The following is a 144,179-nucleotide window of genomic DNA, read 5'->3' as shown; positions in this document are numbered from 1 at the left end:
CATGGTGTTGGACCTACTGCCCTCACTAGCTCAAGCTCCTAGCCCATTGAAGAACTGTGTGCAAAGAAATTCGCTTTGCAGGCTGCCTGAGGCAGCTCTGGGAACATCTGAGACACACTGAAGAACAAAGTCAGTCAACATTTAAATTATTACCACGAAACCCTTAGCACCATTTTTCATAAACAAAAGAAGCAGTGGCAAAAGAGGTGCAACTCCCAGAGTGTTTCCTGGGCTGATGCTCTCCCTCTCTAATATAACTTCCCAAGACATCTCTCAGGATGTCACCTGAGAGGCATTTCTTGGAAAACAAGAGCATAGAAGTGTGATGCCTTCTCTTGCTAACACAGCTACCTGAGTAAGTTAGAGATCTTGGGAAATGACAGTCCAGATGAAGGTATTGGCCCAGTAAGAGGCATCTGGGGAGTGTTTTGGCTGTAATTTTAAGATGTGGAGGAAGTGGAGAGAAAGGTGAGGCTAGGAACAGAACACAAAATAAGTGCAGACCAACTGTCTACAAAGGTCACAGACATCTGGAGGATATTTCTGAGTCTTTTTAGGCTCTCCCCACCCTCTGATCACTAGATGTGTGCCCCAGCATGCTAGTCCTGGGGGTTTTAGGAGAAACTGAGCCCAGCCCCACCATGTTGGCAGCAGGAGGCCAGCTGGCTTGTGGTTCACCTCTCTGAGATGAGACTCACACCTAATTAAGCCCCAGAGAGACCTTTTTCAGAAACATCAGCATCACTTTTGTCTCTTCAATTCCTTCCAGCCTTGGAAAGGCTGATGCCAACACTATGACTACCCAGGTACAAGCAGTGCAAGCCAGGAGCCAGGGAGGCACCCTGCCCCACTCTCTGGAAGATGTTCTGGCCAGCTCTCTGTCCTCCTGGCCAGCTCTCTGTCTCTCTACAGCTCAGGCAGGTTCAGAGCCTGCTTTTCCCAAAGCAGTAGAGTCTGTCTGAACAAAGCAGGATTTGCCTGACTGGTGTAGGACAAAGGAGGCAGAAAGTGGAACCTCTGCCTAGGAGTCTTTGGCAAGGCCTAGTGGGAAAAGGATGAGTCCAAAGGTCTCACCAAGGATGAATCCAAAGGTGCTGTGCTGTGTGGCAAGGAATGACAGTGTCAGGTTAGGGTGCTCTGGCACGTGCTTGTGACAAATATCCCCAGGAGCTGGATAATGAGGCTGAAGCACGGAAGTGTGGGTGAAAATTGTCTCACCCCTCTCCATACCATTCTTGCTGCTTGTCTGGGAGTGAGCTGGACAGAAGGCAACCAGCACATCAGAACACCATGTCCCAAAATCAATATCTCTTTTGCATCCAATGAAAAAGCACACCATTTTATGTTTTTTGTTTGCTCCCTGCCTGCTTGCACACGGTGGCTGCAGGCAGTGCTTTTGCACATTCACAACACCAGGCTGATGGGACCAGCTTCTGCTGGGCATGAGCAAGGGATGGAGGAGTGTGCTTGACCAACCCATGCCCAGTGGAGCTGCACCAATGCACAGGCACCCTGCACGGGTCATCCTCATCTCCATCCTCTTGTGGCCAGTGGCTCATCAAACATGGAAAGCCTGGGACTGGTGCAGAAGGGTGTCAGGGTGTCTTTGCAAATTAGAGTGGACTTTCTGGCTGTGTGGCTCCCACTGAATGCTAGTGGGGCTGAGGAGAGCCCTGCTCCTATGCATGGAGCACTCATTTTGCAATGAGACTGGGAGTGAAAGAAGTAAAGTGGGCTGTCAGGGTGACAGTGGTTTTTGGGTTGCTGACAGTGACCCTGTAACGGGAAAACAGGGCAAAGTCTGTATGAGCGAAAACAGCCAGTGGTGGAATAAGCTCAGTAGCATCTTGGCCATAAATTCACAACAAATAAATCTCCTTTCACTCAGGGGAGAAGCTCTTTTGTTTTAGGCCAGAGGATGAAAATCTATCCATAGCTAAGGCACTGACTTTCTGTTTTTTAAAAAGATGTTTCAAAAAGCATGTTTGAAAGTACCCAAGAACTTGTGCCAAGAAATTTCCATGGGGAAAACATTGCTTCATTCATTCTTTTAAATTCTAATAAGAAATGTGCCTTAAATTTAATTTATGAATACAACTGATGAACATCAACACAACATTATGTGAACTTTGACACACATCTGTTGGAGAGCTGAAACTTAGCTTCTCGTGCTAGGGATGAGTGGATGGGTAAAACATTTAGGAATATCCCTTCTTCTTACTTCATACCATTACAGAATTTCTGCCTGGATTACCAGTTTATAGAATATTCTAATTGCTCTGATGACTAGCATTTAAGAATGGATTTGCCTGTTAGGGGAGAGAGCAGAGGCTGATCTGCTGACTCATCTCATGAGATCCCTTTTCCAGGCAAATATTTGTCTCATTCTCCAATGACTAATTGCCCACTAACATTAAGTTCTGGAAATAGTAGATACAAGCATAACAGCATTGTTTCATTTTCATGTGGATGTGCTGAAGTTAGGGAAACCATGCTGCATCCACCAGAACTCCCCACTACCCCTCTAGTGACAGCTGAGTCCAGCCTGGCCTTTGACCAGAGACCAAGCAAATGGTTTCCAGTATTCTGGATAAAAAAAGTAAGGCTAAAGTCACAAAATAATTGACCAGTAATGCTTCATGTTGACCTTACTCTGATTTGAGCCCTTATAAGGCCTTTTGAACAGCAGTCCAAGCATTTTGATGGCAACGGGGTTCCTGTGAGAGCCCTGAGCAAACCCACGCTGGGAGGCAGAGGAGGCTGGCCCCACATGCCCCCTCACAGCCAGCAGAAGAGAGGCCAGGCTGGCTCAGTGTGGGTTTCAGTGCCAGCCCCAGAGTGCCTTGGAGCACTGTCAGACAGCCCTTGGTGAGCCAGCCGGCGTACACTCCTTGGGGAAAAGGCCCGTGTTGTAGGCAGGCAGCTCCTCTGGGGAGGGAAGGGCCTCTGCATGCTGAGCTGCCCTGAGAACAACGTGGGTGCGTGACACCCACACCTTGGCATCCCAGGGCCAGACATACAGCCTTTAATCATCCCCTGACCTGTGTCTCACCTTGCGGCATGCATTTACCTGAAGAAACTTTGGGTTGATCTGGTAGGACATACTATACCTGGCTAAACAACGGCTGTCAAAATAAATGCAACTTCTTCTGAAGGATTTGGTGAAATCAGGGGTGAAACTTGTTGCCAAGCCGTCAAACAGAGAGTAAACACTAGCTTATTTGTATGCAGCTGGATCAAAGATTTGTTACTTTAGCTCCCAGGGCTATGTTCCTAACTGTTCTTTCAAAGCTGGGTGAACAAATGTCTGAAGGCAAGAAGAACAGTTTAGAGAGTTACACCATTTTAAACGACATGAGATTGTACTCTTTGACTTATGTAACCCTACCTTAGTGATCCCTATGACATTTACTTGCTACGCTGATGGAGACTTGTTCAAAAACTGCAAGGCCAGTATTAAAAAGTTGGGCATATCCGGGGTATGTAAAATGACCTTAGAAGGAAGAATCATTGAAGGGAAAAAATGACTCCTATACATTTAGGAGAGGAAATAGTTTCTGTTAAGTAGCCTTTGGTTAAAGTGTAGAAGTTACATCTAGTGCTTAGAGTCCTTCTTACTATGCATTGTCAGTCTGAAAACTTGGGTGTTTATAAAAATGCTATCTCTCTTTATCAGGAAAATAATCTGCTGTTTCCATTAAAAGACTGAATTGTGAGAGTTTTGAAAAATCCTTCCACAGGTGAATGAAATAAATCACAGAGGTAGGCAGGCTGCTGATTTGGATTTGATTACTTTTATGTGCACATACTCTAGTGGTGGTTATCCAGGAAGCCAAATAACACAGGAGAGACTGTTGAATAACACACTTCATTCAAATTTACATGAATAACCTTCTTTGACCGCTACATGTTGTAATGAGATAAATTTGTGAAGCAGACTTTAATACTGGCAGATTAAAGGAACCCAAACTTTGAAATGTTCCAGGTATTAGGATTATCTGGTCACCAGTGAGCATGAAGGATTCCACCCAAATACTCTGTTTTCCATGTATATGGAAATAGGAGGTGCCTTTACAACATGAAGGCATATCTAAAAATCAAATACACATGTATTGACTGGCTGTTGATGGCACCTTCTAAAGCCACCCATTTGTTCAATCCCGTGCAGCTGAGATCTGTTAAAAAAAATTGCTTCAGAATAAAATTAACCCATCTTTTAGCAGATTTAGTTCATAAAGATGCACTAGGTTAACTGGTCTGAACCATTGACAAAAACTGCTGTAGATCAAATGAATTTATTTAACAGGGTGTTTCACAGAATAGATGTGCTAATTACCAGAAAGGACATATGGAACTGTGCAGTGTGAAGAGGCTTTTTAAATGTTTTTCTTTCAAACTCGGTGAAGAGTGTCTGACACACCACAAGCAGCTTATTCATTTGGAAGGTTTACATCTCATACTGATAGCTGCTGAAAGCCTGTAAATGATTTTAACCTAAAGTTGTTTTCCTGGCTATTTTCCTGCAAATGATCTGATTAAGTAAGACATATTGCCTGCTGACACAGTCATCCTCCATTTCATTGGAGCTCCATGCAGGGAGAAGACCTCATTATCCAGGACTTCTTCATCACTGAGAACATAATTTGGTTTTGCCGTTACTCTCACTCCTTTCTCTGATGACCAGTGACAGGACCTCAGGAAACACCATGAAGCTGAGTCAGGGGAGGTTTAGACTGGATATCAGTAAAAAGTTTTTCACCTAGAGCATGATGGACCACCGGAACAAGCTCCCCAGGAAGTAGTCACAGCACAAACATAATGATTTGATGTGTCTCCAGAAATGAATTTTGCTGAAGTGTCCTTGAAAATACTAGGCTATACTATCCATAGGCACACATGTTCACTTTACACCATGGCCATGGCTCCATGTGGCTATAGCATCTCTCTTTTACTTAAACCAGTGCAGCTTCCATGTTATCAAGCCCAACTGCAGCCATTTATGAAGATGGTTGAAGATCACCTCACCTAAGTTTACACACTTGCACACATAATTCCTCTGACTTTAAACAGGCACCTGCAAATGAAAAGAGCTGAACCACAGATGTGCCCATTTTTCATCACTGCTTCTAAAAAGAGCTTTGAAAACTAATTCAGACATAGATGCCTACATAGTGGACCTCTAACTTTGGACCAGAAGTCCCACTCAGTACAGCAATGCAGCTCATTCCTACGTGGCTCTGTTCTGAGCTAGACAGACATACATCAGGACTACTTTAAAAGTCATGAGGCTGTGCTGTCATGGCAGCAAGCCCAGCCTAGTAAACCACATTGCTGGAAGAGTATGTGGCAATAATAAAGTGACTACCTGACTGCTGGAACAGAGTGAGCTAGGTAGAGTGCTGTCTGCTCTAATTATAAAACAGAGGGGAAAGGCAGATGTCTGCACTTGTTTGTGTACCTTTTCCACATTTTTTAGTCTTTTTAAAAACTTGTGATTGGCACTAGATCTGCTGTGGATGCAAGATTTTGATTTAAGCATCTGAACCAAGCGCCTTCTCCAGTGTGCTCATTAGGTAAATTCTACTGTATCATCTTAGTGCAGAGCAAGTCAAGAAGCTTACACCTTGCCAACTAAAATGTTATCCAGCCTACAACTTAATAACCCTTAAAAGTCTTGCCAGCTTTGTTATGATGTGTGAAAAATTCACCTGAAGCACATAGTCATGCCAAAAGGACGCTAATGTAGATATAATTATACCAACAAAAAAATATCCTTCAGCGAGTGTAGTTTATTTACGTCAATAAAAATTATAGTTGCTTATAGGTGTATTTAATATGCATCTTTGTGTACACACTCTTCTATATATCATACATACATCAGCTGCTGTGGTACAGGTAGGCATACAGCAGACTATCATTAGTGAACACTAAGATTCAGCTGAAGGAAGATTCCTGTGTATGCTTTTTGCGATGTTTGAAATGTGTGCATTGTGTCCATGGAAAGATGGCACACTTTTCCTATTTCTTCTTAACATAATGTAGGTATAGTGTTTCCAGGGCATGTTTTTGACTTGTTGGGGGCTTTTCATTTAAACTAATTCAGTTAAATTTTCTGAAATGAAGGCATCTAAGTTATTCATAGCTTTTCTAATAAGAATGAAAACAAAGTATGGTTTGCGACTCAAAACAATTCAAGTATTTGAGTTTATTGCTTTGTCCTAGACTAATTAGGGCCTGATCCAAAGCCCATTTGAGGGCAGTGGGAGTCTTTTCACTGGCATTAGTAGATTTTGGATCAGGCTTGGAGGACTATAGAAAAAAAAAAAGAACGTTGTCACAATTCAGCCAAATAAATGAAAGCATCTGTCACTTATCATGATTTGAAACTAATTGCACGGAAAATTAGATTTATGTCCCTTAGATATCTGTTATTGCTTGAATCTGGACTGAAGCATTTTCTTGTAGTTTAAAATATTTCATTTTCACTTTGCTCATTTTCAAGAAATTGTCTCCACCCCTTCCTGTAAAAAAACAGCTTCATCCTATAAAGGCCAAAACTAGAACAGATACGAAAGGTTTTCCAGAAAAGAAATTCAATTCCAGCTTTGTTATTGTGATAATTGCAAGCCTGGTTTTGCGTGTGAAGAGAGAGAAGGGAGAGAGCTGAGTAAACAATGGGCGGGGGTGGGCTTTTGCTGCTCTTGCGTGCAGCGGCACAGCCCTGGCCCTTCTGGCGCCTGTGTCTGAGCCCCTGTCCCCCCCTTGCTGTGCTGTGGGCAGGGACCCCTCTGGTCTGGGGACCCCCTGTTCTCCCTGCTGTCTGGGAGCCCCCACATCGAGGGCCTCTCGCTGCTGCCTGCAGCCCTGACATGCTGGGGACACAGGGGAAAGTGTCTCCTCCTGATGTCTCAGACTCCAGCACCCTGGCTTTGCTTGTACTCACACTGTTTAAACTACTTTCTAAGTAAATAAAATACATTTTGGACCCAGCTTGGATGTGCTTTTTGAAGACAATGAAGGGATGGCACGTGACTTTCTTAGGCAGCCTTAAGGAATTGTTTATAAAAAGCAAGAAAATGAAAACTGGGGAGTCCTTTTAATTTTGTTTTCTCGCTCAAGAAAACAAAGAACTATTTAGGTGTTTGGGATAGATTTTCAACTTGGGCCAAGCAGACTTGCCAACTAGTCTATTCATTACCCTAAAAAATTACTACACTTAAGCAATCAACAAGACTCATCCTGCCATTTCCATGTGCTCACTATCAAAGAAGGTGAACTGAAAAACCCTGTGTGTGAGATGTGTGTGGGGAATCCAGGGTGTCCTTCTAACAAACCATGTTGCAACAAGCTTTTTGGTACCCAGCCACATTCCAGTGTTTCCCTTGTGAAAGGGAGGCATGCAGCAGCACATCCTTCTGCACACTAACCCAGGAGCTAGAGCAAGCTGTTCATCAGGGTCCTAAACAAGGGATGGGTGAAATTGTTTTGTCTAATTTCCAACCCACTTGAATGTCATGGGTTTTAAAGTTCACCAGTCTTGAATGGTTATTTGGTTTGCATTCCTCTGAGGTGAGGCTGCAAGGGTGGGGTGAAGCAGAGAGAGGTCCTGGATGAAAAATGGGGCAGAGAAGACAAACAAAAACAGAGAGATAATGAAAACAGAGAAGAGGAAGGAACACAGTTAAAAAAAATGAAGCATAGCTTATAGGTATGCTCTGTATGGCATCTTATTGTGTGGGGCTAATATATGCTTCAAAGCCAAATGCAATTGTATTTATGTTTAAAAAGACTTGGGGCCTTAGGGGCAGTTAGGGAGTGAGAGGCAGAAAGAAAAGAGGTAAAAGAGATTTAGAATAGAAACAGGGAATAATGGGCCTTCCCCACCTCAACAGATTAGGGTTTTTTAGTGTATGTAAACAAACTAGAGATGGGGTAAGGGAAAACTAAAACTAGGGAGAGCAGTGATTAATGGATTTGAGAGTTTGGTTCTTGGGATAGGGTTTAATTAGGAAGAGATTAGTTACACTGAAAGACCAGGAAGGGAGCGGAATTGCAGGAAAAACTCCAAAGACGAGGGAAAGAATGGGAGGGAAGAAAGTAAAAATAGTGAGGGCACTGGCTGAAAGTGGAATACCTGGACTGGCAATGAATTGGCAATGACCTGGACTAGCAATGAATTGACTGCCAGCTAGTGACAGTGTTCCCATTTCTCCTGCAAATTCTGCTGTCATATAATAATTGCTACCTGTTTGGAGGCATCATAAGGACTCTTCCATGGATGCTTTTTTCTCTATATCTTCTTCCTCATCTTCTGCAGGAGGAATGAAAGAAAGTCTGTGCTTAACCAGATGAACAAACAAGGTCAATCTGCGCTTGCAGAAATGGTTTCAAATTCTGGAAAGGAAAGCTCTAAATCAGTGTCCCGAACAAGCCCAAAGAACTAGCTCCCAGTGGCTCTTGCTTTCCCACCATCATCACTGCGATTCTCCGGAAAAAAAGGAAAAAAAAAAAAAAAAAACCACAAAACAAACAAAAACTTGGAATGCAGGGAAATGCTTTTCTCCTGTTCCCGGGAACTCCGGAGGGCAGAGCCAGGGACACAGCAGAGCTGTGTCTTCCCCTTTGACTTTGCTGCTCTGGAAGACCTGCGCAGTCCGAGTGAGGGACAGGGCTGCAGACCCTGCCAGGTCACCCTTGGCCCTCCTGCAGCCCGGGAGTCACGAGAGGATCCTCCCTCTCCTGTCTCCTTCTTCTGCATTGCCCCAGGACCAGCGTAGCTCTGCACCACCCTTGTTGCCAGCCTGTGTTTATAGAGTGCATTGAGTTCCTAGGTAGTAGAGAGGGGTCTGTGGGTATTGTTGTGTGTGCTCTGGGACACGTGAATCGTGCTAAATCACTTCCCAATAGAAGGGGAACCATTAGCAGCTGCATGGGTGGTGTGAGGCAATGAAACATTGAAAGAGCTATATATACTTCTTTGGTAGGACCTGAGCAGAGCTTTTGCATCACCGACAGCACTTGGCTGTGCTGAGGAGGGTGTATCAGGCACCTCTCTGCAGCCTCACCTGCAGCCTGCACTTTTCCCTGGCATGCGACTGCCCTGGCTGACATGCAGCCATCAGCACCTTTCCTCGCCCTGCAGGAGTGGCCGGTATGCAGAGCTGCTGGAGTTACCAGCTAGGCTGTAGCTTTCTGGTTGGATGCTAATGAGAACTGACAGCAAAGTGGGTGCAGTAACAGAACAAATGTTAATGGGATAATGTCCTGCTTTCATTATCTCCACCTGCCTTCTCTATTCACTTACCTTCAGAGATAATCCCTAACATTTAATTTAATGAGATTTTGTGTATGCATGGTAGCTTTCCATTGTATTTTTAAAGCAGAAAAGCAAGCTTATCAGGCAGGATTTTTCAGTCTCTTGCAGCTGCAATTAAAATGTTTGCCAAAAAAAGGAGAATAACCATGTGGTAAGTTTCTGATGATATAGTTGTGGTCTGCATTGTTTTCTGGATTAAAAAACCCCACCACTCTCACCTCACGTCATAAATCCTGATAGACAAGAACATCTATGCACGATGTCTTCCATAAATTTTCCAGAGCAGAGGTTTGAAAACACTTCATTATTTTTTTATTTAGCCTTTGAATGAAAGATTATAGATTACCTCCACCTACTAAAAACATTTTAGAAGACACAAAAAAATTATATTAGAGAAACTCTTATCTTTGTCCTTCTTATCAATGGCTATTTAGGTAATATATGTGTTGGGCCCTTAGCACTTTCTATTTCTGACATTCCCATACCTTTAACAAAGACCTTTGCTTTTTAATCATTAACTTTCAGCTAGACATCAGAGAGCCTGGCAAAAGTCTGTCACTAAAAATGAAACTGATTATTTTACAGATCTATTTTACAGATAGGTATGTTCATTAATTAGCAGTAAGGCAAGATGGATGCAAGAGTCTCTCTCTCTGTTATTGTGATGGCAGTGTGAAACCTAGCATTGCTGTGCCATGTGTACTATTAACACCCAATGTGAGACAATGTGAACCTGCCACAAACCTCTTGCTGCTGAATCTATTATTCAAAGGACAAGAAGAAAGCAAGAATTCTAATCACAGGTGGAAATCTGAGCATTCCAAGGATGCAGTCAGTGTAATTCTGTATCAACAGAAAAACCAGAACAAGTCTTCTAAGTTCCCTGTCAGTGCATTTGGCTTAAGGGTCATGTCTCTTTTGATCCCCACCAATTAATATTGCTTTAATGATGTGGGGTTATGGAAGCAAGAATATTACTAAGCACTTTGACATCCTAAAAGCAGACCTGGGCAACCGTAAATGTTATCTGACGATGTTTTCTGAAATCTGATACCTCCTGGAGTTATTTTTTGACCAGACGCATTGCCTCAGACAACCCAGAGAGAGGAAAGTGCTCACTGCTCCTCAAAGGAGCAATGTCACTTACTGCTGCCCTCTTTGCCTGCTTCCTATTTCTCACAGCAATTGCTCCTGACCTATCAGGATGTGTCTGTGGCAGTGTTCCAGGCAACTAAACAACACTGGACAGTTTGGAAATATCAGACCGGGAAGGGTTTAGAAGAATCATCATGGGCTGTGTCCTTCATTGTGTTAGCAACTGAACCACCCAGTGCTTGTTTCCTCCCAATAGCAGCCCTATAATTGTTTCCTCTTGTCTAGTTCATTTTTAGAACTGTTTTCATTTCGCCTATTGTTGACCCTCCTAGTTTAGTCTATTAAACTTTACATACACTTGGAAAAACATAACAGCACCTAACTTCCTGCCTTCCACTAGCCTCAAGAGTAACTCTCAGGGTAGCAAACACAAGGAACTGGGAAAGATCTATTTTAAGCTGTGACATGACCACTGTGGCAATTTAGAAGGTTAAGATGGGTGGGATTTAAGGTATGGCAGCTCATCATGTGTGTCGTTGACTTTTGTCACACATTCTATGGGGCAATGTATCTGGTCTCAGTAGCTGCAGTTTGAGATGCTGCCCAAAGACTGGCTTGCTGCAGCATTATACGATAGATTTATCAATCTGCTCTGGTTTTATTTCACCCTCCCTTTTCCCCCCAGGACAAAAACATCCAGGCACCTGGTGCAATTATTGGAAGATGCTACCTATTTCAAAATGTTATAATATTTAATATTTTATCCAAGCTCTCTTAAAATTTCTTTTAATATATATTCTGATCTCTAGTGTAGGGTCGTCAGTTTTAAAGATTTTCTTTTGTTTTCCCAATAATCTTCATGTTGATCTGTTCTAAAGTTTTAACAGTGAAGTGGCTTAATGTTGCTTTTGCATAGCTGGCCTGTGCTGAAAAGAGTTCATTTTTTTTTTTCCTGCTATTAATGGAGTTGCTCCTTCACACTGAAGACAGCAGTATCTGTCTTGACTCCTACGGGCTCTGGGTTGAATTCTGATTACTGCAGATCTGAGATTTTTTTCTTGCAAGAGCTCAGTGTTTAGCTGCATCCATACCTGGACTCATTCATACCCAAATGCTCTTCTAGGTGACCTCGTGGTGACCTTCAGCACTTGATGGCATATGATGTCTGGGACAGAATGAGAATGTACTGAAGCAGCTGGCTCACATCAATACTGAGTGTCTATTTCTTAAGAAGAACCTTTTTAAGGCCAAGGCACTAGAAGCAATTTCAGCTTTTTTAATAGCCCACATTTCAGGCTGGAACACCTGGCTGTGGAGGTGGATTTCTGGGTGAGGTATCTAGCAGGCTGAATGGAGAGAGGTAAGCACCCAAAAATTCCTGACTCTTCTACTCACCTTCTAAAGAAACTACAGTGAGCACTGAAAAAAAGAGGTGTCAGGAATATTTTTCTCTTGCTTGTATTTGGCGCCCCTGTGAAATGGCTTCAGAGCTTCAAATGATTTTATGTGCTCAGGGAAGAAATGTTATGCCCTGTATTTCCTTAAGCCCAGATGAAGAAGAAAGGATCTGTGCTTACATTGTGCATGATGCCCATAATCCCTTCATCCAGGAAGCAGGGAATCTGGCTAGTATCTTCAGCCTCGGAGGGTTTGACTCCAAAACTCCCACATCCCAGAAGAACCCTATAACCACCAGATCGGTTCTTCTGTGACATATAAATCTCCACCCTTCTCACTGGAGATGAGTCAGTGACCTGAGCAATGACAGGTCAAGCCAAAGGTCCAAAAGGAGAGTAAAGAAGCAAACCTCTGTTGCTGTGCTCTTCTGAGGGGGACATGAATAGGTGTTCCCATCTGCCAAAGTCTTGTATACAGGGTCCCACAGGAGAGAGACCTAGAATTAGTGGTTCACTGAGAACCTTCTCTTCTTCTGTTCAGAGAATTGATTCCAAAGCAGAAGCATTTCAGTTGCAAACATTGTAGTGGGTTTTGTTTTCTTTCCCCAAGTAAAATCTGTTTTCAGTTAACTTCACATAAAAATCCTAGAAGCTGTAAATTTTAGGGGTTTATTATACTCAAATGAGCAAGCATATAATATATAAACAGAAAGAGCAGGAGATGAAATACGATACATTAATATACTTAGCCCTTTTGTTGACAAAGCAATTTTACCATCAAGAAGAAGTCTCATAACTTGTAACCTTAATGACTTTTCTTTTGTATATGGTAGGGTGACAAGAAATATACACAAACCCCTGACTTTGCTTTTCTATGTATATTTCTCTTTTTATCATTTAATGTCTTTTTGTTTTCCCAAAAGTAGAAAGTGAAGTCTTCAGGACTTTTCAATCCCATTTTTCTGATTCCAATTTAATTTCTGATTTTGTTTTTAAGATGCATCATGAAAAAAGGGCCATGGATGTATAAAAATAATCAAGGTCAAATTGAGGTGCACTCTGTAAGCAAAGGCACAGATGGAAAAGAGGGGCACGTCTCTCTTCCATCTGACACACCCAGTGCTGGAAGCATGCTTCAGGGCCAGTGGGAAGGAGGCTTAGCACCCTTAGCTGGCAAGAGGAACAGAGAAAATAATGTGTTGCTGCTTTGATTAGGAAATGCAGCAAGTTTTGTTCATGGCTGGCTTGGCTACCTAGCACACTTTGGTTTGCTGCAGCTACAAGCTCTACAGTATTTTCAAAATACAATTCCAAAAATATTCCTGTAGAAGAAAAAATGGACACTTCTTCCATGTGTTCCATTGGTACTGATGCCAAGCTCTGATTCAACAGTAATGCAAGCACATTTCTGAGAAATGGAGCCTTGTTTATTTCTATTTCAGGGTGATAAATTAATTTATCATAAAATATGAATCATATGACACCAACATTTATTTGAAGTACAAGAACAAATCTAATAGCTCCCAAGAGCCATCTTCTCTTTTTTCTGTTCATCTCTCCAAATATTTCTAAATACTACTGTATAATTCTCCCACAATTTAGTCTTGAATGAAACATAGTACTCAATATAACAATGAATTCTAAGCCAGCTCTGACATTTATTTTGCTATTATTAAATAACATGCTATCAACCATATCAGAGCATCTAAACAACAAAATAAAAATCAGGAAGTTTTCAAGCATTTCAAAACCAAATTCACAAAGCCTCATATTAAAATAGGGACATATGGTTTCTCTGCTCACCAAGAATGCTTTTACCTTCCTCATAACTACAAAGCTCTTAAGAAATCAGGACCTCCTGAGCTCTTAATAAAGATAGTTTTATAATAGGTAGATACTTCATCTGTTTGAAAAATTACAAGCACTAACTGAACTGCAACTTGTTAGCACTCCTGAAACTCCAGTGCCTTATCTATTAACCTGAACAATGTGAGTGATGTATCAAGTAGAGCAGAGTGACAGTGTTTGCTGACATTCTCTTTTGTAGAAAGCAAGAGGAAACCTGATCCTAAAAAGATCCTGACAACACTGGTTGCCATACTTCTTAATTTTCAAGGAATGGAGAGCTAGCAGGTGTTAAATTGCACATGCCTGCATGCTGCTCCTCAGAGAGTAATGCATGGGAAAAAATCTATTTATCAAGACTCCAGCTGCAGGTTAGTGTGCCATAAGAATAAATACGTGACAGCTTGTCTCTGCTCTCTGTGCCAGTTGGTACAACTACAATATTGTTTATCCATCTGCACGTGGCTCAGCATGTTATATAGTCCATGCCATGATATCATAGCTGGTGCTGTGTCACTTGAATGCCATTCAGGGCATTCAATGACACAAGGAAATGAAGCAGAAAGACTGATGTGACATTTCTCAATAGGAAGTGTTTATCTCTGTTCCATCAGTGGTTTAATTGATTTGCAAAACACTCAGGACTCTACAAACATTTAGGGAAGAGATCTTTAGCAGACAGAAACACTTTACACTAAAGTGTCTTTAAGTACACTTATTCATAGTACAAATAGTCAATAAATAACTTATTTTAGATATACATGTTGGAAATATTAACAATTACATTTACCTTTGAGTTTCCCTATCTATATAATTGAAGGTAATTTATGCTTAGCATGCTAAAAATACTTATGGTGTTATATACTGAAATCTTTGCTTTTAATTTTCCCATACTCTGTTCTCATCTGTGCTTTAGAGTCTCGCAGCTCAATCCCCAGAAGTTTGCAAGTAATTGTCATTAATGCATTAAGTAGCATTAACTGTTCATCATATATGCATAAAATGTTTGTTTTCTTGTCCTCTTCCCAAGAGGAAAGGCACACAGTGCATTGCTTTGATTTGGTACAGAATCTGGGACCTTTTTCTTTTAATATACTGTAGTATCTAAGACACCACACAAACTGGGGCCCAGACAAAAGGCCTAAAAGGATGCTGAGCACATGTATTCCACGTCTCCATCTACCACAACCCATATAATTCCCACCATACCACAGAAAAAAAGATTTGTGAAGATTCTTGCAGGACCATGTAGTGCCACAAGAAGGGAGCAAGGGCAATGAAGATCACTGGCAATGTCCTGTTTATGTTTCTGTTTGATTTGCTCACAGGGCTGCAGGAACTGCTTTATTTGTGCCTCGGTAGAGAAGCCCTCACTCCTTCCAGACACCTTTGGGTCTCACCAATTAGGCACGAGGGAAAATGTGCTCCTGATCCCAAATCTGTTGGTCACTTTATGCATCCAAGAGAGCAGTTAGGAGCCCCAGCACATCCTATGTGATATCCTTTTTCTTACTGTGGGTAGTTTATTGCTGCAGAAGGGATCAGGAAGAAATTATCTTCAAACAAAAAACAAATTTAGAGTCAAGTTTAATGTAAGAGAAAAAAAAAAAAAAAACAACACCTTTGGTCTCTGCTAGTGGCCAGCAGAAAAATAAAGCCTTTCCTTAATGTGACACAATTCATCTGATAAACTGAGATCACATTTATTTTAGTGCTTTTCAGAAAGTCCAGACATGAAACAAATGGAGCCTGATGGTTTAAATATCAATGTCCATGCTTGGAGATCATCATGATTATATCTTGCTATTTAATCCCATTCATAAATTTATCTTAGAAGTAATTTTGTATTCTTTCTCCATCAACTCTGACAGCTGTTTCAGAGCCTGTTGTTTCAATGGTTGAAAAATATGTTCTAATTTCTGTTCCAAATAGGATTATGTAAGGCAAGCAAGTCCAAAAAAATGGGCCCTTGGAAGGGAAGTTGATGGAATACTTTAGACAGGAGTTCACTCATGAATCTGATCAATTATCCTCCTCAATGACCATCATCCCTATTATACTTAGTTTCATTACAGCAGGGGAAGGGCTTTGCTGGCCATGGCCTTCACATGGCATGGGAATCTCTTGGCTTGCACACGTAATAGTTCCTAAAAGCTGAAAAAGAAAAGTTTTCCAAGAGCTTTATATCATTTATATGCTGTAGCGTCCCATGCCATTTGATGTTTCTTCATCTTCAAAAGCCTGCGTATATCACATTGCTGTACCCCAGCAAAAGGACATAAATAAGCAAAGCTAGGTAATCATCTACTGAGATTAGATGGAAACTCTTCACTGGAAAGAGACGACAGAAAAGTGGCAGCTGTGATGCCATGTAGGATGAGCTGGACTTATAACAATATTTCTAGGTTGCAGTCTAAATCAAGCTATCAAAGCCAAGAGAATTATTCACTGTGGCCACAAAGCCATTAAATACTTTCTACCATTCACTCACACAATTTTTAGCATGACTTTATGTCAAATCAATCACCCTTTACTATAATTTTACCTGTCAAATAAATGGGGTGTTCTGGTAGAAACAGTGTAAAAGAAAGGTGGAAAAGATGTAAAGATTAGGACTTCCTCCAGTGAGATATTAGTTTAATTTATTGACCTGAAATCCTGCCACTTATCTTAATGGAGACAACAATGTCTTGGTGATAATTTTAGAAGATAAACACAGGACGTGGGGGACAGAAATGCATGCATGTTCCTATAAGTATGTCTATTCACTGGAGTTATGGAATAATCCATAATTTTAAGAAATTACCACTTGAAAAAGTAGTTTTTTCTGGACCTAAAATATTACTTTTCAGTAGATGTTCTTCCAAATGGTGTATTATTCCACCAGATTTATGAGAGGGGTGTTTATCTAATGGCATTTGACAATGGTATAGTCAGACATCTCTTGATTTGTGAAGGGCAAGGAATACTTGTTCTCTGTGTGAAAACTGACAATTTCCTTTCAGAGGTCTCCCAGTGAAACTTCCAGGAAGGACACACCATGTCTGTAATTCTTGAACTCAGATCTGCCTAGAGTGTTAGGAGCTTCAAAAGTAAATTAAAGAAGAAGCAATGCAGACAAATCACTGATTAATAGGTACCATGAAGTTTCAGAAGACAACATGTTTGTGTACGGAATTATTTATAAATATGCTTATATAACTGTTCAAAGCACTACTTCAATGCCTGGTCCTGACAGGCTGCAGGTACTCAGAGCTGAGGAAGAGATTTATCTTCAGAAGAGTGAATGTAAGGATGGTCCTAAATTGTAACATAACTTCAGAGTTTATTTTGATCCCTCTGTCTATACAAGCTGAGATGTCTTTTTGAAACCAGGAACAGCACTGCTCCATGCATAGCTCATGGAAGTTTTTAGAAATTATCTGTCTGCCCTAGGAACATTTTCAGGCTATTTTACTTCCTTTTAAATAGGCCCTACTGTCTTTTTTACTTAATCATAACTGAATTTCCTTGGAGAGTCTGGTGAAATATTTCAGCAGGCACTGGGGAACAGTTAACGACAAAGTCTGTTAAATTCTGTATACTGCATATCATATCATATCATATCAAGTTAAGAATCTTCACTTGGTTTGCTTGCTTTTTTTCAAATGTGAAAACTTCTTCAGGTAGGAACATGATTTGGATGCCACAGATTTTTTTCTTGTGTTTATGGTGTATTGCAGCAAAACCATTTAGCACTGCAAGGAAGAGAAGAGGTTGCTATTACTCCTCAATGCCATCACTGTTGTGGTGTGACAGTGCACAGGGTGCTTTCTCCGCTACATGTGCGGTCAAGAGAAGGGACTCAGGTACTCTCTAGTGTATTTCTCTGGAGACAGCCAACTAATGTGACCAGGATTGGTGTCTGTGAACAGCAAAGACTGTCTTTCTTCCCCTCCCCTGCCAGTCATCAGGCTGGTGCCCCACCTGAGCAGGTGTTTAGGAGGCTCTGCTAGTGATAAACACTCCCAGCAGCAAAAGACCCACTGCTGGCACATCTGTGAGAAGCACTTGGGAAAAGGAGCCACAGGTGGCTCCGCGGACCCCAGCATGGCTCTTGCAGCAAGGATGGTTTCTTCCTTTTAGAAGAAAATTTAATCAAGATTTCATGCCCTAAAAGTACATAAGAAATTACTTTTATACCCAAGTTCCAGTTTTAGGTGAGTGAAGTTTCCTTGTACCTGATCTACCACATAATATAGCATGTAACAGAGGCATTCTTTCAAATACACAGATCATTCTGAAATAATTTGCACTGCAAACTTAAATAATTACCTTTTTATTGCTTAAAACATCCTTTTCAACTTTCTTTGTCACCAAGGCAAAACAGCTTCAATCAAAAAAATCCTTTTAAAACAAACAAACTAATGAAGGGTCACGAATACTCAAAAATAACAATGCAGGTCTATTTTGGTAATCCTCTTGGCAGAGTAATATGGAAGCTTCTCTCAAATGAACTGCTTCCAAGTTTTCAAGGGTACAGATCATAAATAGATTTTCAGGAAATTCACAAAGTTTGGGTATGATAAGGAGAGAGTAGATAATTAAGGGCAATTTTTGATTTACCTACGTGATTAAATAAAAGAGAGTTGATTTGTTCCCAAAACAGGGCACCAGTATGTTTCTTTTTCTTAACCCTTTGTGGTGGTTTTTCTTCCAAATTAAATCTCCATCCTTCTTAGTGGAGACTTTATCGCCAGAGACAGCCTTTGAGCCAGGCAATAAGAGGACACAGCACAATAAAGGACACAGAGGTCTTTGTGATGACAACAGGAAAAGCTCAAGGAAGAAAAGAGAGTGGCGCTGAAGGATGTGTGCCAGAGAAGGACTGGGGACAGAAGGGATGCCGGAGCCGGAGAGGGAAGAAGGTGAAGAAGTCCTGGAAGTCGCTGTTGTTTCAAGAGATGGCACAGATAGGCAGAGAGCAGACTACAGAGCGCGGCCGCTGACCTTTCCCGAGCTTCATGTTACAGCAGCCGTGGGCTGCGAGCGCTGACAGGGCTGGTCCGTGCTCAGCCGCCGCTGCCCGCGGGGACTCCGCTCTCCCCGCGGGATAAACCCCGGCGCATCTCCCGCTTTTCGTGCAGGCTGCGCTGGCCCAGCGTAGAGCTGGCAAAAAATTTGACACTACAGGATAAGAGGAGGAAAGGACGCTTTGATTTCTTCACCAAAACATACCAGTTTAGCTTTAATCACTGTCAAAGGAATGAAAATGGATGTCTGATGCATTTCCAACTTCCCTTTTCCTCTCAAGGTGAAAACATGCATAGAAATGATTCACAGAATCACAGAATAATTTTAAATGGACAAGAATTATTCGGGAATACTTTTGCTTTCTTGTCAAGGCTTTTTTTTAATGGTGAAAAAATCAATCTACAGATTTTTTTAATAGGCATTGTTCAATTATTTCTCTATTTTAAATTTCATCTGAGCAAGGAAGGGTAGCTTTCTTCTGGCCATATCTCCCTATATAGGCATATTAAGGTGGGAAAAGACACAACATGATTGGCATTGTAAATACTTTTTCATTACTAGTAAAAAGAAAATGGCAGATTCAAACTTGTGATTTTATTAATAAAGGAAAAAATCGCATTAGCCAGGTCACTTTCTCCTAAAGAATCCTAAAGCACTGTGGGAAAAAACTCTAAAGGATAAAGGATGTGCTATTGACAGTCAATCATTCTTCTGTTGAAAGTCAGCACCTTGTTGGCAGCAGTACTACCCAGTTAGTTAAGACAGGAAGTGAAATATATTTCATTTAATTGCAGGAATAATGTATGTGACTAGAGCAGTACTTTGATATGGCATTTGGTCACGTCACTCGCTTAATAGCTGTGTTATTGTGACAATTGCTGTGCCATTCTCCACAGCCCAAGTGGTCAACATCATTACATCTGAATGAAACAGTATGGCACTAAACATCAGTTGGGACACTGATTCACTGCTGACTCAGAGGGGATATGCTCACATGCTGAATTATAAACATTGTTCTCCACACAGTGATTACTGGACATTTTCTCCTCTAAGCAAAATCTTTGTTTCACATGAGTTTTGAGAACTGAAAGGCACCGTAGGGTGTGAAAGCCTCCTTCAGAGAATCGGAGTTACCACTTATTCTTAGTTTGCTTTTCTGATCTAGGTAGGCTGCAAGCTAAAACCTGAATAGAAAAACAGTGCAAGTTCTGTGACATTTCAGAACACTTTTTATTGAAGTCTGGATATATCCTCAAAACAACTTTCACTCTGTTTTCCAGAAATATTTCAAAGAGTTTGCTTTCTTTCAAAGTGGGAGAAGCAGGAAGTTAAATTCTGCAGCTCAGCTTGTTCAAAATTGTATGCTACTGATCGTCTCAGTAAATACACACACAGGCACCACAGAGAGTATCACATCAAAAAGGTGCAATGCAGTTTATTATCTGAATAGAAAGCCTGTTGTGCTTGTTGTTTAGAATCTTTTTGTGTCTTTTGGGTGTCTCCTTGTCCTGGAACTGTTTTCCAGGTATGTGAAGAAGTATGGCCTCTTAGTTACTTCCCTCAGCCCATTTTGTGAGAGTAAGACAAGTTAATTGTGCTTGACGATATGGATGACCCTTTCAAGTCATGCAAAATGATACTGATCTGCTTATCACAGGTAGATAACCATTAATATTACGTGTACTGTCTCTGGGAAGAGAAAGGGTCCTGTTTGTTTTGAATGTTTTCAAAGGTAGGAAACAAAGGGTCCTGTGGGGACACTAGCACACAGCAGACAGTGCAGCCATACAAATCAAAGTTAAAAGACAGGAACCTGCAGTAAAAAATAGGTGAAAGACAAAAATCTGGCTGTTTCTTTATGATAAGACTAACTCATTTCACTAGGGTGTATAGCGGTGAAGAAATAAAATATCATATTTAACTTACACAGAACTCTTAATTGGAGCTCACTCTTGGCCAGTCACTGTTTTTACTGAATGAATTCCCCAGTTCTCACTCATTTCAGCTGCGTTCATATGTGTTAATAAAATATCTTTTAAAAAATAGGCATTTCTCAGAGTATGGATCAGAAAATACTTGGTCACTTTGTTAATATAAAGACCCAAAGTAAAGGGGGTATAGAGCCTGAAACCTTTGCATTATTTTATCATTAATCATTACAGCTTAGGAACACAGATCACTAAATCTAACTATACACAAACTGCCTCAGTACAAGGGTCTTTCTTTGCAAACATGGGCACCAGTCAGCTTATCTTCAATAGAAGAGAAAAGCAGGAGGAGGAATTATCTAGTCAGCTGGGTAAGTGATGGGTACATTTATGAGCTGAATTTTGCCTTAGTGAAATACTAATACTCATGGAAAAGAATTTTCAGCTTGATTCAGCCTTCTGAGTCCAGTGGACCTTGGAACTAGCCTTTAAACCGATTGCTTAAAAAAACCTCCACACCACAATACCCTAAAAACCCTGAAAGAAAAATGCACCTATTTCTTTGTAACACGTAATATGTATTGCACTCTGAGGAGCAACATTTTTAAGCCAGTGGAAAATGTCTCATTAGCTTGAGCTGGCTTTGGATCAAGCTCCTGAAGGGTTTTTAAAAGGCATTGCCAGCATCTCTGGACTTCAGACAGCCTTACTTTTGGAAGCAGAATATAATAGTTTATAGAGCTATTTTAGAATTGTATATCATGTGCTGCATCATTTGTGGTAAAACAATATGATAAGAAAGATGAAGTATGTATTTCATTTGATAGATTTTGTCTTATCTGCAAAATAAGAATGTAAAGTATAGAATTGCCAGGCAGGCAAAGAGCTGATTGAGGAATGGGATCTCTCAACAGAGCTCAGTGGAAACACCTCATTTTGTAGAATAATGAAGATCCCAAATCCCCAGTGCCTCAGTCTTTTGGAATAATTAGGGGGTCACTTACTAAGGGTCAGATCATCTCGTTGACCTCTAAACTTTCTGATCTTTAAGAAGCTCCTCAAAAGAGGCAAAAAATCAAACAAGAAGGTACTATCTGCCTTTTCAAGTGAGTTTTCAGGAAATCAAAAATATATTATTTCTCTGAAGTTTATTAAAACATTCTAAATATTTTTGGATTTGAAGCTTTTCAAAAAGGCAATTATTGCCACAGCTGAGTGAAAACTTAATCTATTTGTTGTACATTACAGAGCAGAAATGCATTTTTAGATGAGTCCAAATTAAAATTGCCATTGCTAGTTTTAAAATAAAACGTTTTTAGGACAATTTTTTCTTTACATTTTATATTCAGGTTTTATGTTGGAAAAGCTGTTAGTTTGAAAGTTCTCTGAAAAGCAGAAATCTGGGGGAAAGCAATCAAATGATTGGGGCTGATTTGTCTTGAAAATCTTGCTGAAATATCACAGTATTAGTTAGTAGATTTGAAATAGTAGGCACATATTAAATGTATGATTAATAAAATATGCCACGTAATGAAAATGGATTAGGATGAGTCAAATGGGTGAGTCAAAAGATTCTGTACAACTTACATCTTGGAAATACAGACATTAAAATGCTCTGAATCATTTTGATTTCAACAAAATTCCTCTAATTTCTTTTTATCAATAATAGAAAACCTCAGCATCAAGGTGACTGAAACACTTTTGAAGCATGTCTGTGAAAAAAAGAGACATAAAAATTTATGTGGTTGAAAATAAATGTTTTGTATAAATGCATACAGGAAAATATGTAATAGTTAATGAATGTTACGTGTTCACTTAATTTACATAGGGTTGCAAGAAAAAACTATCACAAAGGATCTACAGGGTGATAAAATTCAATATTGATACCACTGTATTGTATGAGAGTATTAACTTACCATAATGGCTACACAAATTTAATTCACTTGTAGCATGAGACAATAATGATTTTAATTAGGAAGATAACAACACCATTATGTGCTTATATATTTTCCTGTCCTGTGTTTAACAGAACAAATGGATCTTCTGACTTTCATCTGACCCCAGACACTGCCATGAAACATCTCTTTAAAATATTGCATAAAATCTTCCTTCTGTAACAATGTGCTTACCTTCCTCTGCTATTAAAACAGAATATTAAACAAGCAACTTCAGACATATTAACAATTTCTCTGTTACTCAGAGAAAATCTCTCACAGAAAGAATTGTCAGAAACATCACAAAACCCCCTTGACCTTGCTACTGCCTTTGATTTTATGTATAAGGTACTAAAATTTCAAAGATGCTCATGAAATGTTCATTTTCTTTGAAATCACAATACTTGTTAGATCTTAAATACTTTCAAGTATTTAAGCTTTACACTGCAGTGATAGGCATTAGTGTGCAATTCTTAGACAAACAGCAGTGCTCTTCTGAATTCAACAGTAACAGGAATAATTGATCACTTGGTATTCTGAAGTAAAATTCTGCCTTGTAGTAGTTTTCACATAAGGCTTCATTTTATCTACATGAAAACTCCTAGATATCTTGGTGAACCCTTTAGGAAAGGCTCTTTTGACCTACATGGAAAATAGTTTGCAAGAAAACAGTGCTAGCATAAGTTTTAGAGCTCTCATAAAACATCATGCATGGGACAAGTAAGGCCGAGTTACATAGAAAAACGGACTCTGTCCATAGAGTTATCAGTTAGGTTAGTGGTTAATGTGTAATCTTCAACCTGCAAACCCAGAAAAACGAACTTTCTGCACTCCATATCACCTCGAAAAATGTGTGGGTATAGTCACTTTCCATGATCTCATGACTTAATTACTGATTTTGTTAACTTCACACTATTAAACAGAACCAAAGTCCTCCTTACAACTATTTTGATTCCACAGAGAAAATTTTCATGCTAAAAGCTACTTTCAAATTCTCCTGATACATGCAGTTTTACTATAGCATTTTTTACCTAGATAGAGCATTAAAACTCTTCTAGGCTTTCCTAAGTTATATGATCCAGAACTGTAGCACATAGCTATAGTAACAATTAGAAGATGTATTTCAATTAGCTTCCTCAAGGATTTAATACACCATTTCATATAAGAAATGGCATTTCCCATTCTAATGAAATTGATCAAGCAAGGTGCCACTAATTTTAAAATCTGAATATTTTTGTTAGCATCTTTTTAAAAGCTAATGTGTATTATGCCAGCCAAGCTTCTGTGTCAAACCTGATTCGAATGCAGATTTTTTTTACTGCACTTTCTTCTCATAAGCCATTGAGATAGACACATAATGCGGACTTATGCAGATACCTTTGTAACTATTTTGTTTGTTGCTACTTCCCACTAGAAGTCCCATAGAAATCCTTTTAGTGCTAGGCAAGAATGGATTTGGCTTTGTTATTTTCCTTTAGCATCATCCATACTCAGAGGAAACTTAAATAGAAATGAGATTCAGGGGGACATTGTATTCCCTAACATCCCTAAAAAAAGACCTTTTCCCTAAATTATGACCCTGTTCCTTAAGTAAATATTCAGCCTGCGGAAGTGACTGAACTTTCATTGAACCCCAAAGTTTTGGCTTATCTCTTAGGCAATGGCTGGGCTGGTTCTTATTTATATCCCCATTTAAAACAAGCTGGTTAATTCTTGGATTTGCTTTCAAATTTAGTCACACATGGAATGTCTTAATTGTTTGTTAAAGGAACAGCAGGTTGTGGTCAGGGTCAAATGCCCTTGTGCTAAACAGATTTTAACTTTGCATAGTACTTACTCTTGAGACTGTGATAAGCAGACCTAGAGGCAGATCCTGCTTTATGTGAGGGAAGTGCTGAGTGTGCAAGTATGCAAGGGCAGGGGAAAGGAGGAGGAGACCTGAGTTTGTGGGACTAGGCATTTTTTACCATACCAGACAGCATAGTATATACTGGTAAATGAGCTTTCAGAGCATGCTTTTTTGACAGCATTGGATTCTGCAAGATTTGTAGCAAAACAGTGCAAGATGTCTCCACCACACTGTTAAGCTGGATGTTGGTAGAAAGGTTTAGGTATCTTGGTTATGTGTTCAATCCTGCTAGTTACTCATCACCTGCTTTGTAGGTCCAAGCTGGACAACAGACCTGCTGATGGTCCTTCAGAGGTGCCATTCAAGAATTCCACTTTCCTAGAACAGGTGGAGTCCTCCCTGAGTTACTCCAGAAGGATCTTCAAGTAGTTTAATCAACACAGCATAAGGTAACATAAGATTCCTGCTCACATGTGGTGAAGATGTCCTCTCATGTACTTGAGGAAAGGCAAGGACCTAGTGGAGTGACAGAAGCATGAGGTTTCATGGAAGACCTGCCTATAACCATGATCCCAACAATTTGACTAGTGCAGCCATGAGCCATGGGCTGGTTGAGTGGTTTCTAAGGCAGACTCCCAGGGAGCTGGACAGTCAAGACTCTCCTCATTTCCTTGCTTTCATTCCAAATCTGATCTTGCCCATTCAAGGACAGATTATGAGGGAGATTGGAGGGCTTGAATGACAATGAGGAAGACACAGATAAATCTCTTTTTTAAATGTGATTTGTGAAGTGTCAGGCTCAGATGTAATGCACTGTCTGATCACTGAGTGCCTCTCCTCACTGGTGAGCAAATCATCCTGAAAAGGAGAAGTTAAGAGGAGTAAATCAGGGGTAGTTGACCTCCCCTGCCTGTGGTGGGCTGTAGGAAGTGGATGGCTCAGCAGGCAAGCCACCTGCTCCAGCCCAGTGGTTGGCACGGTGTTTATTTTGCATATCAGTCTGCCTCTGGGGAATAAAAAAGGGTTAACTCAGACAACCATGATTTCAGCTCTGTGCTCTGCAAAGAGAAAAAGGAAGACTGCTCAGTGTTTTCAACCAAGGGACTTGTACTGTTTGATTTTCCTTGGAGAACACTGCTTGCCAACTTTTCCACTCCCTGGAACAAGGGGTCTGGTTGAATTTATTTTCAGCACCCTCCAGGAAATGAGGCTGTTAGGTTTATTACTCTGAAACCAGAAGACAAATTCAGTTTCTTTAGTTGATGTAGGGACATGGATACTAAATTTACTGTGCTTTTTCCGAAGGTTTGAGTCTTGGAGCAAGTCTGTCTGATGCCCCAATGTATCTTTGGCTGAAACCCCCAGCTCAGAGCTGCCAGTGTGAGCAAATATCTTACGTAAGCAGCCACCTTCATTTCTCTGGTAAAAGAGAAATCCTAAGAGCTGTGTAGAAATGTGTCTTTCTCCATGTGAGTGGTATCAGTAAAAGGGCAGTGAGTGCACGAGTGATTAAGAATGCTGGTTTACAGCAACATGCCAGTCTCCCACAAGACAAAAAGAAAATCCAGGTAGCATTACACAAGAGAAAGGTACACTTCTTTCTCTGATCTCTTTAGTGCTTACAAGATTTAGATAACATGCTTATCATGAAACAAACTGAGATATTTTGCAAGTTTTACTTGGTATGGTAACAACTGTTACCCTTTATACCTTTGTAAATACCCTGAAGTTCGCAAGAGTAAGCGCATAAATAAAGTGAACAAACACAGCCTAACTCTAAATCCCTCTTGGCTTTTCACATACATCTCTAATTAAATGATGAGGATGAATTTTTTGTGAGGTTGTAATAAAATAAAATTATTTAAATAAATAACTGACAAAATAGTCATATGGTCAGAATAAATTACCATGACATTTTTAATTACTAAAGTAAGTTTTGGTAGGAGGGAATGAATAATATTAAAAGATTTAATTAGTGAATTCAGAGAGGGATTATTTACAGCACTAACATCAACAACATAACATCTAACATAATTAGAGATCAAAGAAAGTCTAGCAGGCAAGCAAGACCCTTCTTGCAGAAGATGTGGTGTCCTAGTCTTTAATTCTTGCTTTTCTCTCATTTAGGTTTCTTTCCCAAGTACTTTTATTTCCTCTAGAATATTTAACTGTAGATAATTAAATAATTTTTGTAAAGGATCAAATAACCTGTAGCAGTTGTCTGTTGGCTCTACAGAAGCCAAACATCAGAAATGGATGAAGAATATTGACATCACAATCCCACTACAAATGAGAGGAACGGGGTGAAGGAGAGCTAAATAACATCACTGTTATTTAGTACAAATGGCCATTTAAATTTTTTTCTCAAGATTCATAAAGGGTTCTTCTGACCTGGGTAATTTCAGCAGTGCTTTGGAATAGTTGGTCTCTGAAATTACAGGGCAGAGGCCATGTTTTACCTTGGCCCTGTCCTGTACATTTTGATGACTCTCAGGCATGTGCAGAGTTTAGAATAGGAGACCTGCCAAGAGGGAAAAATAAGTTTAATTAATTAGATGCAATGAATTAGAGGGAAGTTTGTGAGGAATTTTTTGTGGAATTTTTTTCTACTCAAAGGTGTCATAACTATTTTTTCAGTTTCTCTGATTTGCTCCATGTTTTCTGGCTGTACTCAGGAACCTGCTCCAGGCACTGAAAAACATCTTCTCTGTCTAGACTGAATGCAAAGGGAAAACCTCTAATAAAGATATTCAGAAGAGGAAATTATTTCCATGAAATTTGTCTCAATTTCTCCTTCTTCACATTTTCCGTCAGAATTTGAAACCACAGGGATAAAAAACTTAAAAAAAAAAGTTTGCAAAAATTGAATTAAAATTTCCAGGTGAACAGAAAAATGTTTAACTTGTTCTAATACTCATTGGATCTTTGAAATTCTTGCACAATTCTCCAAGAGAAGGCAAAAACAGAATTCATGAAAGAAATTAATTTTCAGCAATATTGTTGCAGCTTGACAAACTTCAAATTCTTCTACAAAAGTGACTATTTACTGAATAAACCACATAGGACTCCTGTACCAGCCCCACACTAAATTACTGTATCTCTTGAAAAGTTGTGGTTGTAGGGTTTGAAATTAGTTATGAAAAGCTTTTCTTATCAACAAATTGCATATTGGAACAGGAGAATAACATGCGAGGGCATTTTTCTCCAGCTTTCTCTGAGCACCAAGGGCTCTGTCCTTGATCAGCTTCCCTCCTCTCACTGGAAAGGGCACCTCCTCTCTAAGGAAGGTTGCCTGTAAACACAAGCCAAACTGCTCACACTGATGACTCAAATCCACCCGTCTGCTCCAGTCTGTCCAAGCCCAAAGCTCAGTCTGCATCTCTCTGAATGTCTCGCCATCGGCTCAAGCTCAGTATGGCTCACCAGAGCTCTTAATCTGTCTTCTAAGCTCTCCTTGCGACTGCTTTTTCAAGTCGCTGTGGTTAACATCACTGGCTGTTCTGTTGCTTGGGCCTTGAGCTTGTCCAGCACCTTCAGTCTAGGACTCTTGAGGATCTCTGTAAATTTTGATACACAAAACTTCAAAGCTTCCTCATACTTCCACAAAGCTAAAATTACCAGTCCAGCTTTCATCCTTTCACCACAAAATGCTTCTTTCTGATTTTGACAGCCCATTTCCTGCTCATTCCTCTGTGCCCACAGCTGTAAACAAGTTTCTCCTCTCCCCCCATGTTCCCATGCATTCCCCCAACATCAAGGACAACATATTTCTCCTGTGTACAGACTGAAGCCATGCTGCCATCTTGGACAACCTGTGGCACCATCTGTCCCCACACATTCAGGAACCTTTCACATCAGTTATGCCCTCTTTCTACATCACTCTGTCAGTAAAGGTGAAGCTCTCTATAAAAACATACATAACTCTGGCGTTATGCACCTTCAGCCTTTCCCTGGGAGCTTTCCTTTTTCACAGTCTACAAAACACCAAATTGTGGACATGCTGCAAGTGTTACGTGCACAATGACCTGTGGCATCACATATTCTTTTCCTTCTTGTCTCTGAATGCAAGCTACCTGTTCTCTTGTGTTCTTCACTTTGATTTAAAGTTGTAGATCATAAATGCATGGAGCATCTCTATCATCGGGCTGTGTTTGGAAAATGGTACAGTGAAGCCCTGATCCACACCTGAATTGCACAGAGGCTGCAGTACTAGAAATACATAGATTTTATATTCAACATTTTTGAAATGTGTTATTCAGTTTCAGGGCTAGATTTGACTATGCTCCTTCAGAGAACAGGCTAAAGTTATCCCTAGATGTTTAAAAAGTGTATTATAATTATTATAATTATTTATCATCTACTGAAATCAGGGGCCTTTCTTAAAAGGCACTTATGGAATTGAATTTTTTTCATTCTTCTTATTTTTGCCTTCATTGTGGAATTGTAGAGGTAATATTTTAAATGCATTGCTATACAGGGTGGCAAAAGCACTACTTTGTGGAATAACCTTGCACAGTGTTCAATTTAGTTTGAATTTCAGATTTGGTGATCACTGCATTGCGTGTAGTTTTCTTTCTTTCTTTCTCTTTCTCAAGTATTGAGCAGTTCTTCCCAAAGGCATGTGCAAGTCTCACTTGGAATCACATTTCTGGTGCTCTGACTCCAAAGTTTATTCCTTCTGCAGTGATCTATACTTTCTATATTTTTATAACCCAAACCAAATGTTTTCTGAGGCATAACAGAAAGCTTCATTTCTAAGCCGTTTGAACACATACATTCAAAACATATTTAAGATGTTGACTGCAGAAGAAGATATTTCTAGACATGGAGTCTTTTAAAAAGAGCTAAAACTGTTTTCCTTTCCAAGAAAAATATATTAGATTCCCTATGTTTAGTGTATTTCACATTCTGTCAACATGTCATAATCTGTTAACAGGAAGCTGCCTACTGGTTTGCTCACTGCCAAGATTAGGGGTGACATTCCTACACTCTTGAAGTCAGTGACAAAACTTCCTATGACTTCAATAGGCAGACAATTTCATCCAAAGCAGAAAATTTTTATCCTTATAGTTTCAGAATGGAAAAGAGTGAAAAGCCTTCTTCCTTCCAATTCATACTTATCTCCATTTTCAGACATTGCCATGTAAGAATTATTTATACTGTCATCCTTTTCTAAATAAAGATTATCTTAGTTGCTTTTGACACTGAAGGCAGGAGTTAGCATATAAGGTGTTTTTGCAGCATACAATAATAACAACAACAAAAGATACTTTGGAAAGGCAAAAGCAAACACTGAAAATTAACACTTGTATTTCCATTTTACTAATACTGCCTTTCCACACAAAAGAATGAACATAATTTCTATAGAGAGAAAATTATATTTGTAAAGATAATTCATTTTTCAGATTAATATTTGGTAGGAGGAGGTGGAGGAAGGGCTGATTTATGATTCAGTGAAATAAGTATGGGGGGAAAAGTAGACACAAAAAATTCTATAGACTTTGTTGGACTTTATGTCAGACCCTTCTCCCCTGTGGGGCAATAAAATACTATGCAGCAAGAAAAGCTCAGCTCCTTCTAACTTTTCATCTGCAAGAGCCTTCTTGAGAAGAATTTGGCAAAAAACTTGAGCCATGAGTCCCAGTTGAACTGTATAAAATTAGGACTAATTTCCAGAAATGCCAAAGTAAATATACTCTCGGTGTCAAGAACACAGTGATTTGGTGCATAAGTAGGCACCAGACCTACAAACCTTGTAAACACTGAAGGTCTCTGTGAAAACTTGCTAAACGACCCAAGCATATCACATGCTGTGAGACCTGAGTATTGACTGTCTACTAAAGGCACAAGGACACAAGGGCACAGATTTTACTATGTGATCTCTGTTTTCTGGAAGATCCTTCTTTTAATGGCAAATTACATGTTAACATTTAATAATAATAAAAAAGAGTAAATTAAAAAATTTTGGTCATCAGTCTTCTCTACTATTAGAATTTTGTTTGTTCTTCACCTCGGGTCACTGCACGAGGAAAAGGCAAACCTAAAACACTTCAACTTTCGTCTGTTTGAAAAAGTTCCTTCACAGAAAAGAGACTATGGATTGGTTGCACTTATACTATGATCTCTGTGTTCATCTTCCCACAACAGTTTAGATATGTTGGTATAGATTGCCTACCTGATGAAATACCTTTTAATACTACTTTGTAAGTGCAATGCCATGCTAATGCTCCGTGGACATCTCTACATCACTGAACTGACTTCACAACAGTGTAAGCACATGTAAAGCACACCAATGCATATACCCAGGGCAAGCTAGAGGATAATTCTGCAGTGTGACACTGACTTCAATTTACCCATCCAGTTCCATGGCATACAGAGAAGTTTACCAGAATCAAGTATTGTTTTGCTTGATTGTACGTTCAAATATTGACCAAACCTATATCATGTAGAAGTTTCTCTGACTGAGATAATAAAACCATATTTTATTATGTAAGCCACTTCATAATTCAGTTCAAAAACAAGCAATCCCTTAATTACCCATAAAGAGTACAAAATTATCATAATTAATGTGTAGACTAGATGAACATAATTTAGGAATCAAAGGATCACTGAAAATCAACAGGACTTAGGCTCTTGATTCAGTGTTTCCAAAACAGAAACCCATCAGGGCAGACAAAATGAGAGTCACATTCCTCGGAAACTGGAGTTATTTGTACACCTCAGCACACGCTCATGGCAGCACAAGACTGAGGTTCTGCTGACACCTGTTGGTAAACGTCTGAACAGCAGAACGGATGTCACACAAGTAAATGAAATAAAAAACATACAGAGAAAACAGGACTAAAGGTACAGACGTGTCTTCATTCTATAACAGAAATGTTTCCAGTTATTGGTAAGTCATAATGTGAGTGAGGTTGAGGAAAGGGCGACAAGGAAAGGTAAAAACAAAATTTGCTGCTACATTTTTTTGTCAGATCTTCCCTGACCAAGATGATGAGTTCATTTCCTACTGAGTCAATATACTACTTGCAGTGAGTCATTGTGGAGATGCTGACTAAGGTGAAAGAGATTTGCTAATGACTGGATGATCAGCAGAATTATAATTAATATCAGCAGAGACCAGTATCTGTTTTGCAAATAATCAGAATCATGTTAACATGGGAGTGTGATAAGATGACAAGCACTACTGACAGATTTTCAAATTTTTTGTTCTATATATAGGAAGATAATTTTTTTTGCTTACTCAGCAATTTATCCTCAAAACACAGCAAATACCAAGGCTGAACTCTGTTGCTGTTGGTTAGGCCCAAGAAAAAGTAAAATTTTAGTAGAAATTTACTTTCTGCTACAACACTAACATCAAGATAGGCTTTAAATTTTAAGTCATAGCACAGTCCTAATGTGAATGACTTTTAATTTTGTGTTAAGCAAATATTGAAAAAGGCAGAAGAGTGTTACACCTTTCATTGTAAGGATTTCTGTTATCCGACTGCCCGCTGCACTCTCTTTCATTTGTACAGGGGCTGCAGGGTGTCTGGTAAGAAAGATGTATTTTGGAAAGTGTTTTGGACACTATGTGAACCTGTATTAACTGCTTCCGTGATAAGAAAAGATCCAACAGTATAGATTTGCTCCTTCTGCTGTTGTTCACTTCCTTCTCCCCTCACTATCCTTCCCCCAAAAAAGGGAGAAATTTACAGTACAGAGAAAATTCACTTTCTGACCCTGGTGCTCACTTTTGGAAGAAAATTGCTGCTTGTAAAATTTCAGATCCAAAGATATTACCTTGGATTGCTATGTACTTGAGGGGTTTTTTTGTATATCCCCACCTTCATCCTGTATCCAGGATGAATTGAAAGGTATTGCTCCGAGAGTGCTGCTGGAGCCTGAGGAACTACGGGCGCTGCCTTGTGGAGCTGTGGAGCACCCGTGTGGCCAGGCTGCCCTCTCCCGCCAGCTCAGGGAGCTCCAGCTGCGGGGATGAAGCACAGCTGCCCAAAACTTCCACTACCACTCAGACTGGCTGCTTTTACAGCATGAAGCTGATCTTCGGAGACGTTGTGGAAATGCCCAGCATATTGAGATGTTCATTCAGATATACAATAGATAATCTTGCTGCTAAAGAGTCAGGCATTCTGGACAAACATAAATGCATTCATCCCAGACAATACCTTCAGGCTGAAAAAGATATTTTCACAATGCAAACTGCAGATGTGAGTCAGATGCACAGCCTCTGCTGTCTACAAAATGAATTTGCAATAGGCTGCCCAAAACTCCCAGACAAACTGTGCACATACAGCTTGTTTGTGTTGCACACTGGCAAGAAGAATGCTTGACAGAGGTATTGAGCTAATAATTCTCCTCATGATGCAAATTTTTGCGCATATACTATTCTGTCTGGGAAGCTTTAGACAGAAACAGCTTTGGTTTGCCAGTATCTACCTAAGCAAGTTGCTCAGACAATTAGCAAGCTTTTATCAACATTGGGCATGTCAAGGCATTGCCATTAACCTCCTTGCTGGTGGCATGTGCTTGAGATCCAGAAGAAAAGGTGTAGTCTTCATCAGCAGCTGTCCTGCTGCCTTGCAAAGGGAGAAGATTAAGAAAGAAACAAGGTAAGAAGGAAAAATGACCAAAAGAGAAGGGAAGAGAGAAAAGAAGCCACATAGGTGCTGTTTAAGATGTAAGTAAGGATGATGAGCACAGTTATGTCACTTAGTAACACTGACCATTATGGGGCTGGCATATTTCATATGTACACAACCTTTATGTTGTGTACATATGAAATACAAAGAATGCCCAATATGGTAACTCTTTCCATTAAGAGAAGGCAATCACAGTTCTGAGCTGGTAACTATAAAGGTTTGATGCCATTTCCAAAACGCTTTCGGTCATTGTCATTCCAGGTGGTTACTTTACTAAAAACCACAAATGCTCTTTGGGCTGACCAGACCTTTAAAGACCACACACGAACCTCCGTGTCTCCAGCTGCCATTAACCATGCATACATATGAGTTTACTCTGGATGAAGAGCTGGAGTGAAGTCTGCCCCAGGCTGACAAGACAGCTTGGCAAAGGCTGTGGGCAGCAGCTTTATTTAGAAGAAAAGCAGTTCGGGCATGTTGCCAAACAGCCTCCTGTCCCCTGCATGTTTCTACTGTGCAGGAGGACTACACCTGGTTGCTTCCTGGAAGAAAAATGTTTGCAAGTTTTCTGACCCAAGAAATCCTATTGTAAAATAAACACCTCATGGATGAGCCTTAAGTCATCCACTCGAAATACCTTTACTGGCAGCTCTTTCATCCAGACTGGCTGTGCAGGCCAGAGTGGCAGCTGGCGTGGGACTACACACCATGACACTGGGGGTGAGGGTGACAAGCACCAGCCAGCTGGGCTGGTGTTCTGGAGAGGCCATTTGCACTGGGACCAGGTGGCCAACTTGTCCTTCGCTTTGAGGGCAAAGGGGAGTCGCTGGAAACTTGTAGAGGCATGTTCGATGGAAACACACTAAAGGTTTGAGTGGACCAAGCCAGATTTAGCCTGGAGAAGGCTCAAGGGTGACCTTATTGCTCTCTACACCTTCCAGAAAGGTGTAAAGGGTTGGTCTATCGAGGTCAGGGTTGGTCTCTTCTCCCAGGCAACCAGTGACGGAAGGAGAGGACATAGTCTTAAGCTGCCCTAGGGGAGGTTTAGGTTGGGCATCAGGAAGAATTTCTTCACATAATGGGTGATTTGACATCGGAATGGGCTGCCCAGAGAGGTAGTGGAGTCACCATTCCTAGTGTTTAAGGAAAGACTGGATATGGCATTTTCTGCCACAGTTTGCTTGACAAGGTGATGTTCTGTCACAGGTTAATGATCTCAAAGGTCTTTTCCAACCTAATCGATTCTGTGATTCTGTGACCTGGCTTCAATCCTGGCCTGAGTCACACAACCGGAATCAAAGAACCAACTCGACCCAGGAAGCAGCTCTGTTTTCGGGCCAGCACGGAGGGGAGCTCTGCAAGCCAGACCCGAGCCTCTTCCCTCACTGCGTGCCAAGGCCGGGGAGCCGAGCGGAAAAAGAATGAAAACTTGCGATTTTTTTTTTTTTTTCCAAACGTTTACTATAAGGAGGATGAAACGCGGGCTGCCCCGGCGGAGCACGGTGACCGGCCCCGGGGAGCAGAGCCCGAGGGCGGCGGGGCCGCAGGGCGGGCCGGGGCGGCGGGGCCGGCCCTCAGCCGCCGCCATGGCGCCCCGCCCCGCTGCCGAGCAGGCTGAGGGCGGCGGCGGCCGGCAGGGGGCGCTGCGCCGGCGGCGCGGTGCTGGCGGGGGGCGGCCGTATGGCGGCGACAGCGCTCCGCCTGTGCCGCGCTGCGCGCCTGCTGCCGGCTGCTGCTGCCGCCGCGGCCCCAAACACGGCCCCAGCCCCGCGGCCGCCTCCGCGCCTCGCCTCCTCCTCTTCCTCCGCTGCCTCCTCCTCCTCCTCCTCTGCTTCCCGCCGCTCTCCGCCGCAGCCCGTCATGCCGGCTTTCCAGTACCCCGAGGTGTACCGCGACGAGACCGCCGTGAGTACAGTGCTGCCTGGGACAGACCCCGGCGTGCGGCGGCCGCCGGGCCCGGCTCGCTGTCCGCCGCGGGGCCGCCTCAGGGCGGGGGTGCCGCCTCGGCTCTCGGGGCTTTGTTCGGCTGCGGCGCCGAACGCCCGGCGTGCTCTGTACAGAGGGCCTCGGGTTTGTCACGCCCGCGGGCCATGGCGGCTGCCGGAGACTTGTTAGGGCGGGATTCGGGCCCTTGCGCCGGTGCCTCCGGGCGCGTCCCGCAAGTGCGGGGCCGGGCCGGGGCTGGCGGCAGGAGCGGGGGAGCAGCGGCCGCACGGCGCATCCCGGAGCTTCGGTACCGGCGCGTGTGTCAGGGAAACCCCGGCCTCCGCCGGGCTGCAGCAGCGTTAGCCGAGGAACAAATAGTCTATTTATATGGGATGGCACATATGTAGCATAGTCCCATGTCCCTGTGTTTCCATCGTGTCTGGATACTCAAGGGATTACGGTGTAAGTTTGGCCAAGATGGGTTCGATTTTCTTTCCCTTCCTCAAAGCACTGTGCATTGTGCACCGGCCAGGAAGGATTTACATTGTATTTAAACCAAAATGTTTCCTGGTTTGAGCCAAAGTTGGAAAACAACCTGAAGTATTTACTTTCCTAGTTGACTGGAAGGCTGAACTGTGCAAGCCCTAGTCGCGGGTATCTAGTATTTTTTTGTGTTCTGGAGGAAGAAAGCAGGTAAATTCAATCACATGGATTAATCTTTGTGGGGTTTTTTGTTTTGCTTATTTGTTGTTTTGGGGGCGAGCTTTTGATCTTTTTAATTTATGATTTTTACATATACATATACATTGTGCCCGTATTTGTGGTCAGCAGTAGTAGGGAGGGCCAAACCGGAGACTGTTTGCGTAACCAGGAACCATATTTTGGGTACATCCAGTAATCAGGTTTTATAATTTGGCTTGAAAACCTTAAGGGTTTTGGTTTGGTTGGTGGGGTTTCTTTTTTGCTTACTGATCTGTTTTGTGGAAGGGATTTATGCGCATTTCACCATTTTTCTGGTGCTCTGTGCTTTTTCCGAGAACTACTCTGCTGCTGTGGTGCCATCACCAAAGAATGGTTGTACTAATAACTCACCTGTGAGCAGTGTGTTGGTTCTCTCTTTGCCTAGCACTGTATGCTTTTGTGAAATCCCAAATGCCCTTCATCGTGCTGATTATCATTCCTTGATGGATAGAGTCTATTTTTGTGCATTTCTTTTTTAAAATTAACTGTCTTTTATAATTACAGGTGTCAGATTACCATGGATGTAAAGTCAGCGATCCATACTGCTGGCTTGAAGATCCCGACAGTGAACAGACGAAGGTAACCTTTCTTTGCATGGGAATGGCTGTTTTCACATGGTTCTCTTTTATAAACCAGATGCACTGGTACTCTCCTTTTCAAGAACCTGCCAATATTTTTTTAAAACATAGATAGTGAACGAAGGTGTAGTTCATGTGACATCTCATGGCACCAACAGCAACACCATTGTTTTGTCCCTGTGTTTTAATGGGGGAAAGGTTGAATGGGGCTTTGAGCAACCTGGTTTACTGGCAAATGTCCCAGCCCATGTTAGGGGCATTGAACTAAATGATCTTCAAGGTCCTTTCCTACCCAAACCATTCTGTGGTTCTGTTAAAGTGTGGAACACTTGCTAAAACGTATATCACAGAATTTTTGAAACTAAACCCATGCTTGTCTTCCACCCACTTTTCTTGGCCAGTTCGAGTGCTCAAGGTGGTGTTGTCGTACTGAGGAGAAACATTAAAGTTTTAGGGTGCTTTGTCCACTGTCCTAAATACATCTATAATCCAATATTGCCATAATAAAATAGGTAGGAAAGGGTAGAAGGAAAACTTGTAATTGATTTAATAAAAAACTGAAATGCACTGTGTGAGTGCATTTTTTTACTGGTATTTAAAGGCAAAGCCAAAAACATTTTCCTCCTGAAGTTACGTTGTGGCCATTTGCAGGTGGTTAGGAGTGCCATGACCTTTCTTGGTGTTTCTTGACCTTTCTTTTGTGCCTGGGGGGCACAGGCACATCCAAGCTCCTGGAGTGGTCTAGGTCTCTTGTGAGAGCAGCTCTATTTGGGCAGCATGGAAGAGCGTGAGCCTTCTGGTGGGGTTCTCCAGGAGTTTTATTCATCAAGGGGATCTGGGGACAGAAGACCAGAGAGTTGGGAAAAGCTGGGATTTTTATACGGAGCAGAGGGGGTTCAGGGTTAAACACCTTGGTCAGTTGAGTTAGGGATTGGAAAATGGACCAACCAAGGGAAGGATCAAAAATGGCCCAATTAACTGGGGCAGTAAGGAGGAAGAAAGGGAGTAACCAATGAGGTACAACCAATTAACCTGGTACTCATAAAGCTTTGTGGAGGGGGAACATACCTTATGGGAAAGAGCATTCTCCTAAGATTTCTTGCCTAGGGAGTTTACCACAACCCTGAAGCCTAGGGGCTGCTTTCTCTCCAGAGGAGAGTGTCATCGCCATGATCAGGCTCCATAGCCTCCCAAGGCTTAACTACCTCCACGAAGTTAGGTTTTGTTAGTGTCTTTTATTGTAAATTGCAGATGTTGCAGTGTTTTCAGCCTGCAGTCTGGTATATTGAGAATGTGCTGCTGGAACTGGTCTATCACTGAGAGAGAATCATGAAGAATAATGACTGTGAGCCAGTTCCTCTGATATTCATGGCATAGGGAGTTGCAGGGATGATGGCCAGAAAGTGATAGGTGACAGTGTGGAGAGGGTTTCCTCTGCTCTGACTACTAACTTAGTGACAATTTTAGTTCCAGATCCAAAACACTGGCTTCTACTCTCTATGCATGATTGTGTCAGGAAGTTGGTGAAGGGTATGATCTCAGTTCAGAAATACATAAGTGTGGCTTTCCATTAGTGAGATTCCTTCTAGGTTCTTCTGCAAATGTGCCTGCCTTATACATTTTCATGAGCCTGAGGTTGGTCGAATAGAGCTTACAGTAACTGTCAAGGGCAAGATAAATGTGTGCAGTTAGGAGCCAATACCTTACTTACAAGTCTGTCAGCATATATAAATACTCACGTGGATTAAAAAGGTTGATTTGGAATCAGATTTTAGTGAAAAACTCTGCCATGGACATTAATATTGAAAATGAGCTATTTAGCAAGTTGAGAAAAGTAAACACAGGATAATTTTGTACCAAATTGAGAGGAATATATGCGTGGGAGGTATGGTTATGTCATACATACCTTTTGGACATGCCGTACAGACACCTATTAAAGTGTTTCTTGGGATCCTGTGAAAGATTAGGGATTGAGAAAATGCAAAGACCTGATTTCTTGTGTCCATATATTAAATACTGTAGCCACATACTGTGAACAAGTTGGGTGAGAACAGTTGGAGGATAGTGATTCACATTCTCTAGAACTTGCAGTTTATATAGAAGGCAGAATAAGGAATAGGGAATTATAACATATAACAACCTCACAAAAGTACAGCAGCCCAGACACAAGTTGTCATAGTGGTAGAATGAAGGTCATTACATCTTACTTGCCTACACTGGAAAAAGCACTCACTCTAGCAAAATTTTGCTGTGCAAATTTGCAATAATAGCAGTATGACAAAAGGAGTGGATAGAGTTCCTGTGTAAGTAAGTGTGCAAGTATATAATATTCCAAAGTTTCACGAGGTACTGAACTAATGGAATTTAACTATTTTTCTGGTTTACCTCTTTCATAGAAGAAGTCAGAAAAAAATGCTGTCAAATAGGTACATGAATATGTTGGAATTCTGCTTTTCTAGGTGTAACTTGAATAGACATGTCAAACACTGGTGTGCTCACAGAAAATAAATGAGTAAGCTTCACTTAATACAGAAACTAAGTCAATGGAACATAAAGTTTCCCTGAAGCATGGAGAAAGAAGCAAAGCTATGTGAGGTTGGGTTTGACTCTGAAAGGTCCATCGTGGTTTCACCTGTTGTCCACTGTGGAGCTAAAGGCACTGGGATGAAGAAAAGTACACACAACAGCTACGAGTTTAAAAAAACATATTTTCTGTGGCTAGTCCAAATGATTGTAGGGACTCTTGATAGCTAACAGTTTACAAACAAGAGAACATAGAAAGGTAGAAGAATGGGATTTTTTTGTAATTGGCTAAAACAGGTATTTTTGCAGTGCAAGTAGAGTACAGATGGTGCTGTACCTGATCCAGTGTTGTATGCAGATTTCCATTAAGTCAGGTGGTCGTGTGGTTTCTCTCTGCCGCCTTTCTCCTTCTTGCACTAACGTGAATTCTTCTGTCCCTCCCTTGCATGGGTAGAACCATCATAAGGTGATGTCCTGGGAGGGATCCCTTTTGTGAATTAGTTTTTTATTGACATGTACACCTGATCTAGGTCATCCTAAGGCCAAATGATAGTTGGATCTAAGATGGTCCGACAATGGGATCTTTCCTTTTCTAGCCACCCACAGTCTACTTTTAATTAGGTGAAAGTCAAATATATCTAGAGATTTTCCTGCCAGGTCACAAAGATGATTTTATTATGTATGCAGTGCATTTATCTGCTACAAAAAAGAAGAGGTTTGAGATCTACAGGTGGCAGTTTCTATAAGAAATTGCCTTACTTGCACCCTTATTCTGTCCTTTCTTCTGCTAGCAAAGTCTGTCCTGGTTCAAGGCTTATGATACATTGTCTGATGCAGATATCTACAGGTACAATAAAAATAAAATAAAAAATAAAAAATAAGGTTCATGAAGGTGTACAGTTGCTGTTAGTCCTGTAGCTTGGGTGGCATCCGTTTAGGTCAGTGTGGTGGATGGAGCTGTTTGCTGTGAGAGTTTCTGCTGACATATGTTCTTGTATTTTATCTAGTGCAATATTTCAATTATGTATTGCATTTTAAATGTGAGTGCAACCTCATGCTCAAAAGTGTGGAAACAGAAAGTTTCCAAACTAGACTATATTCTTCTCTATAAAACTCTTTGCAAAATCTGTAATTCCTTGCTCCTTTTTCATATAGCTGTGGCATTCCTTTTACAAATCATCTTGGAATCTTAGGTACATATAATTGGAAATGAGAAAAATAATATATTAAGTTCTTGTAAAGGCAAAATTACTGGTGATACAGTTGTGAGTGTAATAATTAGTCTGTAAGCATGCTCTTGGGCAACAAATGCTTGTAAGAAAAAGTGTTTCTTTTTTGAATATCACTTAGGAAAGCAGATGTGGTAAAATGTGTCTACGCAGTTAAAAGTGAGCAACACACAGTTCCACTATACGCTTGCAGAAATGTTGTCATTTTGGTCATGTTATTGATGGGTGAAACAAAGATGTATACCAGTTTCTGTTCCCTACACGTAACTGGAAAGTGCTTTTAGCCATCCAGTACACTGGCTGGTCTTACACATGTTTTTGTAAGCCCTTGTTTGTCAGAAAATGTCCCAGGACTGGGAGAAGTCAGTTTATTTGTGTAGAATCCATGGTCCATAGTTTTGTGTATGTGTTCTTTGAAATTCATGTGCTTTCATTTAGAGAAAACCAGTTCAGATACACGTAATTCTTGGATGAATTTGATTAAGTTCTTTAACCATCTGATGCGGGGACAGTTATAGCGGTACAATGTGGAGACTGCATGATGTACCACTGGGATGTGCTGTGCACATATTAATTCTTCACCTGAAGAATTAATACATGACTAAACACTGATAGCAGCTGGTAAGTGTGTGCCAGGTACTCTGCCTGTACAGCAGCTAGCTTTTCTGAAGATCTGTGAAGCGCAAGTCGTGCAATGTGGATTGTAGCCCTGCTGTTCCTATGGGTCACACCCTGCAAGGAAGTGTAACCCAGATGTTAATGTGTTGATCTGATGGGCCTTTGACAGATTCAGGACAGGTAGAAACAATACGCTCTTTCAAACCTCTTCTGGGAAGGAGCCCCGTGTAAGAAAGGCATGAGTGGACAGGATTTTGCGCTGGAGGAAAGAGGCTAGGAGTCTGAGGGTGACACTGTAGCTGCCACTGCAACATTTGGCTGTGTTACAGCTGCACACACATGGTGTCCTGTCCTACCTGCTTCATTTTAAAGACAGAAAAGCCTGCAAGACTGCTTGTTAGCAACTGTAATTCACCTTAAGATGCTTAGCTATTAATTTTGTGGTAATGTACCATGCTGTAAATAGGGGTGATGAAACACCAACAGATCACCAGGTTTTCTTTGCCTGCAAAACAGCTGGAGTAGTAATGGGTTTGATCACTGTCATTATGTCTTTGTAACAGGGAGCTGGAGTGTTTTAAAGAAACCAGACTTCCCAAAGTTTTTAGAGATCAGTATTTTTTTTCCTAAGAACTGATCCGTGAACAGTTCCTTGGGCATCTCATGTTCTTTCCTAAGAACTGATCCGTGAACAGTTCTTTGGGCTTCTCATGAAATACTGGCTGTGACTAATTCTATGTGTTATGTTAATATGAACAGGTAATGCACATGACATTTTGTGTCATCTTAAAGGTCTTCCCAGCTCCTGAAATAGTAGCGCAGTCTGTGGGCAATATTTGTCATTTAAGAAAATATGAGAGTTTTTAAAAGCATGTTGTGCTTTTGGAGGTTGTTACTTTAGTATGGGGGTTTTTTTGGTGTGCTTGGTTTTTTGTTTATTTAGGATTTCTTTGGTGGTTGGGGTTTTGTTTTGGGTTTTTTTAGGGGGAAAGGCAGGACTGTCTTCTCTTTTGGCACAGCTGAGTGTATGCCCTGGAGAGTCGTTATTGAAGATATAAGTTGAGTCTTATTAAAGAATTGTGGCATAATGCAAGTAGCACATAGGATTCTGTATGTGTGACACTGCGTAATCTATATGAGGGAAAGACATCTCTGATGCATTGCTTCTGAGAATGTTTTTTGTAGAAAATAGGTATTTCTGCTTGAGATTATACTTTTTGATTGTTTTCTTTCAGGCATTTGTGGAGGCTCAGAACAAGCTCACAGTACCCTTCCTCGAGCAGTGTCCTGTCAGAGGACTGTTCAAGGAACGAATGACTGAACTCTATGATTATCCTAAGTACAGCTGCCACTTCAAGAAAGGAAAAAGGTATGTGAGGAATGTCTTTGGAGGTAGTGATAAATGTGAAGCAAGTCAGAAGCAACTACTAATTAGGAAAACTAACTATAAATGATACTTGTATTTATTTCTTTATAGTTGGGAAATAACAAAACTAAGCCAATGTTAACATGTGTGGTTGTGTGATGCAGAGTACCAAGTACTTCACTCTCTCCAGTTCCCAATCATATTACCTTCTTTTGTTGTCTTTTCTTTTTATAAGAAGAATTTGTGAGTTTATCAGAACTCAGGTCTGTAGAATAATTGTTGTAAAAATAGTGCTTTGAGGAGTTCCTTTAAGAAAGGCTTGGTCAGTATTGTTAAAGGCACGTTTTCTGGAAACAGCATAAGCCCATCCATGTGCGTCCTGTTCCGCATATTTGCTAAAACACTGCTCTTACCTTGGTCATTCCTTGAGCAGCTGGTAGGCTTTTTCAGTTTAGTCATAGCCAGTGAAAAGCAGTAGGAGTTCCCTTTTGAAAAACTGTTCCTGTAGCTGCAGGGTATGTGGAGAGAATCATTTGAAGGACTTAACACATCTGATGGAAAAAGATCTGTTTTCTTAGAAACAAAGAAATCTGCTATATTCCAGTGCCTAGCCTACTCATATCCCTGTTTTAGTTCTGTGGCTAGGTGGAGAGATGGTGTTTCTGTGTCTTACCCAAGGTCTGGAGACTGCAGCTGTTACTGATTTTAATGTGACTTCTTTTAGAAACACTAGCAAGCTTCTGGAGAAAGGGAGTAAAGGGACTTAATTCCATCTCTTAGACCTTCAGATTACTGAAAGATACAGTGCATTGGTCTTTAGCATGAAAAAACCCAGGCATTACGGTTGTGTTTGTGTAGTCAAGTTCCATGAATATGGCTATTAATTTCTTTTAGCTCCATAGTGTCTTAGGATGTGAAGACTATCACTCACTAAAGACAACTCTTAATTGTCTGTTCCTACAACTTCTTGAAACACGCATTTGTAGGGACATTGAAACAGTTTTGGTTCTGTTTCATTTGAACATAAGTCTGTCACTCAGTATGAATGGAAAGCAGCTGTATGAATGGCAAAGCTGAGAACATAAGGGATGGGAACCTGTGCCAGTACTTGTAACAGAGAAATGCTGCAGCTGCCAGAGATGTTTAACATCAACAGTTATGTGGAGTTTATAGTATACTTAGAGTTCTTTGAAATGCACTGTGGCAAATGCAGCTTTTATTTTTAAAGGACATTTGTGATGCATACTAGCCATGACTCCTACTCTTCTGTGAAACTTGTTTCCCTAACCTATTCATCTGTCTTTTATTCACTTCATAACAACTTCATACAAGTTTTTTGTGCTTGCCTAATTGAAAATCAGAGTTCTTCCTACTTAATTTTTCTCTCCTGTGTTCTTTTAGGTATTTTCATTTCTACAATACAGGGCTCCAGAATCAGCGAGTTTTATATGTACAAGACTCCTTGGATGCCGATGCCAAAGTTTTTCTTGATCCAAATAAGCTTTCTGATGATGGCACTGTGGCCTTACGAGGTTAGTGAGACAGCAGTTCCTGCTGAGTAAGTCTCAGTCTTCAGCAGAAGTTGACAATTTAATCAAAGTAATTACAATAGCCCCATGTGGATTTATATGGTGTTTCAGAAGAACACTTACAAATCTACATTTTTCCACAATTAAATTGGTTCAGTTTCCCAATGCTTTTTTACACAACTAAAACAAGTTTCACAACTAAAACAAGTGTAACAAGTTTCCAATGAAATATGAGCAGATGTTGAGGCTGTCCATAGGAAGGAAAAAAGTTTATGTATTTATATTGATTAGTTCTCTTAAAATTGTATTTTGCATCTTTAACACAAGCCAGCAAGTTAGAGACTGTGAAGGAACACAATTGTGATGATCTGTGGTGATCTATGATCACAAAATTGGTTATGTTCACTAGGACTGTAACTTCTCTTAGCTGTCCATTTTCACACTCCGTAGTTGCTCATCTGTAGAAGCAGACTCTTGGACCTAAAAGTACTCTAAGTCTGTTCAAGGACAGTTAATAAAAACAGAGGACAGAATTAGTGAATGTTTCTCTAAAACTGACCTAGTTGCAAAGAATCAATATGGCTATTTTTAATGGAGAAGTCCTGCCTTAGTCTGTGTATATTGCATTCATATAATTTTTGTGTATTTCTAGAAGTCTTATGGCATAGTCTTCTTCCAAATGCACTTGGAAAACTAACAGCTGCGTAACAAGAGGAAAAGCTCCTGATGTTGATTAATAATTGATTTAACAGCAGGGAAAGGAAGAACTTAGTGCCTGTCAGGTAGAAATCACCAGTAAAGTCCTGTCAGGGACTGTGCTAGGATTTGCAGTGTTCATGTGCTGAACACAGAAAAAGGAGTGAGCAGTGAAGTAACAAAGTTTGGTGACAATACAAAGTTACTCCTGGCTCTGAAGAATTACTGAAGAGTTGCAGGAAGACCTTAATAATAATAAGTGGGCAATAAATTAACAGGTAAAAGTCTCTATGCAGGTTAATTAAGTGATGCACAGGGAACAAACAGTCCTAACATCATTTATGGAGGAATGGATGAAGTGAACTCTTGAGCTCAGGATGACCTCTTGGGAACAATGCTTGGAGTGTAGTACACAATTCTGTGAAAATGTTAACTTGGTTCTTGCTAGAAACCAGTCAAATACATCAAATACCACTTTATTTATCAGAAAGAAATTTCTCCCTGGAAGTGTTCAAGAAACAGCCCAATGTGGCACTCAGTGCTGTGATTTAGTTGACAAGGTGGTGATCAGTCAAAGGTTGAATGCTATGATTTTGGAGATCTTATTTAGCAAGGGTATTAGAGGTCTGCAGAATCATTTGTGGCATGCAGTAGGATGGAGAGATGGACTAAGGGTTGATTAATCATTTTTCTATTACAAGAATGAGGGAGTATCAGATGAAAGCAGTGGGAGACAAGTCCCAAGCAAACAGAAGGTGATGGTTTGTGCTGCAAGAAGTAGATCTGTAGAACCCCTTACCAATGGATGGTGGTGGTGGAAAAAGTGAAACTGGACATTATCAAGGAGAAGGGAAGCTTTCAGGAGTGTTAGCCAACTGCTGCATGGAAAAAGGAGTCTGCTAAATTAAAAATGGTTGGAGGTGATAAGAATATTTGAGGGAAATATTACATGTGCTTGTATTGTTCCTGCATTTATTCCTGCATTTTGTTCTTGTGCTTGCATTGCACAGTATCAACACAGGCTGGGGAATGAAGAGATTGAGAGCAGGCTAACAAGGATTTGAGGGGGTCCTGGTGAATAACAGGCTGGACATGAGCCAGCAGTGTGAGCTTGTAGCCCAGAAAGCCAATTTAGTCCTGGGCTGCATGCAAAGCAGTGTGGCCAGCAGGGCAAGGGAACAGGATTCTGCCACTCCACTGGACTCTGCCTGGAGTGCTGCATCCAAATCTGGGCCCCTGTTGTGGGAAGGACATGGACCTGTTGGAGAGAGTCCAGAGGAGGCCATGAAAAGATTAGAGGGCTGGAGCACCTCACCTGTGACAAAGGGCTGACAGTTAAGATTATTCAGCCTGGAAAAGAGAAAGCTGTGGAATGACCCTACAGTAACTCTCCTGTACCTAAAGGGGGCCTACAAGAAAGCTGGATAGGGGCTTTTTAGAAGGGCATGTAGTGATAGGACAAGGAGGAATGGTTTTAAACTGAAGGAGAACAGGTTTAGATTAGATATTATGAAAAAATTCCTTGCTGTGAAGGTGGTGAGGTGCTGGAACAGGTTGTCCAGAAAAGTTGTGGGTGTCCCATCCCTGAAAGTGCTCAAGGGTGGGTGGGACAGAGCTTTGAGCAACCTTTGCCTAGTGGAAGATGTCCCTGTCTACAGAAGCAGGGTAGGAACTAGATGATCTTTAAGATCTCTTCCAACCCAAACCATTCCATGATTATATGGTTGTGCTTACTTGTGTAGACATCACATTGTGGTGCCTCCTGAGGACAGCTAGGTGGAATTGTGTTCTGAATCAGAATGGCCACTCTTATGTTCTTATAGGAGAGAATATATTGGTGTGACACAGTGGTGCCTCTCAAAACTATTGTGTCTGTGAAATGCAACTTTTTCTTAGGTTGTTTTCTGGTAGGTACTTTCAGGTCCGTACAGGCCTATGATTATTCAGTCTCTTCACCTGACTTGATTTGCAAGCACGAATTTGATCTTTATCAACTACAATGGAAGCTGTTTTTCCCCTCACTGTTTGGATGAAGTGAAGTATATATCACATGTCTTAGCTGAGAATACTGGTAATTAACCATTTGCATGCTAGTGGCAAAGTTTCCCAGTTACTTCAGTTTTCAGGATTTTAAAGGGTCAAGTTTTCAGTGACTCCATTTTTAACAGGGTACTTAAACTATTTCAGGATACATAGCTTGCATCTCTGTTAGTTTCTTTGGTACTTGTTTCTTCTAAAATTTTACTTAAATGAGCACAGGCAGAGAACTTTGATTTTCTAGCTCCACCTGCCAAGCTCAGGACAGTAGAAGAAATATGACTCAAGCCATAATTCAGATGTTGGGCATAACTTATGTTATTGAATGTGGCTACACTTACTGAGTATCTGCATCTAAACTTGGATCTGTGAATTAACTGAGAAGTCCACAGAGACTGGAAAAGTGCTGTGAATCCCTGATGATACCAGTTGTAGTATCTTGCACTGATTTTTAGAAAATAAACCTTCTCTTAGTGTTCGGTGAACATTTCCTTTAACTAGTATCCTAATTTAATCTCTCTTCATTTTGTTTGGCTCCCATTTCCTAGGTTATGCATTCAGTGAAGATGGTGAATACTTTGCATATGGACTGAGTTCTAGTGGCTCTGATTGGATTACTATCAAGTTTATGAAAGTAGAAGGTCCTGAGGAACTCCCAGATACACTGGAGAGAGTTAAATTCAGTTGCATGGCATGGACCCATGATGGAAAAGGCATGTTTTATAACTCCTACCCAAAACAAGATGGGAAAAGTGATGGTAGGTATGACTGTTCTAATTCTATGCTATGTGGAAGCAAAACCACATTTACAGTGAATTGGTGCAACAAATAATTAGCTCTACAAGTCTATATTGAAATTAGTAGCTGTACTGGTTGTACAATTAGAGATCAAGTTCTGTCTTGTATGTCCAAAGCCTAAGCTCAGTTAGTATGAGTCACTTCTTGTCTGCCTGCTCCTCTTTTTCTCATGGAAGTTTGCTGCTCCTTTTATTTTTCTCTGGGATGATTTACTTGGGTTCCATATTGTTGGTGGTGTTGGCTGGAATTTGATGTCTGGTGGCAGCTTACTTAGATCTTTGCCTTATGCATTTGTGTGGGCACAGATAAACTGCTTTGGGAGATTGACCTGATGAATAGCAGTGTGAGGCATAAGGTTTTTGTTGTTCAGCTACATTAATTCATGTGTGGTTCATAGCAAAGCAAAACGAAATGTTTATGCTAGCAAAATTCAAGGGGCACTGCACAAAGTGAAATAAATTGCGGAGGAGCATCAGTAGGGAAGCAATTTAGCAGCTTTTATTATAAGGCAGACCCTACTGGAAAGTTTCTTCTGGAGATGTGCTCTTTGCTAAACTGGAGAGCACCTGAACTTTGTGTCTGTATTTGCTTTTGAAGCCTGTAATTTTGCCAGACTTGCACGATAGATACCAACCTTGTTTTGTTGAGGTTTTTTTAACTTCCTGTTTGCAATTTGAAAGCTCAAGTGTAGGAAAACGTTCCAAGAATGAAGTTTAAAAAAATATATATCTCAAGTGGCACCTCATGCAGTGCTTTAAAATATGTCACTTTTATATTTTCAGAAACAGAAGTCTGAAGGTTTCCAGGAATGTTAATTAGCGTAAATCTCCCCTTAGTTGCTCTGGGTGAAATGGAAATGAAAATGTCATTAGGGGGTGGCAGGGATTCTTGTGTTTCTTTGCTTTGCTTGCTTTTATTTCTAGAAAGCAAAGCTTGAAATGATAAATCTTCATATTTGAAGAAGGTATTAGCAACAATAAAAGGAAAGGGTTACTGTTTAAACAGATTTCCAGCATGAAGTTTTATCTTATCCTCTATGAGGGTGTTTGTTTGGAGGAGAATGGTTGTAGCTCAGAACCATTACTAGTTCTCTCTTCTGAATTTCTTTGTTACATACAAAGGGATACAGAAGTTTCTAAGGGTTTTATATGATTGTTGAATTTTTTGAGAACTTACTGCTTTAAATATCTGCATTTCACTAGGCACTGAGACCTCCACTAATCTGCACCAAAAGCTGTATTATCACGTATTAGGAACTAACCAGTCAGAAGATATACTATGTGCTGAATTTCCTGATGAACCAAAATGGATGGGTGGAGCTGAGGTATGGTAAACGTTCTGCACTTCATCATTGTCGTGTTCTGTTTTTAAGATTCTAACAACTGATAGTGGATATTAATTTGAAAACATTTTGTTAAAAGAAGACTTTTTTTTTAGTGCTGTACTGTTGACAGTTGAACTAGGAATCATTGATTAAAAGTTCCTGAGAACAAGACTGTGCATTGCAGGCAGGAGGAGTGATTTAAAGCAAATTAGGCAATCATACACCCTTTTTCTTCACTGAGGTCATTCTGCCTGATACACATTCCAAGACAGAGAAGATTATTTGATGGACAGTGTGTTCTTGTTTCTTCTTAGTCAGTGTTTAGCCCCAGCTTCTAATTCCTGTGCAAAAAGCTTATTCTAATGGTCAGTGTATCTGGATATTCCCTGCCATGTATTTATTTGGTTATATTTAATTTTGCAATGTCTTCCCTGAAAAATAAATATATCTGTTCTGCTTAATTGAGGAATGGAGATATACAGGTTAAAATCTGTTAATATTGTATATATAATTGGAGAACTCTTAAGTTTCCCTACAACAAGTTTATTAGCACACATATGGTTTAGACTGCGTTACTAGAAATGGAATTGATTTCCTAAGCTTATTTTGTTGAGCTACTACTATATAGTGTGAAGTCCCAGTAAACCTTTTGTAATTAATGTATTTTACTCCCCATATAAGATTTAGCAATATGCAGTTGAGTACACTGTTTTGAAGTGCTGCTGGGATGTAGTGATGGTCATTCCATTTATCAGGGAACTGACATTTTCCTGTGGATGAGTACTTGTAATACTCTGAACTCTCCTGCCTTCTATGTTTGATCAGTACCTTTTGCTTCTGTGTTGGTCTCTTCTTTTGTCTGACACTTGAGTTTGGAGTACTCAGTTCCTACAAATTTCTCTGTGATAACCTCATTTGAAAAATGTGATCCTCAGTTTGTCACTTTTTAACATATTAACCCGTGAAAATGTTAGGGGTGTCTGCTGTAGGCTGCCAGAAAGAAAAGGTTCTTTCAAAGAATTTGAATAGTGGGATTTAAAATGAGACAGTAAGTGAAAATGAGAAGGGCTTCCCAGCAGTGGTAAGACTGAGCTTTCTGTAACAAATCAGACTTATCTGCAAATAACCACAACCTCATTTACACAATCTCATGTATTCATGAAACATATTTTTAACAGCTGACCTGAATATCAATGGTAACTCGCAAATAGGACTTGTTTGGTTTTTTTAACTGTTCAAAAATGAGTCTGTTCTGGGGTTTAACTGGCAATGAAATGGAATTTGGACATTGTTATCCTTATTTTTCCCTAGTTACATAAATAAATAAGTGGGCTTTTTATTGGTGACAGATGTCCTATAATGATGTATCCCCTGATTCATGAGTGATGCTTATTATTATTATTATTATTCCTTTCCATTATCATGAGCTAACTACACATTGTTGTGAAGGCAAATTAATTTTCTGTGTGGAAGGACTGTTGCAGTCTGATTAGAGTTTTGCTGCAGAACAGGGGGTAAAGGAATGTAGCACACCTATGAGCTCTGAAACCACTAGAGTTGGAACAGCCCCAATACTGTTGTGGAAGTGAGGAGGACAGTGCATAGAGAAACACCTCCCTAACTGTGGATTTTTGTTTAATAAATTTATGTTACATCATGAGTATGTCTGCTTATGGTGGATTTTGTGACCTCTAGGAGACATAAACTTCCAGAGGTCTTGGTATTTAAGAAGAAATGTTACTTTAGGGAGGAGTGGAAAAGCAGAGATCCATCTCTGTAAATAATCATTAACTTTTCTAAGTGAGAATACTTTAAAACAGCAGATATTATGGAGTTGTGCAGCAAGCTCCAGCTGTAATACATCACTCTGTTGTACTGATACTAATGAAAGAAAGTTTTTAATGGTCAGGAGAAAAATATTCTGCAATTAAAAAAAACCCAACAAAACCCAAACCAAAACAGTGCAATTGCAAGATGTGGTTTCATCCTTGTGCAATGGGTCAAAAATCTTCTTTTCAGGCCATTTCAGCAAGTTTTCTGGTCAGTTTTTCTAAGTGTTTGAGAAAGTTGAAGACCACAAAGTAATGGAGAAAAATTAGTCAAAATTAAATTATACAGCTATTTGGTGCTGTCCTGAATATACTTTCTTAGTGCAAAAATGCTGCTATAGATTTTAAAATGCGACTTTTAAAATGCATGCTTTCATGCATTCCTGTCAGATGAATTAAAAAATGTTTTTATTTTACCAGCTTTGCTAGTCCTGTTAGCTAGAGACGTTGTTTTACACAAGCTTCAGTGAAAACAGTTGAATTATGGTGTGGGTGTTCTAGCCTTAAGTACCAAACCTTTCTCTGTGGTGGGAGGAGAGTTGAACTTTCATACGTAGGTTTGTACAGAATCTGCAGGTCTTGCAACCAAGGTCAAGGGAAGAGAAATACCTCGCTTGCAAGTGAAAAGCACCTGACAAGGACATCCTTCCGAGACTGCAAAATTACTAATATTACCATGATGCTTCAGTAAAAATGGTCTCAGGTGTGCTGTAGGGAGTTGGAGTGGTATGTATTCTCAGTGGAGGTGGGAAACTAGGTCATTCATAAGGACAAAAGAGGATTGTATAAATTTTTGTCAGCTTAATATATTTACGAGACAATATGCAAGCAGAGTTCTTTTGGTTATTATATATTCCACTCCAGCCCCAAGTATGCTTGATTTAAGCAAAATCTGTGATGCTGAAAATGGTGTTGGCAGAGAAATATAGATGCATTTCCAGCTCTTCACTTGAATGAATTGTTTGTGAGAAAAAAATCAGTTTATTGTTAGTCAGATTTGAAAGTTTTGAAAAAGAAGTTATCAAATCTTTTCATTAGTCTAGAAAAAGCATATGCATTTCTGGTACAGATTCTAGAATGGTAGCAGAATTGTGAAGGGCAGGGATAGAATTTAGTTGAATAACAGCCCAGCAGAGGGCAGTCTGGTATGAAGATTTTAAAAACCTTGACAATGTCATAGGTACTCTGGGAAAACAGGAGCTTCTCATGCTTCTCTGTTTAAGCAGCATTTTCTTGCATCTTCTCCAGACTGACTGAGCATATCTCTCTTTCACAGTCAGACTGCTGTTCTCAAAGTTAAACAAGAAGTTATATAACAGTCTTTTGCAGTTGGTAGTGCAAGAAGTCCCTGTGGTACCAGTGGGAGAGTAAACAGAACAGAAAGGAGTGGGTGAGGGGAACTCTCCAATCCCAATTCTGCCAGCAGTAAAATAAGTACAGTTTTTCATGTTTTCTAGCAAACACTGTGCACTGTATCTGAATTGACAATTATTCAATACTTGATTTTATATTTAGAGCTGTCAGTTAACATCAATGGTTCTAAACCAGGGAGGTGATCTTGCACATGAAATTCAGAGCACAGAGGACTAGGCTATGCCAGATGTGTGCTGGCTGTAGTGTTTTCACTGCAGCAACATAGAGGCAGTGAGCAGCATGGAAGGGAAGGGCTGAAACCATTGTCAGTTTGCTCAAGTGAGACACATTGCTGGGTAAAACAGGGCTGGGGGAATCTTTCTAAAGCCTTACACTCTCTTAGTCAAGGATGAATCTTGAATAGAAGCCTAGTATGAATATTTTCCTACAGCCCTGGCAGTAGGCCCAGAGAATTTTACTCTTAAAAAAGAGGCAGGTAAATTGTGGCTGCACATGGAGCTATGGGAGCTGATAATCTCTTAGATAGCCAGGTTCCAGATACTTTGTGCTTTCATTGCTCAGAAACAACCTGAAAGCCACAGTAAAAATTGTGTGTGATGTTTGTCACCCCAGAAGGCTACTGATTTTATTTTGTGCTAGACTTAGGAAAGAGGATGCATGTAAATATGTCTGTACATATTGCTGCATTCCTCTTTGGAACAAGGCTGCCTGGTGTTCCGTTGGAATTGTAATAGTCATAAGCACGATGATCTAGGGTCAAAATCCCTGTTCTCTGACTGGTAGGGCTCCTTCAACCCCAAAGTTAGCAGTGGCTCAGAAGGGTATAAGTGCTCTCTCTATATACCAGCACGTTGTATCTAAAATCCAAGAATAAAAACCCAGCTGGAGTAAGGGATTTGAGTTAATCCCCAGAGCAAGTTTTTTAACCTGGGGAGTTGGTGGATGGAACACATCAGAGTGTTGTTTGCATGTATCCATGTCCATGTCCTCCATAAAATGTGTCAGGCCTGTGCCTCTGACTGTAGGAAAGGGATTCTGTTGGACCTCATCCTGAAATTATGCTTTCCTGTGATCCATCATTAGGGCTTCTGAATTCTGGTTGGTTCTGAATCGGATTCTCTGCAAACAGAAAACAAAACAACACCTTTACAGCTTGAGAGTAGCTTCAGGTGGCTTGGATTATGCAGACACAGTCCCAAGAGGTTGCTTTGTGCTAGGGAGTTCATGCCCCAGTCCTCAACGTCTCAAAAGACTGTGAGGATGTAAAATGTGATAGGAGCTATTTGCAAGCTTCAGTGACTTTCTGGCACCACTGCAAAGATAATGTCAGAACGTAGCTTTATGTTCCCTTCATTAAAAAAACAACAAACCAGTACCACACCTCACAACCCCCCTAAAAAACCCACAAAATCCCACAACCATTTTCCAAAGGGTTTCCTATTCTAGGAAAGAAAATAGCTTTGATTTTTCTAATAACAAGTGAGATAATAACAATGGAATTTGAAAGGCTGGGAGACTGCTGTGGGGGTTCTTTGTCATCATGCAGGCAGATTTTGGAGGCACAGCCATATGTGCACATCTGTGATAGTAGAACACTTGAAGCTGTTCAGACAGTGTAATTGCTCTTTACTTGCCAAATGTTTCAGCAAATTTTACAGTAATTTATTTTTCTGTAGAATGCACGTGCTTTGTGGATTTTTGTGCTTAACATTTTCCTTTGTTCATCTGATAGAAAGCTTAAAAATACTCATAAATAAAAAGAGATATGATTTCTACAGCAAGTTAAAGGTTTCTTGCATGTCAGTTCTTCTCAGTGGAGTCATATCCAGAGTCAGCGGCATTACACAAAAGTTTTTGTGCAGCATGTATCTAAAGTTAAGGGAGTAAGTGCTGTCATGAATCTGTTTTATTGTGATGACTAGGTACATTCCTAAATAAATATTTTTTTAAAAAAATTCTGTTCAGTCACTCTGGGTAGTTTTAAGCTGTTACAACCATAGCATATAGTGAAAATTGTAGCGGTGTTAAAATCCAGCTTATTGATGCAATGAGATTTTAGTTTGTGGTTATTAATGCCAGTGCGTTGCATGGTTGCATCGTTATTGCCACACATCTTTCTTTTTCTGGATGATCTGATCTTTCATGGCTGGATACATTGCAGTTAGTAATTTGACCTTTTAGCTCAGTTGGAAAGCTTTGATTCTGTCTTGATTTTTGTGAACTTTGATTTTTTTTTTTTTTTTGGTAGGTGATATTTGCTGTGCTTCATTGGAAATGCATTAGATAGCAATGACAATTGCTCAGTTTCATATGCAAAGGGCATCAGTGCATGAAGAGCATAGTTTGTGAAATAACTGCAGATGCAGATCAGGTTGTAGATTAATGTGTAAACACATTAGTGTTAATGTCTGCAGTTAAGTAGAGACTTTATCTTTTTCTCAATACAGGCATAGGATCTAATAGCTGAATTTTATTTATTTGATTTTTAGTACCTTTTTATACAGAAACAAATTACGCAGTGATTAGGTTTTTTCCAGCTTGATAATAAAAAAGGGAAAAGATAGTAAAACTTTTAATTTATTATCTGTAAAGGAATGATGTGTGTATATAGTTGCCTTAATAGAATATGACATACTCTAAGGGCCCCTATTTGTGAACTAAATATAGAGAGCTCTTCCTTATCCTGAATCTGGCAGAGGTGACTGTAGTAGTAGTTCACAGAAGTTGCATTAATATTCACCGGTGGTATGCACATGACTTGAAAGTAGAGTACTCTAATATCTCTCACATTGACATTTTAGTTGAGTGATACATAAAGCCAGGAAGTCTAAAAAACCCAACAGCTTTCTCGTGTTCATTCTTTTTTGTTGTTGCTTGTTCAATTATATATGAATTTTTGGTCTGAAATCTGCTGCTGCTGCTAAACAAAATATTTTACTTTGATTTTGCTGTGGATCCTCATAATCCTTTGCAGTTCCTTATGTGGCCTGTATAATGAATTAGTTGTATTTTGTAACAAAAGACAAGATTTAAGTGGCTTGAAGAGTCTTTTTACTCATTAGACTTCGAATAATTTTTCTTTTGTTGGTGTTCATTGATAGATTGAAGTTACAGGTAAACCACTTCTCTCAGTGTTTGTCTTAGCAGTGGCTACTATTCATCAGAATGGAGAGAACAGGTAACATTGAAAGGAAATCACCAGACAAAAAAAACAGCCCACAGAAAACACTCCACTATAAACCAAAACTCTACTTTAAAGGAGGATTTAAAGGTTTTAATGCTTGAAAGACTAGATGAAATAGTACTTAGGAGTACAGCTTAGTGATACTGTTGTATATGTTTGTATGGTGTAATGATGGTCACAACAAATGTTTAAGAAATAGCAGATCTAACAAACTCGACATTGCCAACTGACTGAATGACAGTAGTATTGAAACTGAAAGCTCCATACCAACACCAGCTGTTTGAAATAATCCTTGCTTTACTGGTGCTGAGTTAGGGATTAATGCTGTGTTATGCCAGTAAATCATTGTTATGCTGAAGGTTTTTAAAAGCTCCAGTTGAAAGGCTACAGGATGTCTTCTGTCCTGTTTTGACAGATACTGAATGTTATTTTAAGACCTGCAATTGCTTTATAGCCTGCTTACCTTTTACCTTTAGTGGGTGTTGTTTGGAATGATAGTAATTATTTTAATGAGAGAAATGTGCAGTGACAGGCATTCCAGATTTCAGAAATTCTTGAGATACGTTTCCTTTTCATCTTAAATATGGGAAACCAGGTCTGACATTGCAGCTGTAACCCTTATGCTGAACCTTGAATGCATTCTGAGATTTGAGTGAGGTGCTTGTATGAAATGTCAGTTTGTAAATTTGTGAGCCAGGAGCAGAGATTGCAGTTCAGCTCATGAAGATGAGTAGCAGTGTAGTCCTAGTAATAGTTGGTAAATCCTATTTCTTTTTGCCATCCTGAAACCCATACTCATCTGTTTACAGTGTAGGGTCAGTGGCATTTGGGCTGTGATTACACATTCATCAGTGATGCAGTCTGAGCTGCCTTGAGCAATCTCTGCCCCTGTTATTCATGTTTCCAGCTGTTTGGTGCGGTGTGTTAGCTTGGCCATTTGTGCAACTGAACAGTGAACTGATTGAGATACTAATCTGGTGGAGGGGCTTCTTTTATTCTTCTTTTTTTATTGTGGATTTTAAAAGTTTATTTTTTCTTTCTCCTTCCCCTCCTGGATTCTTTTTTGGTTTTTTTTCTTTTGGGGTTTTTTGGTTTTTTTTTTTCCTGTGGATTATTTTTTTATTTCCTGTTTCTTGGAGGGTTACTTTTTTATTTATTTTTAACACGCCATTTTTTCAGTTGGATCAGTTCCCTGAGCTGGTTTAGTTCACAAATGGTGGGTGCTTTTACTGGTATGACGTGTGGAATGGACTTGCATGGACACGAGCCACTACAGCAGTAGGAAGAGCTAGAGGTGGAGACTGCATAAGCTGATGCTGCTGCCAATATTGCTCATCAAACTATAACTTTTCAATGTGGATGTCTAAATCTGCTGTATAATACTGAACATTTTAGCATGCTGCAGTCAGTTGTCTTGTCCTGTTTTTGTCACATTCTTTTAGGTTGTAGAACTTATTGGTCTAAGAATAGCTTTAGTGACAGAGACACACATAATTGGTATCCCACCAGCAAGATGCTTTGGGAGTTCTTACTTCAAATTAAACATAAACTGCTATCAACTCTTAACTAGTCCAGCTGGGAATATGGAAAAAAAAATTAGATGTATTCAGATTCACTGTTATCAGAGATTCTGAATTGCCCTTGTAACAACATCAGAAATTTACACTTCTCTTCTTTCCTGGATAAAGTTATCAGTCTTCTCTTAACTGTTTTACTCACTCAAAGAATAAATTTATGTGGGTTCTGACCGTGACTTAGAGTTTTGTGTGTCATACTCTTGAGTTTAATTGAAATCTGTATTTTTATATACAACTTAAAATTATTTGTTAGATTTTTTCAATTGGTGAGAAAGTGAAGGGAACTTGGTGCTGTCACAAGTATGGACAGATGTTAAAGCAGCATATTGCAAGCATTTTCTTAATTAAAATTTATGCCTGCAATTATTGCTTACCTAAAACCACTGAAGATGTATCTTTCAAGAAAGATCATCTAATCTTGGTTTCCATTCCTGGATATACTTGTTTCTAGCAAGGGGAAGGCAAAATATCTCAATTTTGCAGGCCACCCTGTTAAAAATGTCTTTGCTGTTTCATATAATGGAGTGGCTTTTGGCTACAGTAGGAATCTTAGGTGTTCTTTTCTACTTTTCTTGTAAGCTTTTGACTGTATGGACTTTTTTGTGGTATAATTAACAAAATGCCTGTAAAAATGCGATTTAGAAACACTCATTTGGGGATTGTTTTTATTTCAAGGAGTGTCTGGCTGTTGGGGTTTTTTTGTTAATTTTTGTACACTGAGATTTGTTTCTGTTCTAGGTACCTTTCTTGTGTCTTTAAAATTGTGGATCTGTTGGAGTAGCTGTATAATTAGAACCTAATTCTTCTGAAACTTATTTTGTGCGACTCATTCTGCAGATATTTTGCATAACAAATGTTACAAATAGAAACTGAAATATATCTGAGAAGTAATTACAATGTAAGAATTGGTTTGAAGCTGTGTATAGTGCCAAGTGGAAAATTTCCAGAACCCAGATTTGTATTTCGTGACTGGGAGTTTAGATTTCCATTAGATATGGTCATATAAGTAGGTGGACAGTAAACAGCCTTCTCTATCAGCTCTGTTAATAAAACATCAAAATTTGGTAATTTTGGACTATGCTCAAAACAGCTCAGTCTTTAGGAGAGGGAGACTTTAAGTTGATGACTTCTTGTTACTTTTTATCTTTCTTTGTTGGACTTGCACTTTCAAAAGCTTTGTCAAGAAATGTAGTATGTTTGCAAAGCCTGAGTAGCAAGAAGGATTAATTGATGACTTTCTGTACTAGCAGACACCATCTCAGAAATTCTGTCATGTGTATGCATGCATGTGCAAAAACAAACCAAGAAGCTTCATTAGTTAATTTATAATGTGGTTGTAACCTGTAATGTTCATTTAACAGGAGCACTAGATTTTTCTGCATGTGTGAACTCACTTTTCAATTGGACTTCTTTTTTCCAGAAGTTGAATTGTCTTTGATTATTCTGTAACTTCTTACAGGTGTCAGATGATGGTCGCTATGTCTTGCTGTCCATCAGAGAAGGCTGTGATCCAGTGAACAGACTGTGGTACTGTGATCTACAGAAAGAGTCTCAGGGCATATCAGGTATGTGTTGCTTTGTGACTTTGCTTCCTTTTAAGACAATTTAAGATTTGAAATACCTTATGTTTGATTGAATATATGTATATATACACACACACAAATATATATATATATTCAAATGCATGTATTGTTTAACCAGCTTAATGCAGAAATCAGATAAAATAAGCACGTCTAGCATTCCATTTTCTGTTATGTATCAGTAGCTGAAAAACTCAATTCTTTATTATGTAGTTTGTTTAAAAGGTCACAAGGAAAAGTTGGTATAGTATAAGCAGCCATACCAGTGTATGTTTCGTTTCCTTCTACACCACTAATACTTTTCCAAGTTTAAACCTTTTTTCATATTTTAAAAATTTCACTTACTTTCCTTCAAGTGCTAATAGAACCTCTTTACAAAACGTGACCTGCTTATAGATAACATTTTTTTTTCTATGCATACTACTAGGAAATAAAAATCCTCCAGTGTTATTTGGCAGCACTATTGTTGTCACAGTAGAAGTATCAACTCATATTTCAAATGTGCTTTCATTAAGTGCTCCTTCCTTGCCTTATACTTGGAGTAGCCTTTGGCTTTTGTGTTTTAGGCTTTGCAGCTGCAATGGTATGCAGCTGAAAGTATAACACTTTGCACCATGAGGCTGTTTTAATGGTTGGTATAGTTAGCTAGCTTACTGGTGGGTAGTTTGTATTTCCAGAGTATTGGGTTATTGAAAGGTATTCCTTAATGTGTGTTTTGCATAGAACACAACTTAGCTTTTTTGGTTCTTGCAGCTTCTCTCTTCAGAAACTTCAGAAACAGAATAAATACTGCAGTAGCTCTTTGTTGAATATTGGATCTCAAGAAATTTGTTTTCTTGTTTATTAACAAAATATTTCAGGCTAAGGAGAGGACACTGCTAGCTGCTGACTTGTCTACAACCAAACTTCAGCCCAAAGCTGCCAGCAACTTCCACGTGCACAGCCAATTCGTCGTTATTTGTACATACTGGATCAGGCAGGGCACTTTCTTTCTTTGGCATCATGATCACCTTGGGAAATTATCATCAAGGCACTGTAGATTTCTAGATTGCTTGAGCCCTAGATTACATTGTTGTTCCACACAGAAGCCACCACAGTGGCTAGAATTACCGCTGTAAGGAGTATGGCCTGTGAACATGAGTCTTCTTCCAGTTGTCTGAAGAAGGCATCATCTACTCCTTCCGAATTAGGAAGTCCATAGCATGGACTACTACATACAGTAGACTACTACTTCATGCTCTATAGCTCATAGTAGTATATACCACTACAGTAGTACCCATGCTGGTCTGCCTGTTAATCTGAACCTATGAGCTGTTGACCATCTCCTGAACTGTCCTAAGTTAGAACTCCACAAATTCCAGCTGTTCTTTCACATAAAAGACAACTCTCGTCCTCACCTTGCCAACTTGTCCTTACTAAATAACCTTTATTTATCCTTGGTAGCACAGCAGTCCTGTGAACTATTCCATCATGTCTCCATTATCCCAATGACGTCACAGTCCAGAAACTATGGACACACAGACTTCTGACTCCTCCTGTTTGTTCCCATGTTGTGTGCATCAGTGTAGAGGCAGTTCAGGCAGGCACCCAAGTGTGCTGATTCCTCAGTATAGGTTTGAGAGCTTTCTCCATGAGGCTGTTAGGGATTAATTCTGTGTTATGCCAGTAAATCATTGTTATGCTGAAGGTTTTTAAAAGCTCCAGTTGAAAGGCTACAGGATGTCTTCTGTTCTGTTTTGACAGATACTAAATATTATTTTAAAAACTGCAATTGCTTTATAGCCTGCTTACCTTTTACCTTTAGTGGGTGTTGTTTGGAATGATATTATTTTTTTTAATGAGAGAAATGTGCAGTGACTGGCATTCCAGATTTCAGAAATTCTTGAGATACATTTCCTTTTCATCTTAAATGTGGAAACCAGGTCTGACATTGCAGCTGTAACCCTTATGCTGAACCTTGAATGCATTCTGAGATTTGAGTGAGGTGCTTGTATGAAATGTCAGTTTGTAAGTTTGTGAGCCAGGAGCAGGGATTGCAGTTCAGCTCATGAAGATGAGTAGCAGTGTAGTCCTAGTAATAGTTGGCAAATCCTATTTCTTATTTCTCCATGAGGCTCTTCTGCAGAGACTTCTTTACATGCCTGTGCTTGGAGAGATTCCACTTCAGCTGTTTTGTTGATTGCTGTCTCTCCTTCATTCTTATCCCTCAGCCCTTGGTTTGCCTACCCCATCCACATATTCCTTCCTTGTTGAAGAATCTCCTTCTCATGGGTTTTTTTCTGATTTAAAGAAAACTGGGATGTGTAACCTGTAAGGATCCTTTTGCCTTGCTTAATCCAGTAGACAGTGCAGAAACAGTACAGGATGGGGTAATCTAGAATTGCTGCTGAGTCATTAGTTTTTCACTTGGATGTATATGGATGAATGTCTGCTATTCCTTATTTGCAGCCTGCTTTCTACAGAAATAAGAGATGCTAAATCCCGTTTTGCTTTTTGAAGCATTGGCTCCCAAATGCAATCACTGGTAATGAAAAAGCAGGAGTCCCAGTGGTCCAGCCCTCACAACAATGTGTGGGAGGTCAACTGGCCAGGCAGAAGTGAGAACATAATTTTGTGGCATAAATTTAATCTCATTATAACTTGAAGACTCACTCAGATGAGCACCCTTGTCTCCACCTGGGATGTGGAGAAGGTTTCGGAAGAAATTTTTATCATCTTAGACTTAAGCCAATTTCAGTCAGAGTTCTCTCCCCTGTGGATTACCAGATATATGAAAGTCAATGAAGATTTGTCTTACAACTTTGATATTCAAAACAGCTCTCTCCTGTGTGAATTCTTAGATGACACTCTGTTTATGCTGAATCTTAATATAAATTGAGTTAGAATGTCAAATGACTTTATACAAACCCATACACCACTAGGTTCCACTGTTTCCAGCGTTCAGAGACTTGTGTCTCTTTGTTGTGTACAAGACTCTGTGTTGTACTCACTTAAGGGGACTTTGAAGATGCACTCTTCCTGTGTGTCTGTTTACTTGGATCGTTATGTGTTCAGCAGGGCTTTGTCATCACTGGGAGGTTGTGGTGACTTGAGATGAAATTTCAGAACGCATCTGTGGATTAGAAGGGGCAGTTATAAGCACAGTTACATTTCTTGAGAGTTCCTTAAACAACCTGTTTTCCATTCTGATTTTTCCCTGAAGTGCCAACTGTATATCATAGATCTTTTCATAGTGTGTTGAACAAGTGTGTCCTTAAGAGTTGAAATAGTCTTAACAGCTATAACTGGGAAGATGCACTGGAATATCATAGGCAAGTAATACTGGCTGATAGGTGTATGATTTAAAGGACCTGTAGCGTGGACAAGTGGAGTAATTCTGTTTGGTTTTAAATTTGTAAACCTTGTTTCCTTGAATGGGCTGTTGACTGAGTTGGGTATGTGATAAACAAGGCTAAGTTGCTCTAAGCCACATGTTTATCCAATAGCTGTTACATCATTGACTGCTTTGAGATACAAAGTGGATGAGATGATTAATGAATTTTCTTACCATATGCTGTAATGAAGGACTCTCGTTGCTGCCAAATTCTCTGTTGGAGATAAAGTAAGAATCACCTCCAGACTGTAAGTGTGATAAGATGATGATGGACTGAATGTACCTGTTAGACCATTAGCTGAAGCTCCTACTCTGCTGTGCTCCCTCAGGATGATTCAGTCCATGTGAAATGCAAGTATCACTCTGCACAGATTTAGACCCGTGTTGATTGCCAAAAGTGCCTATGGCTTGTAGCTCATATGCTTTTAAGATTAAAGGGAGAAAAAGAAAAGGGAATTACCAGAAAACTGAAAGCAACTTAAAAAAGCACGAAATCTGAAAAAAAGTACGAAGTTGAGGGGAGAAAGAAAATTATCTGATTGAGACACAGATGTTTGTGAAGAAATTGTCAGGAAAAAAAAAAAGAGAACTAGTTGCAGGACTATTTGAATGACTTTCAGGTATTTCAGAAATTGTACTGACTGGCAATGAGGGAAATTGAAAAATGAAAGAAAATGGATGATATTATAGGTAGCCTAGGATCTAGCAGATAATGTACCTGATATAGATGCTGTTTTAAGGACAGAGTGATTTGACAGTGCAACTCCAATTTAGTAACCATAAAGAAGAGGTGAAATAACATGGTAGAGGCTCTGATTATTTCAGTCAAAATGCTTTTACATCCTGGAGATGCTCTCTGAAGACAGAGGTGTTAAGTCCAAATTTGCAGCTGAAAGCTGAAAATTACCTTTGAATTCTTAGTTACTTCTGTTTTTAACACCTTATTAAGTTGATATTGACTAAACTACTTCCTGGGTTATTGAAATGGATTGACCAGGGAAAGCCTCTGTCAGGAGACAGGACTATGGTTTTGTAATGAAGAGTCAAAAAGTAACAGAGCTAGTGATCAAGGGAAATGACCTAATATATGGAATGTATCTCAGAGCTGAAGGGACACAACTGATACTACAATCTTGTGGTAATTTTGTACTTAGGTGGTTCGGTCCTCCTCTTCTTTATTTTTTTTTCCCCCTCTTTCTTCTGTAGTATACCTTTTACATCCATGTTCCTCATATCACTTCCAGTGTTTGGACCTGTCCTTTAAAATCCTAGAGGCTGGTTATAGAAGTGTCCTTAATACTGTTTAATTTCTTTGAGATACATCAGAATTTGAGTCCTGTTTAAGCAGCAGGTCAAGATAAATAGACATGTGTGTATTTAGGGACTAAAGCCACAGTCTGGTTGCAGAAGCTGTTGTGCTCAATGTACAGAGACTTATGTCAATGACTGTGTCATTCTGCAGCAGCATCCTGCCTGTAGCAGCAAGGATGAATAGGCAGACCTGACATCCCCTGTCTGGATGGAGCAAAAAAAAAGGTTAAGACTTCCCTCAGCTATGAAGAGATTATGATAATAAGCTTTGCCTGTCATAAGCATTTTATAGGCTAGTTACCTGTTACTAGCTCTATTTGTATTGAATAGCAATATTGTGGTTTCTAGGTTGAGGCCCTTGGATTCAGTGAAAGCCATTTATGTTTCCATGAAGTGATACATAGTTTGGATCCCTTTGATAGTATGTTCTGCAGCTTATTTAGAAATAGTGATTGTTTTTATAATTTTTCTCATTTCACTGAGGCTTTAAGAAAAAGATTTTGAAAACTTCATGCAGTCTGGCAATATTGCAGTTGGATATATAGAGGTTATTATGCACTGATTTCATATGATCAAATAAAAATTTAAGTCTTCTCTTTCATGTATAGACTGATACAGTTTTTCATTATTTTCATTTTTGGGGATTGTTTGATTTAGCTGAACTAGTCTACTTCAGCACACAGCTGGACATATGAGATGATATGAAATATTTCAAGTCTGGTGTCAACAAACTTCTCATACTTCTGAATTTATTTGTATTGTAAAGTCATAGCTTAGAAAGAGTAAATGTGCTGTTCTTAAGGGTTGTTGGAATTAAGATTGGCCAGTTCATTTCTGGGCTTTGTTTCTAACTTACTGTAGGTTAGAAATGTGGCACAATTTTTTAAAAAAATATATACTTTCGCCTGTATGTTAGAAGAAAGTTTGTCTGTCTGAGAGACAAAAAAAGGCCTTTTCCCTCAAAGAGCACAGTAGCTGGTTGAGTTATTTTGCTTAAATTTTCAGGGTAAAGTGGGGCAGCAGAGTAAAAGGGAGGGGTATCCATCTTGCAAAAAGAAAGAAGAAACAGGAGTGCAAAATTAAACAGTATGTTTCATGTGTGGAAATAGAAAATGCTTAATAAATATCTGCCTGATAGAACTTGGAAGATGGCTGTGAATTCAGGGATGAGTCAGCTACTGTGAGAATCATCAGGCAGCACAATACAGCCCATAACAAGCTTACAGGAGTTCAGATACTTCTTTCCCCAGTAGGTGAAAGGAATGCGTAATCTCCCATTTTTACTCTTACTTAAATATGGCATGTTTTATAGCAAGAAAATATTTCCTTTTTAAATTTCAAATTAAGTTCAACAATTTGTGGCTGTTTTGAAAAGATAATTCCAGATAAGCTCATTCAGTCATAAAAACCCCAAAGCTGTAAAACCCTTTTTTGCCCTCTTAAATTGTGAACATCTTCCATATTTATGCTCAATTACATGCCTATCCCATTTTTGCCATCTATCTAGACAATACAAATAAAAAAGTAAATTTGCACCTTTTCAGTCCGAGACACTGAAAGGGAAGATCCAGATTGTTCCATAAGAATCACCAAGAAATGGAACAGAATGATTCTGCTAACAGTCTAAAGTAAATTGCTTTGATGAAAAGGAAACCCCTGGTTTAACTTTCTCACAAGTAATCTTTTCATAAAACATGGTTTGTCTGCTATTTGCCACTTAATTATTGCTTTAGTACTCTTGAGTTAATGCATTTCATTACCTTCCTACACAGCAGGAGTTGTTGCTTCTTTTTGAATATATTGCCTTTAAATAATAAGTGAGGTGATAATGGCGTCATCAAAGACTCTCTGGAAGAGAGAACATTATACTAGTTCTGTTGTACTGAAGGAAGTCGTGTCCTGTGCATTCACTGATTGCTTGTGTATTTCTCAGGCTGTGATTCAGTGGCTGCTAACTTGCCCTGTGTTGAGTGGGAAATCATCTTAGTCTCTGATAGGAGATCACATCTAATAAATGAGAGTAGACTACTTCTGAATGTTCAGGAAACTTAAAAGGATTTAACTTATCTATTTCTACATCTGAAAATTTACGTGTGTCAACAGATCCTCCCCCTTTACTATATGTCATGAGATTTTTGTCAACAGCTGTAGATTAATTGAATTTGCAGTGCAGCCTCCTGTGATACTCCTTGTCAGAAGATAATCTACACAGCAGTGTTTCTGTTTCTTCCCGTGAACAGTACAGGGAGCATCTGAGCATCTTTTCTGCCTTCCAGATTATGTAAAATGTTCATTGTTTCCTTTCTCCCTTCACAGGATTTCTACTGTATACAGACTGAGACATTTTCCTCTTCAAATGTTCAGGTGTTTGCTAGGTATTTAAGCAGGCCATTGTGAGCTACTTGTGCCAAGAATTCTTCTTTTTGAGACTAGAAGATCACTGTGGGAGGTAACCTATAACAAATACGCAATAGCTTAATTTTAATGGGGATTTTAAATTAGTCTGAAAAGATTAGAGATTTAGGGAGATATTGTTTACCTTTCTCCCCTCCTACCATAGACCTCTTGGGAATCCCACCAGATTAACCCAGTTTGTGGCACAGTTTTTGTGACAAAATTCATTGTGTTTGAAATAGCCAGGTTTACCGACCAGAATTTTATGCTTACAACTAACTTAACCAAAAAGACTTTTTAGAAGATTTTTATCTCATATCAGTGTTTTACAAACATTCTATTCTCAAGACCTCTGGTTATAATTCACAGTATTGTGGCAAGACAATGCTGTGAGGAGACCCCACTGAGGAGAAGACAACTGGCTGTTTTTTAAGTTTTTGCAGTAACTCCCTTGCTGTTCTCAGTTTCATGTAACTGTGGTTATGGGAGCTCTTCCCTTTGTGCTTGCCCCTGTAGTTCCTTGTGGGGTAAGGGACAAAACGATGGGATTCTTGTCTGGATTTGACCACTCCGTGAGCCAACTGGTAAGACTTAATTTTGCTTTATGAATCAGTAGCAGGAGTGCAGTGCCCATTGGGTCAGGAAGGACAGCACTGTGGATTCATGGCCAGAAGGTTATTGCCTCATTCAGTACTCCAGATTTCCCTGCTTATCTTGCTAAGCTGCTAGTAGGCTTTTCAACTCTCAGCTCCTGTAACAAACATTTAAAAGTGATCTAATGCTAAGTATTAAAAACCCACATATTTACCCCATAGCTGCTCACAGTAAGGCACAAGTTTTGGTAGCCATTTCATTGGCACTCATGTTTTGCTTGTTTGTTGAACCAGTCAAGCAAGAAAACTTATCTCATTAATCACTTTGCTTTACTGTTCTTGGTATACCTGAAAATGCCTCATAGTAGCCAAACAGCTGGATATACAGTAATCAAGCAATTATTTATTAGCAAACCTTGTTGTATGCCTTACCAAAAAAACCCCCGAAACCAAAAAAAACCCACAAAAAAACGAAACCAACCCCAAAAACCCTGAATACCAATAAAATAAAATTTAAATAAATAAATAAATAAATAAATAAATAAAAGAAACCCAACAAACAAACCATAAAACCAAAGGGTTTTTTTTTCATGTAGCATGTCTCTTCATGCTTCTGTGCCTGGTAATAATTTTGTTTTTCCCTTTTCTTGAGAAATGAGATTGTTTGTTTCTTTTTGATTAGATTGTCAGCTTTGACTGTTTACTCTTCTGAATATGTGATTTGGTGCTGCGAAGAAGGAATTTAGCACCAGTCTGTTGGTGTTCAACAAGAAATAAATGAAAGCTATTTAATCACCCTTGGCTATGAACTTAGACCAGCATGACATGGCCTATTGGTCTTGTTGAAGTTGTCCTTAATATTGACCTTTTTTCTTTATTTTATACTGTGGTAGCAGCAAGGAAGCCTAATGAAAAAATCAGAATCCTCTTGTGAACACTATAGAACTGTTTTATGAGTTACTGACTCAGAGCTCTGGACAGACCCCCAGTTTGCTCTTCCTGGAGGACCTGAAACATATGAGCAGAGGGGGAAAAGAAGGGATATAAAGCAGCATGGGGAGCAGAAGAGATGGGTCTTCTTACAACCTTTGGGTGTGTAGAAACATAGCCTTAATGAAAAGCTGCAGTGGTTTCTGGAATGCAAAAAGCTGAGAGGGTTGGCTAATTGAAAAGCACACCTGAGTAGTTGTATTGGAAGGGAAGCTAAGCACAGGTTTGTTTTAAATAGGAGGTACAGGAGACAGAACAGTGATAAGGGCTCTTAAGCTTGGGTACTGGGCTGCTTGGAGATTGGAGGTTTTAGGTCTGCTGGGAACAGTGTGAGGTGGTGGGAGGACACTTGTGGGGAACATGAGCTAGTGAAAAATACTTGAGAACCGCTGGCTTGAAAAGATGTGATAAAAATCGAGCAACACATAAGTTCACAGCTTGCTGGTTGCTTAGTCATTGTCAGCTGGAACTGCTTTGTACTAGACTGACAAGGAAAGGTTGCAAGAAAGCCTTGCTCTTAAATTCTGTCAGAAGTTTTAAAAATTTTGTTTCTTTATTTAGAATGTTGTTCTTTTTTCTCCCATACTAAAAAAGCGTGTATGTGACTTGAGGGCAGGTGGAAGAAGGTAATGTTCATCCACTTCAGTGTCGAAAATAGGATTGTTTGGCCTTTTGTGTTTGAATTTAGTCTTTCAATTTATCAGACTCTCTTAATAAATAAATAAGCAATGTACAGTAGCATCAGAGGGATGAGTCACTTTGTCAGGCTGTGTGGCCTGAAATAGTGGGTCAAAACCTTTGTAATGAAAATTAAAAGAGACAGTGAGGCAACAGTAGACATCAGCCATAAAGTAGAATGTGGTGAGAGGGAGAATACTCTTCCATGTTTTGAAAAAGTTTTCTGTGATTGAAGTAACTTCTAAGAAAAAGTTTCAAAAACGACTATCAAAACAAGGCTATTGTATCCTAACAAATGGGGAGAAAAAAATTAGTTGTCTTGAAAAATATGTGGAAGGATCAACAATAGAGTGTTTAAGAAAAATGTTTCATTTCTGTTAAAGGTCAATTTCAAAGAGTTTTGCTTTCACTGTATTTCTTAATTTTTTATTTATTATACATAAATATAAGTATAAATTAATGATTTGTATGTATTTATTTTGGAGGCATATTATTAGCAATAAAAATAAATAAAATTAGTGATAGAAAAAGCCCTATGAGATGTTATCTATTTGAATTTCTTGAAGGCTTTTGACGTGATCCCCTACACTATCCATCTCTCTGAACTGGAGAGATATGAATTTGATGGGTGGATGAGGTATTGGTGGATGATCACATCCAGAGGGTAGTAGTCACTAGCTCAGTGTCCCAATGGACATGGGCAACAAGTGTCTATGGTCTAATGGGACCATACGTTCTGGGAGCGGTGCCATACAGACAGTGGGATTGAGTGCACCTTCAGCAAGTCTGCAGCCATCACCAAGCTGAGTGAGCCTTCACACCTGAAGGACAGGATACCATATAGATGGACCTGGACAAGCTCAAGGAATGGACCCATGGGAACCAGATGAAGTTCCGTAGCGTCAAGTGTAAGGTGCTGCGCCTGTGTCAGGGTAAATGCAAGGTGCAGGATGAAGGGGTTGAGAGCCGTCCTGCTGGCTCTGAGAAGGACTTGGTATTGGTGGATGAGAGGCTGGACATGAGCCAACAATGTGCACTCACAGCCCAGATAGCCAGTTGTCTCCTAGGCTGCATCCAGAGCAGCATGGCCTGGATCAGGGAGGGGATTCTGTCATGCTCCCATGAGACCCTGGCTGGAACACAGCATGCAGCTCTGGGGCCCTGTTGGAGTGGGCACAGTGGAGGACCCTGATAAAGATGAAGACTGGAGCACCTCTCCTATGAGGACAGGCTGAAAAAACTGTGGTTGTTCAGCCTGGAGAAGAGAAGGCTTCAGGCATGCCTTGCTGCTGCCTAGCAGCTTCAAGGAAGTCTATAAGAAAGGTGGGAACAAACTTCTTAGCAGGGCCTGTTGCTGAACAAGAACAGTAATGGTTTAAAATTTAAAAAAAGGGTAGGCTTAGATTAGATAGAAGAAAGAAGATTTTTACAGTAAATGTGTTAAAACATTTGAACTGGTTACCCAGAGAGATGATAGATACTCCATTGCTGAAAACATTTAAAGTCAGATGGGATGGGGCTTTGAGCAACTGGATCCGGTTGAAGATGTCTCTACTCCTTGTAAGGGGATTGGCATAGATGACCTTTAAAAGTCCTTTCAAATGCAAACTATTCTATGAAATTAAATAGCTTTTAGTTTAAATAGCTGTTAATTTGAGCAAGGACATCTTCATGCTGCTACTGTCTGACTAGACCTTTGTGAGTCACGGAATCATAGAATGTTGAGGGGTCGAAATGGACTTGAAAGATCACCCAGTCCCAGCCCTACCTGCCATGGGCAGGGACATCTTCCATTAGACCACGTCACTCAAAGCCTTACTCAAGCTGGCTGTGAACACCACCAGGGTAAATAGTATTCATAATGAAGTTATTTTTTAGATGAGGTATTTGTGCTTTTACTTGTCTGTATTAGAGAAAGTGCAGTGTGAGGGAGAGGGATTACCTTTGATGCCTTCTTTTCAGTTGCTATGTTCTCCTGTCTGAGGGCAGGAGCTATAACTCTCTCAAAATGAATCATAAATATTCTCCTGTCTTTTGAATGATTGTCCCAGTGGAAGTAAAACTTGAGCCTTGAAACTGATTGAGAAATGTCTGTTCATGAAAGTGCTTGATTTCTTTCTTCTGGATTAATCTTTGAATATATCTTGACACATCTGAACTTTTTAACTCAAAGGAATGAATACTGCTTCCTTCCATTTATTTATATTTTAGATGGCAAATACATTAACTTTCCATGATCATTGAGTAGCTGTCATCCATCATCTGCAAAATGAGTGGTACCCTCTCAAATGCAAATACAGAAGTTGCATTCCTGTTAGGAACATCTTAATATCCTTAAATCTCCTTTACAGTATTTCCTCCCTCAGATGTTCATAAGTGAAGTCAGGTCCCAAGACATAAAGAGATTTTGCTTTTAAAGAGAGTCCAAATTGTTTGAAAATCTCTCTTGCCTTTGGAGAGCAGAGTAAGACAAATATTTGTGGCTTTAAAAAAACACCCTGACTTCTTTTCCCTAGCTGCCTTGCTCAGAACAACGGCTTGAGCACAAGCTGGGTATTGCATGATTCAAAAAGAAATCAGATTCTGATGTGGAAGTGGATGTCTGAGTGAAGAACTCTGCCATTCAGTTCCCAGAATAGGTTATGAACATGCCACAGGGGCCCTAAAACAGTCTCTTCCAATCTGATGTATGCTGTGTACCATGAGATTATCTGTCTTCCACTGAATGTAAAACCTAGTGTGGATTAGTACTGTGAAACACCATAGGAGGTGGCTTAGAGAGGTTGTGGATGCCCCATCCCTGGAGATATTCAACTCCAGATAGGACAGGGCTTTGAGCACCTGGTCTAGTGGAACATGACTGTCCATGGCAGGGTGGTTGGAACTAGATGGCTTTTAAGATCCCTTCCAACCCAAATTATTCTGTGATTCTATGAAAATCTAGGAGTTAAAAAATCATGATCTTTCCTTGGGTGTAAGTTTATTACTGTAATAAAAGTTGGCATCATTTTTTGGGTTAGAAAACCTGTCCTGTTGTTACAAGCCAAGCCTCTTGGTTCATTTCCTGAGCTTTCTCAGCACTGCCCCATTTCTAGAAAAGCTGTCTTGCAAAAAAACAGAATGGAGTTTATGGAGATGAGCATTTATATCTTCACCTGATAATTTTGACTGTTAAGAGTGCATGAAAAAAGCCAAATGCAAGCGTTTGCCTTTTGAAAACTTTTTCTCCCAATGTCAAGTTAACCCTACCATTAAACCCTGTCTCTCCAGTAGGCACAGACAAGAATTTGCCATTAATTGATTGTTTTGCCTTTCCATGAAACATGGAAGTATCAAGAACATTTGGTTAATTACTCTCGTCTGATACAGGGTAGCACCTGATGCTAATGTATCAGTCTCTGAGGGTCCAGCCTTTGCAGAGAAGTGGCTAAAATTAATTAACGAGACTGCTCTTCACAGGTGTTTTGTAAAGTAAAATATTTAATAAGGAAAAATAACAAAATAACAAACATTACAGAAAACAAATGATAAACCTGCACAGGTGTCCGAGAACCCTCTGTCACCTTGCTAAAACACTCCAAGAAGCCTCTTACTTTTGTGCTTCTTCTTAAAGGCTGAATGTTTTAGGAGGGATAACCTGGCTTGCTGCCATTAAGATCGCCAAGAGGCTCTGAGTTACTCTTTGGAGCCCAATCCATTCTCTTGTGCTGGCACTGAGCCAATCACTGTCAGAACTGCAAAGAAGTTTCTGGGTTCTTTTCCTTATAAGAAATACAAGGGATAAGTCTTAAACTTTTCCCTATATGGAAAACACTTGTTAGGTGTGGGAAATGCATTCCTACACTCAGCCACTCTCCTTTCTATCTAAAGGGGATTGGTATCAAGGCCTTGTGATAATTCATGCTCTTATCAATTTGTTCATGCTAGCTTTTCCGTCTCCTGGAGTTGTCATCATTCAGTTACAGACCTATTTCATCACCCAGGGCTCCCAGTAGACCATGGAATACTTTACTATGTTCAGAGACCAGTACAAGATTGAGGGCTTATTCTGTGATACTTACTGAGAAAAATTCTCTTTTGATCTTCTGTGGGTCCAAAATCTTTGTTTTATATTCTGTCTCTACAGAATGTTGCTTTTGTCTTTTGCAGAAGCCTAGCTCTGTAGGATTATGATTATCTGTGTAGCATGGCTTTATTGTCCACTGAATTCTACCTGCAGTTCCTATCATAATGGAGTTATGTGATTATGAATAACTGATTGGTATAAAACATATAGGCAAAACCATCTGTATCATTTCAGCAATGTATTTTAATAGAAGGACTGGCAGGGGAAAGGATTTGAGTATAGCAGCAGTATACAGGAAACTGTCATACTTTTCCTGTGTATAATAAATCTGTCTCATTGTATGGTTATGCGGATATAATTGAAGTCTTCAGCATGTCAGGTGTTAAGAGTAGCCTTAGACTATACAAATGCCACTTCTTTGATTCTTCTCAGACACACATTCTCAGAGGGCTGCTGGTTATGTCTTATCAAGATGTCTTATGTTTTATGCTGCTGTAAATGTCTTACCAAGATGCAGTTCTTCAACTCTTTTCTCTCTTTTCTTTTGAAGAATGGACTAAATGTCCATCCTCCACCTTGTTTCTCAAGTAGTTTTTGAAGTCATAACTTACCGACTGTTCTTTTTGTTGCCAAGAGGCAATACCAGAGTGTTTGACATGGGGGCAGTGCCATGCCAGTGAGCTGTATGGGCATGTCCCTTGTGTTGCCACTGGCATCACCTGGGGAGAAATGATGTCTGTCCCCATCACTTTTCAGCCATGTTAGTGCCCAGTGAACTGCCTGTGTTTGTCATCAGGTTGTTATTTCTAGCCCAAAGGAGAAGGCTATGCAGGAGGAGCTGAAGCAGTGCTAGAATACCCCTTTCAGTCACAGCCACAACTGGGTCACCTCTAACCAGCCATAAGGAAGCATCCTCTTATGGCTGATATTCTGCAAAGATTTTCCTCCTCTCACTGGAGAGCTGCAGCACATTCCCTGTACAGCAATGATGTGTCTGATGTAAGGGCTGCCTGTAGTTGCCTCGTTATCACCTCTGATCCGGGATTAGATGTTGGTGTATTTAACCACTTCAGTAAGACAGTGGTTTGGAGGTAATTCATCTGCAGTATTTCCTTCTGAGGACTACATAAAAGCCACTTTAATAAGATGTATGCTCTTGGTTTTTATATAATAACAACTAAGTGTACCCCTGCAAAACATCAACCCTCTCACTTTTTTACTAGCTACTCATTTAGGAGTGGATTAATGAGTTGCAAGGAAGCAATGTAAATCCCTAGAGTCACATTATTGTCCCTTTTCTTCATAGAATCCCAGTTCTGTTACACTCAAGGAGACTACAACTATTGCATGCATTAAAAAAGTGGGGTTTTTCAACAGTCTGGCAATTTCTTTTTATGAAGTCTTGTACTTCAGTATGATGGTTTCATTCTGTCAGATACCATTATTGTTATGGTGTTACTCTGCAGTTAAAGTTTTTATTTACTAAAATGCCTGTGCATGTGACTTGGGATCTTGAAATGATTTCACTGGTGTTTTTTCCGAGTTCACCGTAGGCTGGATTGGCTTTGGTTTTACTGGGCATCAAAGCAGGTTTTCTTTGTGGAACTCACAGTAAGTGGAGTGACTTAGCAGGATTTTTCTTCAGCATGAAATTTCTTGAGAAGGACAAACCTTTGGATCTCAGTAAAAATCAGAATTTAAGGACAGTGTGTCCTGAGACAATTCAGGATACTAAGTTGTCTGGATTGTCTGGAAAGTTTCTATAGCAGCAGTACACAAAGCAGAATTTAATCACTTTGCATGAAGAGACAGGGAAGTTTTCTTTAAACCAAAATGGCAATTAAGAGACACAAACTTTATGAATGTACCAGGCCTCACTATACTCTGTTATTACACCTAATGGGTTTTAAATGACCTTAGTCATCTCACTGCTTCCTTGATTATTCTTTTCTTTTTTTAAGTTTACAGTAATTGCAGCTCAGCCGTGATCTACTTGCATTATTCTGCTGAGCTTTTAATATTATAAAATAAGCTGAAATGCTTTTTTATTGATACAAACATTGCATTATAGAGTTTCACAAACAGATTTTTGAACAGTTTTTTTGTTTATACTTAAAAGCAAGGACCCAACATGTAGCTTTAGGAAAGGGGCAGACAGTGCACTAAATGTTATTTCAAGATGCAAGAGCTTTAGTTTCACATATCAATAAGGATCCTGGTTTTTCAGCATAGCTAATGTATGATGCTTGCAGTAGTATGTTTGGATGATAGGTTGGGTTGTAGGCATAGGTATATCACGTATCTTATCTAGCTTTGCTGTTTTTTTCTTTCTACTAGCCTCTCAACCTATTGCAAAATGGGAGAAGGTGAATAAAAAGCAGTGGAGTCTTAAAATCCCATCTTCACATTGACTCAATACTACCTGCTCTGTACCACAGTCTGCTGAGGCAATCCATTTTTGAGAGAAGTCCACTTCTTTTACTGAGTGATATTCAAGGAGTTTGATAGGCAAAATGCAGTTTCATTCTTCAGAAACTGAGATGTTTTTGCTAAATGTAGTTGTCCTTTGGTGGTCACAAATTTTTTCTAAACAGCATTTCAGGAATGTTATTTCTGAGTTGAGAGGGAAATTCCTCATGTTGAAGTTTATTGTACTCATTCCAATACCATCATTTCTATTCTGCAGGAAGTTCCAGGCTTTCAAGGAGTACGAAAAATTTTCCATTCAAAGTAAAAATTTTTGCAGGAACTAAAATCCCCAAATATTTCTTTATAATTAAATAGTAATTTTAGAAAAGCTGTTAAAAATAAAATTGCAGTTGAAAGCTTAGTGCAGTCTTCCAACTCAGCTGCAGCCCTTCATTCTAAGTTTGTAGAAGGGGGAACTTGTGAACTCCCTTGACAAGAACCTGATGTGCTCGGCAACGTTGGCTTCTGAGCAGCCGCTGAGGGAGAAGCATTTTGGTGGCAAACATCTGAGCTCTCCAGAAGCTCCTTAGGAAAGCTGGTGAAACACGAGCCATTATTTTGCCAGTATTTTGCTAAAAATTCCTCCAAACTAGTTGTGTTAACATGCCTGTGGAGTGGGATTTTTCCACTACAGCGTATTGATCTGGAGCATTCTTTGGAAGTTCTTAACACCTGGTACACATTTGGGCCTTTCCATAGGTGGACTGCTTCTGGTCACTGCCATTCTTAAAGAAAAAGCCTACAGCAGTTATCATGAAGGCCTTGGCCTCAAGTGTTGGAAGGTTTTGTTTGAGGAACTGACATTCTGTGTTTGATCTTGCAGGAATTCTTCAATGGGTGAAGCTGATAGATAACTTTGAGGCTGAGTATGAATATGTCACCAATGAAGGAACAGTGTTCACTTTCAAGACAAACCGCCATTCTCCAAACTATCGATTAATCAACATTGACTTCAGTGATCCAGAGGAATCCAAATGGAAAGTTCTCGTCCCTGAACATGAAAAAGATGTTCTAGGTAAGAGTTCATGTCAGGTTAGAGGCATTAGGTTCTGCTTTTTCCAAATTAATGCAGTAATTAGTCTGTTGAATGATCTTTTACAGACCTTCTTGCTTTTTTCCTGTGTTTAAACTTTGTTTAGGATTTGTAACTAAAAGACTTGCTGAGATACAAGTGATCCAGAATATCTCTTTCTCTCTCTCTCCAACGTCCTGTGTGGCCCTAGTGAAGTTGCTTCATCTGTCCCTTTTTTAATTCTGTGTTTGTAAGAAATGGGGAGAGAGTATTTTCCTGCTTCATGTCAGTGAAATAAATGTTTACTAGACATTCAGGGATTAAACCAAGCGGGTCTTCGTAAGCAGAATGAAGGGAAAGAGCAAATTGGCAGTACTGCAGCATGCTTTGAACAGAATTGGTCAGAATTTGAGACAGGATTTCTTTTGTTTCTGGAATAAGAGGAGTAAACAATACTTGAAAAAAGAAGCCTCAAGAAAGCATAGAAGCATGGAATTTTAAAGTATAGAAGCAAGTTCAAAACATAAGTCTTTGGTTTTGATATAATTAAAATAAAAGCGTTTTTTTCTTAATCCCATAATTTTGCAGAAAGTTCTATGAAAGATTATAATTAGTTTCAGATAATGCAGAAGAATCTCCTCTTAGCTGTTCTTAATAGATGCCTAGTGTACATTTATGTAGTTTTCTCTCCACAGAGTACAAGGTACAATTATGATTTATCTGACTAGCATAATTAGTTATTCAAAAATACTCGAGTTTTTAATTAATCAATTTTTATACAAATTCCATCATATTTGCTACTTTTCCAGTGAAGAACTTTGTAGAATGTGTAGAATTCTCTTTGTGTATATGATTTGATATGTGCATATACAGTAACTTCTGTCTTTCCACAGAGACATATCTATTTTACTACTATTTCAAAGTCATCTTAAGGCTTTTGTCACTTTAAAAAGAAAATATTTATTTCTGCCTGCAGTTCACAATGTGTCCTGTGTGATTTCTGCCACAGCCTAGATGTCCCTAGTGTGACATAAATGTTGATTATGAACATATCCAGAACTGTAGTGATGTTGCAAATGACTGGGGTCTAAAATATTGAGAGAATTTTAGTGAAAGGAAATGTAGCAAATTAGAGCTTGGTGAGGCACAAATCTTTTCTTAAAATTGGGATCTATTTGAATCAGGAGCAATTTGCATCTTAAATGAAGTATGTTTCAAGTCCTAAGCAGAGAATTAGTAATAGATGTCAGTGAAAAATTGCTTCCAAGTCTTAGTTTTGGTCATGTGCAAATTCACTGAGTGTGTTAAGCTGTGCTTAAGTTAAGAGGAGCAGCAGTTTATAAAGTGAGACCAAATTGAAGAATTCATGTGGATGTGATGGGTGTATGAACAGAATGGGACAGAAATGTGTGGCTGGCATGAAATGTGGTTGCCATGTGTGGATTTACCTGGAGAGTGGTCTAGGCAGCCAAAGGTGCTTTGACCAGTGTCTCTTTTAGCACTGATTATCTATTCCTTCCCAGTAAGATAAATGCCAGATCCACTCTTCTCCATGCTGTGGTATTTCGCTCTACTCCATTTTGGTTTCATTCTAAAGGCAAAGTCGTGATGAGTTCTTGCACACAAAAAAAAAAAAAAAAAAAAAAAAAAAAAACAAACAAAAAAAAAAAAAAAAAAGCGCATGCAACATTCATTTTATATATGACAGCCTTGACAGTACAGACTTAACAAGAACTGCACTAAAAAAACTAAAAGCTCAGATGAATGGGTTTGCTGAGGACACTGGCCTTTAGACTGTAAACCCAGCAGGCATTCAGCTCTTAAACACTTGAAAACAAACATAATTTGTCATATAAAACCATCAGGGTGACTTTCAGGAATATGTTGTGCATCATTAGTCTTTTGATGTAGTTGAATGTGAAGCAAGAACAGGCAATCATATGTCTACTTCTCTCTTTAGCTCTTTGGAGTAGTATGTAAAGAAATTGGCTTAAACTAACAATTGAAAGAATCTCCATAAGAAGATTAGTTTTAAGTAGTTCTTAATAAATCTATAATAGATCTTACAGTAAAGTAAATTTAAATTCTTCAGTTGCTTCTTTGTTACAGACGCTTGCAGATTAGTGTTGCATCCTTAGCACCAAGATATGGGAGTTTTATTATGGTCAGAAAGTTGTAGTCCTGAATGAATAAAAAAACCTCACTCCTTCATTTGATGTAGCCAGCAAGCAAGCCAGTCTCCATGTCAGGCTTTTTAAATCTATCTAAGCTTTGTTAAGGAAGACATAATTATAGCAATGACAGTTAATAATTCATTCTTGAAAACCTTGGGGTCAAGTGAATTTGATTTGGGTGATAAAGAGATGACAGTGTAATGAAGTTCTTGCAAAAGCTAAGACAGCAGTGATTCAGAGGGTAAATGGATACTGCTGCTTTTTACTTACATTTGGGAGTGATTTTAACTAGATATAATTTAGCTGTATTAGTATTTCTTCACAAGCATTATAGTTAGTGATACCCTAGGTCACAAATGTGTTTTATTGGGATATATGGATCCTACTCTGCTATGACCTGCCTGGAAGACATAGTCTGTTCATTTCTGTGCCTTAACTTAGATTCAATTTCATAAAAACTGCAGTTACAGAAATAGATTTATTTACAAGTAATAAATTCAGAATTGAGAATTAAGAATCTCTACCAATGTCCATCACTGGTGTGAAGAGATGTTCCACAAAGTACCATTGTATTCTTAGAAAGAGGCTACAGCTAATAAATCTAACCAAGAAATAAACACGCGTCTACATGCTGGTGTGAATGTAATTTGGTTTCCTCAACATATTCTTTAAGATAGACTTTTCTATTGGCTTTGACTCTTTCTTTTTCAAGAACTGTTTATAAATTAGGGAAATAAAGGGGGAAAAAAGCATATTCCTGCAGTGAGGTTGTACACGCACTTCATTTTACAACTGTCAGCAGGGATTTTACACAGAGATGAGGTAAATTTAGATCTCTACTCTCTGAGCCGAGGGAAAGAAATAAATGACAGTGATTTTAAAAGGAAATTGAAGAGGGCGCCTCAGAGCATATTGTAGTGTGATGAGACTAATTTCCTTCCCTTTGGAATTTGTTTATAAAGTGTTAGTTTTAATTTTCAGGGAGTCTGAAATAAAACCACAGGAGAGATTCACATCTGACCTTGAACTTGTGCTTTAAATGACCACATAGCTGCAAGAAGCATGCTGAATTGAAAGGCAGCTATGAAACCATACATGCCAACTGACCATAGCAGACTTGCAACCCTAGTTCTAAGACACAGGATAAACCTGCTAGGTTTAGAAGGTTAAATGATTCATTTTGAGAACTGTGACATCCCCCACTGCACCCAAAGTGCTCAATACTGGTAGAACAAGGCAACTGGAGAGCAGCAGTTAGTATCCAGCCCTTTCCATGTGGCAATGAAAAGCAGAATAGATATCCTGAGTAAGGAGGGCTGAGGAGTAAGACATATTCCTGAATGTGTTGTAGATGAGGAGAGGATCTTGAACAGTTCCTTGAATCTCAGCTGGCCACTTAACAAGCAAAGGCAAAGCTAGCAGTGCTCCCTGTACCTTGTACAGATCCGCACACCTAAACTCAGCTAATGTAAAATGCTTCCCTTCCCTCAGCTACAATTCCCAAGTGCAAAATAGTATTTTTCTTTATATGTTTAACCTGCTAACTAATTCATAAATGCTTAGGAGATGGGGAGGTGGGTTACTGCAGCTGAAATTTGTGTTTTGGCGCTGTAGTGAAGCCAGGAGGGAAAGTCGGGAAGAAGCACAAAATCCTTGACTTGTTCTAATTGGTGGAAGCTTTCCCATTAACTTTAACATGGCAGGCTGCCACTGAGGATGGGGTCTCAGTGAAAAGGAAGACATATGCTTTATATTGTGAGGGCTTGTCAACATTTACTTACATGTTTCAGAATTATTGATTTTTTATTCTGTAAATCACTATGCTTTACCTGCAAGTTTACTCGTAAGTAGCCTTGAGTGATGGTTACAGGTCATTCAAGTTGAGATCAGCATTGGTACCTGTTAATCTGCAGAGACACTGAAGTTTATGGTTACTGTCTATGATGACCAAGAAAACCACCATGACCTTTGAGGTCTGTCTTGCAGTTGCAGCTTTGGTCATCCATTGAAATACATTAATTATTCTCACTCAACAATACAAGCGTTGAGTGGACACATAAGCACAACGTTCATCAAGTAACTCAGCAATTCTTGCTGAAGCTCTGTGGCTGCTTGGCTCTTCTAGCGTGGTGTGTTCTCCATCAGCATTTCAGCCTGCATCTGTCAAAGTATGTTTGTACATTTGGACACTTAACATGCTGTAGTTACTGCTGCAGAAAGGAAAGGTCAAAACTGTTGTAAGTCATTAAGGTTAGTGGCGCAGATGTTTAGTGTGAGGATTCAACCCTTTTTTCCCCAAAACCATTTCAAAAAGCTGTTCATAGCAACATTGCAGATGCCAAGTTAGTGGCTTTGTGACTAATGACAGCTGTCAAAATGACCAAAAAAAAAAAAAAAAAAAAAAAAAAAAAAAAAAAAAAAAAAGAGGTTTTGGAAAGTAGCAGTATATGAGTTTCTGGAAGGTTGAACTAGAAATTCTAGACACAGTTGAGCTCAGTTTTCTAGGCCTTGTAAAGAAGTGTAGCCTCTAGCTACTAAAGAATTGTGTGTAACCTATTTTAGTCACCAAGGTGGTCACTGTACTCTTCAGAGAACTGGCCAATACCAAGTATAATTCTTCACACCTGCTTTCAGTACTCAGGACTGCCTCCAAGTGTGTTCATCTCTCCCTGATGCCTGAAGCAAGATGCACAGGTTGGAGAAGGCAATTCCTTAGTGTTTATTATGTAATAATATAAATCCTGTGCCTGATGGATGTTGAAAGTAGGTAGTTTGATAAATGTAGGTGTAACCAGGAGAGTATTTGCTCTGTTCATTGGTATTAACTGAAAATAAATTCACCTGGAGAGCTTTTGGATAGTTAGCTTTTTTTAAAAACCATACTTGTGTGAGTGAAACTGCTCAGCAAGCAATTCACAGAGTCCCCCAGAACAGAGTATGCAAAATAAATGGTTCACTTGCACTATCTAAAGGTGCTTATTTCTTCTCCCCATTTGTCTACAAAGGGTGCCTACAGCAGTGGAGTCAGGCTTAGACAGGAGATTTGAAATCATGCCATATTAAAAGTTTCTAGGAAATACAGAGGCGTGCAGGATGCATCCTGCAGTGCACGAGCAAAACCAGAAGGTTGGCTGCTAATGCAGCACACCAGCAGTATCTGTGGTTCTCACGGGAATAACAGAGACTCAACTTAAAGCTTGCAGTCAAAAAATAGCTCTTGTTAATAATTCAGCATTGTTTTAGCTTGCTGTGTATCTAAGTGTTGGTTCTTAGTGTTATCTTTTTCTTATGGTTTTTCAAGTCTTATTCAGTGTTTTGCTCTGTTTTGATTTTTGCATTTCTTTGTAGCTGCCATTACTGTAAGTTTTGGAGGCAGTTAGCAATGCACCAAAACCAGTTATAATACAGGTACTGTACACAGAAGATGAGTTCCTAAATCTCATGGAATGTTTTAAAAACATTTTGCATTGGCTTCTCGTCTGTTATCTTCACCTGAGAGCATCTAATTTGTAAACCAGAGAGGTGATGGAGAGTTGCTATTGCTACTTCCTAGGCAAGTTCCTTAGTAGCAGAAATCCCCACATAAGCCAGCAGCCTTACTCCTAAGCAACTGAATCTTTTTAATAAAAAGAGTAATACCTCCTCATAAGTATGTAAGTCAAAGTAATAATGTACATCAGCTCTTAATGAAAAAATCCATTAAACTGAACTGTTTAATCAAATAATTAGTGAGGAATTAAAGCATCACCACAACATTATAATTTTAAAATAAAAACCCTTTAATTTTTTTGTTGTTGTTGAGGCAAAGCTATATATTATATACATTTGAAGTAGATCTGAGAGTGTTTATAATCCATTTTGTGAAAATTTTTTCAAGAAATTTTGAGAGTAAAACTGGACATTTTAATTATAGATGTTGCTGAGAATACCAGCGGAGTTCATGGGATCTCATACTCATTGCAGAGTATTCACAATAATTGTGCATGCAAAAAAAGTGTGTTACTGTTGGGATGATAACTTCTTAATTCACATTTTGTGTTAATAAACCACGTAAAAATGTTGGAAAATTTGTGCAGTGACAATGCAAAAAATATTTTAAATTGCTACATAGTCTGCTTGTGTATACAGAGAAGAATGATTCTGTATTAAAAAAAGGCGTAATTGAATAGAACTATTAATTTACATTGTTTATGATGTTCTCCATCCTCATTTAAAAAGTTTTCGCCACCTTAGAGCTAAAATTACCCATCAATTACTAATTTACAAACAGTGTTATGTTATGCTGTACCTTATTTCAGGTTATGGCTGAAATTTCAGTTAGTGTTCTCTGGAGCTTTGGTTAGAAAATTCCCAAATTTAGACTGAAAGCTCATGAGTGAGTTTGAAAGTTTTAGGGTAAAAAAAAAAAAATGAATGGTGGTGTACAGGAAGAGGGGAGTTGTAAAGCTTTATTTAGGTGTTTATGAAACATGACTTCATATGTCTAGAAAGGCAAATATTACATTTCAGTGGTCCTTCAGAAACAAGCTGAAAGGATTTGAAGGTCTTTGAGCTCTAGGGGATTACAGCAGACCTGAACTCTATATGAAAGCATATAGGAAGCTTTCAGAATAACGAGTGTTGACCTTCAATTCAAGAAAACTTGTTGCCCTTAATGGAAGGGGCACATCATACAAGTCAGAACTTTTATTCTGGAACCCGAATATGCAAAGATGCATTTATAAGACTGTCTTCTTTATAACTCTGTAAATTCAAATTATTTGGTTTTATAGGACTTTGAGGAGACATGAAAGATGTGAATAACATAAAATGGTGTAAAATTAAAATTCTGTCAATTTTTACATGATTATATTCTGACATATTTTCCTCCAGTGTTGTCACATTAAACTCTCCATCTGACAGTGCTACTTTGGCATTACAGTGTACCCCTGTCAGTCCTACCTCAGATTTCTTTCTCATTTGGTTCCATCTTCTCATTCTTTGCTTCCACCAGATTAAAAAAAAAAAAAAAAAGCCATTGTCCAACACTGGTATTTTGCCCATGATTTAGCTTTCCAGTCTGACTTGTCAGAGAAGAAGTTGTGTTTATGTAGTTGGAAGAGAGTAAGAATCACCTCCTCACCTAGGCTTACAAACAAATAAAAATGTCCCACATTACCTCCTTCAGGGTACTTTCTTTAATTTTTAACTTTGCTTGTGTTTTGTCTTGCTTGTATTCAATTTGTGAATTGATGAGAAGTTAAAATATTTTTCTTGCAAAGTAATTTCTTAAATGACAGAAATGCTGAGCAAGATTAAGGTGTTTGAATTTCTCTCCTGTTTGTATGAGTAAATAAATAAATTGTCACTAGAGATGTAAAGCCAATGGCACAGGTGACAGGAGAGACTATGTTACATGATATATCGTGAGTGAACTGGAGCTCCAAAGAGTTTCTACACTTCACAGGCTATAGAGATAGAGATTGAAGTGAGATAGTCAGTAGAACCAGAGATATTTTTAGAAATTGCCAGCCCAGATATTTTATTTTAATTGGTTTTAATTTTCTGAAGTCCAATTGAAAAATTACCATGCCATGAAATAAAGTTTCACATATGTCTAGTAATTACTTGAAGGAACAAACTCAGGATGGGAAAAATTTTGTGGAGCAGAAGCTCTCATTCTTGCACAGCTGCACAGACAAGGTGGGATTAGAACTAGGACTGCCAGGAGAGACATAAAGGCAATGAACCCCTGCAGAGGGATTTGTTCCTGGATCTTGCTGCTGGATTGAGTTCACTGTGCTGCATCATGCTCCTATTACCTTACAGTCTCAAGAATACTGTTTAGCAACATTAGCCACTTGAATAAACATGTGGGGCTTTTTTTAATGGCATGCTGAGACTATCACCCCAGAATAGCCCTTTTCTTACACCCAGTAGGGCTTGCTTACAAGAATAGTCTCCTGGTTACTTCAGCAATAGAACCGAGACAAATAGTAATGTTTAGGTTCTATACCTCAGTGTGCAATACAGGAGCACATCTTTTTTCTTTATGAGTTTATTTTGAGTATAAATCAATGATTGTTTTGATTTTCATGACTTTCTATGAGAATTGCTGGCAAAGATAAATGTTTTGCTTTGGTTATGCATTGAAGTATGTGATATTTAAGAGCAGTATTGATCTATAAATATCCCAAATGCATAAGCATATTGATTAAGCAATTTTTTATTCTTGTGTTTGCATAAATTAACTTTAAGCAGCATGGTTAATGCATTTCCAGAGAATATCAGACATTATTTTGGGTTCATTTACAAAGATTTAAGAGTTAAAGGCAGTGCGTGTCAGAAATTTTGCTGCATGCATTTAGGTATGCTAAAGAATTTCAGGATTGGAGAATGTCTGATTGTTTTCTTTCTTACGTTTTTTAATTGTATTTTTCATGGCTTTGTTGTTTTTCTTTTCCATGGTGTACAGAATGGGTTGCTTGTGTGAGGTCCAATTTCCTGGTTTTGTGCTACCTGCATGATGTGAAGAATATCTTGCAGCTTCATGACCTAGCCACTGGTGCACATCTCAAGACTTTTCCCCTAGAAGTTGGTAGTATTGTGGGATATAGTGGCCAAAAGAAGGACACTGAAATATTCTACCAGTTTACTTCCTTTTTATCTCCAGGTAAGATTTTTTTCTCAATATTGTTTCTTTTCCTAAGAACAGTGTCTTTCTCATTTCCTGTAGTTTAGTAGTTATTTGGTATATTGGTATAAAACTGCTTCCCCCATGTTAGCAGTGACTATTATCTTACTGTTGACATAAACAGAAATATGATCTATTTTCAGTTCCTATTTTAAACATTCAGTTTGTTGCAGCCATTGCAGCTGGAGAGTAGCTTGAGGACAGTCTTGCATTTATCTCTAACTTCATCCAGCTTGATGGTTCATAGTTCCCTCACTCACATTGTGGGCCAGAAGTTGCCAGTTTTACAGGCCTGCACCATTCATCTCAGCTGAGCCAGTAGAGTCTGCAGCTGCTAAAAATGTGTAGGGGAAGAGCCCGGGTCTGTTTTAGCCTATGGATTTCCAGCTGGCCAGCAATAGCTGCTCTCACTGCCTGCTGGTTGCTTGGGCAGATTATTTTTCTCCTTTTCATTCATTTGCTTAACATCTACAAAGAATTCACTATGGCGTAGCTCTGTTAACTGGGGCAGAGTGACCTGGAATCTGGAAGGAAAAAGGGACATAAGAAATGTAGGTAGGCTGCATGAGCATAAGGAGAGAATGAGGAAAGCAGACTAGAGATGTAATTTTTAGGTAGGTTTATGGATACTTTTTAGTTTGTGTGCAACCTCTGTTCACCTCATCAGTGGAATAATTGTGCAAGAGCTATGGGTATGATCCTTGGTTAACCTGGATATTCCTACTTTACTATTGAAAATCAATATAATTTGCTCCTGTATTAAGTTGGACTATTCTTTTTTTTCCTAATGAGAAATAAATTTTTTAATGAGAAACATACTCCTGTTTAATAACTACAACAAAAGTGATAATAAACATAATGTATCAAATAATGAATAAAGCAGTTTTAAACCCATATGTGTTGACACCAAAAAATAATTTTTGTTATTCCCTGAAAAATACGATTATCCCTGCTGTCCACTCCAGTCAGATGCTTAGGTGACCAGTCTGGCATTGGGCATTTATTCAGCACCAGCAAAACAGTTTAAAATATTACAATTTTTTTTATATTAACTGCTAAAATACACTAAAAATACAACAGAACAAGAGATGCAGTAGCAGGGTTTGAATCACACGTTATTGTAACACTAGGTGGATTTGCTCTGGAAATGCAGTCCGTGACTGTGCTTATTCTTCATCATGTGGTTTGCTAAGATGTGGCAATTCTGCCTGCTCTGTGTGCAGTGTTAGACAGACGTTACCCATCTTGGGCAGCTGCCTGTGTGTCAAACAGCTGCTCTGCTGTTGCTGCCTGGAGGGCCTTACACTGCACTTCCGCAGCATTTTCTGGATCCTGATCTTTATGGGAAATGCTGCCTTAATGCTGGTTTGCACCTATCAGCATGATTAGGCTTGCTAGTCATTTTGTGATAAATGAAAAAAAAAATCCCAGCAGACTAGGGTGGTCCTACTTTCAGTCCCCTGTTAATTCAGTTACAGAAAAAGGCTTTAGTAGTTGCCAGAAATGTTAGTTTACATCTGCATTTGTTTACCAATCTCTATCTGCCTGATTTTCCAATCTATAAAACTAACCTAAAGAGGCAATTCCCTGGTATCAGATAAGTTTCCTCATTATTTTATGTTTTAGTCAGCATGAATTTTTACAGTTATAACCTCTGTAGTAATTACTTCTATTTCCTGAATGTTGTCTATAATGCACACAATACAGCAGTATTTCAATCAAGTCCTGGCCACCTTGGTTAACTTTATTACACTGAGGATCTCAGTAAAGTGCTTACTGCCATACCTTTAAGTGTTCTTTTCCCTAATATATGTTCCAAATTTTGCAGGGACCAGCTTGTTGTAAAGGAGAAAAAGAATAATTAACACTCAAGTTAGTTTATGTACCACATGTATCTGTAGTACAGGCATGAATATTGGGAGGTTTTAGTATGTTGACCAGTGTGCAAACATGTTAGTCACGTTGTGTGACATATACTCAAATGTTATTCGGGTTGAATGACAGGAAATACGTTTTATAGTTTAAATGCAAAATTATTCTAATTGCACATCTGCATAGTATCTAGATAACTTCATTCCTTGTGATTTGACCTCTGCTGCAAACTAGAAGTTTTACACTGTTTATACACCTAAATTTTCTCATGTGCGCAATCTTTTTGAAATCATATGTATAACTCAAGTGAAGTTGTCTTCAAACCTGCAGGATCAGGATGTAAAAGAAATTATTGAAGACCAGATTTGTTCAGTTCCACAGGTAATCTGTGCTAATCTGCCAAAATTTCAAGTGGATGTTTAGGTCTTTCTGTTATCTGGGCCATTTGAATTTTAATTTCAAATATTTTATCATAAGGAGAAGATTGTTGACCTGAGTGAAATTCTTGATATATTTATTCTCAGTATGGTGGATCTAAAAGGGAGCGTTTTAAATTTGACTTTGCATTTCTTTCTTCCAACATTATTGTTCTCAATAAGTCCTTTCTAACTTTAGGTAAATTATTTTTCCCCTGTTTTGCTGAAGTCCCCTGGCTTTGTAAGTGGTGAGAATTACTAGTCTTTCTGCACAGAAAGCCTTTGCACCCTCCTAGATGAAATGCATACATGTAAGTGTTAAATTGTATAATAAATTAAAAAATATGTCCAGAACGACTGTTTTTCACTTTGCCAAATTACCTTTACCATTCATGACTTCATCGCAGTGCCTAAACTGGCATCTTTTTAATGATGGATGTATACTAAGCTGACAAACTTGCATTGTATTCTATATTTTAGGTATTATATATCACTGTGATCTGACCAAAGAGGAACTGGAGCCAAGAGTTTTCCGAGAAGTGACTGTTAAAGGATTTGATCCTTCGGTTTACCAGACAATTCAGGTAATAAACATGAACCCTGCTGTCTTGCTCTAATCACCTATGCAAGAGCTCAAGACAATTGGACTTGGCTTTTGGTGAGGAGACTTGCTTTATAACCATGCTTTGGTTTGGTTTTGAACTGAAATGTTATTGTAGGTGCTCAGAAGGCTCGGATAAGTACCTCAGTGCAGTAGCGTGGAGGTGCCTATTATGCATAGTGAAGGCATGTAAGTATTAGCTAAATTCAAGGTTTATAAAGTTAAGAGAAATTACTTCAGTGGAAAACAGTGTAAGCTACAGATTATATGGAACAGGTTCAGGAAAATGCAGGGTTCTTCATAACAACTGCTTTGACCTCATAACAAATATTGTGACTAAAAAGACTATACAAAATATACATTTTAAGTAGTAAGTGATCTTTCCACTAAACACAGCTTTGGTAAAACCCTGATAAAATACTCTGCCCTGGTCAGGACTTTTAAGACATTTATGGAACTTCTAAAGAGAGTTTCTAAAGAGAGTTCATGGAAATTTGTTGAAATTACAGAATCATTTAGGTTAAAAAAGACCTTTTAAGAGCAAATCCAATCATGAGTCTAATATTGCCAAGTCCATCACTAAACGGTCACTAAGTGCCCATCTTGTCTTTTAAAAGCGTCCAGGGATGGTGATTCAACCAAATCATTAGGGGTCTAGAAAAACAGTCATTACATTGGGATGCTTAGCATATTTAAGACCTGCAATTTATAGAATAATTACTGGAGGGTGGATCCAATCTTTTATATGTATGATTTTTTCATCTTCTGACTAAGAGTAAGAATGAAATAGAGGCCTCTTCTTTCTATAGAGAAAGGCATAACAAAATCTAGTGCTAAAAGTGGAACTTAAATAAGCTTAGCCTGAAAAATGGTGAAATTATGTAGAAAGTAAGCATCATGAAGCCATGTGACAGCATGGCTTGGAGTCTTTGAAAAGAGATTAGATACGTCTCTTAATATCTTATTTTTTATTTTGCCTCTGAGACATGCACAAGGCATATTCTCTAAAAGCATAAAGACAGTAGTATGTGTACATGAGGTGGTTGTAAACAGGCCTATCTGTTTGTCTCTGCATCTCCAGACAGAAATAAGAGTGCGGTAGAGAACAATTTGCTGGAAATGTTCTCACAGAGAATGCATTTTTGCTGCTTCACTCAAAGTCATTAAGGGACTTCCTCAGGATAACTTCAGGGTGGAGTGAGCTGGATAAGGAAAAGAAAACTACATTCTCTTTAGGAAAGAACTTGGTACAATTGCAATGCTTCCATCAAACCCAGAAGGATAATAATGAAACAAATACCCATGTAATTAAAAAGGGTATAGAAGAGATTGCTGTAAATTAGAAATAATGTATTTTTCTAGTAAATCAAATTTTATAAAATAAATGTCTGGAAAAATAAAATCTTGTTTTATACTTAAATCAATTACATGCTAAATTAAGGTAAAATAGAACACTAATATAAATAATTTCAAGGAGGAAGCATGCTGTTGCTAGGCCCTTGGAAACCTTCACTTTGTAAAGCACTGGCAGAGATTCACTGCTAGGCTGTAATGTGGTGGAAGTCAGTATCAGTGTTTCTGGTTTTCTCCTTACTCAGCTCATGCTCAGTTCCAGCTCTAGGGATATGTGACCTGTGTAGTTACACTGGGATCAGTGCTTACAAAGAGCGCTCTTGGCTCACCAGTCATCCAGTTTTGCCTTATTCCAGCAAATGATCTTGGTATGGCAACCTCTTGGAAATTAGTATTTGATATCTTTCATTCCATGGAGAAGTCTCAGCTGAGCTATGAAAAAGGCTGTTTGTCAAGGCCAGGACTGGGACTGCCTGCTCAAGTTTGTAGTAACTAAGCCTGTCAGTGCTGCATAGGTGAGATGGACTCCAGTCTCTGTTTCCATTTGTGTGGTCCCACTTTGACCCTTGATGGTGCTTCTGCTTGGAGGAGGTGAAGGGGATGGAAGGGTAGCAAAGCAGGGTATAAATGGCAGTCAACCTAGATGAATATATAGCCATTTCAAAACATAGGCAACATTGCAGGGAATGTGGAAAAAAAATCAAAAATAAGAATGCAAGAAATATACTGAAAGTAGGCAAACCCTGATTATTACAGGAGAATGAACAATGCTGCAGAATCTATTTAATAATTTTAATTTCCATCAGAATTACTATGTAGTAAAGGATAATGTTGCTGACTGGCCTAATCCATGTCTTTCATGACTTCGGCAAGTCTCCTGCCAAGGTTCCTTTTTTATTCTCATATACCTGAAGAAATACTTACTAATAATAGCAGTCTTCCCAGCTTTGCTGTGTAGCATATATGAAACTGTAATGACTCGTTCTTTAACAGTCTTTAAATACAACTGGGTCAAGATTTGAACTGAAATGTAAGGTGTCATGTGTATATGAAACCTGAAGTAATGGCAATTGAAAAACTGCCCCAGTGCCTGTTTTTTGGCCTTTTGAATCCAATCTACATACAGTATTTGGTATACATTGTAAAGTGCAAGGGTGGACTAGTGATAAAGTTTACTACTACTACTAAGAAAATTTGTGGTAGACCTGCTGCTGTTTTTGTACCTAGGGTTAAGATCTTACATGTTCACAGTCCAAATTAAGAACATAACAGCCAACTTGCACTGAAGGGAGAATAATTTCAACATACCTGACTTTTACACAAGGTTGAGAGCATATTTGTAAGTTATTGGCTCCATATGACATCCTGCAAGTACATAGGCCAATTTATTATGCTTTAGCTCGTGCTTATGCCCTTACCTTGAAGGACTCTCTGATGATCATGAAAAAATCAAACTGTTTAAAATGCTTGCCACAATCAAAAATTTATCCCAGCTGCTTTTGTTAAATGATACATTAAGTTGCATTAATTACTCTTCCTCTGCCAAGCACTTCTTGAAATTTGGTTTTGCTTCCCTGCGTACTTCCATCTATCACAATGACAAACTTTTTCAGGAAATAGCCTGGGGTGGGCTTTTTCCCCAGAAGGAAAAAACACTTTTACAGGAACTTAAAAACAGCACTTGCCTTAAGATGTTTACTGTGTTAATAACTCAACTGTTGCTTTAAATAAAAAGCCTTTATTTTATCTCTGTAAAGTTGCCAACTGTGTTCTTATATGCCTCTCCATGTTAGCACCTCAAAGTGACACTTAATCAGGGATAAACGGTCTTCTGGTGTGGCTCACAGCTCACCTACTTTTAGGCTATGTGTGGGCTTTTAAGTGTTAAAATTGCAACAATAAAAATGTTGATTGGCTCCTTTTACCATTCTTTGAATACCCTCCAGTACTTAAAATACTTTGAGATGAACCAAAAATAGATGTTGCTGCTGGCAGATGCACTTTGGATTAGCTCTCCCAGAAGGTGAAATTCATAACACAACTTGGTTTGATTTAAAAAGCAGCTGCTGTTCAGATATTGCAGCACAGTTGAAGAACCACAGGTCTTAAAAAAGGTATCTCTTTGGGCTGGAACGAGTTTCCACCTTTCTTTTGCAGAAATTACTTTTGCAGGTGAAGTAATTTTTGTGAGAATTTTTTTTCTTGCTCAGTTTTTCACTCCCAGCACCAAGTCCTTGCAGTACTGATTTCAAGTTACGAGGCAGTGATAGGGAAAATTTGTCTACAGTCATTCCAAATGGAACTTGACAGCATACAGTTTGGCACAGTGATTAATCTCTGCTTCAGGAAAATACAACACTGAGAGAAGATGAGTCAGGCTGGAGACTGATTGGCAGAGAAACTTGTGCACAGCACCTGCCCATGCTATTCCTGGATCTTGCTGTTGCTGGTGGTATCATTCCATGAGCATTAGATTCCCTCATTAATATAAAAATAACAGAGGAAAGCAGTGTCCTCTGAAAACTGTAGTAAGCTTAACCTGCTAAGCAATGCAAGAGCCAATACTATAATTGTCTCTGGTTTTTTGAGTGTGGTTATAGAGATGGTCCTAACGTTATTTTTTCCCATTACCCATGTATGTATCATAGAATCAAAGAATGATTTGAGTTGGAAGGGATTTCACATATCATCTAGTTCCAACCCCACTGCCATGGGCAGAGACATCTTATACTAGACCAAGTTGCTCAAAGTCCCATCCATCCTGGCTCTGAACACTTCCAAGAACTGTGCATCTCCACATCTTCCCTGGGCAACCTGTTCCAGTGCCTCACAACCCTCACAGTAAAGAATTTATTCATAACCTCTCATCTAGACCCTCCCTCCTGCAGTTGAAACTCATTTCCTTTTGTTCTGTTGCAATATGCCCTTGTAAAAAGTTCCTCTCCAGCTTTTATAGGCCCCTCTTACGTCCTGGAAGACCACAATTAGGCTACCCCAGAGCCTTCTCCAGCCTGAACAACCCCAGCTTTCTCAGCGTGTCTTCATAGGAGGGGTGCTCCAGCCCTCTGATCTTCTATCAGAGCTGTTCTATGTCCCCCTCTGGGCCTGCTCTGACAGGTCAGTGTCCTGCATATGTTATGCACCCCAGAGTTGGCTGCAGTGCTCCAGGTGGGGCCTCACCAGAGTGGTGACCTGCTGGCTGTGCTTCTTTTAATGCAGGCCTGGACACAGTTGGCTTTCTGAGCTGTTGAATGCACATTGCTGAGACATGTTGAGTGTCTTGTCAGCCAACATCCCCAAGTATTTCTCCTCAGGGGCTGCTCTCAGTCCATTTCTAGCCAGCTTGTATTTTTGCTTGGGATTGTCTTGATCCAAGTGCAGGAGATTGCACTTAGCCTTGTTGAATTTCATGACGCTCACACTGTCCCACCTCTAAAGCCTTCCAAGGTCCCTCTAGTTGATATTCCTACCCTCCAGCATGTCCACTGCACTGCACAGCTTGAGATCAGCAAACTTGCTGAGGAGACTCCCAATCCCACTGTCCATTTTGCTGAATAAGTAAGCAAATGCAGTGCCAGCCCAAATGCCAATCCCATTGACCAGAACTCTGAGTGTAACTTTCTATATTAATAGATCATTGTAAACTGGAGAGAATGTAATTCAGTAGCTTTGAATCTGTCTGCTGAGATAAAGCACTCTCGTACCAGAGAACTAAAGGCATGTACTTTCAACTCATTCTGAGCAGAGACAAATAATTTTCTTCTTTTCTGCAGAGGAATAAGTAATTTTGGCATCATTTTCATCCCTCTTCTAAGACTCTATCATAACCAAAAAGGAGTTGATTTTTTGAAGAGTTGGACTTTCTTTCTTCTTACAATATTTGGGGTTTGAGTCCTGCCTTGATCTCTTGGGATGGGAGGATAGAATTAATGCTTGGGGAAAACAAGTTGCTTATTGTTGTTTGTTTCTATTTTATTCCTTTTATATCCTTGAGGTTTTGTATTGCAGTAAGGAAGAAAATGAGTTCAAGAAGTGTTTGGACAATACTTTCAGGCACATGGCGTGACTCTTGGGGATAGTCCTGTGCAGGGCCAGGAGTGGGAGTTGATCCTTGTGGGTCTCTTCCAACTAAGCATATTCTGTGATTCCATGAAATACTGGGGAGAGAAGGAATGTGACAAAGACCACAGTTTTAGTGCTTGCCACAGTATGGCAGACACTTGCTGTCTTGCAGAGGGGAAATAAGTTTTGAGCCATTTCTTTCATAGCTCCCAGGAAGGAGCTTGAAGGCTTTGGCTCTGATCTCACCTAGTGTTTTGGCACAAGGCACCAGTCTCACTCTGGAGGACTTCAACAAAATCCCAGTGACAACTGTGACAGCATTGGCGGTTTGCCTGTGTGAATGTAATATCTTACACCCTTGGCATGTGTTTGTTACAAACACCACATTAGTCTGCCATTATCTCTTCTAATTGGAGGTCAGTGAAGAGACACTAACTGAAAATATTTAGTTTAAAGACTCTGGTAGTTCTTGGAGGCCAACAGATTGTATATTAAATATGTTGCATATTTGCAGCCACATTACACTCTTTTTTACGGGAGGAAATTGTCAGAATCAAGGACTTTACATCTCGATAGAGTATCAAGAGATGGATTTCTTATGAATGACCTTAAATGCTCTTGAACTTTGAAATCCATGTGCTGGAGTAGCAGAATAGCAGTTGGCTCTACATCCATTTTAATTTAAGTAGCCCATCCAATGCAGTCCTGATATTCCCTAGGTATCTGCAGTAGGAAACACATCTCTCTATTCCAAATAAGAGGATGAAGTGATAGACTTTGCATTGCTTTCTTCACCAATCCAGTTGAAATCCTATTTTAAGGTCTAAATTTCTGGATTTGCTCTATCCCCTTCTTATATACCACTGGGGATTGATGCATAGTTTAGGGAGTTGGGAGCTTTTGTTCAGCAGAATGCAGAACTATGGAAATGTGGTTTGGGATGGAGGGGAGTGCAAAACTGCTCTTAGGAAGAATTAGTGCACTACTGACCACACAATGTGGGGAATAATACTTAAATATTTTTTTAAAATGCTCTCTGTGTTCATTTGTATTGTCATATAGGCTTTGTGATTCACTTGTTCCAAGCTTTTGATAGTAAATTGTTTATTTTTCTGCTGAGTGTGCAGGGAGTTGGAGAGTTTCTTAAAATGGAAGCATCTGTAGAACCTTCATGCTCTAGACTTGATAAAAAGTTCATTTGTTTCAGTCCTACAAGAGACGTTATTGCTTAGTAGTTTTACAAAAGCTCATTTTTAAATACTTTCTTGCACCTTTTGTTTGAACTTGCAGTGGTTTGTTTTCCACTTTCCTAGTGAAGGGACATGTTCGTTGGCTTACTCAATCCCGTGCTGCATTCCACACTCCATTTCTTTCTCAGAATTCCTTAAAACACAAGGCAAAATAACACAGACTGAAACACACCTGTAACCATTAAATGTAATGTAGTGAGTTCCTTTTTGCACACAGGAGTTTTAAACAAGAGCTTAAGCAATAGTAGTGGAACTTAAAGGATTGATTGCCTCACATGTCTTAAATAATTGCATTGTTGATTGTAAATAAAAAATAGTTTTGATTTTTACAGTAAATAGGAAAATACCTTTTGCCATCAAGGAGATTTAAAAAGTCATTCACTCCTCAAATGAACATGTTGAAGTTTTCAGGAACTTCAGTAGGTAGATTCTTTGCTGATACAGAGGTACTAAAATGATAATGTTGTAATAAAAATACTTGGGGTTTGTCTTCTTTCTACACAAGTCACTGAAGAATTTCTTCCCTTCGATTTTTCCTCCAGCTTTCATATTCGCTCCTCTGATTGAACTCACCTCCAGTAATTAAGCATGAACACATTGCTATTTTAATTAACTCTCTTATTTGCAGGATAAATAAGAATTCTATTTAATGTTCCTCAGTGGGAATCTACTTCCAACTTTTCTTCTCCCATTTGTATAGGCTTATCAGTGTTATTTCTCAAAGGCAGTGAATATTATTAGCTTCATTCTACAGGAACAGAAACATTCAGAATGAAATTTGTCCATGGTTTCACATTGATGAGGTGTTGCTCTAGGGATATGGTTTGCTGTTCTAATGGCAATGGTTTGTTGATCCTCAGAGTTGAGTTTTCAGATGTGGATTGTAAACTTAATCAAGACAGTTATTAAAATCTTGCACAAATATTTCAGCATCAATAAAAAGCCCCCCTCTTGATATGTCCAATAGTAATAAAGGCTGACAGCACACAGTCTTTTGATCATTATGGTGTTTGTGTGTCTTGTATAGTGCAGATTGAATGGCCAATACCATCCATGGTGGAGGGTCAAACACAGAATGCTTCCACAAAAAAAAAAAAAAAGCTCTTAAGCCTCTTTATAGCTATTTAATTCTTGCTTAAAACAAGTAGTCATGAAAATGGGAAATTTCAGCATAGTCCTCTACTGAAAGAAAAAAGCAATAGCTGCCCCTTTTCTCACTAAGAGGATAAATGTCAAACTTTGGCATGCCAGCATTGTTCAGAATGAGAGTGCTCCTCTGCAGAATGGGAATATTTCTATCCATCTGCCCACCCATCATTTTGCCTCATGGAGCCTGGCTGGGGGGGAGGGTTTAATTGTGATGATAATGCTGCAGTGAGGACAGATTGCTCTGGGACCACAATCAGGAGTTTCATTCACACAGCTGGCAAAAGATGGTTAGATGATTGCAGTTGTCAGTCATCACTGGCCTAGGCCAGCAGTCGAGTCACTGACCTAGCAGGGACACACCAGCCCACCAAGAAAAACAGACTTTTCTGCTTGTATTTTTCACTGCTGTACTAGCAGTATCGTGTAAGTGCATTTGATAGTCATTAAGTTTCCAAGGAAGGGGATTTACTCTTGGTAAGAGTTATACACCTAGATACGTCTGTGCCACAGGACAGTGTTTAAATTCAAAGAGATTTCCAGAACAGTAGCAATTATAGTAATTTATTTGTTAGTGAAGCTCATATTACTTGAAAGTAACAAATTGAGCACTCTGTTAATAGGTATTTGCTGTATTATACATATGGGCAAGTTTAAAAAATGTTTTCTTTGGTTTTAACATGTAAATGTTTTATACTTAAATTTTTAAACCTCTTTCTCAAGTTTAACTAATACAGATCCGTAATGCAAGTCATGGATTTTTTAATATATCTCTGTTCTCACCAGCTCTTCCTGTAAATTTTGTTATATATGTAAACTCCTTGGATGGGCTTCACATTTCTCAGTCATGGTTTTATGAAAGACAAAAGGCAGTGAGAAGGAAGGCACTTGTTCTGTCTTCTCCATTTCTGCTTTTGAAGCTTCTCTTCTTGAAATCATATAAAATCTGTGTAAGAACAATCTCAGAAGCTCATCTAATCCATTGGAGTCCCAAGAGGTAGGATACTGGCTTTTCCTGCAAGGAGAGATGAACCAGCTTCTACTGCCCAACAGGTGGCTGTTCTGCTGTGAACAGAAAAACCTGTAGCAGAGCTGCTGTAATAAACAAGGAGCAAAAAGACTGAGAAAAGGAAGAAAGTGCCCTGAATGTGTTTGGATGTAGTGGTGACATGGGCATGACTGATCTGTCATGGGCGCTATGGCAGGTTGCTTCTGCCTGTACCGTTCCTGCCTGGTTTCTGTCTGGCTTGTGTTTAAAAGTGTTCACACTCCCTAGGCAATCTGTCCCAGGTTCTCAGTGAGTTAATTGTTAAAAAGCATTTTCAGGGAATTAGGGGTACACCACCTAAAGGTCTCACCTGAATTCCCTTCTTGAGTTTGAAATGTGTTGCTTTGTGTCCCTCACTGCTGTGGAAGGCAATTGCTTCTCTTCCAGTAACACTCAACTGCTGCACATTTCAAAACTATCACTGTGTGTCCCTCAATTTTATTTTCCTTTAGACTAAAACCTATAAAAACAGAAGAAAAATCTGCACTCTGTTGATTTTCTCTTAGTAGATTGTATTTCCTGGCCTCCTATCCCTAATCCTCTTTCTGGAGTCTGTTTAGTTGCTCAGCATATGGTGTGCCATGATTTCAGCTGAACAAGCATTCCAGCTGAGGCTTTGCAAATCTGAATGCAACAGGAGGGGTTACTTCATAACTCCTTGTGTGTGAGACTTCATCTATATGTCCTCATATAGGGTTTGCCTTTTCCCTAACAATTCATTGTTCAAGTTCAGTTTGGCATGTCTACAACTCCAAGATACTTTTCTAAATTACTTTTTAGTGAGCTGTTTGCTATTCTTTATGTGATTGCATCTGTCAGGTTATAGTTTGTTGTATTTCTGGCCTTTTTGGATTGCATTTTACTATTTAAGGTAGTTTTGCCTTGAGTTTGTTACTACTCCTTCCAAAAAGCACTCCCTTGTGCCCTCTTTTCTGCAGTGTGTCAGTGTTTCCTGTTAGCAATTAAGCCTCACCACAGCTCCATACTCTCATTTAAATACTTTACCGTGGATGCATCTCTCATTCTGAACAGTGTCCCTGTAGGCAACTGGGGAACTGGAAAGCTTTCAGAATAGACGTGGCTCTGGCAGAGCTGGGAGGTTTGTGTTTCAGAGTTGCAGGCCTCTAGGCACACAAAAGTTCATAGCTAGTTTATGCAGTTTTTTATTAGCCTTGACATTCAACTGTTACAAAGAAGTTTAAGGAGGTGGGGCAGCCAGCAGAGAACAAATTAGCAGGTTGTTGCTCCTTTATTTACTTGGTTATTGCAGGACTTACGAGGCTTTATCATGAACCACATTCAGCAGTGTGCTGGACAGCATGGAAATGCAGACCATCACAGGGCCCTTACCAACCACAGCTTGAAGCAGAACAGAGAAATAAATTACATTTGGAAGATTAATAATGATGGCTATGCCATTAACTACCTAAAGGAGACAAAACCAAATTAGAACTGGTAAAAAATGCAGATAAACTCCTGATATGTATATATACACATACGTAATCACTGCAGCCCAATAAAATTATACTTATTGTCTTCATCAAGCGTCAAAACTGCTTGGTGGATTAGAGGTTTTGTTGCTGTTAATTAACATTCATCATCATGGTGGAAAACAGATTAATAGAGTTGAAAGTGGAAAACAATAATTTCAGATGTTGGTGAGATCTTACATAGACATATGTAAGATGAAAACTTCTGCAAATGTTTGAGTCTGTGTGGCCACGAGTCTTGGAGCAGACTCGGCTATTGAAAGGGGGAAAGGGAAGCAAATCATAGCAAATCTTGTAACCTAAAATTACAGCTCTTGCATTCTCTGTGAGCATGATTGCCTTAGAAAAGGATACATATTAACCCAGATGATCATACAGTAGTTATGACCAGTTCAGTTTATACTGAGAAAATAATTTTTTTGCCAAATAGTAATGAGGAGATTTTGGAGACCCTCTGTTATCAGTGTTCAGTTGCACAATCACACCTCTTAGTAATACACTGGTACTGCTGGCCACTTTGAAGGGCATAGTCTCCACTTATACTGAACACAGAAAAAAACACACTATTAACAGTAAAGCAGACCTTAAAATGCTTAGTCAATAGCTTTGTCAACAGATTTGGTGGGTTGTTTTTTCTTTAAATGGATTCACTGCTGAAAAGACAAGCTAAACATAAAGTCCTTTGATAAGTATCTGGAGATACAAAGTTGTGAACTTGTGTAAGTGGAAGACATGAGTGGAATTTTTCTGCAGATGTCTCTTATTTGTCCTCAGTATTAGAACTGAAGTAGTAAAAACTTAAAAATCACAAAATCCTGGGGCATTCTGAAAGAACAATTTTGGAGAGAAAGAAAGAAATACAGTTCTTTTTCAGTTCACTTTCTGCCCAGAAACATGTCAGTCACTAATTTTCTCTGGGCTTTTGTCTGCTTATGATGCATCACAAATTCATCTGTGTGCAATTTTATTAATGGTAATCTAGTCTGCATCTTCATTTAGCAGTTGATTTGATTTTATCAACACTGCTCAGAAGTACTGATAAAACATTATCTTCCCTTAGATTAATTATTTCTGCTCTGTCCTTGAGTTATCTCCCAGAAGATTTATGGGAAAAGGGAAGCCTCTAAGAACTATTATTATTCACAGTAACTAGTGTTTCAACTGTGTAGATGAATGATATAAAGAAAGAGATGATTTCTGTAGTTCCAGCTTTTATTCTCACAGACAGGGAAAAATTGCTACATAAATTCTCCCTGACAATTCCCTGAACCACTTGCTTTTCACCCAATTTGTCAATTATTTTTGAAAGTACCAGTGTACAGAGATCCCTGCTAACAGCTAAAAATAGTGTGGATGCAGAAAAGCTTCAAAGCCTCAAAGCATAATGCCTGAAATCAGGGAGTTGTATTTTACCAGTAAGAACATCCCTGACTTTCTGCTTACTGGTGGTTTTTGAGCTGATAGCACTCATTCTCGTTGATCTGGCATCATTAGAAATTTGATCTGTTGATTTATTAAGAGGTGATTATTAGTTGTGGATTACAAAATGTTTGATACAAGTTTACTGGCTTTTGCTGTCTTGTTCATGTTTTGCCTAAGAAAGGAAAGATTGCTGCAAACTGTCCTTAGTCTTAGGGCTTTAAAAGAAAAAAAGTTCCTCTTTTATTACTCTATTTTCTCTGCCCTGTTCCAAGAGTATTGCAAGGATGCTTCAGTACACTCCTTACTGTTCCTGGTATGAAGTCCCTTCAAAGTCTTGGTTTTGGCATCTGTCTGGAATATTATATTAGTCTCTTTATATTAGATTTGAAATATTTTTTCCCCTAAGCATTGTTACAACAATGAATGAAAACTCATACTTCTCTTCTGCTTCTTGCTACCCAGTGAGTGGTTTTTCTTCAATGTACAAATTACTACTACAAATCTGAAAACAATAGTACTGTCTCCACAGGAAACTGTTGAAATCAATAGCATCTGAACCTTAGAATTATTTTTTCTAAGATAGCACCCCAGATATTTTGCAGGGCATTAGTTTTTCCTTGACCATTCTCAAGGGATTTTCCCCCTTCTGCTACCATTTTGGTGGATTTTTTTTAATCATTTAGGGGCGCAAATGAGTAACTTAAAATTCAAGTTTGTCTCAGAAAGTAAATTATATGTAGCTACAATTTGAGTGAGAAAATGCATATGGAACTGCTTCACAATACTTTTAATGACCAGTTAGTACTTTGAAATAAATATTCACAGGAAGGTGATTTGGAACTGCTTTGGAACCATGCACTGTCTGATATAGAAGATCTCTCTATTCTTTCAAACCAAAAAGCATGAATGAATTTTTAATATTCTAGCCACATGCAGAATTTTTGAGGGTGTTTAGCGATTTATAGTGCTTCTGATTTTGTGCAGCCCACTTGTCATCTGTAAATATGGTACAATTCTCTAAGGAAGAGAGAGCAGAGCCCTCTTAAAATTCCTGGCCTTGGAAAGTCATGAAGAAGGCTTCTTGGCCATGTAAGCAAATGCATGGATTCTCTTGAGGCTCTAACACAAGCTGACACTTGATATCCCCATTGTCAAGACTGAATTTTCTCTATGTGAGAATTTTTCGGTATTTGAGCACCCTGAACTGTGTAGATGCCCCTACATTAGGGAGAAAATCCAGTAGCAGTTGTGTCATTTTCCTGAGGCTTGTAAACACTCAACAGTGAGGCTATGTTGAGATGACCATCCAAGTTTGAAGCAAGATGGAGTGAAAAACAGCAAAGGTGAATTAGTTAGTAGTGAATGTTAGTTAGCTAGTTACTAGCTAGTTTGAGTGAATGTATCCCTCAGGACATTGGATTAGGTGTGTGCATCTACCACATCATAAAACCATAAATAAGAATAGTTATTGTGAAGTACCTTGGAAGAAGTAAGTTCTCCCTCTTGCTTACCCCATGGTAAGTTGTCTCTACATTTTTGTTCTTAGATTGTTTCTCATTACAATTTGAAATTATTTCCATCATGATGAAAATGAGTAGTGTTTACTTTCTAATACCTACTCACTACTCCAATGAGTTGTCTCTTGTCAGAGCAGTCCACTCAGTGAAGTAAAGCTTGATTTAATGAAAAAAATGGACTAGCCAGCAGCTGTTGTTTATGATTTTAACAATAACGGTGTGCCTCTTCCATCAAGACACCCCTTTGCTTGTCTCAGGCTATACTACACAGTAATACATTTCCTGAATGCATAAACACAGAGGTAATTCAGAAAAGAGACTGTAACTTACAGAGGCCCCTGGGACATTTTTCTGTTCAACATTACTACAGTGTATATTTAAATGAAAAGGTAAATTTATCTCTCTCATATATGTCTCTGCACTGTACCCTAAGTCTTCAAGGAAAATTGATGAAAGAAAAGAAATAACTGTACTTGGCAAATACTAATTACTCTGCTGCAGGAAGCTCTTGAGATTGCACTGAAAGGGGCAAAGGATAAACAGAAGAGGCAAGAAGCCTCTCTGGTTGCAGAAGTAGAGGGTATGGGGAGGTCTTACTGGATCCCATTTACCACTAAGGCTTTATATAAGGGGGTTATCTTTTAACTTACCTAGAAAAGAGTGACTTAAAAGTAAATCTGCCATGCCAGTCTTGCAGGATTTCTCATCTTTCCCCTGTATTTTTCTCTTGTCTTCCCCTACATCCTCCCACCACCCATTGAAATATCTCCCTGCATTCACTTGCAGTTAGGCAGCTGACCTAGTAGCAAGAAGACATTTCTTCTAAAAGACCATCTCCTGGCACTTTGTCAGCATGAGTCTGATTTTTGTGCAGGTGGGTGGGTGGTGAAACAATTTCTTCTGAGCGGTTTCTTGATTATTTTCATAGTGCTTTTGCAAATGTCTGTGGTGGGTGTCCTTCTTTCTGGGTTTTACCTGCATGAATTCTTACTGTACTGAGTTACTTTGGCCCCTCTCCAGCTCTGTGTTAAGCAAGCTTTGCAACCCACACAGAATTGCTTTGAAGCTAATTTAAGAAGCTTAAAGAAGTTTGATGAGGATTCCCCTCTGAAGAAAGGAAACCTCACATTCTGTGGATTTGCTCTGTAGTGGTAACAGTTCTCTTGTTATTTCTCCTGACTTCTGGTTCACGTTCTATGTAAAAGTACAAAAACTGGTGTTTAGTAAGAGCTGCTCTTAGGTGCCGTCTTTGGCTGGCTGCCAGATCTGCCTATGGGGCCACTGCAGATCTTACACTTAAATCCATGCCAGTGCTGCAATAAATAGGGAGTTTTGCTTGTGATGTGCTATAGCCTTTAGCCCCAGACTAGTGTCCATTTTGTAAGGTCAGAGGTGGTGAGGGATGGAATGGGCGATGGACAGATGGTGTGGAAGGCAGCACATGATTCTGTTTGAATCTGTTTGAATCCTGTCCTGGCATCCAAGAGAGGATTTCTCCTCGTCCACCTGTGCTGCATGTTCAGACTTGCTTGTGTGAGGGGCAGAGTCTTTGTGACTTGCCTGCCTGAAGCAGAGTGTTAGGACTTGTCAGAGGGAGATGTTGCTATGTGGCATCGTTCAGCCTCAGGCACTGTTACCTCTGTACCTAAACATAGGTTTGAAACCTTGATGCCACCATCTCTGAAGGAAGACTTTCGCTAGAGACTGTTCCTTTAAGTTTACTGTTCCAGTCACCTTTCAAAGATACTGGTATGAGATTTTTGAAACAGTGAACGTTTAACAAAGCATTTGTGACATTTGACAAAATATGGGTAATAATATGTGATTTACTTATACTTTTGAAATGTATAAGTGAATGAATATATAATTGTAATGAATTCCTTATTCTTTTCTTCCCCAGTCTTAAAATGCAAATGTTGGTGTGTGATGAGAAATCTTCACTTAACAAGGGAAATCATTTACGTGTAACTGGATGTTTGAAACTCAGTTCCAAGAAATAAAACCCTGAAGTAGTCATTCCCTGTAGCCCCTGTGCCAGGGGTTGCTGGGACTGAACAGTAGTTTTGCCTCCCCAGTGCTGTCTGTAACTTTGTGGTGGCTGCAGCAGTGTGTGAGGGCAGCTGCTCTTATCTAAAAGCAGAAAAAAACCCTTAATTTCACAAAACTGCTAAATCCTGTGTTAGTTTCAAATGAAAAGGAATTATCTCAAAAAAACTATATAAAAGACATTGGAAAAAATTGCTTTAAAGGCTTTGTTGTGGTGTTAATAAACCTAAATTATTGAATATGAATTTTTAAAAATGAGCATTCCAGCTTGATTTATATGCCATTTTAGTCGCGCTTTGCAAAATTTTTTGTCATTTCACACAATGGATGTCAGTTCAATGACAAGTGTAATTCTTACCTGGTTTTGATCAAGCACACATAGACATGGAAACAATTGCTATTTCTGGTATGTAATACCTAATCTTGAAAGAGAGCTTGGGAGAGACATTATTAGAATAACTACTGGCTTCCTAAGAATAATTAGCCTGCTGTGACTTATGGGCTGTTTTCAAGTCTCAGAAATCAAAGTTTCTTCTCATGTATAAAATTCATGTTTTATCAACAGGAAATAACTCTTTCTGACAAGACAAACTAATCACTTTTGAACTGGATTTTAATGCTTTGCCATTAACAAGCAAGTGATAAAAGATTTCTGAACATTCAGATATTGTTCACTGTTCAAAAAATACATACATTAGACCCGTATGGACAAGATTATTTTGGATTTGTGTTTTACAACAGTAAAACACAAATTTCAAAACCTGGGTGATACTGATTAAGATCTGGCCAGAGTGTAATAAGCAAGGTGCTAATGTATCAGTCTCTGAGGGACCAGCCTTTGCAGAGAAGTGGCTAAAATTAATTTGAGCCAGACTGCTTCTCCGAGGTGTTTTGTAAATCAAAAGGTTTAATAAAGAAAAATAACAAAATTACAAACGTTACAGAAAACAAATGATAAACTGAGCATAGGTGTCTGATAAAACCTCAGACACCCTGCTAAAACACTCCTAAAAGCCTTTTCTTCCTTTTGTGCTCCTTCCTAAATACTGAATGTTTTAGGAGGGATAACCTGGCTTGTTGCTAATAAGATCACCAAGAGGTTTTTAGTTACACTCTCAGAGCCCAATCTATGTTCTTTTGCTGGCGCTGAGCCAGTCCCTGTAAGGAGGGTGTTGAGGTTTCTGGGTTCTTTACCTTAAGGGGTGAGTCTTAATCTTTTCCCTGTATGGAAAACACTTGCAGGGTGTAGGAAAATCATCCCTACACCTGTGTTGAATCTTACCTTGGAAGGTTAATTTTAAATGTATAAAGGTTTGGGGTTGGCTTTTGTATAGAAAGATTTTAGGTTTTGTAAAAGCAAGATGATTTCAGGGGCACTTTTTTTACCCAAACAGTTACAATTACATACGTTTTTTAATCTCTCCATTATATAAACAGATAAAATAGTTTGGAAAGGGAGAAAAAGTGAAACTAAATACTCAGAAACGGCTGAGGTTTTTAATTTTTAAGAATTGAAGTTTCTGTTTAGTGTCTGTGATTTTAGGTATTTTTAGTTATGTGGCACAATATGAGTATGCAGACAGGTTAGTTTTATTTATTGGGATGATTGTGTCACTTTCTTTAACATTCCAAGATACTGATTTCATATTTACTCGCAAAAGAAGTGCATATTGGATGATTGCCAAAATTATCTGTAATTCTGTTTAAGCATCAATGTCAGGCTATGGTATTTGTGTAAATAAATGAAAGAAAACTTCATCTGCAGCCTCTGTTTTTCAAACCTTTGGGTTTTTTAAAAGGCTTCGTTTTGCCTCCTGAGATGGAGAGGATGCTTCTTGTCATTGCAGAGGCAGAGGTGGATAAATATAGAGGCTTTCTGAATTTAGGTCTCTGTCTACAATGCCAGCTGATAGTTCCCCTCTTCCCTAAGTGAAGATTCTCCTAATATAAATACTCTACATTTAAAGCAGATGATAATTAGGAGGACAGAGACCTTCCCAGTGATGAATGTATTGAACTTTTTTGTCCTGATTAATCACTAAGTAAATTTACAAGCCAACTCACAGAGCTATTAACTGTATTTGCTTGTAAAACTTACTCTGTAAACTTTGGCATAAACGTGCATTGACTTTTTCTGGTGAAAATGGTGTGAAAATTGCTTTCAAATGCTAAGTTTGAAAATCAAAAGAAAGTAATGCACCACATACAAATATATATGTATGCACTAAAGAAGAATGACTAAGATGGGGCTCTGTTTTGCTTATATAGCTTAATTTTCATGTAGTTTGTAGGAATGAGTTAATGTGCAGTGTTGCTTTCTCCTTTCATCACGATGGGTAGACTAGAGGCTATAAATGTATACTTCAGGCTCTCCATACGAATTGAAAGTGATTCTGGCACTGAGACCCCCCCCTACCATGTGACACAGGGACATTAGTGGGACAGCTATTCCAGGGCTGCTCTACTGCTCCAGCACAGTGGTCCTAGAATAGCACCAAGGGTTGCATGTAGCAGGAGTGCCCTGTCAGCCACTCAACATTGCAGTTGCATTCCTAAAGGCTGAAGATACTTATTTTTAGCATGTCCCTCCTTGAATGGCGAGTTTCAGCATTTATAATAATATGTCTGAAGTGTTTATCTTCATCCTTTTCTCTTCAATTATATTTTCCTAACTTGTCCTCTTCTTATATATGCTGACTTTAGTGACTTAAGACCTTACTGGAAAATAAATGAACAATGAGTAATATAATGTGACTGACACAAGTGGATCTCCTATCTGTGATAAAGCAGGAAAAGGTAGTACCCTTTCATGAGCATTTACCACTGTAGAAGCTGACAGCATCTAAAGCTGGTCATGAAACACCATCTTGGGAAATCCTTTTTAGGGCTTGCCCTTTGCAGTTTACCTTAATCTTTGAGATACAAGCACGTCCCTTTATTGGTTACATGAATAAACCATTGGACTTCAATGATAACAGCTTCAGAGATAACAGCTAATTTAAAGGTGAGATTGAATCAGTTGTTGAAAATAGTCTATTTGGAGAAGCTTAAATAGCTTCACATATCTTAGTGTCTCACTGAATTGATTTCCACCCCCCTCCTCGTGTGTTCATCTTGGAGGGAGAGGTAATAATTATTTTGGCAAAGATAGCACTGAAAACCCTTAAATTGCAAATGTCAGCTTGACATGCATCTTTTTTTTCTGTTGAGATTTCATTTCATGGTATGTTATTTTATCTTAACTGATGACAATAAAAGCCCTACAGAAGTCGGTTTTCAGGGAGTTGTTATAGAAAAGATAAAGTCCTCATTCAGAAACCAGCTGTAAAATTACTGGCATGCTTTAATCATCAGGAAAGGAATGGTCAACAGCAGTAAGTTTCTGGAAGTGTAGAAAGGCTGGGTGCTTGCTTCCTGAGAATTGCCAGTAACAGCTGGAGTTGACGGATGGTGTTTTAGGGAAGAGTCTCTGGAACTCCTCATCATTGGCTTCAGAAGTTCTCCTGTTTATCAGTTATTTTATTTATTTATAGTGTTGAGGTAACTATTTAAAGTGCAAATCCTTTATACTCTTTGTCGGTGAAGCACTTTGTCAGTTAAGATACAGTTATGGCAGCAGTTGGAAACGGTGATTTCGTCTGTTTCAAAAAAAACCACCCTTAGGCTTTTGGATTTGGATTTTTGGTTTGTGGGTTGTTTGGGGTTTTTTGTGTGGTGGTGGTGGTGGTTGTTTTTTTGGGGGGGTGTTTGTTTGTTTGTTTTGTTGTTTGTTTTTTTTCCCATCTACTGGGCACTGTGAAACTTTCATCTGTAATATATCTAGAAGTTTTGGTAAAGCCTTTGGATGTAGATTTGAAATTTCTCACATTTCCTTAGCAATGACTAAACTAAAATTAAATGTGAATACTTTGTTTTCAGCATGCCATGTGGATTTACATGTTTCGCATTACAGGCAATGCTCAGAATAAATGTGTTGCATAGGTTCATATTACTGATGAGGTTCATGGGTTGTAAAAATAGAACCTGTTGATCGTGTGTTTTACAATTCACTATAGGACTATTTCCTTTAAAACCAGAGATTGTAAACATGCAGCTAAATTATGAAAATGTGTCATTCTTCATTTACTACATTTTTGTTCTAATTAGAGTAGAAGCCTGCAACAATGTTAAAGCAAGGCAGTGAAAAGGAATCAGCCAGAATTTTAGGACAAGTAATAAACTGCATTCACAGCCACGTGTTTTACTTGATTGGCAAAATATGACACAGTGGATCCCAAATTAGAGTGTGCAGGCAGAGACATGTATCAAAGCAAGAAGATGTGGGAACTGTGTTAAGCAATTACAGTCTATGTTTGTGTACATGGAATTCAGCTTTTAACTTCACACAGTGCTGTGGTAGCAATAGAAAGACATATGAAAGTATGTACTGTGTGGATACTTGGTGTTGGTTTGCTTTCAGTTAGAAAGCCAGTGGGGGCAGTTCAGTTGTCTTACTTAAGGACTAGGGATTCTGCAAGATTGGGTCTCCTGGTTCTAGTTGCCTAGTAATGTTGGAAGATGCACTAAAGTTCTGCAAAAGCTTCTGTCATGGCTTGTGTTATCACCCTGATGAGGCTGAAGTGTCTGTGAGACAACCTGAAAGACTGGGCAATGCTTAGTCCACTTTTGCTGGATTCATCAGACTTGCCTTGCTGAATTCATCTGTGCAGGAAATTTGGTTTTAGTTCTGTTTGTTCTCTATGCCAGCTCAGTCTTTGCTCCTTTCACATGTGTTGGACCATGCAGCCCTTGTGTTTTCAGTCTTCCCTTGCTGAGAACTGTATTCTTTTTGTAACACTTTCTTAAACCCTGGTGCGTGTAGAATTGATGGATAAGATACCTAAAGCTGTAAATCATACTCTTTGTATTGTTTCATTTTGGTACATTTTCCAGAGCTGCTAAGCAACCAAGCAGGTAGCGCCTATTACTGAACCTGACTTGAGCAATAGGTGCAAGTTGCTCAGAAGATTTTACCCATCAGACACCATAAAAATGATCACCTCTTATTCTTGTTAACAGCACTTGTGGAGAGTTACAGCACTAAGAGCATTTCCTATTTCTTTTTCCGTTGTCTTAGGTTTTCTACCCTAGCAAAGATGGCACTAAGATCCCAATGTTTATTATTCACAAGAAAGGAATTAAATTAGATGGTTCTCATCCTGCCTTCTTGTATGGATATGGAGGCTTCAACATATCAATTACACCGAGCTACAGGTAAGCAGCATGATTCACACCTTCTTCTGAAGTATCGGGTATTAACATCTGTCATAGACTGTGGGCAGGGTTGACCATGAATCTGACAGGATGCATTTCAGGTTCTTAAGAAGCAAGATGGGACCATAAGGGCTGCCCAGGCATCATTTGTCTGCTTTGTTAGTTCTGAATGCAAGGGTTTTACCCAGGCTCACAGAAGAGATTATGTCAGAGCAGAGAAGTGCTCTGCTCTCCTGAGATTTACAGCAGTCACCGTGCCCTTAGGATTACACTTTAACCTCTTCTTGCTCGGTCACTTGAGTTCAACAGAAAAACATGAACATACATATTAAGGAAATATCTGCGTCTTCTGGTGAACTAATAACATAGAAAGTTTTCTTCTTCCAAGTTAAACAATTACCTTTGTCTAAATATTATATTTTTAGAAAATCAAATGTTTGGCTAAATTAATGTAAATAATTTAAACTTGGCTGTATTTTCATATACTTTTGAGATTACATTGGAAACAAAATCCTTCTGTGTCCCATATGATCAGGAAAGAGGATTTTGTCTTGAGATGCAAATGATACTGTGTTCACAAATGCAAAGCAACGCATTTTAAACCAAAAATGCTGTGCTCAGAACAGGCTTTCTAGCTCTCAAAAGCCATAAGCTTTAATGCATAGATGATCTCTTTAAAGAAAAGGCTTATTTCTTAAGCAAGGCAATTTGAATAGACTTGGCAAGAGGCAGTGCTTGAACACCTAAGAAATGCTCCTAGGTGACGCAGAGGAAAACAGAGGTGGAAAGGGCTGCGTAGAGAGCAGGAAGCAGAAGAGCAGCTCACCACAGAAAAATAATAATGAAACAATCCTATTAAGTTTAGGTGCTACCAGTCTTGCTTTAGAGTTAGCACATTTCAAATCCTTTATAGTGCTTGCCTTTCTTGTTTGCTGTGATTGTATTTCTGAATAGCAGTTACAGTTTCTTTTCCTTCTTAGCAAATACCTGGTCTAACAATGGACTTCCCATCTTGTGCTCTGTGATTATTTGCAAGCTTTTTATCTGCCTCATAAAGCTACACTTCTACTTTCCTGTGGTCCTTGAGAGACACAATTATATAACTAGCATAGTTTTTAAATTCTTTTTTACTTAGGTTCAACCACTGATTTATTACAGTTTATTGTAGATGCTGAAAGCTGTGATAAAACTTACCATTTTCTCATTTTTAAAGAATGTAAAATAAATATTACATATCTATTGATTTAAGGTAAAAAATCACATACTGCAGAGCTGACATGAGCTGGTTGCTGGCAAGAGGAGCTGTTTCACAGTGCCTACCTCCACCTCCCATCCATTGGCCCTGGTGCTTGCTGGAGCCTTTGCTAAGCTGATTTGCCTCGCAAGAATGACAGAAAACTGTCCCAGCAAAACAGAGTGGGAGGTTTTCTGCCGTTTTGGCAAGCTAAAAATTGATTCTCGTAGGAGTCCAGCAAACAGCAGCAAGAGGGTGCAGCTGACATTTAGAAGAGAGGAAAATGGGAGGTAGGAGCAGTGACCTATATTTTCCTGAACCCTGTGAAACCTTCTTTATACAGTTCATAAATTAAGAATACGAATCTGTAACAGACCCTTGAAAGTAAATGCACAGAGAAGTATCGGTGACCTCCAGATGAAAATATATTATCTCACTGACAATGTAAATAAAACATGATTGGCCACACCTCTCTCCCTCTAATATGAAGATATGATTTCTCAGCTTTTTCTTTCTAAAAGAAAAAAAATTAAAAAGCTAAAGCTTTCAAATACATGTTTATGACTAATAACTTTAGAAATGAGTACTTGGTATAGGAATGCATTCCAAAAGTAGGCAGGCAAAATCAGGGGAAAAAAATTTGTAAGAGAGAATTTATGCCAGAAAGGCAGGATGTCCAGTTCACCCTTTACCTGGCAGATTCCACTAATGTTTTACTCCATCTCTGTTGCTATATACTACTGTACTCCACAAGGAATTTCCCAGGTCCAAGTACTATTCCTTCCACAGCCCAACACTACGATTTGGTTTTGGTTTTTCTCTTTGTTTTTCTTTTTTTATTTTTTCCCCTTTTTTTTCCCTTTTTTTTTTTTTTTTCTTTTCTTTTCTTTTTTTTTTCTGATGACCATAGGCATGAGTGCTAGAAAGCAGCCACAGGATGGCCAAGGCTGAGGCTTGCCACATCACTCTCCCAGATCCTGAGCTGAGATGTAGCCATGGAAATGTAACCAAGTAGTAGACAGCTTACCTTTAAAAAAAAAAACCAAAAAATTCCAGGCTAAATAATCCTGGGCTTTTTTATTTAAACTTAAGACTTAAAACTTTCCACAAAGCACTCCATCTTCTCCTTTCCAGTGGTTCAGTTCTGTCTTAAATGATTTCCAGCCTGTACAGTGTTTTCTTACTAGTATTTCACACCCAGCTCTGTGGTTTAGGGAGCTTATTTCTGCTTAATTCACAAACAGGTGTTCCTTTTCACATCAAAAATTAAAGAAATCTTTTTCACTGAAAGCAGTAGAAACAAACCAACAGGTTACAGGATCCAGAAAGGACTGCAAGAATGATAGGCCAAAGTCATTAAGCCAGTTACAGTAGTGGTTTATTTTTAAATGCAAGCATGCATCTTTCATATGCTTCTCTGGACTGGCAAAGCTGCATTTATGGCATTTTGAGATGGTGCTTGCTAGAGCACTGTCATTCATTATACAGCCTACATAGCAAATGAAGGCTGATGGAACTGATAGCAGTGGCTTGGCAGAGCTGCTGGGGAAATGCCATCACAGACCCACCACTAATGCCTCAGATTTGGCTAACTACACCGTAGGAACCAACATGTTTCCCTTCACTCTTCTGTGTGCCTGCGTGGGTACAGGAGAAGCAATTTCTAACTCATCCTGGAATACAGCTGGTTGTGCAGCAGACTGTGAAATTGCATTTCACTGCCAGGTTGTTCCCAGCCTTTAAGAAAAGAAGTGGTACAGGGAAGAGAGACGGTGAGCCTGGAGAAAGGTCAGGCAACAGAGCAGCCCTCAGTGTGGAGTGGAGGATTGCTCCTTTTGCTTATTCTGCTACCGCTCTCTTCAGCTCCACAAAAGCTGAAAAAACAAGCAAGTCCAGTGGCTCACGACTTCTGCCCCATAACCTGTGCACCAGCCTGCATTTTTCTGTCAACTCTAATAACTGACAGCAGATAAGTAATTCTGGGGAAGTGTTCTTTCTCTGTGAAGCACAGCTCCTCACATTGTTCTCTACTGTAAAAAACAGTATCTGATTTAATATCTTTTGTTTTATGCTCCTTAAGAGTGAGTAGAGGGTCTGGACGGAGCTCTCCAGGGCGGGAACTATCTTCTGATCCCTCCACTGACTGTCCAAACCCTGTTGCCCTTTCCTTCACCCTGCTTCCAGGAGAGAAGGAAGAACAGGGATAATGAGAAAAGGCTACAGAGACTGTTGGGAAGAGCAGGGAGCAGTCTTTGCTTTGCAGAATGAGGCATTTCATAGCCATGCAGGATGACTGGCAGTTTGCTGTGACTCAGACACTAAACTGACTTCAAATCAAAAGTGGAAGTAAGAATCCACCTGGAAAAACACAGGAGACAGTAGTAAGGTTGTGTGAGCTTTGTGCTGTCTGATTACTTGGAATTTTCACTCTTTTAAAAGGTAATAAGTTTGGATTCTATGCTTATAAAACCTGGTTCCTTGAACTTAAAAGAAAAGTTAGAGAGAAAAACTGAGAAAATTTGTTACAAGTTAGAACCTCTGAGTATTGGTCAAGTTTGGGTCCTGACTCACCATGATCCTTCAGACAGGCACAGTTTCTTTCAGCAAATGGAAGAGGATGGACTCTGTTGGGGAATTTTAATTTTTTTTTAGGAATTCTCAGGCAATATGTTTGGGAAACAAGCCCTTACCTTACCTGTAATTCTTACTTGCTACTTCTGATTATTAGGAATCAAGTAACTTTGGACCTCTTGAGGCATACAGGGAAAAGGAAGCACAGAATATTTTGGGAGATTTTGTGGTTCTACATACCAAAAAATTAAGAAGCCACAGTTTCATGAGGCAACCTACTGTCAGGTTACTCCACATTAGCTGTGTAGCAACATGTTGAAATTAAAGAGTCCTGGAGTCTGACAGAGTAATGCTCTCTGACCTTTGCACAATGTGCTTATAGAATATCAATCTTCCATTTGATCAGTATGTCACAGCAATCTAAGGAAAATGCAATTCACAGTGATAGTCTTAAGAATTGATTTTACAGAAGCTGAGGTAATTCATGCCTCCTGAGCCATCTGATGGGCTGGATAACTAGCCTAGGTGGAAGGTTTTCCTTTGATGATTATGAAAATACAGAACTCTCTTACCAGTTATCCTTGTGCTTTTCTTTTTGTTTCCTTACTCCTTGATATACACTCTCAAGAACATGTGCCAGTACACAGGTAATTGCTTTGGGAGGTATGAAAACTTATCACCTGTTGTAATACTACATCCACATGAGACACACTGTAGGACTACCATTTTTCAAGCCATTTTTGATAAGCAGTAGTGGGACTTCAAGGTAAAAAGACACAATCCTTGCCCTTGTGGTTAAAAAAATTATTTTCTGCAGACAGTGGTTTCTGGATGAGCAAAGAATTCAAATAAACAAGAAATTTAAACCTACGAGAGGGGGAAAAAAGGACTTGAGGTTAAATTTTAATATTTTACTTGTCTCCTTAGCATATATGTGGTTGGCCTTCTGCAGTTTTGCTGTGTTAAGCTACTGTCTCACAGATCAACAATTAACATTTTTCAGTTGTTGAATATAATTTGAATTACTTCAGTCCATTTAAAATAAAAGATAGCAATATGTTTGATACTTTTGCAATTTGGCTTTTTAAAAAAATACACTATTCTAGCTTTCAGACAGATTCAGGAGATAGTAGGGGAGGCAGAACCTGTAATTTTATTTTATAATATTTGTTTTGTATTTAGCAATGTAAGAGGAAAATTAATAAGAATGGGATTGGCCAGCTGCTGACTTGACTGCTGACCATGGCACAAAAGAATGCCAGATTTAGAATTTTTCGTTGCAAATACAGTATTGCAAAGGTCCAAAAGAAGTATATTAAGCAGAAATTAGGTTGAAAACACCTGCTTATAAACAAAGATCAAGTGCTGATCTTAAGTTTTAAATCTTTGCTTTCTTCCTTTGGGCTAAATCTTCCTTTCCTCTCTGAAGAAGTGGAGGTCCCATGAAAGAGGAACAACTCAGAAAGCTATGGAGGTCCAGTGGTACTGCATAACTCTAGTGTGCAGACTAATGGCTTTGAAGATAATTTCTGTAAATGGTGACACATTCAGAGTGGTCATCTGTTAGGCCAAACCACTGGCCACTTTCCTCCAAAGAGCAGAACTAAGGGAGGAAGAACAGACCAGCATTGGTTCCTTTCTCTCCTGAAGCTGCTGGGAGTTTCGCTTCCATAGATAACCATTGAAAAAAGCCTAACTACTCAGGTTCGCCATCAAGAAGGACTTAAGTCACAGTTTCATGATTGATTTTGGGAGCGATCTTTTCCTCAAAGTATTTTTTCACAAGTGGTAGGTGCATAAAAATTGGAAAATAAAAATAATCCTCTTACCTGTTTGCTTTTTCAGTGTGTCAAGACTTATTTTTGTGCGACACCTGGGAGGTGTTCTAGCCGTGGCAAACATCAGGGGTGGGGGTGAATATGGAGAGACCTGGCACAAAGGTAAGTCGGTCAAAGCACAGGGACAAAACTGCAGGCTTAGCAATGAAAGTTGCAACACCTTTTCACTCCCTCTTCCATGCTTACATCTCCTTTTGCATTTTACTTATTCTGCAAAAAAGTAGATTTTTTTCCTTATTTACATGTTAGATCTGTATGTTGTCCAGTGTTAATCTGATGGTTTTCATTAGATTATTTTCATTTTTGCAGCCTACTTGAAAACAGTTTTGTACAAAGACAATAATATTCTCCAAGAAAATCATTGTGGTTTTTTAAGCAAGATCAAGTTCCCTGGACTTAAACCTTGGAAAATGCAGCTATTTATCTTGAACTGATCTTACTGAAAATGCCTGTCTGTTGCAAAAGACCTGGTTTGCTTTCACATACCGCTTTCATTATTGCAGGTGCCCAGTTCTAAATCCCCAAGACAACAGCACTGACTATGTTCAGGCTCTCTTGGTATTGCACACACACACAAAAAAAAAAAATTGCAGAACTTTACAGAAAGTGTGAACTCTTGAGTTGAAAGTATAACTCTTCTATATTGTTTCTTCATAATTTATGAATAGACCTTTTTCTTTTTAATATTTGATGAATATGACTGGAAAAATGTCTTCACCAGAAGGGTTGTCAAGCACTGGAACAGGCTGCCCAGGGAAGTGGTTGAGTCACCATCTCTGGAGGTATTTAGAAGACACATAGGTGTGTCTTAGGGACATGGCAGTGCTGAGTTAACAGTTGAACTTGATCTTAAAAGTCTTTTCAAACCTTAAACGGTTCTGTGATTCTATGATTGAAGTTCATATGAAAACCGTCAGCTCCAGAAGTTCATTCACATGATCCCCTCCACGCTCTTGGGGGATCCAACTTGTGGACTACCATTTGACCTTTCAGGGTTTTTTTTAAGCTGACTGTCATGCCACAGGGAAACTCAAGTCAAACACTGAAAAGCTCTGTTAATCTCTTTTCCCCTTTTCTTAACACTTTTGATGTATTTCTGTCCATGTTTTTCTCATCAAGTCCTTGTCTTAATCATTTAATTGTCTTTGTCCACTTGTCTTATTGTGAGCAACTGTCCACATTCAGGGGGAAAAGCTTGAAAAAGTCCTTCTTATCTCAGCAACATACCTGTCTTTATTTAATGGTGACACTTGTATTCCAAGATCTGGTGCATAAGTTGCTGGGAATGTTGTCAGCAAGGCAAATGTACCAAAACAGTGGTGCTTATTATCTAGCAATTTGCCATGGCAGTAATCCATAATATCTTTTTATCAGACAAAATGGTATTTCCAGATCGTTGCATCTTGATTTTACTGTTTCATCTGTGGTAACTATTTGTCTGGGTCATTTCCTCACAATTGAGTTAATTATGTAATAGTTTCATAAATAGAAGCTGTATGTGCTTGCAGATACAGGATATTATTGGTAAAGATGAAGTATCCTTCATTAATTTTAATTTGCAGATTGATTTGTAGTAGATTTTAATAAAATTTATCGTAATACGGTAATGCTTCTTTGATCCACCTATTTCCTGCTTGATTTTGACCCAAGTCTTTTACTGCAGTTTGAAATAAAATATGTGTCTGTTCTTTTGCAATCCCAGAAGCAATTACAGAAGTTTTTTTTGCGTAGGTTTAATTTTTTTTAATAGGATTCTGACCTTATACCAGCCTGGTGTTTTGAGCAAGGAGTAAGATTTGTTTCTCCTTTATTGCCATATACTTGAAGTCTTTTTTGTTGTCCCAGTATGTCTCTCTTCAAGTCTTGTTAATACAAGAATTATGTGTATTTGTTAAAAAAAAAAAAAAAAAGACAAAAAATTACAAATGTACTGGTTTCAATTCTACGAGATCTTTATGACTAAATGTCAGACTTACCTTGCTAAATGTGTGTGACACAGAAACAAAGCAACCATTGTAAACTGGTTGCCTAGGATCACTTGATGGAGAATGGGGATAAAGAGACACCTCCAGACTGTAGCTCATCTCACTTTATTTAGGGTAAAATTAATTGTCCTGGAGATTCCTGAACCATAGAGATAACCTTAGGCAATCAGCCTGGAATAAACATGCAGCTTTTAAAGAAAGTAGAAGAAACTGGGCTTCCATTTGTGCATCCTTTAAGTTCTTCTTGCCTGCCTGGGCCACTGCCTTTGCTACAGGAATTCCTTGTTCCCGTTTCTTACTAGCATTTAATTGGCAGAGATTACCATGGTCTTTAGGTAGGATAACCTTTGAAGAGGATTTAGTTTTAGTCTCTTGACAAAGAAGCAAGATTTGGACAACTGTGAGTTCCCTAAGATAATACTCTTCTACTAGAATAATTGAAAGATTGTAGGAAAAACCATCTCTATCCTTCCCTGTCCTACCCGACAAAAATTTTTTTTCAGACCTGGAAGTCTTATCAATGGTGTAATTTTAACCAACATTGTCTGTCATTATTTATTCCCTAAACATCTGATGATGTTTGGAATTTTATTCAACATGATGGCAGTATCTTAAGCATTTCCATATTGAAAGTTAATTAATAAAATTTCAAAGCAAGATGCAACTCTGAAGTCCCTTTTTGACCTTTATATAGCTTTATATCATCTGGTTTGAAAACAACTAATGGGAAGAAAAGTAAATTACCAGCCACATATTATATATCCAGGAAATTAGAAGTGCTTATTTTATATAGCTTGTTTTATAAGCTGAATCTTTATTGCGTTAAGAAACTGCCACTGAGTTTAATGATGTTAAAGTCCCATTAGCTCAAACCTCAGGTGGTCATTTTGTATATATTTTGCTGTGCAAAGCTTTGGTTTTCCTTTCACTGGTTAGGAACATTACCTGGCACTGACTTCACAGTATAGGTATGTATTATTCAGAGTTTCTGAAAGCATCGGAGTTACTGACAGAACCATCTTATAGCCTCTCTGTGTTGACAGAATCTTTCATTTTTGCTGTTTTTCTGAGCTGCATCAATTATTAAAATGTTCATGAAACTGGAATTGTTCCCAGGTATTTTTGCACACATGTTTTTCTGAAGAGATGGTATCAAAAGGATTTTATGGTATCAACTGATTTGTTTTGTTTCTCTGCTAGGTGGTATCTTGGCCAACAAACAAAATTGCTTTGATGACTTTCAGTGTGCTGCCAAATACCTCATCAAGGAAGGCTACACATCCCCAAAGAAGCTGACTATTAATGGGGGCTCAAATGGAGGCCTCTTAGTTGGTAAGACCTGCTTATCTATTTCCCAGATTTGGTGCTGGGCTTATTAAAGTAACCAGACAAAAATTGATGAGATCTGCCTGTCAAAAGTTGCCAGAATGTCAATGCATTAATGTATACCAGCTGTTAAATATGTACAGTAGTACTTAATCTGCTGTTTGCATAGGATATTGGAATTCTGCAGTCTCTGGCAAAGGCTGACTGTTAAAAGCCACACAGTCTTGTGTGGTAGAATCACACAGAAAGTAAGAATGGTTTAAAAAACATGGCGGGGGGGAGGTAATTTTTCTTTCTTCTAGTTAACCATTACAAAATGTCTACTGAACTAATAATATATGTAGCATTGGAAAACTGTGTGTGGTCTGTTACAAATGCATTATGTTCACTTAAAATTCGCTGCTATGTTCCTAAATTCAAGGACATAAATAACCTCCTCTTAAACCGAAGTCTTGTCACAGAAAGATCTTGTGTTCTGAGCAGTCTAAGAGCTACAAAATATATTTCTGATAAGATCCCTATCTGAAAGTAACAGAAGAAGAAAGGTGATTTTTTGGATGCAATTTTGAAAGGAAAAGGAGACACAAAGTAATAGTATCAGGGTCTGTTTGCCTTTTTTTAAGCAGCATGAAAGGTGCCAGTATGACAGATTTGAGCTACTTACGTGGGAAGGGGGTAAAAAACGCATCTCAAGTTCATGAACCCCTGAGGTAGAGAAAATGAGCAGTTTTACTAGGCCCACTCTGCTTGCTCTTCTTCTTGTATTTATCTGCTGCTGTATACTGACTATTGATTTTATTCTGTTCTTCAGTGAATTAGCATCTAGCATAATAAACAGGATTTGGAATTATACAAATCCTTGGTCTAAGCCATCTTGGTTAGACCTGCATTATTATTTTTAGAAAGCAATTGTTTTAAAGATCAAGTAACAAGCACTTGTAAAGTTGTATTTTGATTTTTGCTTAAATGCTTCTCAATAACAAGTGGCAGAAGGTGTCTGTATTGAAAATAGAAATGGGTGAATATGATAAAGGATTAAAGGATTTGTATCCATTTGGGAATGCAAGCATTGCACAAGACAGTTTTATATGAGCCTAAATATATAGTTGGAAATGCAGTTAGACTTTGAATATATTACATAGCTTCTGAAAATACTATTTTATTGTTATGCAGTTTTCAGCTTCAGTCAGGATGAGGTTCATCCTACCCAGCTTTAGTAATAAAACCCCCTTGGTTTACTGGCTGAACTATTCAGCTAGGCTCCTTGTGTCAATAAGAGGAAGCAAGTGACAACTGCAGGAAATACATAATTCTGGTAGGAGGGAGGTGTTAGGAATCTAGACTTCCCTGCTCTAAAAAATCTTGTTAGAATCCTTCCCCTGAATTTACTGGTAGATTACAGTCAAGTGGGATTTCCATGCTCTTGATGAGCCAGATAGGGATTTTCCTTGACTGAGTAGAATTAGGTGAATTAGGTTCAAAGACCCACTGCCAGATTTTCTTTGTTCTTATTTATTGAAGAAAAAAGTGAAATGGAAAAGTATTGTCGCTCTTCCAAAATACTGTTTCCCTTCAGTCAGACTAACAGGAGGTGACTCTGAGGACTGCAGAGCCCTGAGCTTGTCTTGCCTCATTCAACTGCAAAACAAGACCTCCTTGTCCTGCAGTCTGATCCCCAAGCTGAGCAGAGCAGCACAGCTGTGACCTAAAAACTTTTCTGCAAATGCAGTGCTTGACCTCTCATGTTTGCCTAGACAGAACTAGTTCTGACATTTTGAAGGCTTATTTTCATACTGGATTTTAAAGCTCAAAGTTATGTATAAGTTATAAATTTATGTTATGTATAAGTTACAAAATTCACAAATAAATTGTTGTTCCAGATTACACCTTATTAATGCATATAATTATTATGGCTAATTAAAAAGGTGCAGTGTGCATGGATGAGTGCCTCCATAGGCAATTTCTTCCTGAAGTAACTACTTAAGGAGCTAGCAAGGAGCTATTTCATCCAAAATCCTGAGCATCAGACAGTGCTTCAAGAGACACTCTGAAATAGTGTATTAAAAAAAAAGTGTTGTGGTAGTTGTTTTGGCTTTTGTACCTGCCATGATAAAATTTATGTTCATAAAAGAAAATAGCTTGAAGAGGAAGGATCTGATCAAAAGCTTCCATTAAAACCTGAAGATCTTTTACATAGCATCTGTTTAAGGCTTTACATATACCTTATGGAAATTACTCATAAATAAGGAAGAGTTAGTATAGTAACATATCAGAGATGACCAAAAGTAAAATTTCATTCTTCAGAAAGTAAAAATCATGTTTAAATGAAGAAAATAGGGTATAGTGTAAACTCTTGGCAGGGACAGACAGACCAGATCATCAGGCGACTGATGAGCAAATTGCTTCCAATATTAAGATAAGCAGTGACATTTTTCTGTGCACATCAGAGGCAGGAAGCTGGCCAGACGATCTGTGGGACTTGCAGGTTAGTGAGATGTAAAAGGAGCATTAAAGAAAAACAATGGCAAAGCAGAATAACTAAATGGTCTGTTTGTATTGATGTTCCCTCCTGAGGAGTAGGGGGGCATTCCCTGCACCAGTCTCTCTTCATGGGGAATATTCTGGGGAGCTGACTCCAGCTGAAGCATCAGCCGGAGAGGTTTTGGAATGAATCAATCCAATGAAAAGTTGTGTGTTGCCAGGACCAGATGGTGCACATGCAGGATCCTAAGTGAACTCTGATATGAAATTGCAGGCTACTAAGCTTGAATATCTGAGGAACAGAAGGGGGCAAGTGTAATGCCAAGTTTTAAATGGTTCATGGTGATCCACGAGATGCAGATGGGTAAATCTGACTTCTCTAATGGGCAAGCTAGTTGAAACCAATAAATAATAGCTGACATAAAAGAAAGAATTCCGCCGGCTGAAGTTGCAGCTTTTCAAATGTATTAGAGCTATCTGAAGGAGTCAGGCTGCATAAGGGGCTTGTAACAGTGATCTAGGTGAGAAGCTATTCTTGCATTTTCAAAAGCTTCCTCACATAAGGCTGTGAAAGAAAGTCCTTGCTGAGCTGGAAGCAAAGTCATGTCATAGCAATATCATGGTTAGAAGGAGGCAAAGAGTGGCAATAATCAATCCATTTTCACAGTGGACAAAAATGAGGAGATAAGAAGAATTTGGGAAAGATTATACTTACATGTGGATGCACAGTGAATAGTTCTGAATTAATTAAGGGATTCTGGGATCCATTGTAGTAGTTATGTGAAAATGTTAATGCTCTTATTTCTTAAAATTCAAAAAAAGGCAGGGGAATTAGTAAAATCACCAGGGAGAAGGTTGAAGTCAAGAAACAGGAATTGGAATTGAAGAACTTACTGCTACAGGATATGATGAACACTAGATGAATAAATGTTAAAAGAGGAAACAGTTATATTTACAGGGGATGTGTGTTTTGATGGCTTTCTTAGAGGATGGCTGAAGACAACTCCAGCTCAGAGAAAACTGAAATAACTAGTTAATCAGATAATAATTTACAGGAAGGATCTCCCAGTTGCCACTCTTATAACATTGAACATTGAGCTTGATGTTTAAAAACAACTGCACTTGTTTTTAAAATATATGAGGCAAGCATTATTCTTAAAGAAATTGTCCTTTCCAGTTGTAGGAAGATAAAAATAGTAAAACAAGGAAACACAGCAGCAATTCACTTTGTTAATTTGATTTTGTAACAGTCTGCTTTTATCAAAACTCTTTTATTATGGGTTTACATAGTAATTATGGAATACAACTTCCATCGGTAAATGGAAGGCTTTTGATCCTTAATGCCCTTCTCTTTCTTGAGACTAGTATTAAAGTTTAAACAGCAAATGGTTTAGGTACCTTCAGTTCAATAGCTCAAAATCTCACATGCTTTAAAAGTTCATTTCTCCTTCAGTCCCTGTTTGGTGGTTTGAAAGGCAGTGTTCATAGAACGACATGTTTGGTGTCTGGAGAGCACGGAAATGGCTCCTAAGTTCTTTTGAACATACCATATTTCAGAGTTATGGTTTTTATCCATTTGCGGTTTTGCTTGAAAGTCTGTTTGGCTTCATATTCACTGGCAGACCACTCCCAGTACAACGTGGTAGTGAACCTTTTACTGTTGAACTTCCTTCTTTAAGATCTGAATACTAACAGAATTGTTTTCCTGCTGAAGCTGCCTGTGCTAATCAGCGGCCTGACCTATTTGGTTGTGCTATTGCCCAAGTGGGAGTGATGGACATGCTCAAATTCCACAAGTACACCATTGGCCATGCTTGGACCACTGACTATGGTTGCTCTGACTGTAAAGAGCAGTTTGAATGGCTGCACAAGTAAGTGCCTTTAAATACTTTCTGTGGTTGTTAGAACGCGTACTCTGCTCAACAGTTTCCAGTTGTCATGATCAGTATCTATTCTAATGATTATTTCATCCTTTCCCACACTGAATTTGAGGAGTTCAGCACTTCCTTGCAAGTCAGTTTTGAATCAAAGACTATCTTCAAAGCCCTGTTGAATCAAGTGGTCCTATTTTCAAAGACCTTGTTCTCTGTGGTGGTTTAGCACAGATGTGTTACACTCTCCTAGCAGCTTTTAACAATTCATAAGGTTTTCTTCTGAATAATGACTCTTTTAGGCTATTACAACAGAATATTCTCAAGTGGACCACTACATAAATGTATTTTTTACCATGAAGGAGAGACAGTCACCGTTGTGAATTGTATTATACAGTGTTGGTGGGATTTATTTGTAGGAATTGAATGGCACTAGACCATAATTGGATCTTAATGAATTTCTTAGCTTCTCTTGAGAGTCTCAATTTCCCTGTTTCCAGCAGGATGGATCCTGTTATGGACTTGACAGGTTTTGCTGCAGTTTCCCTGATGGCTACTCCTGATATTTTTGACATTCCTGTGAGACGTAAACATATGTCTCCCTTGAAAATAAAAAATGTACTTGCTTCACATTTCAGAGCCAGAGATCTGGGGCCACTACTGTGTGTCATTTCCCTTAGTGCAATTTTGATTAATGTAACTGAGAACTGTTCTATTCTGAGTGCTAACAAATAGCACTGTGATAGTTTCAGTAGGAAAGGACCTTCTTGAGGAAAGAGATACAGAAACATTTGTGTGTTTTTCTCAGGTACTCTCCACTTCACAATGTCAAACTTCCAGAAGAAGATGGCATCCAGTATCCCTCCACGCTGCTTCTCACAGCAGACCACGATGACCGTGTGGTCCCTCTGCACTCCCTGAAGTTCATCGCAACCCTGCAGTACGTTGTGGGCCGAAGCAGTAAACAAACCAATCCACTTCTCATCCATGTTGACACCAAGGCTGGGCATGGAGCAGGAAAGCCAACTGCTAAAGTTATAGAAGAAGTGTCAGATATGTTTGCTTTTATAGCACGATGTCTAAATCTTGAGTGGATTGAATAAGCAAAATGCTTAATTACTGTCTCCTTTAGAAAACAAGGGCTTTAACACTTAAGAACAGCCACACTACTACTTGGTGTAGTACTTACATTTAAGAACTGCAGTTTAATATTTTATTGATCCAACCTGCTAGGGAGTTTTGATCTTCTGTGCTTCCCTCTTTTTGGCATTTCTCTGATTTTTTTCTATTGCATTCCAAATTCCATTTTGAAAAGCATGTTCAAAAAAATAGCTGAGCCTACTCTCAGTACTGTTGTGAAAATTTTGATTTCAAAATTAGTGCTAGTTGGCTTATTTCCTATAAACGGTTTTAATGTCTTTCACCTATAAACATATCCAGAGCATTTGTAATTAAATGTAAGTACTGTTCACATACAAGAACTCTAAGCATATTTTATTTACACAGTAATTTATTTAAGAATGCAAATTGAAGGTGTTCAGTGATAACCATGAAAAAATGAAGTGACAGTAATCCAGTTATGTCAAATATTATTAAAAAGCTTATATTACATCCTGTTCATAAACATGTCACAGTCTGTAATAATGATGTTGCTAAATTGTTCTTTCTTTCCAAAGAGACTTCAAAATGTCACCAGTTTTCTCTTTGGCCATTTATTTCCACACAGAAGGAGAAACTGGAGGCTGAAAAACTTGAAGAAATCTTAGATTCTCCTTGTAATTTTAGTCAAGCTATACAGATACTCTCCAACAACTCATGTAAAATGATTTCTTTTAACTGTTTCTGAAGAGTAGACCAGGCACTGATTTAAATAAATGAACAAAATATAAACTAACACAAAATAAAAAAACCAAGCCCAACCCTAAACCACAGTTTTGTCCAGATTATTCAGGTTCGCCTTTTTTTCTGATGCTTCTGACAGGACATTCTCTAAAAAGGCAAAATCTGAGCATGCATATATAACCTAGTTTTGGCTTCAAAACAGCAAGAGCTCGTAGTCAGACTCCCCTATGATTTGACACAGGCACATTATTTGAACTGCCATTTTCCCATCTAGGCTGTAGAGCTATAAAGTAGATGTGAGTATTTGCCTACTGTTTAATCTCTGATTCACTGCAGCAATTAGAGTTTGATTTTGCAGAGAAAAAAAGTACTCTATCAACTATTATTAGTGTTGTTGCCCCTCCAGAAAACATCATTGTTTCTCATTTTTGGAGGTACTGATATAATCTTCCACAATCATGCTTGTCATTACATTCATACTTAGACCCTAAGGACTGTATTTTAACTCTGGGCTCAGGAGTTTTATCTATAAACAAACAATGTCTTGGTGCAGGAAGAGGAGGGAATGGTATTTAAAAGAGAGGGGGATGCTCTAAAGAGCAGCAAAAATAAAAATAAATTTGTACCAGAGTCACTCTGTGTTTCCCTCATGATCTGGACTTCTTTTGATTCCCTCTGGAGTCCCAGGAAGATCATCCTCTGCAGGTCCTTACTATGTATGGTTAATTTGATTTTAGGAGAAAATAAAAAATTATTTCTGCTTTCATATGAAATACCACACCTAAAACCTTTATGTGATCTGGGATTTATTTGGGATCCATGGGGATTACAGTTGTTTACAAGATACTCTGTAGACTTCTGCACTCTGACCACAGCATTGAATTAAACAATCAGAATAAGGAGTTGAGAAAGGATAATTTTTTTTTTCCTTCCAGGCTGTGAAAACAGGGTGCAGGTTAGCATCCCCCTTCTCCCAGAGGTGTATGAAATGCTTTCTTTGATCATCTAGAAATTTTCAGCAGCTTCCCCACATGGCAGAAACAGAGCACGTAAAGCTGTGCCATCTCCATTTGTAATATTAATAGTTGTGGCATGTAGTCTTCTGTTGAATTTGTAGTTACTGTCAAGAGGGCAGAGCTTCACCTCTGATACAGAGCTTTGCAGGGTAGGGTGTGTGGAAACATGGTCCTCAGATATTTCAGAAACAGAGCTGAACTCCCATCAGTACATTGAATTGCACATGCTTGGGTACAGCCACCTCATCATCTTTAGGTCTGTTCCTAAAAATCCTTTTCCTTCTGAAGCCTTCTGTTGAAGCTGAGTTCCCTGAATGACTCAGTGTCATGACCGATGACCCATAATCTGGGGACTTTGGAAACAAACATTTCTCTGAGTGGCAGTCAGTAGTACTGAAGGTGGAGCTGCTTGCTGGAGACACCACTCACAAAGTAAGTGTTCCAGAGTATCCCTTGTGGAATGCTGGTGTCAGTATTGGGAAGGCATTGTGTTTCTGTAAGAGGGTCATCATGTCAAAATTTATTTGATCTTAATCAACTGTGCCAAGTTCAGGATTCAAGTGCCAGAAAAAATGATTTTGCAAAGCTGTCCTGTTATCTGACTTGCTGCTTTTGAGGCAGACAGGGTCATACTCCAACTGGAATCTGTAATTAAGTCTGAGCGAGTAAGGCTCTTGTAATATAGTGGAATTTAAACCTTTGGGGTTTTGATTAAATAGACCTGGAGCCAAACCATTCCTGCTGTATAAAACATAATGAAATTTCTGTTGGTCTCGTTTCAAGGTTAAGTTATTTTCTCTATAGTGGAAACGCTATTTTGTGAAGATACTCTTGTGTTTTGTGGCATCTGTTTCCAGTATGTGAAGCAAAATACACCAGCTGGGCAAGGTAACCTCCTAACTGTCTGCTTTTTCAAAACCACCTTTGAAAACTACATACTGATGGTTTGTGCCAAGATCCAAACCCACCCCCCCCCCAAAAAAAAAAAAAAAAGCCCTGTAAGAGGCTTGTGTAGCACGAAGAAAAATCTGGTTTTATGTGGAAATAAATGAACTTTTTACATATTTCTCCTAATAGTCTTCACAACTGATGTAAAGATATCTTACTTGTCTTTCCTGCCATGAGTGTATATTTGCGTTAAAGTTGATTCATGTGAAAAAGGTCAGAAATATTTTTACAAGCTGAGAATCTTCATATTCTTTACAGAAAGAGATATTTGAATTCCTTTACATTGGACTTAATTTACATTTTGGTAGCTGCTAAAAAGATAGATGTATATATATATATATGTATGTTTGTGTGTGTCTGTATATACTGATTTCAGCTGGGAGCTGCACTCACAGTTTAGGGATGGAAGAGGGCAGCTGACCTGTGGGTATGTAAGAATAAAGGGTGCTCAAGACAGAGTTTGGAGATAGATACCTGTCCCTGACACCCATCCTCTTGACCAGGATTTTCTTGCCTTGGCTCTACTTTGCCATCTGTCTGTAGGAAGGCAGAAACATGAGCAGCAGTACTTCTGGATTCAATACAGCAAGCACCAGCTCTCAAAGATCAATGTTGCCAGGTCATTTATTTATTTTTAGCCTGAGGCTGCCCCTCAGGATTGCCTAAAGGTCTCCTTATAGACTTCCTGACTGTCTGTCCTGTAAAAGGGGTTTTCCAAGCTGAGCAGGATTTAGAGGGAAGGCCAAGGGAGGGACTTGGAAGCCAAGCTAATAAACAACCACACCATTTTCTGCCAAGCTCTTCTACTTCAAAAATCTTTAGTAGACCACTTTTGTGTAATTGTCTCTGTCCAGGCCTCTCAGAATATGGATAGGTCCTTCTGGTTTGAACAGCCAGGTTTGGCAACTTAGTTAATTTTTTCCTTCTGTTAATTACTTCTGCCTTCAGATATAGCATGCCAGGAGAAAAAAAAAAAAAAAAAAAAAAAAAAAAAAAAAAAAAACCACCACCATTTTTCAGGCTTTTGTTAGCTTGCTCTTGCAGAAGAGTGATGTGGGGTAGCCTTCCAATTCTTATGTGCCTGAAGATAACTGAAGATAACTATAGTGTGTGCTCGAGATAACATTATCCATGAATGGAAAATTCTGAATAAGCTCATGTCTTCAGTTTATTCACAGCAGAGGAATCCTAGTGACGGAGTGCCTCAGTGGAAGCAGGACTAGCTACTGGCACAGAAATTAACTGAAATACTGGATGAGGAGGACTGTGATTTGACTGTTTCTCCTAATTTTCCATAAGAATAATTGAAAATTCAACATTGAGGACCAAAGCTTAGCAATAACCTATGAGAATCTTCTCTGTAGACATCTCTCTGCCTTGTTACCAGGAGAAAGAGAGGCAAGGAACACACTTGGTTCTCATGCCCTTACTCATTGCAGTGGAAGTTTAATGCTGAAAGTCTGAATAGCAAGAGTCAGTGTGTGGTGACTTCACTAAACATTTCCAGCTCCCACAGCAGATGCAGCATGACAGCTGGAGTCAGTGAATGGATGATATCCCTGCAAATGTGACATTTCCCAGCTAGCCACATGCTGCTCAGGATACTGTAATTTGTGCTTGTGCACTGCTTTCAATGCCTCTCAGGCCTTCTCTGTGCAAAAAGACAGGAGCTACTCTTCTTGAAGCCCCTAAGGTGAGGGGGACACACGTGCTGTTTTAAGCTAGATGTGTACTAGATAGGTATCTGGTAGTGCTAACTAAGCATTAATTTTGATAATTCTCTATAACTTATACAGGGCATTACTAGGCCAAAAATATCTGTAATTTTTATCTTTTAGCCTCACCCTTAAGGTACTGGGGAAATAATCAGAAAAGCAGAAGTTAAGCAGTAGCACCTGAACTAATAGGAGGCGGTAATTTCACTTATTTCTTAGCACCATGATTTTTATGCTGTTTTTCTTTCCCTGTGAAGAGCTGTATTTAACCTCTGACATCTCAGCAGAAGAACAGATGAACATGAAGCGACATTGCATTTCAGTGATGCCATCAGATATATTCTGCTGTGGGACACTGAAGTGTCAGAAGACAAGAGCAGCAAAAAAAAAAAAGTTTGCTTTTCTACCTAGCAGTTACTGAACAACCATGAAGATACTAAATAATAGAGGAGTCCATTCATTAGTTAGTTTTACAGCAGTTAATGCAATTTTTTAGAAGTTTTGGGAGTGCTTAGCTGGTGAAAAACTGTTATCCATGCTGATTTATTCTTTTAGGCCATTTCTGGTGTGCAACAAGAGCATGTCATTGTGACAGCAAGTGACAAAATGCTGTGACTTGGACTGTTGTTTCTTTCCTGAGGAAGAACCTGAATAAAGGGCTTGGGCATTTCACTCTTCAAAATCCTTTGGAACAGTAGCAGAAGCAGATGAACAATCTTATTGTTTTCTGATTGTTTCAAATGAAATAATGTCATTTCTCAACAAAATGTGTTGTTTTCTGGTAGTACTGCTGTTCCAGAGGAAGCTCTGTTGTAGTAGAACAAGCTTTGTGATATAGGTATGTGCAGATAGATAATTCTTTCAGTAGCTGGGCCAAGCTGTTAAGTGCTTCCTACTTCATATATTTAGTGTTCATAATTAACATCCTGCTACTGAAATTGCTTTTTGTTTAGTTTAAAGCTTCTCAGAATTAAAACCATGTTTTCATCATAAATGGCATAAAGCTGTAAGGTGTAAGACCATTGATAAGGGAACCCAGGCTTCAGCTCCTGCATGGTTTACCGTTCATTTTGCGTTTCACTGAATAGATAAAGGTAGAATCATAGAATGGTTTTGATTGGAAGTGACCTTAAAGATCATCTAGTTCCAACAACCCTGCTCTGGGCAGGGACACCTTCCACTAGACCAGGGTGCTCAGGGCCCCATCCACCATGGTCTTGAACACTTAAAGAATGGGGCATCCACAACTCCTCTGGACAGCCTCACCACCCTCATAGTAAAGAGTTTATTCCTAATATCTAAACTTCCCTCTTTTGGTTTGAAGCCATTCCGTCTTGCCCTGTCACTATATGCCCTCTTTCTTGTAGGCTACCTACCTGTAGGGTAGTGAAGGGCCACAATTAGGTCAGGCCAAAGCTGCTTTTTTTTCCAGACTGAACTAGAAAAACTTCACATTACAGTAAGAAAGTCAACCATAGATAATCACTGCCTATAAATTAAAAATCTTGAGAAACCTCTATGGTTGACTGTATGTAAACAAGCCTCCAGCTGTATTTTGAAATTAAAGGGATTACTTTTCCTAATTAGAAATGCTCAGCCCTCCTTGAGCTTCAAGGAAGTAGAGATCCAAACCTGGACTTCATAAGAGCACACGTCACTCAGAATGCCTAAAAGCAAAAGTAGTTTTTGAAATTCCCTGTCTTTGCAATGTGGTTATCCTTCAGCAAAGCTTCGGCTGCCAAGGACAAACTGGAAAACATCCTCCTCTCACAGATGACAGTCACTTGCACAACAACCCAGTCATTAAATAGTTTGCTGCCATGGGCCTGCTGCCCATTCTTCCTGCCTGGTGGAGCCTTCCAGGGCCACTGTGATTGCCAGAGGAAGTCAAATGAGGGGGAGGGGTACCAAATTTACAAAATTGCTTCCAGCTAATGAGTTGGACTGTTACTGAGAACATTTCATTGGAGATTTTGGATTGTGTTCATTATTTTTGATACTTGTTCCCTGTTAGGATCCGATAAGTGGAAGATACCTCTCCTGAATTAAGGTTCAAAAAACAAGTCTGGTGTTAATCATTTTAGCCTGGCTGTCATGTAAAATTCAGAGGTTGTCACCTCAAGCTGTGCCAGGGGAGGTTCAAATTGGACATTGCAAAGAATTTCTTCACAGAAAGGGTTGTTAAGCATTGGAACAGACTGCCCAGGGGAGTGTTGGAGTCACCATCCCAGATGTTCAAGAAACAGCTGGACTTAATGTTGGGGTGTAGTTGACAAGGTGGTGATCAGTCAAAGGTTACATCTTTTCCAGCCTAAGTGATTCTGGGTGCTTAATTCTGTGACCTGGGTCTTGGCTGTGGAGAAAAATGGGCTTACATAGTCACTTGGGAAATAAAATTGGAATTTGAGGTTTCTCAGACCACTTGCCCTGCCTCAGCAGAGGGCTCAAATGCTGCCAAATTACAGGCTACCTTTCTCTTCATTTAAATATCTGCACTCAAAGCTATTTTTTCCCCAAGCTTATTAACCTGCTCATCTCATTTGTGGGTTTTCTCCACTGTTCAGGATGACAGCAGACATCTAGGGAAGCTAATTACTCTTCTGTCAAGCCCTCGAAGGCTGTGCAAGCCTTGTGGGAGAACATGTCATCTTTATCCCCAGCACAGATTTTGATGAAAATACCAGTTTAGTTTAGAAGCCCGCTTCCCAGGGGTCTTCATCCCTGCAACAGAAGCATGCAGCTGATCTCCCTGGCTTGCCAACCCAGCACCCACACAGACCTATGGATAAGGGAGATGCCGCAAGCAAGGAGACCCCTTGGACCAGCAAGAGCAGCCAAGGCAAGGAAAGGTGAGGAGTCCCAGTTGCTACAGGGCTTACCAAAACTCTACCACTGGCTCATTTGTTTCAGCTGTCCTGCTGTCCTGTAAACCATGAAGCTGGCAGGAAGTTAAGCCTGGGCTGTCATTCTGTGCAGAGAAGTCTTGCTCAGGTCAGGCCTTTAGCACAGCAGAGATGTCCAGCTCCCAAGAGAGATTTCTGGCCTGCATGAGAGATATTTTTGGAGAGAAGCAATGAACTGACAGGGTTTTCTGAATGACAGCTTTAGACTTAAAAACCTAACACCTATCTGGTATAGATCCTCCTATTGACTCTGAGCCCACATCTTACAGCAACAGCTTTGTCCTCATTCTTCCATCCCATTCTCTCTACACTCTTTTGTGTGTTACAGGAATACCTAATTTTCTTTACCTTTGAGGTCCAAAAGGTGTTCTCATTTTTCCTAATCACATTACACCTGATCATTTTTCATTCTTTGACCTTCTTGCTTTTTAACTTTGTCTGCTCTCTGAATTACCCAGAGCTTAAGCATGTGAGAATGTCTACAAAGCTTATGGCAAAACAAACGGGCTCTAGGCTAACACACACACACATATGCAGAGAGATACCTTTCCTTGGGGTTTTGCTTCATTTTCTCTATTTTTTCAAGATCACTTATTAGAAATTCAGAAATCCCTTGAGCCAGTTTCTAAAGACTAGCTGTTCTCCTTGGTGACATATGGTTGCCCTCCTAAGGACTGTTTCACTCAAATGTTAGTTCAGGAATGTTTGGTACTAGCATTACAATTCCCATTTTGCCCTCTGGTTGTAATCCCTGCTTTTACTATGCTTTCACCATCTGTTGCAAACTCCAGCTGTTGCCTTTTAAAGAAACACTTTTGGAACATTAATTGTGGCTCTGAAAAACCTTCTCTCCAGTTGCTTCTGTAAGAATTGGATGTCCTTACTCAACAAACGAGTAATGCCCAAGGCATACTGCTGCTCTGAACTTCCTCCTGGTCTGTTTAATCAGCTCCTCTAGCTGGAACTAGCTGTGGTTTAGCTTCTGTTGTTTTTCCTTTCACTCATCATTTCATCAGGGCAAGCTGTCCCCAAAGGCTGCTGCCACCTCTTGCACATCTCCTCTATTCTTATTCCTTGAAATTGAAATGAAAAGATGTTGCCTGTATATGCTTTCCACACTGGAAGATGGGCAGCTCGTGAGCCTTCAGCTCTGATGGTGATTTCACCTCTACAGCAGCCACATGTCCCAGTAATTGGCCCAGAGACACAAGCCCCCCAAGACCATGTGGGCTTCTCCTCCTACAAACTCCATGCTGTTTTCATTACAGTATGTCCCGCAGACACACAACTAGTATGTCTGGCACTGCATTTCCCTATTCTTGTTTCAGGAAAACACAGCCAGCAAAGTCTAAATCAAACAAAATCCAACAGAATGGAAGAGTTTGGGGATTCCTCAAAGTGAATCACCATCCCCCCAACACAAGGTTTTCAGTACTGGAAGCTGAAAAATGACTGGCAGCAGAAGGCAGTCCTCATCAAAGCACAACATTCCATGTGAATCTTCCCATTTTGGCAATGAACTTTCAGATCAGACCCAAAAACGGCAGGGAAATTTTCACACTAGTGTAATTGTGAAGTTGCAGCATAGATGGTACAAAAGAGCCCTCAAATACCTGTTGGGATATTTCAGTATACCTCAGTAGGGTAGTTCTGCCTCTGCTAATTTTGTGCCTATATTTAACTGACTCCTCAAACAATGTGGGAACTGCAGGTCATTAATTATCACAGCCACCCTTAGTGACAGGGTGGGTGAGAACATGTTAGGAAGAAGGCAAGGGGATGAGGGCAGAGAGCTGTGCCCTATTCCCAGGAAGCTCCCCACCTGGCTCCAAGCCAGCAGCTCACCCTAGGGACCCCTGCAGGCATTCCTAACAGTATCTCCCTCTCAGCCCGGCTCCTGGAGGAGGCTCAGCATCAGAAAAGTGGCAGCCTGAGACCCTGCTGTACCTGCTCACTTGAAGTCCTGGGAAGTCTGAACCTGACCACAAAAGTGCAGACAAACCCCTCCAAACTGGAGCCAATCACTTTTGTGTACAATTTACTATTGAAATAGAAGGGAGAAAAACCTCCAAACATCATGGTTCTCAAGTCTCCATGACACATCCTGAAGATTGTTCACACTAGAAAGATGGTGGGAGAAAAGTGAGGAAATGGTTGTAAAAAGGAAACATTTTCCTTCATTCTTAAACCCTTTCCAGCTCTTGCAGTCTGAAGCCATTTAAGATAGTAAAAGGAATAAGATTATAAAGACTAAGATCACATGTTCTCTGAATGTGACACTCCACCACTGCTGGGATTTTTCAACAAGGGAATGCGCTTCTGTACTCAGTCCCTGTGTGTTTTCATCCCCTGTGATAATCTGAGGTGACTTTGCTGGCCTGTAGGAAAGTTGAACAGCACAGTGTTTTGAAAAGAGAAACAGGTTAAATGCTCACAGATGGTTTTATACTAAGGACCATGTATGCATCAGTTCATTAGTACTACTCCCTTACTACTTGGATTCATGCAAGGGTTATCAAGGAGTTTCCTGAGCTCTTTGCTTTCTGATCAAAACAAAACTAAGCTGCTGGTGCCAGCTCATTACTAGGAATGCCTTTAAATACCTACACATCCTTTGCTCTACTCACACTTAATTTTAAGCTGGCTTGACAACTGACAATTAACCTGATTTCCTTTCGTTCTTTTTCCTTCTCTTGTCTTAACTTAACTGACTGTGCTGTAGATTGATGCCAGTGGTCTCTGCCTTTTCACTTCCATTTTCCACCTCTGCTATTTGTGCAAAATGTGCTTTTCAGTTTTCTGGTCAGACTCATATATAATGGGTTCAATGTCTTGCTGTTTGTTTTTTTCCGTCACTGAAACATATGTCCTAAAATTCATATCGAATTGCAGAAAAATTGTCTTTTGTCCAGGAAAAAAAAAATTAAGCACATCTATCACAAAAGGGAGGAAATTTGAAAATGAAATAGCTTGATTATGCCAACATTTTGTGAGACTCTTTTCCAACACTTCACCAAATGTGTCATGAACACATCACTGTGTAGTCCTAAAATATGGAGTCCTGTTTGAGCATATTGTTGTTCACTGTCCTTCTTGCTCTAAATAATCCTACATAACCATAAGACTCCCATGCTTTTATATGCTAAAGCATTTACATGCCTGTGAGAGATTTTTCGTGTGTTCCCACCTTTACCTTTATAAGGTTTCTTCAAAGAACAGGTCTGCTGCTGCTCCTCTGTTTTTTTCTGACAGATTGTTGCTGAAAACATAAGCTCTCAACAGGAGCTAGAACACAATAACATTAATCAGTGCCTCCTGCCAAATTCTTGCCAGTTCAAAACAGCACTTGGGGGATTATTTCTCAGCTTCCATTCATATTCAGTGACCTCTTGCTTATTATTTTAACTGCAGTGACAGTTCTGCTGGATCGAGAGACTTCCCCATGTGTCCTCCATTGGATCTGTAGCAGTTACATTTGAGTACTCCTAAATTCATATTTGGGTGCAAGATTTTGCCTCATTGTGAGTCTCATCTTCAAGTGGTTCTGCCCAGTGAATGGGCTTTTTTTCTTTTCCCCTTCCTGCATGCTTTGGTTTCCCTTTCTCTTACAGTCTCAGACAGAGGCAGCAGGGAAAACTCCGGTCCTCGAGGACAAGCCTGAAACAGTAGTGAGAAATTGTGGGTTTCAGCCTCCTTCATCCTTCCATTTTTCAGAGAACAAAGCCTGGCTCACAGCAATGGAGCAGCAGCAGTGCAGGAGCCACCAGCCTCCCCGGGGCTCTGTGGTCCCCTCACAACAGCTGAGCCGTGCCCAGGCATCGTCTGGCCCCTGGGTGCCTCACCTTCACTTCCCAACAGTGGCCCCCCGACTTCATCAGGCAAGGGCTGCCCTTCCTGTCAGGAACACTGGTGGTGCTGAACGTGCAGGGAAAGGCAGGAATGACTCCAGCAGTAAAATGGACAATGGGATGTGGTTAGTGTTTCCCAGTGACTTTACTGGGAGCCACGTGTGCACTCAGCTCAGTTTAAAGATGCTCAAGGCGACCATCTTTATGATGTTACGAAGAGTTACTGGAAGGTTTGTCCTAAGCCCTTCAGGTTATGCTTGGCCAATTTTTAGTTTCTTCTTGGCCGCTTGTCATAGTGTCACAATGAATCTCATAGACATATCTTCAGAGGGAAATGGAAAGTATCTTTTCATTTGTCAGCTGCAAAAAAAAAAAAAATAAAGATTAATGGCTACTGTCAGCTCTGTTAACAATGTCTTTTGCAGATTTGTCCAATCTTGGTATTATTTTCATTTGCAGTGAATTATTAGCTCTTGTCTCTGTCAAAAGCAAAAAATTCCATTTCTTTAGTAATGTGTTAAAACCTGAAAAAGAAAAATTGTGCTTCATATTTCCTGACAAGATTCCATTATGCTGAAAGGAAAAAGTTTTCTTCAATTTTACGTAGCCAAAAAAATGATGTCTTTAAAGGCTGTGATGCCTCTGCTACACAAAGAATATTTTTCCACATCAGTACAGATACTCTTGGACCACACATCCATTACTGCCTTCAAAGTCTTTATTTCATCTAATATGAGAGTGTGTTCTATGAAAGACACATGATGAGTTTCATATCACATCAGAATTAATCAAAATATCACAAAGAATTTTTTTTTCTCAAAATCTTTAAACCTAATCAATTCTGAACAGAAATCTGTGATTTATAATGAACAGATAAATCATAACCATCTGGATGAACTACACAATATTGTTTCATCATATAAGTTTGCACCCCTTGGGCTTTACAGCAAAGATAGCTGGAGAAACCCATGACAACTGAAGATGAAAAGGCAAAATCCTTCACTAATAAAAATTCTTATAACTTCATTAAATTCAAGCAAGCTACAATGATTTACACTTCTCCAGAGTGTTTTCAGCACACTTTCTTTCATAAATAGAGCAGGGAGAGTGGGAATAGTAAAAGGTAGGATTATGGATAAACAAATCAACGAATGGAGACTTCATGAAGTCTGCTAGGGCACCATGTTATAAATGTAATTCAGCTAGCAAGTGTGTGTGCTTTATATTTCTGTGATGCACTAAAAAAAAAAAAAAAAAAAAAAAAAAAAAAAGACAACAAAAACCTCCTTAAATACACTTTTTAAAAAGATCTTTAGAAAAGTAACCCATTAAGTCTGGCACAGCCCTTGTCCCAGATGAGCTCATGTGTGATTACTAAGAAGTGCCTGATCAATGGTGTGTCACCAGCAGAGCACTTCAGTTGCCCACACAGGTCTGGTGACACTTGAGGTGCTCCTGAGCATTGCCTCAGCCTCCAAGGGCGCTTCCTAAGGAGACAGGTTTCCCAGGCCTTGGGAGGTGTTTGCCAGCCTGCTGAGACATCACAGACAACCTTGGGCATCTCAAACTGAACAACTTTCTTATATCAGGACCATAATGGGAGCCTTATCTAAGCTCCTGTAAGTGCATTCTATGTCCACAACATGGACAGTAAGGCTGATACACTTTCGAAGGAAAGTCTTGAGTCACCCAGGAATTAGCCACCCTCCACAAAAACCTTTGTTATTTTTACCTTCTCTGCCAGAGCAAGGCTTCAAAGAGGAGGAAGGGCATCTCTGACACCAATATCCCTGTTCTGAGGAGATTACTCAATACTTTACAATCCAAGTGTTTAAATATGTTTTGGTACCACTGTGCTGCCACAAATACAGAATTTATACTCTACTCTTTCACTTGGCTTCAAAAATAGAAACTGTCCAGCAACTACAAATATGAATACAGTCTTTATCAGCTGGCATTTTGTTATTTTCAAATGGTTTTTCTCCTGAGATGACAATGAATTAAAGTGGGATACTGACAACTCTTTCCAAGGCCAAGGTCTCAGCATCTGAAGCTTTGTAGGGCAAAGCTTTCTGATTACTGGTATGAGTATGGACTTCATGGTGGTTTAGGAGTTACTTAAAAGATTGGAAGCTTAGTTCAATTATTCAGATGTTACATCTGCTGTCAGAGTTTATTTCATATGCCCATTTTTCCGTACAAATCATCTATGAATGCTTTGAAAACCTGAAAACTTAAGTTGCTGTATATTGGCTTCCAAGTGATAACTGGGTCGAGTTTTGAACTCATGTTTTCTGCTTTCATCTGTTGAATTAAGAAAATACATTTCACTGGACCAGAAGTAGAGATCTCATCCTACCTGGTTAAAATTCTTGTGTACTCAGTCCACACCTGCTTTGATGTGCCCCAGTGATCCACAAAAGGCATTTGGGCACCAAGCTTTGTCTCTGCAGAACCCCCAGGTGCAATGATGAGATAGACTAGAAATCTTTACTTGGAACATTTCCAGTTCTATCATACAAGCATCTAGATTTAAATGCACAAATTTCTTATATGCCATCTTTTCAACATGCAAATACGGGTTCTGAGTTTAGCCCACACCTAAACTGTTGTGTCTTACAAGCCTGACACAAACCCTTGCATGAGAACACACCAGGGACGTGGTACCAGAGCAGACACCTGCCCCATCCCAGGTGTAATATGGGTGAAGGCAGCTTCCCAGGCAGCATGCCGGGTTTGCCAGCTTTGACTGTTTTCAAAGAGATTGTTTCACAGAGGAGTCATTAGTCTATTTAATAAATAGTGCAAAGTACATGTCGTCTATACAGAAAAAAACACCAATGAGCTAATTATAAACAATTTGTCTTTACCTCCTATTCCAAATTTCTGTAATGTCTTATCTGGTTTAATTTTGCTCTAGTATTTTTCTCAGGGAACTGATATCTTTGCTTTAAGTCTTCATTTGCTTTCACTTGTCACAATTTAGAAGCTAATGACATCTTCATGACATCAGACACACTCACTGAAACCCATTATGCCGAGGACAAAGTATGACAGTCTCAGGCGTGGGGAGTAGGAATAACAAATGAGCGACAGCAACAGATGTAAATTAACTGCTAAAACCAAAGAATTATACTGTGCCCTTCCACAGGAAAACTCTGGGAGGAAGGCAAACAGCCCAGCAGGGCCCTCTGTACCCTGGGGATGCTTTCTAAAATCCCTCGCCCATCATTAGCAGCAAAGGAATTGATCAGACCAAAGCTTCTCCTTCACAAAGGAAATGTAGTGGGCTAACAAATGGCAGCTGAAACACGACCTTAAACACAGCCTAGCACTTAGTCTAACCAATTCATGGTTAGCCTTAGGTTGCTTTTAGTTCTAAGTAAAAGCATGGCTTTACTCCAATTCATAGTGTTATCTGTTTTCCTGCACAGCTTGAAATCTTGCTCAGTACATTTTTACACAATTGTATTTTCTTGGATAATTTCTTAAGGATAGGTAGCACTGTGTGCTGAGCTGGGTAGGAGTGCTAAAAATGATTGGGGCATTTTGATAGCTCCCAGGCTGATTCAGTGTCATGTTTAATGTGGTTTTGGCCAAAGGAATCCCACCTTTATTGAAAAACCAAATGCTTTTAATAACATTGCATTGTATTACAGCCGAGTGGTGGAAACAAGTTCAGGGACCACAGTGGCCACAAACATGGCTTTTACTCAAATAAGGGATTCCCCATGAGTGCTCGCTTCTGGTACAGATGAGGAAGGGAAGTAAGTTGGAAGGGTGCAACACCAGGCTCAAATGTAAAGGGTCAAACAGCATTTGTCTTTTCACTGTAGGTTTCTGTTTCCAAATTTCAGATCAGGAATCACTTCGAGGAAAAAAAAAAAAAAAAAAAAAAAAAAAAGGAAAGACAGGTATGTTTTTCTCTTTTTTCCCAACATTTAAAGCTGCTGACTGCAACATAAGCCAGGAAGATTCTTAAGGTGGTGCCTTGTGTCCTGCAGTGACTGCAAGTGACTCACAGCATCCCGTAATCCTCAGAAAAGCTCTTTTCCTTGAGTTTGTCCTGTTTCCCTTGAGTACATGCAAACTTTGGACACCCACATCTGTGAGTAGGGTCTCATAGCCCAGGGACACCCTGAGGGTGGAACAACCTCTGGTGCTGTCAGCTGAACCTGTTTCCTACTACTTCCATCTGCCAGTGCCTCATTCCTCTACCAGGAGTGTTCTGTTCATCCTCTCTTTCAATGCTTTTCATTACTTCATTAACTTCTGTGCTGGCTCCCTTCCGTGCTATTTCATGGACTCTTTTTCAGACTGTTTTCTCCCTTCCTCTTGTTGTTCCTCATACAGAAGAAGTTTCATAATTTTAATCCCCCTCGTTGCCCTTTTCTGAAACTTTTTCAGTGTCTCTATACCCTTTTGAGGAAGAAAGACCAGAACTGCATGCAGAATAGAAGGACTGAGAAATCATGGACATATGAAGTGACATGATGATGATGATGAAGTCCAGTTTCTTTCTTTCTTTCTTTCTTTCTTTCTTTCTTTCTTTCTTTCTTTCTTTCTTTCTTTCTTTCTTTCTTTCTTTCTTTCTTTCTTTCTTTCTTTCTTTCTTTCTTTCTTTCTTTCTTTCTTTCTTTCTCTTTCTTTCTTTCTTTCTTTTTTCTCTTTCTTTCTTTCTTTCTTTCTTTCTTTCTTTCTTTCTTTCTTTCTTTCTTTCTTTCTTTCTTTCTTTCTGTCTCTCTCTCTCTCTCTCTCTCTCTCTCTCTCTCTCTCTCTCTCTCTCTCTCTCTCTCTCTCTCTTTCTCTCTCTCTCACCCATCTTTTGATATATATGAAAACAGGATTGGTTTTCTCCCACCTTCATATTTGTCTACATCAGATTTCATCTGTCATTTTATTGCCCACTCTATCTAGCAGGCTCCTTCAGCAACTCTGCATAACCATCTTTGCTGTCCAGAATAAATTAATAACTTCACATTCTCAGCAAACCCTGCTCCTCACCCTGCTTTCATGTCCTGTATAACAGTGTTGAAAAGCACAGGTGCCAGTAAGGATTTCTTGCAGGACTCTCCTTACAATGTCACTTCACCATGAAGAATGGCCATTTTCTCCCACCCTTTGGTTTCTTTCTTCTAATAAATTATTTATCCACACATGAACTTTCCCTTTTGCCCCACAGCTGCTTGGCTTCTTTAAAAGCTTCTGGTGAAAGATCTTGCTGAAAGCCTTTTGGAAATTACAGTAGACAGCACAGCCAGCTTTTTCTTATTCAATTGTTGTTGACATTTTCAAAGAACTGAAGGTCTGAGAAGGCGATGTTCATCTATAAAAGCTATAACAATTATTCTCTAGCAAAAGAGATTGCTGTTATTCCAGCCAAGAAAATTTCCTCGGTGAAATGACAATGCAGGGAATCTATCACTGAGGAAATGGATGATTTTCCACATAACTCATTATCCAGAACTCATTTCCAGAGGAAATCACCCACATCAAGAAGTCAGCAAGATTCCAAAGAAGGTTTGGCCACCACAGTTGAAGTTATGCCTGTTTTCCACTAGTATAGGAAGGGATAGCGAAACTCGTGAATTAGACATTAAATTATTATCTCTGTGTAAAAGATCAGGATGAAATCTAACACAGGGGGTGATCCCATTGTTTCTGGATACTCCTTCCTTTGAGCCTTATCTGACAAAGAGGAGCACAAAGCTTACAGGGTGTCTTAGCAGGAGAACTGGCCGCTCCCCAGGCATGGAACTGCAGGCTATGGAGCTGAAGAGAGGAATTGCTTCCTGCTATCACCACGCTGCAGCACTGCTTGCTTGGCCTGCACATGAGGGTAAAGACTGAGACTAGATTATCTGCAAATGTTTTCAACTGCTTACTGATCTTCATTTTAATGCTGATGTTTGGGTTATAATGTAAGCTAGCTGAGATCTCAAAATCTTCATTTAAATGACAAAATATCAGTTTATAATGCTCATAAAATAACTTGCAGCTCTCTAAATCCAGCCTAATGTTTGTGCTTTGCATGTTTTTCACATTAGTTTGCTCTTCCCGTCCTTTCTCTTCCCTTCCTAGCAATTTGCAGCAGGATGAGATTCTCACACTGTTCAAGTTGAATCTTGTGTTATTCAACATATTACAGTTAGTGCTACAGTATTGTTTAATGATAAATATGAGCTGATCAGCACACTGGGAAATATTTTCGAGCTCTTCAGCCATATGAGTCTCTTGAGGTTGTTTTTTAGGTTGTTGTTGCTTTAGTCCACAGACTGTTTGGCAAAATATAGTATAGTAAATTGTGTTTCCGCTTTTTTTGGGTTTTTTTGTTTGTTTTTTGTTTTTTTTTTTGGTTTTTTTGTAATGCTTTGTAACCAATGTAAATAATAACCAAAAAAAGGGTAAAATATTACCCCCTAGATTCCATTTTGCTTCTTGAAAAGTTCTGGACATGATTTGTAGTGCATCTACGTGCCTGCAGGACTAAGCAAGCACAGACAGCTCTGAGTTAGATTCACACTAAGCCAGGTACATCCACTTTACAGCTGTTGGACAGAAATACCGTAGCACAGTAAATTAGCATGCTCAGAGGGCTGTGATTTCAAAATTAACTTGGGTAAATCTGTGATACGAATCTGTCCACGCATGTTTACTTCAGAAAGTAAAGCTCTGAAGCAGGAAAAAAAAAAAAAGGAATAGCATGGTATTTTTTCTTTATTCCCCTTTGATTTCCATATACAGCCAATCACTGTAGTATTTGAGCATGTCATCCATGCCCAGATACTCTTACAGATATAATTTTCTGTGCATATAATAACGACAAAAGCAGTGCAGATTTTAGTAGCATTTGTTAATTTTATGTGTGCAGTGATATACAGCCTGTTGGCATTATGGCAGACAATCCACATTAGTAAGCAGAATGACCTTCTCAAATTTCCAGTCTTTGGGAACACAATTCAGTTGCCACTTTCATAAATACTTCTGAACAGCTTCATTTTCGAGAGCAATCCCAGTGAAGCTACGTTTTAGCCTATATGTCTGCAATTAGATCTGTCTGTGTTACTCTTTTGGCTGAATGTGTTTAGCCAAAGCATACGCTGCGAATTGTAAAGATAACGCCACAAAAGACTAAAGAAAAAAATTCTCAGTTGCTATAAATAGATGCAGGCAAACATGTCTGACAGTGGATCATGAAAGGAGTAATTTAGATCCTCTTTTAAAGTAATTAAGCAACAAGGAGAGTTAACTCAATTGAAAGACAATATCCTTATTAAGGAAGAACAAGATAAAGGAATATGTTGAAGTGGATGACACTTTCCAGAAAAAATAAGCCATGAAGTCCCTAAATTGAATTTCAACTGTTATCCATTTTCTTATCTAAGCCTGTGTATGTGTGCCTGGCATGAGAATACATATTCTGAACTCCATCCTCCCTTAATGTATCCATTTTCCTCCCCACTGGGCTGTCTCAGCAATATAATATATTTGTACAGTTAATACATCGACAGCAGAGGTGCTTCACAGACGTGCTGCTCAGTGAGAACAGCAGCATCTTCCTGTTTGGGGAAAAGAAGTCCCCAAGCCTTGACATACCAGTACTCACTAATTTTCATATCCTGTTGCACTTGTACCTTCCTGCTGATTTCCACTGCACAGAAATCTGCTTCTGTACTCACAGCGGAGATCATTAACCCAGTAATTGCGTCTTCTCTGGCTGTTTCCCGTGGTCAGTCTGGTCCTGCATATGGGCAGAGTCTGGGCAAGCATCTGGAGGTGAGGGGGAGGCAGTGACCTGTGGGAATGCTTCAGGAGCCAGGTGCTCTCTGGTGCCACGGATGCCCCGGGTGAGTATTTCTGAGGAAACAGCAGCTGTCCTGATGCCACACCACACGGACAATGGGCTGGCTCCCCAATGCTTGTATCTTTTTTCATCCGTACCTGAATGAATGAGGAAGGCACAAGCCAATTCATGTGTCAGGAAGCTGGTCACAGATGCTACTTCAGGCTAATGAGCCTGGCTAGCCAGGCGCTTCCTGGCAGTATCAGGGAAAAGCAGCTTTTGCCAGAAACAGCAGAGTAGCTCTTGCAAGGGCTTCTCTGCCCAAGCAAACTGGGGAGATGGTGCCAAGCCAGGGCGTGGCACCAGAAGGAGATGGCTGCTGCCCTGCATTCAGCACTTCTCCCCTCCCTCTCACAGCTCCATACACAGACCCGAGACACCACCCACAGCTCTGCCCGGACAGGATAACCCCAGCAGAACGCAAGGACAGAGCCTTTACTTGGCTTTTTCTTCCCTCCCTGCCTGCCACACATGCTCTGGGACTTGCTGCAAACCATGCACAGCCCTGGGGGCTCCACTCTCCTGTCACCCCCATGGTGAGAGCCTGCCTTGTCCGGGCTGGCCAGGCTACAGGACCTCACTGCAGAAAGGGGCAAAAGATGTGATTCTGCCCCCTGTGATTTTCAACAGTAGGGCCTACCCCAAATCCTTCCTCATCCAGAGCTGCCCCTAAACTCCCCAGAACTCACCAAGAGTCTCCTTTTCCATAATGGACTTGGAGAGGAGTCATCCAAAGGAATATTAACTAAATTCAGTGAAATGCATGTGCAAAAACAAAGGCAGGATTGAACCAAGACAGAGGAATGTTAACAGGTGAAGGAAATTGTGTTCGTCTGTGCTGTGTTTTTTTTTTTTTTCTTTTTTTTTTCTTTTAAATGTCATTTCCCCTACATGTAATTGTTGCACTTTGAAGAAAAAGACCACTATCAAATACAGTCAGCTGTGGTTCAGGCACTCTGCCTTTTCTTTATAATCCAAAGCATTTACAAAATACATTTTAAAAACCTTTGCTTTCTTCTTCTCTAAGTAACTGATTTTGTTTTGCTGCAGCCTATGCACAAGGTAACTGTGAGCACTTTTTAAATTAAAATTTCACTCAAATCAAATGCTTTTAAAATAGAGAGTACATAAAAGATGGATTCTTTGTCTGGATATTCTTCAAATTGGCCTAATTGTATTTTGGTTTCTCTTTTAACTTCCATCAATTTTAACTAAACCATATACCTTGAAAGTATTGCATCCCACAGCCACATGTGATATATTCCTAGTTAATACCACCCTTCCTCATTTCCTGTCACTGTAAATTGGTCACTTTGTATTATGCAAGACAGACTGTACTGAATGAATTCTCCAGTGCTCCTTGCTTTCCATGTAGTTGCAGATGTCGACTTACAAAAGTAACCTGCTTACTGACGTCTAAGTAGTTAGGCATCGAAAAAAAATTATTAATTATCTTCACTGACATGAAGCCCATCGGTGCCAAGGACAGCTGTCAGTCAAGGTTTTCCATATGACTTGTGCTAGGAAGCCAAAGAGGAATACCTAAGCTCAGGAGCGGCTTATTTAAATTCAGTACAAAACCATTTTTTCTCTGCCCATGACCACTTTCATTAAATGAATCCTAATCTTTCAACAATGATGTGAATGCCATTATGCAAATAAGCAACTGCTTTTCAGCCTTGCAGAACAATGTCACTCACCTACACAAAGGTTTCTGAGGCTCTTTCATAGTGGCAGTCGCTGAACTTCACAAATACCAATTTGTAAGTATTGCATTCCATGGTAATGATTTTTCTGTGAGACTGGCCACTTCTAAAGCTGTATCTTGATGCTGAGAACTAATGAAATGTTTAATAATCTGGAATAATTCACCTCTGTGCATCAGAATGTTGTAAAAAGGCTCTCATCTGATGACGCTCGCAGCTGGCACGGTACGCTCTGTATTTATCACAGTGCTCCAGATAATATTAGTATTTAATGACTGTGTACTGATAAGCTGAAACTGGATGAATAGACTGTCTTTCATCTCATTCTGCTTAAGGTGACATGAACTTTCATTTATGTCACAGCCACTTGCAGCTGTTCAGATGCACTCTAAAGACACTGAAAGGAATACTCTATCAATCCACAACCAAATGAATGACCATAAGAATGAGTCTGTTGTCTTACTGTCGTTGGATTGCATTAATAAAAGCATTTGTATTCCAGGAAGGAGGCAAGAATATAATTAATCATTGACACAACTGAGTAGGCACATTGCGTAAGTGATTCATTAGGAAGCAATTTCAAGAATATTTATTTTGATGGTATACATTTTATAATTCATTAGAAACATAATGAAGGGAATGCTCAGTTCCTATTTTTATACCTTTGAATTAAATATAACTGCATCCTTGCTATCTGTGGCTCTCTGCAAAGCTTTGTGTTTGAGGCAGAATGCAAGAACAGTGATCATGATGGAGATAGTTAATCACACGGGGAACCTGTTTACAGGGTTGGAGTTCTCTTTGTATTGATGACCATGGTTCATAGAACCATTGGAATATTTAGGTTGGAAAAGACCTTTAAGATTATTGAGTTCAGCCATTCAGATCAGAAATATGGAATCTGTGGTGGAATTCAGCCCCACATCTCAGAATTACTGATAACCCCTTGGCAGGTATGTCTACAACTAAAGTAGTGCAAGCACATGCAAGAACAGATATTTGCAATGATTCTTCCATACTCCAGCTGCACTTCAATGGGTCCAGATAAGGGCAGAATTCTCCACATGCCATGTCACTCTTCTGTACCTACAGGGAGCTTGGTATGCCACATGGTTTTTCTCTCTTTGAATGCGTAAAGATAAAAAGTTTGGTTTGAAGAGGAGGCTTCTTGATAAATATTTGAGTGCCATTTCTTAAATTTCATAAGCTTTCATGACAAGCCTGCCCACTAGGGCTCACCTTGGTTCTGTTCGCTGCCAGGGCTCAGTGACTTATGTTACTCAGACTTTCCACCTGCAATTAATCTAACACATCTATGTAGATACACGTCCATAACACAATGCTACGATGGATGAAACAAGAGGCAAATGACATTGCATGTGTTTCAAGTGAAACTGGTGTAACTCTAAGCTAGTCCAAACTTGATTTTAACAAGAACACAGGCTCCCCCAGGCAAACAGATATCTTGCATTAGCACATCTGGTCATCTGGATCTTTCTAACTAAAGATAATAATTTATTTAAAAGATCTTTATCTATTGTTAATGACAGTGCTTGTGAAAGTAGGTGATTGGTAAGGACTGAGGCAGAAGGCTTCTGGGAACAGATGAAGGGTGAGCCAGAAGAAGGTGAAAAAGCAAAATGAGCAGTGAGAGTGTAGAGTTAAAAATAAAAGGTGTAAATCTAACAGCTATTGAAAACTTTATGTAACTACTGGAATATTTGACATGCAAGCTTAGGCTGGGAATTAAAGGTTTCCTTCCTTTTTCCAGCAACATCTAGTAGGAGGCTGATGACAGCTCAGAACTTCAACCAGAAAGACTATCAGATACTGCTAACAGAAATAATCTCCATTCCTGAAATCTTTAAATATTTCTGATGGAAATTACCTGCTTTATTTGCCTGCATATAAT

The 144,179-nt window shown here is 39.3% G+C and overlaps 1 protein-coding gene across 2 annotated transcripts; it reads left to right on the top strand.

Moving 5' to 3' along the window:
• The first annotated feature begins 34,714 nt into the window (after positions 1 to 34,714).
• Positions 34,715 to 123,188, top strand: PREP (prolyl endopeptidase). 2 transcript variants are annotated; one of them, XM_066315191.1, is made up of 15 exons: positions 34,715 to 34,927; positions 36,194 to 36,268; positions 41,873 to 42,006; positions 43,405 to 43,535; positions 46,814 to 47,023; positions 48,266 to 48,387; positions 57,811 to 57,916; positions 74,629 to 74,820; positions 83,446 to 83,643; positions 86,433 to 86,536; positions 107,004 to 107,140; positions 112,791 to 112,885; positions 115,969 to 116,100; positions 120,290 to 120,446; positions 121,255 to 123,188. In XM_066315191.1, the coding sequence occupies exons 1-15, from the start codon at positions 34,883 to 34,885 to the stop codon at positions 121,547 to 121,549; spliced, it is 2,133 nt and encodes a 710-aa protein (XP_066171288.1). In that variant the 5' UTR covers positions 34,715 to 34,882; the 3' UTR covers positions 121,550 to 123,188. The 2 variants fall into 2 exon arrangements, with proteins under 2 accessions (XP_066171288.1, XP_066171290.1); XM_066315193.1 differs by lacking the exon at positions 34,715 to 34,927 and adding an exon at positions 35,584 to 35,602.
• The last annotated feature ends 20,991 nt before the right edge of the window (positions 123,189 to 144,179 follow it).

The sequence above is a fragment of the Sylvia atricapilla genome, chromosome 3, assembly GCF_009819655.1.
Source record: "Sylvia atricapilla isolate bSylAtr1 chromosome 3, bSylAtr1.pri, whole genome shotgun sequence".
Taxonomy (NCBI): Eukaryota; Metazoa; Chordata; class Aves; order Passeriformes; family Sylviidae; genus Sylvia; species Sylvia atricapilla.
The sequence above is the reverse complement of the archived record's forward strand: the minus strand, read 5'-3'. Positions and strand labels throughout refer to the sequence as shown.

Bases quoted from the DNA above. Each gene is read 5' to 3' on its own strand.
- PREP (XM_066315191.1), top strand. From the start codon at position 34,883: ATGCCGGCTTTCCAGTACCCCGAGGTGTACCGCGACGAGACCGCC. The intron at 36,269-41,872 runs GTAACCTTTCTT...GTTTTCTTTCAG, and splicing joins CCGACAGTGAACAGACGAAG to GCATTTGTGGAGGCTCAGAA. The intron at 86,537-107,003 runs GTAATAAACATG...CCGTTGTCTTAG, and splicing joins CGGTTTACCAGACAATTCAG to GTTTTCTACCCTAGCAAAGA.